Raw genomic sequence first — 114,412 nt, forward strand, 5'->3', positions numbered from 1 at the left:
CATAAAACATGAATCTGAAATTTTATGAACACAAAACATTTATGAGCAACATGACTGACAGTTCTTTAACCAAGCTGTATTAGAAAAATGTACTGTGATTAGCCAATGGCAGTGTAACATCTAGCCCAGACTCTTGTCCTCCAGACTGCCAGAGGTCACCATCCCCTGAATTCTAATCCACTTCCTCAGTTGCACTCACTACTTCCTTTTGAACCACACTGCAAACTCTTACGGTTTGCCCATCAAATTATATGAGTTCTAAGCTGTGTATTTTTGGATAGACTATCTGTTTTGACCTGTTTTGCCTTGAACTGTTTTTGCCTTTGCCTAGTCCCTTTTGTTCTGCAGCTGATCTGTTTTTTGGTATTTTGGCCCCAGCCTGTTTTACAACCGTGTTTTTGAATTTTGTCATTTGGATGTGTTTTTTTTGGCAAATTCTCAGGTAAAGACCCCGCCTGTTTTGACTCTGTGTTTTGCCATAATATACCTTGTGCACCTTGTGCCCTTTATTACAGAAGACTTCACCAACTTCCATGGATCTGACCGAGGTACATGACCTCCAAACTGCTGTAACATCTCAAGGCCAACTGCTTGAGCATCATGAGCAACGTCTGCAGCAAACGGCTGACATCGTGCAGGAGATTCTCCAGAACAGTAAAGGGGACCTGCGAGCAACAACCATGCCACATCCGAGCATCCATGTGAGTAACACAACGCCTTTCTGCTAGTTCTGCTAACCCAGACGTTGTCCCACGGCGTGTACCATTTGCACTTCCTGAAAAGTATGATGGCTCACCAGGGAAATGCAAAGGCTTTTTCATTAAATGTGCTATATTTTTTGCAAGTGCTCCCATGCATTTTTCCCAAGATATTGACAAAATCCATCAGGTATTAACCACGCTACTAAACCAAACCTTTGTGAGCTTCAGACAAGTGTTCTGCAAGGTGTTTGATCACACGGAAATGGGAAAGGACACCAGAGAAAGACGTCTCACTTTGAAGCAAGGTAAACTAACCACTGCTGAATACTCATTTAACTTTCGTATGTAGGAACTTAGCTGTTTAGATTAAGCTTGATGCATTATGCACCAAAAATATGTAGGAGATTAGCAGGTCAGCTCAGAAGGGGAAATTTTGTAAACTTATATTTACAAAATTTGTGCATGGGATATTTACCTCCATGGCCACCGGCAATAATATCCTAAATATAGTGAAACAATATGAGCACAGTAACAAAATCGGCAGTTTAAGGCAGTAAATTATAAGCACAGAGACACAAGACACTTGCCTTTAAAATCAGACGAGACTTTATTACTATTCTAAGGCACAGAAACTAATCTAATACTAATCTAATACATGCACCCACACACAAACAGGGGTGAAAATGGCTTTGAACAGAAATACCGAGTTTCTAGCAGTTTCTCAGACCATGACCTAAACGAACCATCAACTTATTAATTTAACCTTCGCTTCATTTAGAAGGGCTTTAAATGTAATTAAATGCAGTTCAGCGAGAATCTGGAGGTACTATACTTGCGTTTGTGTTGCCAGGGATTCCCTTGTTGCATTGTTGTTTTCCGGCGATGTTGATTGGTTGGCGATCTGGTTAGCCTTAAGTAGCATCTCAGAAGACCAATGAGGATGACAGAGTGAGGCACGAACCCGGTGGTGTCTCATAGGTGGGTTGCAAAACTTTGATGAGTGGTTCACAGAGGTGCAAATGTGGGAGTTGGAGGCTTTGCAGAAACCAGTCTGGAGTCTCAGAGCAAGTGTGATCTCCTTGTGATGTCGAGGGGCAAGAACTTCTAAAGCTCTTGGTTAATGAGACTTCCTTCAGATGTGAATGGAGACTTTCTTGAGCTGTTGGTTGAAGAGAACTCTCCTGGAGTAGTTTGGTGACGAGAACTCTGAAGATGTTAAAAGAGACCTCTCGCGATGTGGATGGATGAGACTCTTTGAAGATGTTAAAGGAGACCTCTCGTGGAGATGTTTGTAGATGAGACTCAGAGTTTCCTTTGTGTCACGAGATTTTAACCCTTTCCAGTTGGGCTCCAAGTGTTTGCTCCAATCAGCAGGATCAGGGTGGGTCTAAACTGCATTCTCCTCCTCTGACACTAATTAGCATACAAGGCTCTCAGTAATGTGCTTTTTCTAACTTTCCACAAGGTTAAGTTAAAACTTTGGTCAGGAATTTGGTAACATGCATGTAATACATTGTACTCAAATTCACATTATACCAACCCTTAGGAAATTCAATAGCAATCACACATATACCAAACACGACATACCTGCTGTTATTGATACACTCATTAACACTATGATATCTGTTAAATGATCAAAAGCATCATAATGACCTGGTGGCTATCGGCATGATACATATAAGGAATGACATTAAAAAGGCAACAGGTTTTCAACCTATGGTGCATCATCTTAAAAGTCACTGTCCTTACAGGAGATGTAAAGTAGCCTTATGCAGTCTGTTAAAGCTGGGTTCTGTGGAATGTGTGAAGGGTGGTGAACTTTGTGTTCCTGGGGAGAGCAAAGGTCTCATTCCATGAGGGTCCTTGGGTGAATCACCCCCCTTTTTCCTGAAGTTATCAGCTTTACCAACCTGTTGGGTGAACCATCTGGTCTTGGCCAAAGGCCTAAATCAATGAGTTTGACATAGGTTCCTCTTGGCTGAGAGGGTTCATCCTCTGGTCAGGGATGACTTATCACTTGCCAATTGCTCACAGGACAGTTGAAATCCAACAATCAGTAAGCAAGCTGTAATTAACTTTGCTCCAGAAAGTCTGTGAGTGGGGCGCATGGTTTTATGGCTTCCTTGCTGCCTGTTCACTCTCCTACACATACTAAGGCTGCAGAGAGTGGCTAGAATGAACCTGTGCTGAAGACTGTTTCAATAAGGCCTTAATGACACACTCCAAACTAAGGTAGCCTGCTGATAATCTGAATCGAGCCTGTAGACCAAGGCCCTATCCTCCCTACTCCCCACAATCTATCTCCCCAGAAACAAACTGGAGCCAATGGACGTGGCACAAACCAGCCTGTTCTCTGTTGAAAAGGAATGATATAAACACCTGGGTCTATGTTTCTACTGTGGAGCCAGTTCACTCCTGTTCACTCAGACCTGAGAGGAGTTATGACCAGGTTAGCCACAATATTACTCCCATGATAGGAAGTAAGCATATCGCTCTGCCTGTAAAGTTATCCTGGTGCTCTGAATTGCACTTCCTCCTAGCTCTAGTTGATTCTGGTGTGGCTGGAAATTTCATGGATCAAACTATAGCTGACATGTTGAATTTCCCTCTTGTTCCCTTAACATCCTCACTGAGTGTCAAGCACTGGATAGCTTCCCACTAGGTGGAGGTAAAATAACAAACCGCATCATTCCCCTTCAGATGCACAAAGGCATTTTGCACAGTGAAACGCTCTCAATCATGATGACCAAATCACCACACATCTCATTGATCTCATTGTCCTAGGTTCCTCATGATTGTCTACCCATGACCCTGTGACCTCGTGGAAGAAAGGTGAGCATATTTCCTAGAGAACAACTAGTTTTAAACAGTTTGTCTCTTCCATGTTATTCCACTCTTGTAGAAAGTCCTGAAACTAAGAATGAAAGGACTATTCCTGCACCTTATGCTGATTTGAAGGAAGTTTTTAGCAAAGCCAAAGCATCCAAACTGCCACCACATCATCCATGGGGTTGTTCAGTCAAGCTGCTGGCAGATATGGTTCCCCATAGAGTACATGTGTATCCACTTTTACTCCCAGAAACCAAGACCATGGATGAGTATATTTCAGAAGCACTAGCACAAGGGTACATTCACCCCTCAACTTCACCTACTGCAGCAAGTTTCTTTTTTGTTGAGAAAAAATATAGAGGACTCAGAGCCTGCATCGATTACAGAGGATTGAACAAAGTCACAGTGAAGTACCTGTACCCTTTGCCCCAGAGCCATCCGCCACTGAATAGGTGAGAGGAACTAAGTTATTCACTAAGCTTGATCTTTGAAGTGCTTATAACCTAATTCATAAGACTGCCTTCGTGAACAACACTGGGCACTATGAGTATTTGATCATGCCATATCGGCTAATCATTGCTCCATCAGTGTTCCAAGCCTTCATCAATAAAGTACTCAGAGAATTCTTAAATTTGGGTGTCTTAACTTACATCAGTGACATCCTGATATATTCCCAAACTGAGAAGGAACATATTGCCCAGGTACATGCAATACTACAAAAGCTGCTAGCCAATAATTTGTATGTCAAGCTCAAAAAGTATGAATTTCATCAAAGATCTGTTAAGTTCCTAGGCTACATAATAGATGAAAGAGGAGTAGAGGTGGACCAGAAAGAGGTGGAAGCAGTGACCACCTGGCCCCAACCCCAAACTGTCAAGGAAATGCAATGCTTCTTGGGGTTTGCCAGTTTTTACCAGGGATTCATCAGGGGATTCAGCACCACGGCAGTCCCTCCAACCTCCCTGCTTCAACGTAAGCCCAAGATCCTCAAGTGGACCCCAGGGGTCCTGAACGCCTTGAAACATATTCACATCCGCACCCATCCTGCACCACCCAGACCCTAACCTACAGTTGGTAGAAGTAGATGCCTTTGAAAGTGGCATCGGGACCATTTTGTCTCAGTGACAAGGTAACCCTGGTAAAATCTATCCATGTGTTTTCTTCGCCGGAAAACTCATCAAGACAGAGCGAAATTACAATGTGAGAAACTGGGCATTGCTGGCAATGAAGGCAGCATTAGAAGAGTGGAGACGCTGGCTGGAGGGGGCCAAATACCCATTCACTGTCATCACAGATCATAAAAACCGTGAGTGTGTGAAGTCTGCCAAAAGACTAAACCCATGTCAAACCAGATGGGAACTATTCTTCTCCCTCTTTCACTTTGTGCTTACCTACTGACCAGGATCCAAGAACGGTAATATGGACACTCACAAATCTTTGAAAAGTTTCACACAGTATCTAGTCCCGAAACCATTCTACCTTGCTTTGGTTCAGTGGGAGATCATGAATGAAATTAGACATGCTCAGCAGAATGATCCTACACTTCTGCAATGCCCAGCCACTCATGTCTATGTGCCTTGATCCATGCAAGATGAAGTTATGGGCTGGGTCTACACCTCCCTTAGCTTATGTTATCCAGGTATCAAGCAGACACAAAAACTGGTGGAGAGCAAGTTCTGGTAGGAGACATTGAAACACGATGTTGGAAGGTATGTTAATGCCTGTGCTATGTGTGCTCAAACACTAACCTCACACCAGTCAACCAGACGTCTCCTGCAACCTGTCCCCATCCCACATAGACCTTGGTATTTCCTCAGGGCTGAATACCAATAAGGCCAAAAATTCCCTTGTTCACTCTTCTACAGGACTCACTCCATTCCAGTGTGTGCTGGGATATCAACAGTAGATAGATTATCTGTGTTTTCATCTGTTTTGCCTTGAATCAATTTTGCCTTTGCCTAGTCCCTTTTGTACTGATGCTGATTTTTTTTTTATTTTTTATTTGGGTATTTTGACCCTGGCCTGCATTACAAACCTGTTATAGGATTTTGTCTTTTGGATGAGTTTCTTGTTGCTAGGTAAAATTAATTAATTAATTAATTAATTAATTAATTAATTAATAAATGCTTATGAAAAACTGCAAATTCTTAAAACCTTGAGTGCCTACTTTCATATGAGCCATTAACCACTACTGTGGAGTGATAGATAGATAAATAAATAAGTGAATGAATGAATGAATGAATGAATAAATAAATAAATAAATAAATAAATAAATAAATAAATTCATTCATTCATTCATTCATTCATTCGTTCATTCAATGCTGAACAGGGGTACCCCCAAAACAGGTAGAAATTCCATTTTTTGGCCTCTGGTAAAAAGAGTTAAACAGCCAAGAAAGTAAAAAAATATTGTTATTAAGCCAATATTGGAATATAAATTTATTATTTAAATGATATTCATTTTCCAAATACATTGATGATTACAGAGCAGCACTAAAAGCATGACTTTATGGAAGATTATGCAAACTTTTTTTAGTACTTAGATTTAGTATTTCCTCTTTCCTCACAACCAGGAAGTAAAATCGATTTGAGGACGTAGAGACAGTAATATACATTGAGGAAGGCTTAATCGCTACAGAAAACATAGTGTACTGACGGAATCTGAATGATGGCGCAGTGCCGGTTTGATTCTTACCACTTAATAATATTTCTCCTAATGGTGGCCACAACAGAATGCAAACGTGAGTTTGACATTTATCTACAACTGATCACTTCTGCTTTGTATTATTATCTACATATCTAAATATTGTTTTAATATCTACATCCCTAATCTTTATGGTTCAGGTCTGGGGCTGGTTTGAATTCTTATATGATTGATTTTTGCACTTGTTATTCAGTTTATTGAACTGGTTATTTGCTTAATATACAGACTTTTACAATTTGTTGGTGAAAAACAAGATTACATTTATGGGAATTAGGAATTAAGATTCACCAAATATTAACAAAACACTGATTACAAGCTGCTGGGGTCAGGGGTTAATCAGAATCTTAATGTAATACCTTGTGCTCTTTTATTTAGTGTCAAGAACATCTCAGTAAGGACTAAAGGCAGTGCATACAGACAGAAAAACAGATATGGTTACAGTAGAGAAGTAGTTGCATATCATATCATGCATTGGCTTATTTACTCTAAAGCTAGATGTTTTACAACATATAATTACATTTTTTTCATGCCTAAACAACTATATAAGACAAACTTATAAAATGTTACTAACAAACTTCCACTCATAAAGCTACAAACAAAGATTTCCTTACCACTTCTCTTTTCTGTAATTTTAACTCTTGGACTTTCTGCTTCTCTTTCTCATATCCTATTAACTACATCTCAGGTCTTCAGAGTACCCAGTTGAGATTTTTGTAGCTAGAAGGAGCAAAGCATTCTACACTGCCTCTGTACAGACCATGAGCCTACTGCCCTTACTGGAACTCTTCACAGACTCTTAGATGACAGTAAAACAAAGACACTCGTATCTCACAGACACTAACAGCAGATCAGCCTGAGACAGTCTGTTTGGAGGGAATTAAGCAATGTGATGTTTGTGCTGCACAATGCGAGTTTCTCAGATGGCGGCTGTTGTAAATGTGAGGTCCAGAGGAGCCAGAACTGCCTAATAGTCGGCATGATTTTTGTCAAGCTCTGTTGTGGTTCTGGACTGGATATGTTTTCAAATGAATTATACTGTAATTCTGTATTGTATCAGTTGTGATTCTGCCAATACACTGAAATCAGATGATTTTGCTAATGATCTGCAGGATACTAACATGGTTTCATGCATGTTCAAATATTTACTTTTTTAAAACTTCATTTATAAACTTTATATATAACTTTTTATTTTTCTTTCTTTCTTTTTTTTAACCTATTTAATTGTGTTTGCATCAAATACACCTGCTATTTAAATGCATCTGATCTGTCTTTTCTTTCTTGTACCCAGAATGTGACATTTTCAACAGTGTTGAGACAGTGCTGAATTCAGTAGTGACCCTTACATGCCCTTTACCACGATGGCCTGAAGTCACACAGGTCATTTGGGAAGTTCTTCAAGGTGAAAAAGCAGAAAGAGTTGGTTCTGTAACCAACTGCTCCTCTTCCTGCACCATAGAATCCAATAACAGAGCCCAGCGACCTCTATGTAAAGTGAGAGCAGTGCAGGATTTACAAAAAGGAACTGGATCACTGATCATTAGTCCTGTGGAGATCACAGATGCGGTTTGGTATCGATGTACAGTGCAAAACAGAACCAGGTCTTACTGTTCTCAAGTAAAGATTGCTGTCAAAGGTTTGTTTTTAAGCAAATTAAAAATCATTTTGGTTTTCAAAAATGATGTTTAGTTGTAGGTCTTAATAACAGTAGTCTTTATTATTACCTTATTACTACCATTAAGTAGTAGTAGTAATTAATAATAATAATAATAATAATAACAATAATAACAATAATAATAATATATGTGTATGTGAATATAATTTGGTGGTTTCATTTTATGCTGCCCTGTTTCTCATATCTTTTCAGATGAGCCTCAGCTTCAGACTCTGATTAAAGGTAAATCAGGATCACTGTAGTTTGTGTATTCAAAAACAAAAACAAATCATCATTTGGTTAGTGCGACTGACTTTACAAAAGTTTAAAGGTACATCTGGAATCAAAATGTATGAGAGACATTAATTAGGAAAAATGATGACATGCAGTCTAATTTTTACCAGATTTCTAGCTGTTGGGTGTCTAAATTTAAATAGCTGATTTTAAACAATGGAAATTGATATCTTCCTTACAGATTATATTACTGTTACGGATGCGTATGTATGGGATGAAATTAGTCTCAGAATTATTAACAAATGCATGCACAATTATTCATGAATTTGATAAATGTTGCAAATGCATCTTACTATCCACAAACAAATGCCTTACAATTTGAGTCTGCGAAATTTAGAATTAAATGAATGTGCAGCGATTTATATAAATAGAGACACATTTGTGAATACAAATGTTCTATTTGTATTAATGTATCATAACTTGTGCTTGGATAAAGATGTGCATTTGTGGATCAGGTGACACTGAGACTTTCTTTCTGTGGTTTCAGCAATGTACAACCCACACACAAGTATCTCTCGATCCACACACAAAAAGAATCAATTCTTCGATTCTGAGTCGTTATGAATCTAGAATCGACTGCAAACCTTAGATTCGACTCCGATCAGGGGCGTGACTAGTTCAGACTGTGTTCATAAGTACTGTGTAAATAAAGTATCGCAAAAGGTAAAGATAAAAAATATAATTTATACAGTCGTATCCATCTAGCTTGCTGGTTTAAATTAATACTATCCATTTTACTAGATGTTTCTGAGGTTCTTTGGGAGAAAACGTCTAGTAGCACTGGTTCTCCAATCAAGCACAAGTAGGCAGGTGCCTCCAGCTCTGTAAAGCTGAGACTGCCATCTAGTGGTAGCTGCTTTTCTTAGGCACAGTTGTGTGTGGATCGGGAGATATTTGCAACAATCTTCTTTTGCATGCACAAATTGATACATTAATACAAAATAGAACATTTGTATTCACAAATGTTTACACATCGCTGCACATTTATTTAATTCTGAATTTCGCAGACTCAAATTGTAAGGCATTTGTTCGTGGATAGTAAGATGCATTTGCAACATTTATCAAGTTCATGGATGATTGTGCATGCATTATTCTGGGACTAATTTCATCCCATACCCTTAGCCGTGCTCTTATATGACATTTGTTTATTTTTACTTCCTGGTCCTGTGTTGTCATATGTTATCATTCTAATGGTTTCCACCTGTTTACTGTTTAGTTCCCGAATCGCTTTGTCTGTTTATACCCTCTTGTTTCTGAGTCTCTTGGTAAAGTTTCGTTCCATGTATACAATATGTGCGTTACTAAGCCTTTTCCCCCGTTTCCACCGGTCCGTTATTTTCGTTTGCTAGCTCCCGAGTTTATTAACTTCCTGGACTGTACTCTCGCCTGTCTCTCGTGTTTGTGAAAATGGATTATTCTTTTATGATGCCGCTTGCCTGTGTTTCGACTTTTGCTGCGGACTGGGACCACTAATAAACACGATGATTTTACGCGTGCGTCGTGCGTCTCTACGCACGTTACAGCAAGTGAGATGCCGGTTGTATTTCATTTACCCTTTGTTTCCCATCGTCAGTGTTTGCGGAACTCAATCTGAGTTAAATCTAATATTGGTTTTGAAACAAGATCTGTAGCTGCGGACGATTTTTAAACGTTCCTCATGCTGATATCCATATATTTGATTATTTAACCTTAATTTTTTTTTTTTGTTTTTTGTTTTTTAGAATGCAAGAGCACCGACCCATCTGAAGCAGTTCTGAACTCAACATTTAGGCTTCAGTGCCCTGTGGCCAGACCACATCCGCATCTTGGTGCCTCACAGTTAATCTGGGGTACTGTTGAAGCAGATGTGCCTGTTCCTATAACCCGCTGCCCTTCACATTGCACCTCCAGTGGAGCCCAGAAACCACTATGTGAGAGAGCAAAAACAATGGAGGATGGGTCACTGGGTATTAGTCCTGTGGAGTCCACAGATTCTCAGTGGTTCTGGTGTGCACTTGCAGTGAATTCCACATCATGTTATAAATTTAAGCTTACTGTCAAAGGTTTGTTTCCAAAAGCTCCATTTTAGCCCAAATATGACCACATACTCAAGTTGCTTAAGTTTTAGTTATTGCCCTCAGCATACTCTAAAATTTTAGTACCTTTATATTTCCCATTAGAACTACAAGGGTGAGTCAAATGAACACCTTAAAGGTGCAACATACACTCACTGAGCACTTTATTAGGAACACTATACTAATACTGGGTAATAAAGGGAGGCCTTCGCTCTCAAAACAGCCCCAGTTGTTTGTGGCATGGATACCACAAGATGTTGGATACGTCCCTTTGAGATTCTGGTCCATGTTGACATGATTGCATCATTCAGTTCCTGTGGATTTTTCAGGTGCACTTTAATGCTGTGAATCTCCCATTCTACCATTTCCCAAAGGTGTTTTTTTGGATTCAGAGCCAGTGACTGGGAAGGCCACTGAAGAACATTGAGCTCATTGTCATGTCCATGAAACCAGGCTTGGATGACTTTTCCTTTGTGACATGGTGCATTATCATGCTGGAAGTAGCCATTAGGAGATGGGAAAATTGTGGCCATGAAGGGATGCACATGGTTAGCAACAATACTCAAACAGTCTGTTGCATTCAAGAGATGATTGATTGGTATTAATGGGCCTAAAGTGTAACCAAGGAGACAGTCCCCACATTACACCGCCATTACACCACCTCCACCAGCCAGGACTGTTGATGCAAGTCAGGTTGGGTCCATGGATTCATGCTGTTGGCACCAAAGTCTGACCCTACCATCTGTGTGCCTCAGCAGAAATCATGATTCATCAGACCAGGCTATGTTTTTCCAGTTTTCATCTGTCCAGTTTTGGTGAGCCTGTGCCCACTGCAGCCTCAGCTTTCTGTTCTTGGCAGACAGAAGTGGAACTGGACATGGTCTTCTGCTGTTGTAGCCCATCTGCCTCAAGGTTCTACATGTTATGCATACTAAGATGCTTTTCTGCTCATCACAATTGTACAGAGTGGTTATCTGAGTTACTGTAGCCTTTCTGTAAGCTCGAACAAGTCTGGCCATTCTCTGTTGACCTCTCTTATCAGCAAGGCACTTCTATCCTCAGAACTGCTGCTCACTGGATGTTTTTTCTTTATTGCACCATTCTGAGTAAACTCTAGAGACTGTTGTGTGTGAAAATTCCAGGAGATCAGCAGTTATAGAAATGCTCAAACCACCCCGTCTGGTATCAACAGTGATGCCACAGTCAAAATCACTGAGATCACATTTTTCCCCCCATTCTGATGGTTGATGTGAACACTACCCAAAGCTGCTGGCCCATATCTGCATGATTTTATGCATTGCAGTGCTGCCACACGATTGGCTGATTAGATAATTTCATGAATGAGTAGGTGTACAGGTGTAATGTATGCACTTGCAATTTACGTGACACTTGTTAAGTGCTAGAACACCAATGCTAGAACATTCAAATTTGTGACACCAATTTGAATAAACAATGCAAAATTAAAAATAAATAAATAAATAAAGCTTTTCATTTGACTCACCTTCATGTGCACTTGATGTAAGTACTTAATATGGTCTGTGATCTAATTTCTTTTGCATTTTTCTTCAGATAATGCCACTCCTAATCGGACTGTTAAAGGTAAGACATGAGCAGTCTTGGTTATATTTTTTTCCAGATATATTACAGATTATTATTACAATATCAGTTAATATAATAAGAAAACAGTAATTGAATTCTAAATTGGAGAAGTTTCATGGTTGGTATTGTAGATTAAAGATCTGACAGGTTTAAACTTTTAACCAATCAATTAACCAATTACTGGTATTCAAAACAAAAAGACCACAGGGGTGTCCCTGGATATATTTTGAGAACATTTTTTCCCTCTGCGTATTGCCAGTTTCATATGTGGAGAATTTTTAAAACTGTGTGTACTGTTTTTATGTGGATGAGAAAAACGTTTTTGAAACAGCATGAACCAGTGCATGCAGATTGTGATTTTGCATAGGACTCTATTTATCATGGCTGCTGAGTGGGTTGTTAATTCATGGTCTGTAACTTCTTATATGATAATGTGTTTAATTTCATGTTGTTTTATTATTACACTCTTGTGTGGAGGTGCCAGAATATGAATGCACCACTCAAACCATACTGTGAATGGAGATTTTGGATAAGATCCAGACAAAAAGCTGGTGGGACAGTTTGCAATCAGAGATTTTTGTGGCTGGAAAGTTCATTTCCACATTTAACCTTCTCTAGCATTCAATACACTCTTAGCTGAACGACTGCATAAAGGAATCTTCAGTAAAAGTTCTTGAATTCATTCTCTTTTTGCTAAGCAAAATATACAGTCACAGTAGCCTACTGTATAGTGAAGTAGCAGCACTGTTCTATACTGCTGGATGGCAGAGGAGGCTGACCCAGAATAGCACACTTAGTAACTAGGTGCGGAATTGCTGACCCCACTAACCACAATATATTGTGGTATTTTTTTGGGACTCATGCTTGTGTGGACAATGACTGGTTTCTCTGGAAGCTGGGGACAGCATCAGTTTTGTATTCTGTGCCTCAGTGTTGATCATCTCAGAGAGTTAGCTGCCAGAATGGATGCACAGCAATGCAAGTTGGGAGTCAGAGATGATCCAAGTGCCATAGCTCAGTAAAGCTGTTAGCAGTAAATGGGCATGGACAGTGAAGGACGTCCAGAGTAGAAGGCCAGAGGAGAGCTCTTGGGTTCCAAGATGGCAGCGTGGCAATAGCATGCAGCGGCTGCTCTGGATTGAAAATGGTTCTTTTTTTTTGTTTGTTCTTAGCCCAACTTTTTAATGGCACTTGGACATCAGAGCAACTGGTGTTCATGTCTACCATTGCCAAACACTATTAAAGTACAGAAATCATGCAACAACCAACCTGCATGATGATCTGCTGGAGAAGTTATGCAATCTCAGTTTGCTGCGGGGACCAGACTTCCAGTCCTCGGTGTTGCCTGATGCCAGTGGCCAGGGGAGGGGACGTAAATGGTGTGCGAAGAAGCAGAAGTGTGGCAAGAGGGTGGGGATCTGTGGTAGGCTAAAAACAATCCCTAGCCAGCCAGATCTCCCATCCATCCTGCTCTCCAATGTCTGCTGCCTGGACAATAAATTGAACTACATTTGACTCCAGCAAACTATGCAGCACGAGTTTAGAGACTGCTGCGTCTTTGTATTCACTGAGACGTGATTGAGAGACAGAGTTCTGGACGCCGCCATTCAGCTAGACGGGCTTGTCTCGTTTTGTGCCGACAGAAATGCAGCTCTGTGCGGTAAGGCTCATGGTGGTGGCTTGTGTTTTAACATCAACACAGAATGGTGTTAGATGCAGACCTTTTTATTTACCATGGGAATTCACCACTGTCCACCACTGTACATTCCCCCTCAGCGCTAATGCTAAAGAGGCGCTCTGTGAACTGTATGGGGCTATTAGCGAACTGCAGAACGCACACCCTGACGGACTGTTTATTGTCACCAGAGATTTCAACCATGCAAATCTCAAATCAGTGTTCTCTAAAATCCATCAGCATGTGGACTTTGCAATGAGAGGAGCGAATGCACTGGATCTTGTTTACACAAACATCAAGCAGGCAGCCAGATGCTCTCCTTGCAGCCTGTTATGAAGATCTGATTTGAAAATGAAGGTAACTACAATTAGCTAAATGAATGAAAATAAAAGGTGTATTTGGAGCACACTGTTTGTACCCTTCTTTTAGTTAAGAAAAATATGCAGTTTATTATATAAGTGCAATGGGGTTAAATGTTTGGCAAACATCTTGGCAACATCTCGGTGTTTAGACAGACAGAGAGCGTTATACAACACTTCACTTCATCTGCTCATCAGGTCGCATAATTTAGTGGAAAATGTATAGAAATGATGATTCTTTTTTATTCTTCTAATAATTTTTTGGTACCATTCTGTGTGAGCATGCACGTGTACAGCAGGAGGGAGGGGAGGGGTCTGACTGACCAGAGGGAGAGTCTGAGTGACTTGGAGTGAGAGATGCTTTGCCGAAGCAATGGTGCAAACCAGAGATCTTTTATGTTATTATGAGAAGTGTACAAATATTTTCAGTTCATTATGAAACTGTGGTGGGACAAATTAGACTGTGGCAGGCCACCACAGTCTAGGTAATTAATGGGAAGCACTGCATAGAAGGCTGCTGGACCAGACAACATTCCTGGCGGAGTGCTGAGAATGTGCAGTCCAGCTGGCAGGTGTTCTCACTGATATCTTCAACATCTCCCTGAGCAGTGCTGTTGTTCCAGTGTGCTTCAAGGCCACCACCATTGTCTCCCCGAAGAAGTCTTCAGTGTCCTGCCTCAACGACTACCATCCGGTTGCACTCACACCCATCATCATGAAGTGCTTCAAGAGACTCATCATGAGGCACATCAAGACCCTGCTGCCCCCTCACTGGACCCACTGCAATTCACATATTGTCCCAACCGCTCAACATAGACTTCAGTTCAGCATTCAATGCAATCATTCTTCAGCACCTGATTGAAAAGCTGAACCTGCTGGACTTGAACACCTCCCTCTGCAACTGGATCCTGGACCTCCTGACTGGGAGACCTCAGTCAGTCTGGATCAGGAGCAGTATCTCTATCACCATCACACTGAGCACTGGGGCCCCCCAGGGCAGTGTGCTCAGTCCACTTCTGTTCACTCTGCTGACTCATGACTGTGTAGCAATGCACAGCTCGAATAACATCATCAAGTCTGCCAATGACACGACTGTGGTGGGTCTCATCAGCAAGAATGAGTAAGCATACAGAAAGGAAGTGCAGTGGCTAACTGGTGCAGAGCCAACAACCTGTCTCTGAACGTGGGCAAAACACAAGAGGTTGTTTTGACTCCAGGAGAGGACAGAGTGACCACTCTCTGCTGAACATCGACGGCTCCTCCATAGAGATCATCCAGAGCACGAAATTCCTTGGTGTTCACCTGGCGGAGAACCTCACCTGGTTCCTCAACACCAGCTTCATAACAAAGAAAGCCCAGCAACATTTCTACTTTCTGTGAAGGCTGACAAAAGCACATCTCCCACCCCCATCCTCACCACATTCTACAGAGGGACTATCGAGAGCATCCAGAGCAGCTGCATCTCTGCTTGGTTTGGAAATTGCACCGTCTCAGATCGCAAGACCCTGCAGTGGATAGTGAGGACAGCTGAGAAGATCACTGGGGTCTCTTTTCTCTCCATCACAGACATTTACACCACACTCTGCATCTGCAAAGCCACCAGCATTTTGGATGATCCCACGCGCCCCTCACACGAACTCCGCCATCTGGCAAAAGGTACCGTAGCATTCACCGTAGCCCTCACGGCCAGACTGTGTAGCAGTTTCTTCCCCCAAGCCATCAGACTCCTCACTACCCAGAGACTGTTGAATTGACAATAAAGCCACTTGACTTGACTTAAGCTCTGAGTCTCTCAAGACAGATGGATGGCCTAGAGTCAGGCATGGTTCAGCTGAATGCTATGAGGCTGAAGCAGAAGCCACATGCACCGAGAGTTCATGGCTGTTGGTGGAGTGTTTGACAAAGCCCTGAAGATGATTTCTGCTTCTGATCCTCATCTGAAGAGGATGAGGATGCTATATCTGTGGCTGTGACTAGGAAACCACACTATATGGCCAAAAGTATGTGGACGCCTGAACATCACACCTATATAACCTTGTTGGACAGCCCATTCCAGAACCATGGGCATTAATATGGAGTGCTGTAATATAGATCTTGGAAGTAGGTTCAACCTGTAGCTAACCCCAAATACCACAGACTGAAACATATCTTTGTTCCAATGAGAAGGGCAGGAGCTCCACATTCTCTGGAAGCATTTCTCTCAGGAAGGAGAGGACAAAGGGCACATCAGCCTATTAGAATTTAGGGCAGCCCTTCTTCTTACCTTTTTCTGTGACATTGTCACATCCTGAGCTGTTCTTACAATACAGTGACTGTCAGGTACAAAAATCACCTGTGATCACCAGACTAAAAACATTCTCTTCCCACATGTTACCTCCACAAGTGGGCTCATCAGCAGTGACCCACCAGGTCAGTGCAAGTGGGCTCATCAGCAGTGACCCACCAGGTCAGTGCAAGTGGGTATAAGTCTCACTGTCAAAAAAGCTCATATGCCCAGGAGAGTGGTGTTTTTGCCCTGACATGATGCAGCAGATCTGGGAAATTCACCCAGGCACACCTTTTTGCCAATGCTGACTATGGTTCTCCAGAGTGGAGCCTAGCAATGGCCCATGACAAACCTAGCAGCCTACTGTACATGTTTCCATATTTGTCACTGATTCTGCCCACACTACATAGCATTCAGCAATCAAACTGCTTCAACTACTTCCACTACTGCTCTTCCACTACTGTTCTAGACTCGTGGTTGGAACACCCTGGGAATACTTCCTCTGAAAGCTTCAGATCGCAGATATCACAGGCTATCTGCACCCATGGGTATATATTGGGTAGACTAATGACTAGGACCCTAATGCTAGGACCCTAGCATGAAGGCCTCATACGGTGAGAGCTTTTAAGCTTACAATAGTGTTTCTGAAAGGAGCTAGGCACACTTCGTCTGCCAGACTCCTAAGGCTTCAGCCATGGGATATCCCCTTGTGTTGAAATCCCTTAATACCTCTGTGCAGACCCAGACAGGATGCATGTCCTGGGAGAAATGCATGCCTTAACGATATTCTTGCTCTGCATGCACTGATGACTGGATGATTCCAGGGTGACTGTGTGACCAAACTCAGGGTTCATACCCAAAATTGTGCCTCAAACCTATAAATCTGGTGATTGACTTGTGAGAGTGCTAGAAGGGGCAGTCTGTGCATTGTTACCTACCATGGTCAGTACATACCTTGAGGATCAATTTGAGTCACATCATGGCCAAAGTGTCATATAACCAACTATTCATTAGGCACAATGTCTCTGTAAGCTCTGTCTGAGTTTTGGGCCACCGTGTGAGGGGTCATCACAATGGCACAGTACAGTACAGTTATGATGGACCACTCCACAAGAAGAGGTTTATCCTCATGGACTAGTTGTCTGGATGACAGGTGTCTGTTTTTTTCTGGTGTGGGCGCTTCTTTTATTGTTTATTACTTTTGTTTATTTCTGTTATTCTTTAACATCAGGGAATATATCAAGATATTTGCTGGCTAGATTATGTGTAAGAAATTCATGTCACATGCTTTTCTGGCTCAGGATGTGGCATCACAGGATGTGGCATCACCACCCAAATGAGGGTGGCCATAGTCTTTCATTTAGCCAATCAGGTGAGGACTTTACAAAGGAGAAGACTTTTGATTAGCCACAAGCAAATCTGTGTACATCTGTGTCATAGAAACATTCACCAGCTGTGAGTAGAGCAAGATCATGCAGCAGCATGTGGTGTGAGCAAAGATTTTGGAATGCTTTGCACTAGACACTTTAGTTTAAACCAAACAATCTATACCTTCCCTTAATTAGAATTACCTATAGCTGTAATTCATGGGCAATATTCAGCATTGTAAAGCCAAAGGTTGTATTTACATGGGAAAAGTTACTAGTATTCAGAGTTGGGTTATGTAGCTGCTTAAATTGATTCTGGGTGCCTCATTCAGATTATTAAAATTATATACGTGTCATTCCTGCTCTAAGGTTGCTAGATTTTTCTTTAGAAGAAACAGCCAAGAGCGTTTTTAAAATAGTGCCTAGACCACCACCTTTAAACACAAACACTTGCTTTTAAACCCCAAAAAATCTGGGCATAGAAAATCTGGAAGCACTTTTTCTTTGCTGTCAAATATAATATTGTGGCATGTGAGGAAGATGCCTGACCATTAAAACAATGTAGGTGCTTTCCGATTGGGAAACACACATGCAGCAGCACAAACACAGGCTTGGTGGTTAGCCACAGAACTAGGCAGAATCATGAACACAAACATTTTCAGCATTTAGCAGACACCATTATCCAGAGTGACTTACATTTATATAACTGAGCAGTTGAGGGTTTTGGGCCTTGCTCAAGGGCCCAGCAGTGGCAGCATGACAGCGCTGGGATTTAAACTCACAACCTTCTGAGAAGAAGTCCAACATCTTAACCACTGCGCTGCCACTGCCTGCAACTGTAAACCAGCTGTGGGTAGTACCCCTTCTGAACCAACTCGGCAGCCTTGCCAGGTTTACATCTTGTGGCATAGCTCCTTTTCGCTGAAGCCTCAAACAGCCTCATCCACGTGGTGCAGTTTCTGCTGCTGTGCACCTCTCCTGCTGCCATGACCCCAGCTGGCCAACTACATAGTTGTTGTTGAGATACTGCTGATGTGTGAGGATACGGCATAGATTGAACAGTAAACAGAAACCTTCATCCATAAACTGAGCATGCTTACTGTTCTCATACAAACAACAGAGACTCCCAAGACCCCTCACAAAACTGTGCAAGAGTAAAGAGCTGGTTCACTGTCCCATGCCCTGGGTAGAAGCTGCATTATTCCTCCTGAAACCTAGATTGAACTACCTGACAAACACTCATTTCCAGAACCATGGCAAACACATTTCCTGGCTGAGGAGTGTAATTCCCCTATAATTGTAGCACATCCCCTGGTTCCCTTTTAAAAAAACACCACCATCCTAATTTGCCAGTCGAAGGGCATTGGCACAGATCTCCATGCAACATTGAAGAGGCATGTTAAGCACACAACCATAATCTTTTGCAGTGACTTCAACATCTCTGGCCAAATCTCAGCTATCCCTGCAGCCATGCCACCAGGAAGGTGTCTGACTGCCATAATAACCTGAGCCACAGAGATGGACTTCACCAGAGATTTCTCATGAAGGGAGGTTTTGCCACACCGCCTCATGAAGGGAGATTTTGTCCACTGGGTTAAGAAGTTTTGCAAATTGCTCCTTCCAGTGCTCAAAAATATCACCAGTATAGGTCAACGCTCCCCCACAGTTGCTTTGCAGAGCTTGTATATGGGCTCTCTGCTCAATCAGCACAGCCCTCCATTACAATTAATCAGAAGGTCTCCTTCTTCAACTTGACTGTTTCTCTCACCACTGGTATCCACCAATGCATCCTAGGGTTACTCCTATGACAGGCACTGACAACCTTCCAGAGCCAGCTTCTTGCAGCTGCCACTATGAGTGAAGACTTGAACATGGTACATTCAGACACAACATCTCTGACCTCACTCAATTAAAAAAAAACAATCCTTGTCTTGTGTTTTTCATATTGTACTAATGTCCCCAACTGGGTTTTTAGTCTGATAGTACTTTTAGTCCCTGACCTAGTCAACTAGGATTAGGATGTGTTTTTTTTTTAATTTAAATAAAGACTACAAATCACTTCTAAATGTTGGGAGGAAAACTCCAACTGTGAGGCACTCTGCCTGGGACTAATGAGTATCCCACACCCACCTGAGGCCTATCCCCTGTGGTAGTAGGAGAGAGACCACCATGATCAAAAGGTTTGGTATCAGAGCCCTTACTGTGTGTGGATGACAAACTATATCTAGTCTAAACCTTTCCATCTCATATACTAACAGGTTTTTTCCCCACCAGCCAAGTTCCCAAAGCCATTTTTCCATTTTCCAAAAGGCCTAGTCAATCTAAGACTGTCCATCACATGCCCCCACCCTTCATCTTGTAGTATTGAGCCCACAAGACAGCTCCATGTCGCCATTTGGGGCTGAGACTGACAAGGTTATGTTGGTGTCCTGGTCACCAGACACTTGCCAGTTGACCCCATCCCCAGGGGTGGGTACCATTAATTGTAATCCGGGCAGGGTACACTTAGTATTTTTTATACAAGGTGTCATTAGGTTTGTTCCCCTCAGGTCTGTTCAGCAGGGGTGGCTTACTGGGAGCAATAAGCTCCCAGTGACAACACCCTGAGGTTTACTGAAGTAATTCAATTCAATTTTATTTATATAGTGCTTTTAATAAAAGCAAATCAGCATTACAGAAATCCGGCTATAAATTTAAAATTTGAAATGTATAAATTTATCCATAATGAGCAAGCCAGAGACAATGGTGGCAAGGAAAAGTTGCAAGGCTGGCAAGGCTCAAAAGACAACCCATCCTCATTTGGGTGACCCTGGATAGTGCGATTATAAATAATTTCTCTTCTATAACTGTATTCTATATAGTCAAAAAGTGCTAATTGTGTTAAAAGAAACTTGAGTATGAGCATCACAGTCATATCTGAATTCATTAGAGTTTTAACTTTAAGTCTATTGTATTGAACTAAAGTTCTTAACTGTTGATGGACATGTTGGAGACTGGAGTGCAAAATGTTCTTAGCAATAGCAGTCCTAAGGCTATCTAAGGAAGAACATGCACACCCATATTTATGGTTTCAATGCACAAGTGGTTTCTATGTGGTACCATCCATAGTAATCTCATTTAGGCTATCCATGTGGCACCATCCTTAGCAGCAGTGAGTATTTTTCAGTTGAAGAAAACTTCAAGAAGAAGAAGGGCATCAGGCTGGATCAGGCAGGTCTGGAGAGCGGAAGGCGTCGGGATCACTGGTAACTCTGGAGAAGCATATGTAGCTTGAGAGCGAGACAGAGGGAGTGGGAGGGGGACGGAGGTTGGGGGTAGGGAGATAGAACACAGATTATTAGGTGTGGTTTAAGAAAATGTACCTTGTGTGCAGAGTGCAAGCAGGGACTCTTGCAAGACTAGCTATGACAGCATATCTGACAGCATATTTGTAAGAGAAAGCTCTGCCCCTTGCTGTAGCCTTCATTATTTGAGGTACCAATAAAGAGCCTGCATCTTTTGATTGGATTAGGCATGGCGGATTATAAAAGACAACAATTGTGTTCAGGTAGTATTTTATAATCAATATGAAATTTGATTGGGAGCCAGTGCAGTGTGGATAATATAGGGGTGTTGTGGTCATATCTTCTGGTTCTAGTAAGGACTCTTGGTGCTGCATTCTGGACTAACACCATCAAGAGATATGTAATCAGAAAGCTTACTTCTAGCTGCCTGTGGTCCTAGTACAAGTACTTCTGTCTTGTCAGAATTAAGTAGAAGGAAGTTAATAAGCATCCAGTGTCTGATGTCCTTTACACATTCTTCATCTTTATTAAGCTGGTGTCTGTCATCTGACTTTGCTGAAACATACAACTGCATGTCATCAGCATAACAGTGGAAGCTAATACCATGTTTTCAAATAATTTTACCCAGAGGTAGCATATATAAAGAAAAAAAGGAGTGGGCCTAAGACAGAACCTTGCAGAACACCAAATTTTACCTTAGTATGCGTAGGGAAGTCAGCATTTGCATCTACAAACTGATAAAGATCAGTCAAATAAGATTTGAGCAAAGAGAGGGCCATTCCATAAACTCCGACAACATTTTCTAGTCTATCAGGGAGAATAGTATGATTAATGGTATCAAAACTGCACTAAGGTCAAGCAACACAAGCAAGGAGACTCAACCCTGATCAGAGGCCAGTAGTAGGTCATTTACCACTTTAACCAGTGCTGTCTCTGTGCTATGATGAAGCCTAAATCGTGACTGATGCATTTCATGAGTGTTATTCCTATTTAGGTATGAGCATAGCTGCTGTGCTACACCCTTCTCTAGGATCTTGGAAAGGGGAGGTTTGATATTGGCCTATAGTTGGACAATTGACAGGGGTGATTATTACATTCTGATTAAGCCCTACTGAATCTAGAATGGATACAAAATCTCCAACAATTACTGCTTTGTCTAAAGAACCCAGGTGTTAGGTGAAATCCACAAATTCATAAAGAAATTCAGAATATGGCCCTGGGGGTCTGTAAGTAATATTTAGTGGAACTGACTTGAAATAATAGTGAAATAGACTTATTTTTTGTGGCTATGTATGTTATGTTACTATAAAGAATTTCAAATTCAGTGAATTCATGTCCAGGTTTTTGTGTGATGCATAGATTATCCTTATAAATAACTGCACTGCCTCCTCCTCTGCCAGTTAGATGGTGGTGATGTATATAAATGTATCCAGGAGGACTCGCTTCATTTTTAATGCTACATACTCATTTGGTTTAATCCATGTTTAAACACAGTACATTAAACTCCTGATTAGTAATAGTTTCATTTACAATAAGCACTTTAGATACAAGAGATCTAATCTTTAACAGCCCTAGCTTCAGATCAAAGGTGCAGGGCTTTGCAGTCGGTATGATCTAATTTTATGTTAATTAGGTTACTTAAACTTTTTGAGTTTTTCTACATTTTTGTTTAGTTAGAGGAACAGATACAGGTTTAATATGGTGGAACCTGAGTGATGACTCAAAGCAGCTAGCAGATGATTGGTTTATACTGCTTGTCTGCTCCCTGAACTTGGCTCTGGATTGTCACTGATTAACTAGGCCTGTTCTGAGACTATGAGCTATGCTGCTAGAAATGAGAGCAGCACCTTCCTGAGTGAGACAGGTACCAGCCCACCCTAACAGGCCAGCCTTGCGGTCAAAACCATTCCAATTATCAATAAAGCCCACATGGTTTTCACAGCACCACCTAAACATCCAGTTCAGTGACCATAATCTGCTGTAAGCTACATTGACTCACCACATTGGGATGAGGTACACAAGGTCTTGATCTATGTTCTTGTTTGTTGCCTGCTGTTGAAATAAGTCCCAGTCTGTTTTTTCAAAACTGTCCTGTAGTCCTTTAAGCCATGTTGAGCCATTCTCAGCAGCAGGAATTGATACTCAGGTGAAGGAGACTTCAAGCAAAACTAGAAAAAGCATGATGAAATAGCTTTATTATTGTTTTATAAGTGTTTACATCATATTGCAGTTGACAGCAAATAAAAAAACATGATCTGCTCATCATCCCCAGAATTTTTTTGGGCTTAAATGCAAGTGCTTGTCCAGATGCTATTGAAATACCCCATTTCAGACACCTACTAAAAATCAATGTAAGTACCTGAGTAAGCTAACTCTGAAAACAGGGCACTTTCACAGAATAAATATTGATGCAACTTTTGAACTTAAGTCTGTAGTCATTAATATAAAATTGTGGTGCATAGAACAGTAAGGGTTATATTTGTATTACTGTCACTGTAAACATGCTAAAAGGGCAATAAACTGTGTTAGCAAGAGGAAAATTATCTGCTATAAGGTTCACAGTTAATTCACACAGGCAAAAGTACAAGAGACAATTTTCCATTTGCTAGAAATTTTCAAAGCAATTTTCAAACCTGAGGTTCATGGTGACATTTGTGTCTACTACAATTCTTATAATATACATCCTGTTAATATATCTACATCCTGTTAAAGACTTCTACAGAATGCTGTTTACTGTCAAACACTGTTCAGTCAGTATCTCATGCTGACTTGAAGAGAATGGAGAAGAATTTACCTTTTTTGTCTTGCTTTTACTCATTGTTTCTGTTCAAGGTACCACTTCCTTGTCACAACTTTGTCACTGCTCCCTCAGTCAAGTCTGAAACAAAATTAATGTTGACTTTTTTCATACTTGCAGCTGAAGGTGGTTCACATGCAACACAAAGCCCACAGAAGCAAACAAATGGTAGCAATGATGCAGTACTCAGTTCTAATGCCACAGTGATAATTATAACCTCAGCAACCTCTATTTTCCTCTTTGTGGCCATGCTGGTTGGAGTATACATCTGTTTCAGGAAACAGAAAAAGAAACGCACATACGAAGGTTTGAACATTTTTCCTCACTGTCTACCTGTTGTTGCTGTTTTATTATCTAGTAATAGTATAATTTAAAGGACATAGTTGATGTGCCTTACATTTTAATATTAACTGACCAGTGCCTAGACAGAATTATAAGATATAAAATGATATGACGTGTGTGTTTTTTAAATGTATATATCCACTGATAATGTCTACTTATTAATAAGAATAATTTTAACTCTACACAGTTTAAAAGAATGCTGTAACAAGATGGTTTTGTCACTAGTATCTGGACCTAACAACAGTTGGACCTAACAACAGTTAGGCCCAACTGTCAAGGGATGCAACAGAAGGATTAAGATCAAACTTTAGCTATAGCCCTGAATAAAAAAAAAAGTTAATGCAACAGAAAAAAGAAACGTCATCCCAGTTTACTAGACTGCATAAACAAACCAATCACTGAATCCGTTCCGGTGTTCCAGTCTAACCCAGTCAAACGATCAGGCTTGGGCGAGGCACTGTGCCAGAATTTCCTTGTGTCCCAGTCAACTGCAACCACAGCATGTGTTTCTTTTGATTGCCTGAAGAAGGGTTTGGGGATAGAACTCATCTGTGAGACCTACCTTTCCCGTGGAGCCTCTTAAACAAGAAAAAAAACACACTCCAAAAATAAATAATCCATTATACAATTAAAATAATACATTATCATGTTTGTGTTTCTGTTAAATAATTTTGAAAATTAAAAAAATATTTCGTAGTGTTTGAAATCTTAAATGATTTTAGTAGTATTTTACATATATTAACACTAGCTTGCTATAGCTATCAACACAATGGTAACATTAGCTAGCTATAGCTGTCAGCACACCAGGAACATTAGCTAGCTATACCTATCAGCACACTGGTAACATTAGCTAGCTAGAGCAATTATCAGCAATTAGCATACATAATTATCAGCAATTAGCTAATTGCTGGCTAGGAATTCGCACATAAATATGTAAATGTATAACTTGTAAATGCACTACCAAAATGAATGAACAAATGTACACATACAGCATACATATAATTAAACATTTATTTCAGATCCATTTCACGTGCCATGTTTAAGTAAGATGGCTAGTTAAACTTTTCTAGTGTACACTGTTGGCCAGGTTAAAATTCACATGACTTCATCAAACAAAATGATGTCATTTCCTGGACTTGGGAAGGAGGTAGGCATCTCAGAGGAAGTGGAGTGAGCGAGGAGATCTGTAGCCAGACAGTATTTTAGGGGGTGAATAAGCAATGAATTGTGTGTGAATATAACCGGAGTTGAGTTCCACCAAGTAGGCCATTCTGCTGTATTTTAATAGGATGAGAATTACCAATTAGTAATGGGAGGTCCAGAGTATCAGAGTCAGGTGTGTTTGTTTTGACAGTTTGGCAGTTCAGATTGGTTCCTCATGGCTATTACCAAGATGCTAACACAGTTTATATGTTTACTGCATGGAAAAATAATACTAACGATACCTCTTTCACACACAGTTGAACTTGAGAATCCGTATGAAGTTTTTGAAGAAATTGTACACAATGGTGAGTATTTTCGCAAAATCAGTTGCTACATACGCTGTATGGCCAAAAGTGTGTGGACACCATCAGACCCATATGTTCTTGTTGAACATTTGATTCCAAAACCATGGGAATTAGTATGGAGTTCATCTTCCTGTTGCTGCTATAACAGCCTTAATGTTACAGCATACAAACACATTCTAGACCAATGGTTCCCAACCTTTTCCAACTCGCGGCCCACACAACCAAACACGTAGGCTTCCACGGCCCACTGCAAGAATTTTAACGGACCCGACTATTTGTAAATTGCAATGTGTCAATAATGCGCGGTTTATTTGTAACACTGAAACAAATCAGCGAGCCCAAATAGTGAATTCACAGTAACAGTTTAATATTTATTTTTTGATATTTAATTATAGATTGAATTATGATATTTAAATATAACTTATACATTTTAACACATATAAAAAAAATATTTTTATTAATAAAAATAATAATTGGCGGCCCCCTGTAATACTCGCACCTTGGTAGCCCACAGGTTGAAAACCACTGCTCTAGACAATTGTGTACTTCCACCTTTGTGGCAACAGTATGATGTGTGTGATGGTCAGGTATCCACATGCATTTGGCCAAATAGTGTATGATGTCAAACTTTGCATATGAATATACTGAATGTGTTTATCTATAGCAATACAATTGACAAATAAATATTTCCTTTTCTTCACAGATATTTTTCAATATTCTTTAGTTCAGTTTGCACCTGCAAGCTTATATACCTGTAAGTATGATGAAAATTAATACTGTCAAGTCAATGAAGAATATGACATTACATTTATTTGCTGAATAAACAGTACACTCAGTTTGATGTGCAGATTATGTGGAATGATTATACATTATTATAAAAGATTATGTAAATTATAAGGGGTCTTCTTTTTTTTTCTTAATTTCACTAACTGAATTAATTATTACCATTTGTCTCCCAACAGTTGAGGACAAATGAAGACATCTCAAAATCCCATTCTGTTCCCTAAACATGGCCATATCTGTTCAAGATTTTTTGCCACTGATGTAATTCTGAAGTAATATTTTTTCCTTCCCCCTCCTCACTGGTATATATTCAAAAACATACCAAATATGTTATGTAATATAAGTGCATGTACATTGTCTGAATTAAATTAAATACCTGATTGTAAGCTTAAATTAATGATGTGATTTTATATAGTGTTGCGTTACATTATAGGATATAAATGTTATCACTATTGCCCAAAAGAAGAAAAATCTTAAACCTTATGGTGTGCATTTTTAAACTGACAAATAAACACTGTCAACTAAAGTAAAAGAGAATGTGGCATATTTAAGAAATTATATTCAGGTTAAGTTTGTCAGGATGCATGTACACAGTAAAGGTGCACAGTAAAAGAAAAACGTAAGAAAAAACAACAAATAAGACAAGGGTTCTTCAAAAAAAAACAGATGTACAAAACATATAGCAGTATACCACGTAAATGGTAATATAATTTAACTAACAGTAAGATTTACAGAACAATAGTCAGCAAGCTACTTGACTATCTTAAAATAACAGTAAATTCGATTAAACTCAGTTTTAACATCTAGTCATCCATATCAGTGAGACAATGGATGTCTCTGTGGAAAACATACTCATCTTGTCCTACAGTGGGTCCCAGACATTTTAAAATCAATTTAAAATCAATACGAGAATCTTAAAATCAATTCTCAAAGTCACAGGGAACCAGTGGAGTCATTGGAGTGCTGTTGTCATTTTCTTGTGGGTCAGGACACTAGCAGCAGCATTCTGAACATGCTGTAGCTATGTAGTGCAGCTCTTTGGTAGAGCAGATAAACGAGCATTACAGTAGTCTAATCTTGATGTGACAAAGAGAAGTTTTTCACTGTCTGCAGGTGAAAGTAGGCTGTTTTGCATGTAGCACTAATGAGATTCTTGAAACTGAGCTCATTATAAGAAAAACTCATAAATTCTTGACAAATTATACTCAAAATTTATGGGATCTAGCCCATAAAAGCCTGAATGTCCTTCCAATAATAAGAACCACTGAACTACTGAACTACAGGAAATGTCCATCCACATTTTGATGTCACCCATGCAGTCAAACACTGAACTGAGATTTGTAAGCGTTTGGTGCCGAGAACATATTAAGCTAGGCATCATCTTTTTTTATTTTTTTTATTTTTATATAAAACATCTAAGAGCGTTTCCAAGCCAATCACTTTAAAACAGAACATATTGCTATTAGTGTAGCTGACTGGTGCCAGAATAGTCAGTCCATTGGTGTGAGTGCTAGCTATGTTCTTCCTTATTCCAGTAACGTTGTCACTAAAAAACATTGCAAACTCGCTATATTTGGCAGCCGAGGAAATATATCTCGGCTACCAATTCAGATGAGATATAGGGAGTGATTCACCAGACAGTCTATGGTCACAAAGAGGTAATTGTATTATTTTTCTGAATATTAATCAGGTTTGAGAGATAAGCTTTCCTAGCAGAATTCATTTCACTGTTAAAGTTTTTCAGTTGTGTTTATATATAGCAAGATGAACTTGATGAAACACAAACACATAGCTTTGTGTTTCTCCATTCCCTCTCCACTCTTCTGCAGTCCCATTTTACTTTTAAGATGGTAGAAGTATTTCTCCAAGGGCCTTTTTTTTTTTGCCTGAAAGGACCTTGTTTTTTGCAGTGGAACAGTATCAATACATTTGGTAACCCTCGAGTTAAGCACCTTCACTAGTCTAATAAGATTGTAAAAGGAGGGAGAGTGCTCGTTATGTCTGTGAACACTACAGCAGTATCAGCAGTGAGATAGCATGTGGTTGTTCTCTTATCACTTAATGTTCTAGTACATACTGACATGCTAATAAAGACACAAAAGTGATACAACATCAACTATTTCTGGTCCTCTTATAGCAATGAGACGTGAAATAATCAAGTCTAGGGTATGCTCATGTTTATGAGTGGGACCAGGCACATGTTGCATAAGATCAAAAGAGTTGAGCAATCTAAAAAACTCAGCAGTCATAGGATCTGTGGGCACATAGATGTGAATATTAAAATCTCCAGTAGCTGAAATATTGAAAGCCATTTAAAATCCAAAAAAAGCATTTACCCAATCTCATCAAGAAGATGGATGGTAGATAACAAGCATGAGAATGGGGCGATCATTCTTAAATTGCACTGCCTTATATTCAAACCTAGTAGAATCACCTAGTTGGGCAGTCACCTATTTTGTGTCAACAGTCCAGGCTGGTGGAGATGGTGTAATAGTGTGGGGAATGTTTTCTTGGCTAATATCAATCAATCATTGTTTGAATAGTGATGGCGCTTTCAAACACTTTCATGAAGCTTCGAAACCTTTACGAATCTTTTGTATCGAATTAGTGGTTCGGAGCACATATCAAACTGCCCAAGTCACATGATTTCAGCAAATGAGGCTTCGTTGCGTCATACTGTTTTGAAACGTTTCAAAATTTCTGTGGTTTTCCGCTAGGGGGTGTTGATCTCAAGGTGAACCAATGAACCAAGTGATTAATATATAATTTTAACTGTTCTCGTGTCAGGTTTTTTTATATAGGTTTATAAACCTGAAATGATTCAATAGTGTTTGTACTGATCCATGGTCAGTGCTTACCTCAGGATGCCTTGTTAATCATCTGAAGTGAAATCCTGCCAAATTTCATTATAAAAATAAAGAAGACATGGCCAGATGTTGTGAGTTATTAAGTAGGCAAGAGAGAATTTGGACAGTTTTGCATTTTGACAAACATTTCAACTTTAGGAACGAGTGGAGGCATAAAAAGACCAAGGTCTATTGTATGGGACCATTCTGAAAAGCTCTAAAACAACCTTGTGAGGTATATGATTTGTTTACTCAAAACACTCTTATTTATCTAATGGGCATACATCTGGTGGAACTGAAATTTCTGGTGTACATAGACTATGTATATATGAAATCTTTCATATTGAATTTTCTGGGCCTCTAAAGGTCTAAAGTGATGGACAAAAAAAATATGTCAGCATACAGTTTTAGGCCCTCAAAGCCTAAAAGCTATGCACACTGTAAATAACATTTTAATTTCACACAGCATACAGTGTAATAAGTCCATATTTTATTTTCAAGAAGGTAAAAGTGCAATGATGAGGCTTTAGTTTAAAGAAGCTTGACCCAGCATATGTGCTTCCTACAAGATATGGACTAAAGACATAGTTGCTGCAAGGTAAAAAGTGACAGAAGAGAAGGTGGTGGCAGAGGTGAAAAAAGCCAACAGTGTTAATTTGACATCTGACATGCGGACATCCATGAATATGGATGCATACTTAGCGGTAACTTGCCATTACATCAGTGATGAAACCAAGTTGTGTACTGTTGTGCTTGGAGTTATAAAGTTTCCTGAAACACACAGCTGAGTACATTAAAGATGCAAAGACTGTTTTGCTGGAGTCATGAGGAATAAGAGACAAAGTTACATGCCTCATTATGGACCATGGCTCAAACATGACTCTGTACACAAAAAATGAAGCTGATTCAGGAAGTGGAAACAAGGTGGAACCAAGGTAGAACAGCACATTTTTCATGCTTCAAAAACTATAGAATCTGAAGCAGTTGGTGCTGCTTTAACCTCTCAGAACACCAACATAACACGATGGACAGTCTATCTCGCAATCTCGCAGTGCCTCCATGCCCTTTCATCCTTCAATCATGCCACAGTTGAGCTCTCAGCAGAGAAAGTGGTCACAGTTTCAAGGATAATACCTATCGTCCAGATGATATTTCATAAAATGAATGAGAGAGCACACAAACTGCCATCACCAACAGCAATTGAACTCTCAAGCAACTTGATAAGGAACCTGAAACAACGCTTCGGAGCTTTGGCCAAAGCAACTCATTTGGATCCTAGATTTAAGACTCTAGCATTTGGCAATGTGGCCAATGCTGATGCTGCAGTCAAGGACTGCATCGCTGAATGCAGTGCACGGGTATGTGAAACGTCTACACTACTACCACCAGAATCACCCCAGCCATCAACTTCAGCAGCAGCCACTTCAGCAGGAGGACAGAGAGATGGAGAGGAAAACTTATCTTATGGTCCAGTAGCTCCCATAAGTGAGACAAAAAGAGTCCACAATGTCACTGCTGACACAACTCTTGAAGTACAACGGTACTTGAACACACCTTACCTCACCAGAACAAGTGATCCACTGAGTTTTGGGGTAAACACCTAACAATATTATCTCATCTGCCACCTAAAAAACAATAGTTTTCTGAAGTCATTCTGCTGCTACTATCATGAGTTACATCATCAATAAATCTTAGTGAGCCCATTCCAGATGCAGCCATGCAAGCCCAAGCCATGACACTATCTCCATCGTGCTTGGCTAATTAGCTTGTATGTGTTGGATTATGAGCAGATCCTTTCTTTCTCCACACTTTGGCCTTTCCATCACTTTGGTAGAGGTTAATCTTGACTTCAGAACTTTTGCAGCTCACCTCTGTATTTCTTTGTGAATTACAAGCTGGCCTACTGATTCTTACTGCTGATGAGGGGTTTGCATATATATTTCTGCTTTCAAAGTCTTCTTTGAATGGTGCATTGTGATACCTTCACCTCTGCCATGTGGAGGTTGTTGGTCATGTGCCTGACAGTTTTTTGGGGTTTTTTCTTCATAGCTCTCACAGTGTTTCTGTCAACAGCTTCTGTTATTTTCCTTGGACGCACTGTTCAATGCCTAGTTGTTAGTACACCAGTGGTTTCTTTCTTTTTCAATTTGTATTGGCTATGACCAATGCTTGTGCAGTGGCTCTGATCAAGTTTCCCTTATTTCTCAGCTTCAAAATGACTTGCTTTTCTCCCATAGATAGCTCTGTAGTCTTCATGTAGGTTTATCATTTTTAACAACAAATACAGTCTTCACAGATAAAACTGAGGGCTAAAACCAAGAGTAGACATTCAGAGGTATTAGTTTCGCTTAAACAATCAGTCTAACAGGGCACACCTGGGCAAGAAGAAACACCTGTCACATGTTCCAATATATTTGATCACTTGAAAAATGGGTAGGTTCAAACAAATGGTGCCATGTTCTAAGTTGTTTAACACATCTAGATTTGTACTTTTCTATCCACACTGGCCACTCGGGTGCTTGTTCAGTCCCTTGTCATTTTGAGACTAAACTACTGCAACTCACTTCTGGCAGGTCTGCCTCTGCATGCCATTCGACCTCTGCAACTGATCCAGAATGCAGCTGCACGGCTTGTTTTCAACCTTCCTTTCATAAGTTCTCCCACACCACCCCATTGCTACACTCTCTCCTCTGGCTTCCTGTAGCTGCCCGCATCAGATTTAAAACACTGATGCTTGCCTACAAAGCCAAAAATGGACTAGCACCCACCTATCTTGAAGCACTTATCACACCATGTACTGAACCACGTTCCATCTGATCATCTAACACTGCTTAACTGGCCCCCCATCTCTCAGGGTACAAGGAAGACATGCATCAAGGATCTTCTCTGTTCTGGCACCTCGCTGGTAGAATGAACTTCCCCTAGATGTCCGAACAGCTGAGTCACTGGCTGTCTTCAAACGATGACTCACCTTCACATAGCATACTTAAATTAGAAAATTCTTAGTTTTTTCAAAGATTTTTTTTTAGACTGATAGTACTCTTAGTCCATAACCTAATGAACCACTACCAGGATGTATTTATTGATAGAGACTTCAAAGCACTTCTGTAAGAAATGCAGATTTTCACTTTAGCAAAAATGAAATGATAAGGGCTTATGCTAAATGCTGCAAATGTAGGTGTCCACATACTTTTGGCATTATAGTGCATCTGCTATAATCCACAATCTCATCCAATTCTCAACCAAACAAGGGAGGGCCTTGTGACTGAAGCATGTTCCTCTATGGAGATTTCCATTTTAGCAAAAATGAAGTGATTATCTGACTTCTTTATTTCAGCCTTTTTTCCCCCCACTATTTACAAAAGCAAATAATTGACTCCACAAGAAAATGTTTGACTTAACAATTTGCTAGAATTTGCTAAATAAATCTCTTGAATATGTAGTCACTATTCTCATCAATGTCATATAGAAAAGTGAAACTTGGCCCCAAATGGATAACCTAAAGATTACTGTGGATAGTACCACACAGATACCGTGTTTGGTCTCTCTTGGATAGCCTAAAGATTGCACTTAGTGAAAACAGTTTACACTCATATCTAATTCATTATTCATTGGATAACTTCACTTGGATACTATAGACTTAACCCTGAAAAACTTGATAAAATAATAAAAAAAAAAGACCCTGATGCTCATACTGAAGATCCTTTCGACACACTCGGTACTGTTTGGCTCTATAGAATACAGGTGTGGAAGAGTAATGACTCAATCACACTATCCAGTGTCAGACAGTATAGGATGGATTCCCTTTTGAGTCTGGTTCCTCTCAAGGTTTCCTCCTCTTGCGGTGTCAAGGAGGTTTTCCTTGTCACTTACACATCTTGTTTCCTCATAAGGGATCTAAATGTAAATCTACAGAATGTCCAGCTTTCTGTAAAGCTGCTTTGTAACATTGTACATTGTTAAAAGTGCTTGAAAAAAAAATTTATACAAATAAAGTTGAATTGAAATTAAATAACTACCAAAGAAACATGACACATAATGTAAAGATTATATGTGAAATAGGCAAAATAATAAATCTGTGCAAAACACAAATATAACAACCTTTTATGTTTGGATCCTACACAAATCATAATCCACGTAACGTAATCATTAAAAGAACCATAGCCTAATTTCAGGAAAGCAGCAGAGCATGATGGGATTTCCGGCACATGTGTTGAAGAGTTGTGTTGCTCAACTGGCAGATGTGTTCAGCAACATCTTCAACATGTCCATGTCTCAGACCATTGTCTCTAAGTGCTTCAAGAAGTCACCACTGTAACAGTGCCAAAGACAACAGCCATCAAAAGCCTACATGACTTTCGACCAGTTGCTCTGACCCCAATTGTCATGAAATTCTTTGAGACACTGGTACAGTCATAAATCAAATTCACCATGCCAGCCATCCTAAATTCATACCAGTATGCATACTGAGCCAACAGATCTCAAGAGAACACTATCTCTACTGCTCTACTCACCACCCTAACCCAACCTGAACAACAGAATACAAATGGCCAAATACTGTTTATTTAATATAATAGTCTCCAGAAATCTGTCCTGCAAACTGGTGCTCTGCAGGGCTGTGCACTAAGCCCCCTGCTGAACTCCCTTTTTACCTATGACTGCATCCCTATATACAACACCAACACCATCATGGAGTATGCCGTTGACACCACAGTTATAGGTCTGATTTCTGACAACGAATCATCTTATAGGAAGGAGGTGCAGCACCTGGTAATGGGGGGTTCTGAGAACAGCCTGGCTTTCAACACCAACAAGACAAAGGATTTCATTATCGACTACGGGAGAGAACCTAAACAAGGATCTGCTCACCACCTTCTATCACTGTAGTACTGAGAGCATGCTTACCTACTGCATCTCAATATGATATACCAGCTGCATTGTAACAGAGAGGATTGATCTGCAAACGACTCATCAGCAGGTTCTCTTCTACCTGACAGCCATCAACATTCTGAACTAGGCAACCACCATAACCTCCTAGGACAACCCACCCACTTTCTCACCTATCAACTCTAACACCCTCTCAACATACACATTAGGACTGGGACACCTGTTCTCTCTCTCTCTCTCTCTCTCTCTCTCTCTCTCTCTCTCACACACACACACACACACACACACACACACACACACCAATACTTAGTGAAGTGGGTTACATACACAATTCAATTCAATTTTATTTGTATAATGCTTTTAACAATGGACATTGTCACAAAGCAGCTTTATAGAAATCCAGATATAGATATAAATTTGTCCCTAATGAGCAAGCCAGAGGTGATGGTGGATCCATCGTCCTTGAAAAAGCCACCTCAGTAAAATATAGTTAGTAAAATTTGCCCTCTTAGTATAATAGTTTTTTTTGCACTCCACTATCATAATTCCTGTTTGTGCGCATTATGAAATATCAAAATCCCACATGACTGCAGTAGTGTGTGTGCATAACACTCCAATTTTTTAAAAATTTACACCAATTAATACAATCCAAATATGACCAACCTCAGTCTAAGCCAGTCAAAGCACCTATTTCGATGAAGTACTGAACTTGGTATTTTTGTGAAGTATTAGCACACAATGAAGTCTGGCAATAATCCTCCAATATTTTCAAGCTCTGTTCTAACAAGCCCAGCCACAAAGGCTACCACATCGCCTTTCTGGGCTTCTTCTCAAACGCTGCATATATAGATTATTTTTGCTCCTTGATCAGCTTTCGATGTACAGTAAGTACTTAATACTTAATAATAGTGATGGCCATACATGACTTCCATAATAATATTCAGGGTTTTAGTTATTAGTAACATAGTTAATGATAATTAAATTATACTCAAACTATTATAACTTAATTATAAATTAAGAATGATAATAGTGACTTATAAAATGATCTGAAGGTTCGCAGTTCTTCAACAGTAGCTTAAATTTTGATCTGAGGGACAGCAAACACAAAATCAATTCATTAAAACAACATTTATTTAGTACACGTACTAGCAGGCACGACTACACAATAGAAATGGTAGTGAATGTTATGAATGAGTAGATATTTTGATGAGAATGATATAATTGGTCTATAATTGTGTGTTGCATTGGTATGTGAATGCTCATGCACAAAGGGCACACTCACAACAGCATTCTGTTGCCCGCTCATCCATGCACAAAGCAGAAATTTAATTGGAAGGGTTTCACACCATGTGGGCATCAGGAATGGACCTTTAAATAACTGTTTTGGATATATATAGGGAGCTCTAGCTCCAAGTAATCGGTCATTGTTTTCGAATTATTGGATTAAAAAGGGGAATTAGAATGACATAAAGTGCTTACTCTATTATCCACCAAATAACCACAAAATCACAATAACACTGTTCATGGATGAATTTTATTGGCTCTGAATATAATACAGTAGATTTAATACTGAGATTGAACAGGAAACTGACAGCGTTATTATTAGAATGCATGCACAAGGTGCTCATGAAGATGTGAAGAGAGAAGCGAAGATCAAAGTAGCTTTGTGTACTATATATACACCATACAAAATAACATTCCATCAGGTCAGATTCAGTTTACAAATAATAATCCACTCTACTAGAAATGAAAACAAACTACATTTTCTGTAACTAATTAAGCCCAGTTGCTCACTTTAAACTGGTCTTGATTTGATGTTTCTTTCAACCATAAAGTGCCCTGTTGGCAGCCCTTGTCCTTTATGAATGGGCTCTATGGACCTCTAGTGGTGTGGGATGTTGAGGGTGATTAGATGCCTATCAGGAGTCAGAGAGTGTGACATTTCTCTTCTTATCATTCATGCAATGCCATCACATTTCTGTCACATTTTCTTCTTTTTTCTAATCTCTTGCTCCCCCCACCCTCCCGTACTGTAACCAACAAAAAAGACCCCTCACGTAACTGCTCCATTGTATGATGATGTATGTGTTTGTGACTTTGTTTATTGCTTTGACTGTTCTGTTCTCTATGTTCTTCTATCGCGGATGAGAGAGGACATTAGCGCCTTGCATGGCTGCTTTAAGGACCTCTTCTCTCCTTATAGGGGGAAGATGTGACCCGTCATTCCATTCATCTCGTTGTAGAAATACAATGACAATAAATGCTATCTATCTATCTATCTATCTATGTATCTATCTATCTATCTATCTATCTATCTATCTATCTATCTATCTATCAGAATTTATGCTGATGAGCCATAACATTAAAATCAGCTGCCTAATATTGTTTAGGTCCCCCTTGTGCCATCAAAATAGTTCTGACCCATCAAGGCATGGACTCCACAAGACCCCTGAAGGTGTGCTGTGGTGTCTGACACCAAGATGATAGCAGCAGATCCTTTAGGTCCTGTAAGCTGCATGGTGGGGCCTCTATGGATCGCTCATGTTTGTCCAGCACATCCCACAGATGCTTGATCAGATTGAGATCTGGGGAATTTGTAGGCCTTGTCAACACCTTGAACTCTTTGTCATGTTCCTCAAACCATTCCTGAACAATTTTTGCAGTGTGGCCGGGCACATTATCCTGCTGAAAGAGGCCACTGCCATTAGGGAATACGGTTGCCATGAAGGGGTGTACTTGGTCTGCAACAATGTTTAGGTAGGTGGTATGTGTCAAAGTAACATCCACATGAATGCCAGGACCCAAGGTTTCCCAGCAGAACATTGCCCAGAGCATCACACTGCCTCTCCCGGTTTGCCTTCTTCCCATAGTGTATCCTGGTGCTATCTCTTCCCCGGGTAAGCAATACACCCTTACCTGGCCTTCCACATGATGTAAAAGTAAATGTGATTCATCAGATCAGGCCATGTTCTTCCTCCACGGTCCAGTTCTGATGTTCATGTGCCCCTTGTAGGTACTTTTGGCTGTGGACAGGTGTCAGCATGGGCACTCTTACCAGTCTGCGGCTATGCAGCCCCATACACAGCAAGCTGCGATGAACTGTGTGTTCTGACACCTTTCTATCATAGCCTGCATTAACTTTTTTCACCAGTTGCTGTGCTGCAGTAGCTCTTCTGTGGGATGTGACCCAATGGGCTAGCCTTTGCTCCCCATGGGAATCAATGAGCCTTGGGCGCCCATAACCCTGTCGCCAGATCCGCAGTTGTCCTTCCTTGGACCACTTTTGGTAGGTACTAACCACTGCATACTGGAAACACCCCTACAAGACCTGCCGTTTTGGGCATGCTCTGACCAAGTCGTCTAGCCATCACAATTTGGCCCTTGTCAATGTCACTCAGATCCTTACACTTGCCGATTTTTCCTGCTTCCAACACATCAACTTCACCTGTCAGTGGTTTTAATGGTGTGACTGATAGGTGTATGTGGGTGCCTAGCCAATATGCCAGATTGTGGCAATTTGAGGGTGCCATCTCACCAATCCTTTTACCTTTTTTGGTTTCTGATTCTCATGCCGCAAGCCTGCTAGTTAGATGACAGGGGATTGTGAAAGCTGAATATCTCTCTGAGGGAGCAAAAATGGCTCGACAGAGGAAAAAAGGTATGGAAAATCAGCTCCTGGTTTACTGAGCACTCCGTCAATGGGTGTGTGTTCTCACTGTACTTGGTTTGAACTATATCATTAATTTCATATATCTAATAAAATGTAATATATGTCATATAATAAAAGCCTGTACCCCCACTGGCATTTCCTGGGTCATGATGTTACATCTAAATCTACATGCACATTACACTGTGCACTTGTCGAGGTATGGATAGACTGTTTGAGACTGAGAGATGGAGGGTGATTCCTTTGGAGGCTATACTGCTTACACCAGCTTTAAACTCTTTCTTTACATTGTGTATAAAACAACCACTTATTGATATCACTGTCAAAGAATTTATTTAGGATTTTCAGATAAATTAATCAAGCTCAATAACTTGGATCTCCTTTTCTTGATTTATTACTCTTTTTTTGCCTCTTCCTTTGCTCTGTTTCCTGTGCCTCTGTCCTTCTCTCTTTCCACTCTTCCTAGTTGGGGTACTCCCAGGAGATTCCTGTTAAAGCTTGTGCAGCCTCTAAAGACACTCTCAGACTCCCCACCACCTCTTGATCACCATCCATTCTGATAACTGAGAGAGAAAAGTCTAAATGAGTTTATGAGGATGATACAGTGATACCCTCAATATCATTTAAAAGGGCACTTACTATCAATTTGGCGTTCAATTACATCATTCCCTGTAAGAAGTAGTTCCTGCAAGTCCAAGTAGGCATGGCCAACATCCACACATTCATCTTCCTCATTCAACGGCTCACTGACCACAGTGAACTTTAACCTAAGTGATTAGTGGAAAAAAAACAACATTCCATGGAGTTGTATTTTGTATTGGAATAATCTGGATTACTTTTTGCTACCTATATTTGTCAAATTAAGTTCCTTTTATCCGTGTCTTCTATATGAGTCTCATCAAAGAGCGTAAGGGTATAATAAGGGTATAATCACTATCACTCACTCCATTTCACTTTGTCTCAATGTCTGCTTACCTGCCCTGTTTAGCATCAGTCCTTTCCAGTATAGTATAGAGGTACTGCCTCAGAGGAGATGCCTCCGTGGTGTCAACGTGTATGACTGAGAGATAGAGAGAGATTGATGAGGTTGAGGGAGTGTAGCTATAATAAAGAATAACAGTGATGTTGCTAAGATCTGAAGGTAGTAACTGGTTGCACCAACAGGTCTTAACAGGATCTTATATAAGCTCCTACTTAAAGTTGGCACCGCGGATGGCTGCCTCAGTTTGGAGCTCCCCATAGTTTTTGTTATTTTTTGTTGTTATTGTTTGTATGTCCTGTCTTTAGGCACTTTTCTCTGTTAACTTTTTACCAGGGATGAACTGCTGAACATTAGGCAATGCATACTTATCAATCTTTTACCAATTTTCATCCATACAGACATTTTAGTGGACATCTTAGTCAGAGGAGCTGCGGTCCTGTACAAATGCTCCAAGAGACGCAAACAAGGGAAGCGGGCGGGCGTACTCGTAGAGCTCCAATCTCTGCTCCCTCACCAACAAAAAAGACACAGTACTACTCTCACCAGAACAAACAAGGACTTTTCCAGCTCTGCTGCTTTGTGCTTCACAGAAACCTGGCTGAACAAATCGATTCCGGACAGCGCGTTACATCTGCCTGGTTTCCAGCTGCTCAGAGTGGATTGCACCGCGGAGAAAAACAAGATGTGGCGGATTATGTTTTTACATCAACAAAGGTTGGTGCACAGATGTAACAATGATGAAGAATTTGTGCTGTCCTAATTTAGAAGTGCTCTTCATCAACTGCAAGCCTTTTTATTCACTGCGAGAGTTTTCCTCGTTTATTCTGGTGAGTGTTTACATCCCTCTTCAATCCTGCGTGAGTGCAGCGCTGCAAAAGCTGGCTCATCAAATTACAGACATGGAGCAACAACACCTGGACTTTATTATTCTCTGGCAATTTTAACAGAGAAAACCTCACCAGTGAACTGCCTAAATATAGACAGCACAAGCTCCACCAGAGACAGAAACCTACTGGACCACTGCTGCACCACAATAAAGGATGCATATCGCTCTGTTCACAGAGCAGCTTTGAGGCACTCTGATCACTGTCTGGTTCATCTTCTCCCAACCTATAGGCAGAAACTTAAATCTACCAAGCCTTTAGTAAAGACTGTAAAGAGATGGACCAGTGAAGCAGAACTGGAACTACAAGCCTGTTTCGCTGCACTGATTGGAGTGTTTTTGAAGCTACAGTCACTGATCTGGATGAGCTCATTGATACTGTGACATCCTATATTAGTTTCTGTGAGGACATGTATGTTCCCACCAGGACTTATTTAACTTACAACAATGACAAACCATGGTTTACAGCAAAACTCAGACAGCTTCAGGCCAAAACACACTGACAAAAGAGATAAGTGTGGCTAAGAGAAGCTACTCTGAACAGCTGAAAAACAGTTTTCAGCCAATGACCCTGCATCAGTGTAGACAGGCCTGAAAGACGACATCAGTTACATCATCCCCTCTATCTGTTGGAAATTAACAACTCACTGATGACCTGAATCGTTTCTATTGCAGATCTGAAAAGGGCAGTCTCACACCAGCTCTGATCTTCTCACCACACAACGGTTAACACCTCCTGCTACTCCCCTCCCCCTCCTGCTACTCATCCTGCACTTAGAATCTGTTAAGAGGATGTGTGCCAGCTCTTCCAGAAACAGAGGATCAGGAAAGCTACAGGCTCAGAAAGGGTCAGTGTCTCACCCGCCTTTCTGAAAGTCTGCACTGACCAGCTGTCACCCATCTTAACCCAGACAGATCAATGGAGCAGTGTAAAATCCCTTCCTGCTCCACACGCTTCACCATCATTCCCCATCCCAAAGAAACCCAAGATCACAGGACTGAACGACTACAGACCTGTTGCTTTGACATCTGTGGTCATGAAATCATTTGAGAGACTGGTGTTGGCCCACCTGAAGGCCATCACTGGACTCTTGCTGGACCCCCTTCAGTTTGCTTATTGAGCAAACAGGTCAGTGGATGATACAGTCAACATGGGACTGCATTACATTACATCCTGCAACACCTCAAGAGACCAGGGACCTATGCAAGGATCCTATTTGTGGACTTCAGTTCAGCTTTCAATATCATCATCCCAGATCTCCTCCTGTCTAAATTAACCCAGCTCTCTGTGCCAACTGCCATCTGTCAGTGGATCAATAGGCCAGAACTGCTTTGAACTGCTGCCCACTGGCCGGCACTACAGAGTATTGAGCACCAGAACATCCAGACACAAGAGCAGCTTTTTCCCCACAGGCCATCTCCGTCATGAACTGTTAACTGCCTCCAAGGACCCTCTTAGTGCAATTTTCTGTATGTTGCATTAGCCCTTGCATAGCTGTACATAGCATCTGTACCATGTCTATTCTGCCTTAAGCTTATCATGTCTCTTTTTATTATGCATCTTGCTGTCATATTTATGTATGTACTGGACCTTCACTTACCAAGTCAAATTCCTTGTGTGTGTGAGCACACTTGGCAGTAAAGCTCATTCTGATTTCTGATTCTTTTGCATTCACTGTCATAGTTTCCACTCTTCTTCTAATTATTATTTTCACCAGTGATAATACCATAATTAAATTAGCACTCTATTTTCATGATCCGAGTACACGCTCAAAAACAAGACGTAAAGTACACATATGGAAATGGCAAATACTTCACAAAGATTAGAGGTGACTAAGCGGGTTAAATATGCTGGAAATAAAAATGGGGATAAACAGGAGACAGGTGTTGTTAGAAGTCAGGTGTATTAGAGAGACATAATGTCTATACTGGACTCAGATGTGGAGTTGAGGTGGCTCCTGGATCAGCGTTGGATTTGGATATGACATGCCTTCATGAGTCATTACTTGTTTATTTAAATACTGCAAAATGCTATTGATTAAACATTTATATTAAATGCCACCAATACTTGCAACTAAACATTCTTGTACAGAATTTGTAATTGAAAATTAAGGACCCCCAAAATATGAAGCCAGTGTCAAAGCACTCACTCCAAGGTCAATGGAAGGTTGCCTTCCATTGCTTCAACTATTCTGTAAACAATACAAAAATGACAAATGATGGCTGACTTGCATATTCATTCTGTGCTTGCATGAAAAAACATAACTGACCATACCAGTAAATTCTGTATTTGTAATCCAAATAGGAAACTGGAAGCCCATGTATCACAGAAAGTCAAAGCCCATATTGCACAGTACTGTACTGTAAATGTACATAATACTGGATTGTAAAAAATAATATGAATCTGTTTAAAGGTTGGAAATGAAATGGTTTGCTTGGCCAATTTGATGGCAAAATATAGCTTCACCAGATGAGGAGAACTACCCTGTTTAGTCTGGAAAATTGTCATGGTAGGGTAGCTTGTGTCCTGCAGTGAGCCAAAGAGCTATACCGTCAGGAGCTTACACTCCTGGCAGTGTCAACCATGCCAATTAGTTCTGTGGGTACAAGACCTATAAAGACCAGTCTCCTGGTCCCCCAGGTTGGGGGACTAATGGCTAACAAAGAGGCTCTGTAAAAGTATCTTGTTAAGATTGAAACAAATGAAGACAATACAAAATGTAAACCCACCTGGGAGCTGGTAGCATGACAGCTGGTCTCCTAAGTGCAAAAACCCACCCAAAGATTGGTTTCTCAAATGTGTGCTCAATGTTTGCAGCCAGAAGCCTCGCACAAGTCAGCAAAGAAATGATAGCATACAACCTGCATGTATTGGGCATGAGAAAGTGCTGATGGACTTGTTTCATGGCAATAAGAACAAATGAGGGAGACACAGTATTCTACTCTGGAAGAGATGACAATAAAGGGGTAGCCCTTATTGTCAGAAAAGGCACTGAGAAGACAGTGATGAATTGGAAGCCAATGAATGAGTGATTACTAAAAGCAAGGTTCATAGAACAGCATGGCAAGTAGGCTTGTCACAATAACTACTTTGTTGGACGATATATTGTCGCAGAAATAAATGGGATAAACAATATTATTATCATTTTAAGACCATTTATGCCACTGATATAATGATAATATTATAGCATAATAATGCAAGAACACCCTTTCAAAGAGTAATGAATGTTTAATTCTTAAGAATATTCAGACATTGGAATTGGAATGTTAAAAAAGAAAATCAACAGACCACAAGAGGGGGCAACGAATAAATACAAAACAACCAGCGCTGTGTTATATTGTTAATTGCAAAGAACAAACCTGTCTGTTAACAAAGTGCATTTATTTTTAAACTATAGTGGATAAAATTATAAAATTATAAAATCAAAAGATTTAGCCTAGGCTCTCAGGCCAGTTCCAGTGTTAATTTTCACACTGTTTTTTAGTCATAGTTTTTGAAGTTTCTGAAACTATCCTTTAAATTTAGTCAATATTTCGTCATGTCATATTTTTTAATTTTAGTCAGGTTTACTCTGACTAAAATGGCATTGAGTATTAGGCATTTTAGTTGATGAGAAAATGCAAAACTTATACCAATATTAACACATTTTATATATTAAACAAACAGAACAAAAAAAACCATGTGAAAACTGCCCTTGTTGTGAAACCCAGATCTCCCGAAATAATAACATTACAATGAGTACACTATTGTAATACAATATTGTGAATTCTTATATATAAACTATATAAACATAAACTATATGTTTTAGTTATTCATTGTCTGTGTTAGTGTGTTGTTACAGAAAGAGCGTATTCACAACGTGACTTACCATTCTACCTAGTCCGTTACTTAAGTTCAAGTTCACTTGTGCATTTGCATCATTTTGTGCAGAAGCAAGTTGTCATATTATGTTTATGTTGTGTATATGTCTGATTAATCTCATATGTGTATAGGACGCGTTTGGGTGATTTAATCAACCTGCTCGTAAAGTGAATGAAGGGAATATCTTGCAATGATTAGTAGCATACATTTTTTTTTATATCACTTTATTTGTCCCCAACTAAATAATAAGTGATTGGGCAAATAAATTCATTGATCAAAAGCTATTTTTCATATAGTTATTGCATTAACATAAAAAGCACACATCTTGGCCTTTTAATCTTTAGAGAAAATGGCATCAAATCTATTAGGACTTTAAAAAGAAATATGCTTTCTTTTTGCTTAATATTCCTCTTCAATTTTTTATACACAAGTATTTTTTTGAATATTGGAAAAATCTATTATTTTCCTAAATATTTGTAAATAACAGCGTTGACTGTTTAAAAGGGGCTGACACAGTCTTAACAGGGTTGACATTGTTGGGTTATATGCCATTAAATGAAGTAGTAAAAGTTAGTAGTAAAAGCTACAAAGTAGTCTTTTAATTTTCCTTTTGATTTATTCTGATATGCTATTGTAGTGTTTTCAAATATTTAGAAATGTATCTCAGTTCAAAAAGGTTCTGACTAACAGAAAAAAATGAGAATGACATCATCTAATACTTTCTTAAAGGCACAGACTGTAAGTTCATTGTTGCACTATGTACATTTGTTTAAGAAATCTCCTCAAAGTGCTACTCAGATTCTGAGCTTGAATGCCCTACCTGAACCTGTGTTAAATGGGTTCTCGCTGTTGCAGCTGAAGTAGTTGTGGTTGCTGTACCTGCCTTCATACGACACTTCTGCTGGGCAGCTCCGCATCTTCTGCGTTTTAGTCTCTGCTCTCTCTCTCACTAAGTTCAAAAATGCACTTCTTTTCCCCTTTAACCTGTCCTGCCTCCAGTTCATTCTCTCCTTCTCTAAATACTGCTGTCTTCTCACAGGGTCAGCATCTCTCCTTGCCCTGTATTGTCTCTACCTCTCTGCTGCTGTGCATGGTGCCATACCATTGAAATCTATATACACTGAAATTAAATGCAAACATTTCTTTAACTATTTGAATAGAATGCAATTATGAATTCATTTTCTTAATTTACTGTGAATAGCCTTTTTTGGTGTGCCAGCCATGGCTACAATGCAGTAGTGTCAGCCCTGTTACGAAAGAACACTAACAGGGTTGACAATAACAGGGTTGATGATTAGAATGCTAAATCTGCAATAGCTAGCAATGTGGTGAAGCACATGGTCAGGCAGCCCACGTATTAACAAAGATTTTTTAGTAAAATTTTAATTTTACTAAAATTCCTTGTTTTCTGCAGGATTTACATTCAACAGGGTTGATGAGTTCTTTGTCTCCATGTGTCAAATGTACAAAAATGTTTAAAAAGTGACAGAAAAAGAACTAACTTACCATTCTTTGTATGGTATGCTTCTTTGTAATGAAATTAAGTCACTGCCTTAAAGTTATGTGACTTAAATCAACAGATTACCACTTCTTGCAGTTTTTTCCCCATTATAACAGGGTTGACAGGAGGTTGAGGACAAGTTTAAAATGATATTTTTTGCACTATTTAATCATTTTATGTGTAAAATTAAAACTTACATTTTTTAAGTGTTTTCATTTTTTAAATATTTTTAAATATTTGCATTTTAAGATAAAAACTGTTAGTTGTTATCCATTGACTAAGCTCAGGGACATGCCATTTTACTGTGTTTGCAACTTTTGAAAGGAGTTTTTTTAATATATAAAAAAAAGAAAATATAATATCAAATATCGAGTGTTTTTGTTGACAAAGAATATGCAGAAATTGATTATGCAGCTGGCTTTATGTATTTGTAAACTATGTATGTTTTATTCGTTAAAATGTCAAAGGGACAGAGATTGTCCTCAAACGCTGAAATGAACATAATATCTTGCATGTCATTTTTTTAACAGTATAATCTAATTAAAATCAGTGCTAGTGCTTGCTACACATCTTAAATTTGAATGCACCCAGTTTGTGCATTCAACTGCGTAGTTTTATCTTAAATTCAACGAAAATTCGAATTTGACAGCCCTAGAGTAGACAAGAGGACAGAAGCAGCGCAAATGGCTAAAATGTTGCTGACATTCGTTCTTATGTAAACAAACACGAATGTAAACACAATGGGTAATATTGAGGTCAGCAAAAATGATTGAGGTCATGTCCATATATTGTATGATAAGTTGATAATGTAATTATCGTGACAGGCCTAATGGCAAGATGACAGTATTACATTGTTATGTACTAACAAATGATGCAGATTATGATGAACAGGAGAACTTCCACAGCACACTCTTGAAAGAAAAAGAGGCAACTGTAACAAACTCCCACGTCATCTTCATGGGTGACCTGCCAACGTGGGAGCGTAAGGATGAAGATCACTGATATATGGGGGTGCATGACCAGAAAGTGCCTTGAAGACATACAGAATTGTACACAGAATTTGCAGAATTTAACAACAGACAAAGAGAAGGAAAGCAGGTGGAAACTGCATTTCAAGGAGGTACTGAACAGGCCTGATCCAGACACCCCAGCAGAAATTGATGACACTAGAAGGGAGCCATCAATGCCAACACAGAGCTGCCCACAGTAAATGAGATGGAGGCTATCAAAACATTGGAAGTTAATCCCCTGGGGATGACCAGCTAAACCCAGAGCTCTTCAAGGCTGATCCACAAAGGCAAAGTTATACATATACCAAAGAAATGCAACCTATCTGATTGCAACAACTGGAGAGGGATCACACTGCTATCCATTCCCAGCAAGATTCTATGTAGACTCATTAAACAGAGACTAGGTCCAGTGTTAGACACAGTGCTTAGAAACGAGTAGGCAGACTTTAGAAGAGGAAGAGGCTGTTCAGAGCACATACTCACTCTATGAGAGGCATCATAGAACAGAGCACAGAATGGCAAAGGCAGCTGTACATAATGTTTGTAGATTATGAGAAAGCTTGCACTGATAGAGCCTGTGGCATATACTTTGAGCCTATGGCATACCCACTAAGATCATTAACATCAATAAACAGTTTCACCACCACTTCAGCTGCTCTGTAGATACCTCAGACCTAGGATTCGAATTAAATTCAGGTGTTCAACAGGGCTGTGTATTATCAGGGTTTTTTTTTTTAACATTGCAATTGACTGGGTGATGTCAAGCATGAAAAAAGACAGAAAAATGGGCATCCATTGGACCATGTTCTCACAACTAGAGGACTTTGTGTGGATGACATTGCCATTATGTCTCACACAGAGCTCCATGTCCAGGAAAAGATGGACAGGCTATGGAGATATTGCCAGCAAATAGGACTGAAAGCCAATGCCAAGGAAATGAAACTGATGCAAATGAACAACAAGAGGGAAGATAACAGCTGAAGAAGAAGGAATAAAAGCGACAGAGACCTTCACCTATCTGGGCAGTGTGGTCACTGAAAGTAGTGGGGCAGAAGAGGACATTAGTCACAGACTAAGCAAAGCCAGACAAGTTTTGCAAACCTTGCTCTTATATGGAGGTCAAGACAATACAGCAGACAGACAAAGATCAAGCTCTACTAGGCTTTTCTCCTCTATGGGTCAGAATTCTGGAGAATGACACAAAGAGACTATGCAAAGCTGGCATCATTTCATAGAACCTGCCTAAGAAATATCTGAAGAATCTTCTGGCTACATAGGATATCAAATAAAGACCTTTTAGCCCTCATTATCTGTGACTGGCGCCCAAGATGGCAGCCACAGTGTTTTGGTGTCTTGTCCTGTGTCTGCCTTTTTGTGTATTTTTTATCAATCATGATCCAGTTCGGATTCGATATTCAAAGGGCATGCTTCTTAATATCAGGAGAACTGTACCAGATGATCAGTGCCCAGAGTTTTTAACTCACTCCACAGATTTATTAGTGCTGCTCCTAAAGTGTGCTCCTGTGGCTCTCCAAGCTGTGCGAAAAGATGGAGAGGCAAGTGTGCTGGAGCACTGGAAGATTTAGGAAGAGAGGCCTGTGACCTCCACACCCGGGAATATTCCTGTTTAACATGAGCTCAATTTGAATTGAATGTACCGTGTTGTGACCAAGCACCAAGAAAAATTCCTAATACATGTAAATGTGTATGGTGAATAAAATGATTCTGATTCTAAACAGACGGAGATCACAGCAATCATTACAGGAAAGAGATGGAGATGAGTTGGCCATGTCTTCAGGAATGAAGACAACAACATAGCAAGAGTAGCACTCCACTGGTGTGGAAGAAGATGGGTAGGTAGGGGTAGATGAGTAGAAGTAATATTGAAGAGTAAATCAACTGTCTCACCCCAGTAGCCTCTGAAGTTCACTAGCCAGTAAATTAACTGATAGCTAGCTAACTATATGCTGTTAATGACAAGGTATTGTTAGAACCACTGGTGAGGAAATAATGGAGGACATCTAAGTTTATATGAATATATGGTAGACTAATTATTTTAACTAGCTAATTAGCATTACTTAAATTTCCCTACCTAGTTGGTTAACTTCATTTAATGTCTTGGCTCTCTCACTCTTTGGCTCAATAGAAAAAGCACAACCAGCGCGATATGGTTAACATTCTAAGCGAGAGACATCTGTCTGCCAAGTTTCTCAAAGATAAAATTAACTTTGTTGTCTTTTCATTTATGCCTTAATGAGATTTTATCATGTAAATGTGAAAATAAAACTATCTCGCATTATGTAAAGAAGGCTGTATTGGGAACCCATCCCAAAATTGGCTAATCAGTTAATCAAAATACAGCTTGCTTTTTCTGTTATGGCCTCCTATGAGCCTCCTGAAAATTCTCTGAATCATTCTTTTCAAACCTGGCTTTTTTCATTAGGGTTGTGATGGTTGTGTATGCCATGGTAATGCCATCAAGATGAATATCAGTTAATATATTGTCACTACAATCTTGAACTGTACCTCTGCTGAAGTTGAAATGTATTTCTTCCCCCTCAGTTGGTTTTTGCAGAGACATGGGGGTCTCTGTGGTTTCCATGGGAATGCCTGAGAGGCGGTACTCCACATAAACTTGCTGCACAGATTGGTCTAAAGCAACACTTGAGGAAGGGTCAAACAAAAGTGATAAGATCTCAACTTTAAGTCGGTAGCCCTGAAAGACCAAAAGAGACAAAACCTTAGGTCTGACTTTTGAATTATTTTAAACAAATTTTGTAGAAAAAAAACTATTGTTATACATTTTATACTCTTAAAAGTATTGACTTAAATCTTGCCAAATATGACATAATATGGTACACTACAGAGGATGAATTGATTATATTTAAAAATAACTTATTCCTAATACTAAATTAATGAATTTAAAATACTCTGAACAATTTTCAGTACCTCTTTGACATGTTTTTGAGGCTGGGGAATGATAATATCACTGTCACTAGGGGTGGTGGATTCCATAGATTCTAGAACACTGTCCAGTTGATCTAGTCAGGTAAAGATACATTTATTTACTGCCAAGGTAATAAACAAACAAACAAACAAACAAACAAATAAATAAATAAATGACGATTTACCAATATAGAGATATATTATTGATTACCTCTCAGACTTACAGACTGGGATTCGTCTTGTCCCTTCTCCTTGTCTTCTTGTTCCATTGCCTTCCATCAAAGGAAGAAATGGGGAAAAGGTGGACTACAGTGACTTATGGAAAGGCTAACTAGTGTGGATGTGGTGCAGAAGAAATATATTTAACATTTTTTACCTTTGAATGATGTCTTGAGCTCCTTTGCTTGTTGCTAGTTGAGGTGTGATCAGAGTCAAGCATGTTCAGACTGTGGTTGAATGACCTTGTATGACAGGTTTGGTTGTAAATTGGAAAATGTATCGATTTAGCTCCTGGTTCTCTTGGAGGCAACTTGGGTGTAGGAAAGTGGGGTTGCTCTGATCTTGCAGGACTATGCATTTTGAGAGGAAGATTGGAAGGCCCTGGCTAAAACAAGAGATTGGGCCTCATTTATGACATTGCACATGAAAGGATTTAGTTGTAAATTGTAGGTAGGAGCACAAGGAATTTGGTATTCATAAAAATCCTGTACATTCAGAAAAACATTTGCACCCTACTCATGCTCCTGAGTTTGTGTAAATTTGCACATAAGAAGGCTAACTAACCTTGTAAACCTTGACTAATCAGCTTTAAATCCTATAATTTCATTATCCTGTATATGGAATATACAGTCCAGTTTAAACAGATTATTTATTTCAATTATACACACAAATATAATGTGAAATCCAGTTGTTTCATATTAATGATATAAGTATGTATGTTAAAGGACTATTTTAATTAGTTAAGTTAGTTAGTTAAGAATAGTATTAGAGATTTGCCTAAAATTTGTACATGGTCCGATATACAGTAATATAATATTTACCTTGTCTTCACTTTTGCGAGGGCTCAGCTTTTGAACTGTCTTTGACTGAAACTGAACCAATATGCAGTAGAACAGAATAATAGAGAAAGGAACAGACAGATTTTTGAACAGTGCTCCAATGTGAGTTTGCTTCTACCATGACTGAGTCTGCCCTGTGATGGACTGGCATCATGACCAGGATAAAGCAATTACTGAAGATGAATGAATGAATGAATGAGCCTTCTGCTGTAATTCTAGTATACACTAGCCACTATTATGCTTCTGTACTCTTAGTCCTATCGAGGGTTAGAGAATTGATAGCAAGAAAGAGACACACAAACATACTCTCAGCTTTGCAATTGACCTCGGTGACACTTGAGTTTTATCTTCAATGTTTTTGAGCCGCTTTCCATCCCTCTCTGTTTTCCTTTTTTGTGTTGGTCTGGATAGGGCCTCAGGTGACTGGAATGGGTACCTCCACTGGATATGCACCCTCACTATGCCTCTAGGAACCCCTGCAGGGTCCCTCAGGACATAACTACCTGAAGCAAATCAGATTCACAAAATACTTTTGATGAGTGCTATTCTCTACATAGTATTGAGTTCAGAAAATTTAAAAGTAGGAATTCAGATATCAACACCAACAGAGCCAAAATGGAGACCACCCACATCGGATCTGCCTGAAATCCTCACCAGGAAGCAGTGATAAAGGGTAAGTGTACTACATTTAACATGGCCAACCTTGTGCAGGATGTTTAGTTAATCTTCCATTGTTAGTAATGGCTTTACTTGTGAGAAGTGTAGGCTGGTTAGCACTCTGACAGAGAAAATTGCAAATTAGTGGTATGCATCCAGATGCTAGAGAGGACCAGTGAGAGCAGCATAGTTTCGGTAGGGGACAGTCTGCCTTACGCAGAGATAGCGATTCCGCAACTTCAGTATTAATTCAATTCAATTTTATTTGTATAGCGCTTTTAACAATGGACATTGTCACAAAGCAGCTTTACAGAAATAAATGGATTCACAAAAATATATTGTAAATATTTAAATTTATCACTGTGAATTTATCCCTAATGAGCAAGCCAGTGGCGACGGTGGCAAGGAAAAACTCCCCGAGATGATATGAGGAAGAAACCTTGAGAGGAACCAGGCTCAAAAGGGAACCCATCCTCATCTGGGTGCAACGGAGCCCTCACAGTGGGACAAATAGTTCAACGCTAACACATTTACATTTTACAATTTCATTTATTGCATTTGGCAGATTCCCTTATCAAGAGTGACTTACAGAAGTGCTTTTAAGTCTCTATCAATAAAGACATCATACTGGTTCACAAGGTCAAGGACCAAGAGTACTATCAGTCTAAAAACCTGTTGGGAAGGTTACTATAGTATGGAAAAAACACAAGATTTAAATTTAAATCAAAATTTAAATAAAAGTAGTGCTAATTTTAGTACTTCATGAAGAGGTAGGTCTTTAGTTAGAGATCTTTATTTGAAGACAGCCAATGACTTAGCTGTTTGTACAGCTAGGGGAAGTTTATTCTACCACCTAGGTGCCAGAACGGAGAAGAGCCTTGATGCATGTCTTCCTTGTACCCTGAGAAATGGTAAATCCAATTAAGCAGTGCTAGAGGATCGAACAGAGAGGGGTGCAGAGTGGAGTGTGATAAGTGCTATAAGGTAGGTGGGTCCTGGCCTGTTTTTGCCATTGTAGACAAGCATCAGCGTTTTAAATCTGGTGTGGCAGCTACAGGAAAACAGTGGAGGGAGTGTAGCAATGGGGTAGTGAGGGACATCTTAGGGAGGTTGGAAACAAGTCAAACAGCTGCATTCTGGATTAGTTGCAGAGGGTGGACAATGTGTAAAGGTAGACCTGCCAGGAGCATGTTCCAGTATTCCAGTCTTGAAACAAGGGACTAATTAAGCACCTGAGTGTCCTCTGTGGATAGTAATGGATGTGTCAGTTTAGTGATGTGAGATGAGAAGAACAGCTGATTCGCCATGGTTACCCCAAATTTGCATGCAGTGTCAGACGGGGAGATCTGAGTGATGCCCAGGGAGATTACAAAATATTGACATGGGGACATCTTCAGGGATGTACAGCTTCCCAGTTTTGCTGGGATTAATTTTCAGTGTCTGAGGTAGGAAAGGAGAGGATAAGCTGAGTGTCATCCACAAAGCAGTGGTATGAATATCCATGTGAGGTTGTGACCTTAACAATTTTTACATTTACATTTATGGCATTTGGCAGATGCCCTTATCCAGAGTGACTTACAGAAGTGCTTTGAATTCAATAAATACATTCTGATACTGGTTTGCTAGGTCACGGACTAAGAAAACCATCAATCTAAAAACTCGGTTGGGGAGGTAATATAGTAAAAAGCACAGAGACAACACAAAGATTTTTTCAATATGGTGGGAGAACAGAAGAGGACCAAGCACTGAGTCTTGTGGGACTCCAGTGGAGAGTCTGCATGGAGCAGACGTGGATCCCCTCCAGGTCACCTAATATTACTGTCCCTCCAGGTAGATAGCAAACGATTGTCATGCTGTGTTGTGAATTCCGACACTCATGAGGATGGACAAGAGAGTGGTAGGATTGCAGGACAAGATAATTAGCAGTGTCACTTCTGTTGATAGAGGAGAAAAATGTGTTAGAAAAGGAAAAGGACTTGTAGTGTAAGAGTTGGGGAAGGAGTGAAGGTCTGGCAGATTTATTTTCAATCTTCTCAGCAAAGAAGTCATCAGCAGTCAGGGACGGTAGTGAAGGAGGAGGTGGCAGGTTGAGAAGAAACAATATTGTGGATCTTGTGCAGAGGCTTCCAGTTTTCCACCTGTAGAAGAAGAAGCCTCTATTTATTACATTACAGCCTTTTTTGCTGCGGCGCCCGGGGAGCAGTTGGGGATTCGGTGCCTTGCTCAAGGGTCTCACCTCAGTCGTGATATTGCGCTGGTCATTCACTCCCCCCACCTACAATCCCTGCCAGACCTGAGACTCAAACCCACGACCTTCAGGTTCACCTTCGGGTTACAAGTCCGACTCTCTATCCATTAGCCCACGACTTTGGTAAAGACTTCGAATCACTTTGGTAGATGTTAATCTTGGTTCCATTCCTTGGACTCTATGTATTTCTTTGAAAATTCCAATCTGGCCTTCCAATTCTTGGGTTCTATATTTTCACTCTCGAAGTCTTCTTCGAACAGTGGATTGTGATACCTTCACCCCTGCCTTGTGGAGGTTGTTGGTCAAAAACACACAGCTCTAACAATGTTTGTCATCAACTGCTCTTGTTTTCTTTGGCTGACCTGTTCGATGTCTGGTTGTAAGTACATTCTTATTCTTATTCTTACTGCTGATGAGTGGTTTGCATCTTGTGGGATGGCCCCTATGTTTCAGCTGTCAAAGTCTTCTTTGATCGGTGGATTGTTTTACCTTCACCCCTTCCCTGTGGAGGTTGCTATTGATGTCACTGTGTGTTGTGTTTTCTTCTTCACAAGCTCTCACAATGTTTCTGTCATCAACTGCTGTTGTTTTCCTTGGCCAACCTGTTCAATTTCTGGTTGTTATTACACCAGTGGTTTCTTTCTTTTTCAGGAAATTCCAAATTGTTGTATTGGCTATGATCAATGCTTATGCAATGGTTCTGATTGATTTTTGCTCTTTTCTCAGCTTCAAAATGGCTTGCTTTTCTCCAATAGACAGCTCTCTGGTTTTCATGTTGGTTTATCCTTTTTAACAGCAAGTGCAGTCTTCACAGACGAAACCCAGGGCTCAAACCAAGAGTAGACTTTCAGAGCTATTAAACAATCGATCTAACAGGGCACACCTGGGCAACAAGAATCACCTGACAGTGACCTGTTCCAATATTTTTGATCACTTGAAAAATGGATAGGTTCCAAAAAAAGGTGCCATGTTCTAAGTTGTTCAACACATTTAGATGTATGTAAATATCAACAAAAGAAAGCTGAAATTCTGATTTATTCTCTCATGTTCATCTTTTGAAGACAAACCCAAATGTCTTCAGTGTATAGCAAAAACAAAAGAATTGACCTTGCTGTTCCAAATCTGTCGTAAGGGGACTGTACATAGCCACAAAAAATAAATCTCTCAGGCATTTCCACAAGAACAGTGTTTGTGACTCCTATTGAGTCTAGAACAGACAATCTTAACTATACAAAGGTGCTGCTAGATCAGCATATCTCTTCACATTAACAGAACTTAAGAATAACAATCCTAGATTATTATTTAATACAACAGCAAAGTTATCTAGGAACAAGACCACCACAGAAGCACAAATACCAGCAGTATGTGGTAGTGATGATTTTTTTTTTTTCAATGTCAAAATTGAGAATATTAGAAATTAGAAATTTCTAGTACAGGCCTCCGATTAGGCTTGTGTCTTTTTGCAATATTGCTTGATCTTAGCACAGATTTTGATACCATAGATCATAATATTCTTCTAGATACAGCCATGGACAAATTTGTTGGTACCCTTCCATGAAAAAAGAAGAACCCACAATTTTCTCTGATATAACTTGAAACTGACAAAAGTAATTGGCATCATTGTTTATTCCATATTTAATAAAAATCAGACTTTGCTTTTGATTTTTGATTCAACAAAATATTTTAAATGATAAAACAAATGAAAGTGGTATGGACAAAAATGATGGGACCCATAACCTAATATTTTGTTGCACAATCTTTAGAGTATCCGTAGCTCTCAATGAGACTTCAGCACCTGTCAACAGGTAGTTTGTTCCACCTTTCCTGAGCAAACTGCTCCAGCTGTCTCAGGTTTCAAGTGTGCCTTCTCCAGACTGCATGTTTCAGCTCCATAGATTCCACAGATGTTCGATAGAATTCAGATCAGGGCTCATAGACGGCCACTTCAGAATAGTGTTTTATTCTTAGCCATTCTTGGATGCTTTTAGCTGTGGGTTTTGGGTCTTTATCCTGCTGGAGGACCTATGACCTGTGACAGAGACAGAGCTTTCTGACACTGGGCAGTATGTTTCACTCCAGAATGCCTTGATAGTCTTGAGATTTCATTGTGCCCTGCACAGATTCAAGGCACCCTGTGCCAGACGTAGCTCCATAACATAACTGAGCCTCCTCCATGTTTCATAGTAGGTATGGTGTTCTTTTCTTTGTTTCTCTGCTTCGTTTTTCATCTGTGAACATAGAGCTGATGTGACTTACCAAAAAGCTCTAGTTTTGTCTCATCTGTCCAAAGGACATTCTCACAGAAGCATTGTGGCTTGTCAAAATAAAATTCCAGTCTGGCTTTTTATGTTTTTCTGTCAACAGTAGAGTCCTCCTGGGTCTTCTTCCAGTGAGCCCATTGTCGCTCAAAAAGCATCAGATGGTGCGATCAGACACTGATGTACCTGACCTTGGAGTTTACCTTGTATCTCTTTGGAAGTTTTCCTTGGCTCTTTGTCTATCTTTTGCACTATCCTTCTGCTCAATCTGGGGATGATTTTTCCTCTTGCAGCCACGTCCAGGGAGATCGGGTACAGTCCCATGGACCGTAAAATTCTTAATAATATTTGTATCTGTAATCACAGGAATATCAAGCTGCTTGGAGATGGTCTTATAGCTTGTACCTTTAACATGCTTGTCTATAATTTTCTTTCTGATCTCCTGAGACAACAGTCTCCTTTGCTTTCTCTGGTCCATGTTCAATGTGGTACACATGATGATACCAAACAACAGAGTGACTACTTTTCTCCATTTAAATAGGCTGAATGACTGAATTACAAGATTAAAGGTATGTGTGATACTAATTAAAGAAAACAGTTAGCTTGATATATGACTATAATCTGAATATTTATAATCTTTTCTAGGGATACCAACAAATCTGTCCAGGCCAGTTTAGAATATCTTTGTAGATTAAGCAATAATTTATCTCTTTTCACACTTTCTTTGCTTTACTCTATGACATACCAAAGGCATGCAGGTATACATGAGGTAATTGTTTTTAATTTCAACACTTTTCAGGAGGAATGAAGCATTGATTCAATGTGCTGTAAGAATACCAACAAATTTGTCCACATCTTTAGACTAGAAAATATTGTTGGAGTTAAGAGAATGGCTCTTTCCTGGCTTGGGTGTCATTTGACTGATCGTTATCAGTTTGTAAATGTTGACAACCCCATGTGGGGTCACTTGACTTACAAATGGGGTTGTGAGAGAAACTCTCCTTTTTTGTTTTGTTCATTAATTTTACAAATTAATATTAGAAATATCGAAGATGGATTTTGCATGATAATATTTTGAAATGTTACTGGGAGTCACATTCAGACAAGCTACATTTAAATTAATAGTTTACTTGTTATTTTAGTCTTTTACACTATCCTGTTCAGCAATAAAAATGACAATTTTCCCGATCCAGCTACCTCCACTTAACAAACTAGCTGAGAATCTATTGGGTCTCAAATACTTATATACTATCCTACTTATGCTTTACTATATTATTCTACTTATTCTACTTGTACTATACTTATGTACTATTCTAGACCATTAGTAAGTACTAACACTAACTGGGTTTCCTATTACAGTTAGTGTTTGATTAAAAAAAAAAACTCATTTATAGCCTTCAAACCTACCAAAAGATCTGTTTGCATACCAGTCTTCTGGATTTTCTAGATTAGTAAAAACTTTTGAATGTAAGGTCAGAGTTTTCGATTTAAGACACAATGGTGTGGGGAATGTTTTCTTGGGCCCATTAATACCAGTCAATCATTGCTTGAATGCCACAGCATATTTGAGTATAGTTGCTGAACATATGCATCCCTTCATGGCCACAATTTACCCATCTTCTAATGGCTACTTCCAGCATGATAATGCACCATGTCATAAAGCAAAAATTGTCTCCCACTGGTTTCATGAACATGACAATGAGTTCAATGTTCTTCAGTGGACTTCCCAGCACCTCTGGGATGTGGTATAATGGGAGATACGGGCATGAAAGTGGACCTGAAAAATCTGCAGGAATTGTGTGATGCAGTCATGTCAACATGGACCAAAATCTCAAAAGAATGTTTCCATTTCCAACATCTTGTGGAATCCATGCCATGAAGAATAATATATATTATATTAAATGCCACGAAGAATTATATATGCAGGTCAAGAGCTTCAGGTAATGAGGGGGTAATAAGAGGGCTGAGCACATCTGATGAGATCTCATCAGCCTTGTTTGTTTTAGATAACATAAAATGCAAATGGGTGATCTAAATGGATGGGGAGACATTGAGTGGTTAGAGTTAGAGTGAGTATTTAGAACAAATTAGAGACAAATTAGAATAAGCCTATTAGAGGAGGCAAGTATGTCCCGCCCTTGGGACATTTAAGATCATGCACTTTATCATGACAGTAATCACGATGAACATGAAATGTTTTAAAGAGAAACAGAGCTTCTCAGTGTGTTTAGCATTGTTGTGGAGGAAATCGCTAAACATTTTACAGAGATGTTTTGGCTCTGATGTGCCTAGTCACAAAAAAGTTATATCTAGTGAATATAATTATTAATCTTCCAGATATACATAAAATACACAGGCAAAAGAATGTGAACAATGATCCTTTCAGTGCCGCTGCTTCTGCACACGGACTCAAAGTCACATATAGACTAGTCAAGTATAGACCAGTCAAAAACCATTTATGGAGAGTGTTGGACTCATGGGTGTGTCTTGTCTCCACTCATGAGAAAGACAAGAACAGAGCTCACTTGTTGTACCTCAGGGTTATTTTCCTGTTATATTACACTTACCTTTAATTGGCCTGCCTGTTATTAGGGCCTGCAGTGGCACTGGTGTCTTGGCCAGGTAAGTAGTAGGACTCTGGCCTTTGCTGTCATCAATCATATATACCCATAGGCTTCTCTTCTTTAGGTATTCAATCAGATCTGGTGTAACAGTTAATGGGTAGGTGGTAGAGTCTGTAAACAAAGGGTCTGTATAGATCGGTACTGTAGGAGTGGAATAAGGGGGTAGATCATACAGACGATGAATTAAATAAGCATCAGGATGAAGTCCTCGCCAGCATACTCCCACACAGCGTTCCAGTACCACCACCAACTCATTGCATAACGGTCCACCATACTCATATAATTCCTGCATCAGTAATGGAAGAACCACAGGTTGAAAATAAATTAATTTGATTTATTCGTTCATGAAGTACTATTGGTACCTTAGGGCTGATAAAGGATTATGTGGCCAGTTTGATTTCCTGAAGATAATTATCCTGATTTCCATTAAAAAAAATTTAAAAAAAAGAATCACTTTATACTGCATAGTAGTCATAATTTAGTTATAACTTAATTATGTTGGCTTGACAGTGCCAACATACAGTTCTTAATAATTTTCTTCTTATTATTATTTTTGTTCTATTTGAACATTTGTACAATTTTCACAGGTCACAATTTTTGATATAGAAACCACAAAATTTGTGCATGCAAAGATAAGAGAGAGATCACAGAGAGAAGAAAGAGAGAAGAAAGGAGATTCATGGCAGTGCGTGCGATTCCCTTTGTTTAAAAGAATGCTTATTTTAAGGAACAGATTGCAGCTTCAAATTACTCAACACAGTAACACTTAGAAAGACACAAAAGTGAACTGGAATTCCCTAGCAACCACCTAGCAGCACCCTAGTGACCACTCTAAGAACAATCTTGAATATCATAGCAATCAGTTAGCAACACCCTAGCAACCAACTGGAATACCATAGTAGCCACGTAGAATCACTCCAGCAACCACCTGGAATATCGTAGTAACCACCTAGCAACCACATGCGATACCACATGGGTGCATCTGCCTAGCAACACATTAACAACCACCTAGAATACCATAGCCACCACTTGGAATATCATAGCAAGCACTTAGCAACACCCTAGCAACCACTTAGAATACCATAGCAACTACCTAGCAACACCCTAGCAACCAGCTGGAACGCCATAGCAACCATCCAGCATCACATTAGCAACCACCTGGCATATCATAGTAAGCACTTAGCAACACCCTATCAACCAACTGGAATATGGTAGCAATCACCTAGATTACCATAGCAACTACCTAGTATCACCCTAGCAACCAGCTGGGATAGGATAGCAACCACATGGAATATACTATTAACCAGCTAGCAACACCCTAGCCATTGGAACTGCATAGCAACTGCCTAGCAACACCCAAGTAACCACCTGGAATAATACAACAACCAGCTAGCAACATTCTAACAATGATTTAGAATATCATAGAAATCACTTAGCAACACACTAGCAACCAACTGGAATACCATAGTAGCCAGGTAGAAACACCCTAGCAATCAACTACAATACCATAGCAACTACCTAGTAACACCATAGCAATTAACTGGAATACCATAACAACCACCTAGAAACCACCTCCAATATTGTTTTGTGGGCTGTCAAGCCAACATAAAAGATCATTCACTAACTTTAGCCTTCTAGTATTAAAATTGTGATTCATAAAGCATTTAGAGTATATGTCACATATAGATCATGCAAGATAGTATTTACTTCAGGCTGTATGTGACTCCAGTATAAAGCTCTGTCTATGGGCAATCGGTCAGTCATGCCATCCATCATTTGTTCTGTCATTCTATCTGTTTGAATATCTTTTGGCTCCACTTCAGAGATCAGACGGACCCAGAATTCCAGGACCCCTATTATCTCCCCCTTGGATCCTATGGAGTTTTAAAAAAAAAAGTAAAAGAAAAGGCAGTGCTATTGATAGTGAAAGAGCAAATCAAGTTAGAGTGCAGAGCTAGTCTATCAAATCAATAAACATTAAAAAATGAACATCTATTGGCACTCTTGTTTAATCTCACACTGAAAATTTGAGTGTACGGGAAATGGTTCTGTTTATACAGAAAGCACTGGAAATGCAAAGTACATACAAGCAATATAGTAGGTACTGTAAATTGAATTAATCAGTCTCATAAAATGATCAGTCTTATTAAATAAGTCTTATTATATAATAAGTCTCATAGAATATTCCCTTTTTAATTTTAGAATTCTAATTAGAAATTAACAGACTTTTATATAGAAATTAATAGACTTTCATATAAAATGATTAAAACCTCAATTTTACTTGAGAACAATAATACAAGCAATAGTGACTGAAAAGTGACTGAAGGCTTATTTCTGAATAGTTTGGCTTCTTGCAATATCAAAGTAATAACCACAACTACGCAATAAGCATTTATTGAAATACATAGAAAAAGAACAAACACCAATTAATTATTAACTATCAACCTAATTCTAAATAGGGACTGACAAAATAATGTTGCATGTGTGTGAAAGAGAGAGCGCATGTTCTGCTCTAGAGCTCAGGTGTCCGCGTGCGTGTTCGTGCTGAGCTTTTAAAAAGAATAACCACGAACCATGCACCTCCTGGTATGTAAAACGACAGGGAATAGAAATATGACAATATGCCCTTCACGGCAATGATATTCCCTGATGGTAGTGGCCTCTTTCAGCAGGATAATGAGCCCTGCCACACTGCAAAAATTGTTCAGGAATGGTTTGAGGAAAATGACAAAGAGTTTAAGGTGTTGACTTGGCATCTAAATTCCCCAGATCTCAATCCAATCAAGCATCTGTAGGACGTGCAAGTGTATTTTGAAGGAGCCAAAAAAAAAGTTTTTTTTTTAATTATTTTCTTAGAATTTACTTCAACTATAGGTTAGGTTTCTCTCATATTATCAGTGTAAGATTAAGCTAATTAAGCACAAACACATTCTGTTAGAGGAGGCTGGGCTACTACAGGACTGGAACTGGGAAACATTTCTCTTTCAAAATGGTTGTTTCATTAGGTAGCATACATTGCCCTTATTGTTCCTCTTACCTGTAATGTTGACTCTCCCTTTTACTTTTTCTCCTTTGTGCTGTAGTGTTTGTATTAGGGGGATTATTGCTCTGCCCTGCGTTATGAATTGCACTCCTCCTAGTGCCTGATGTACTTCAACATGTGCAAACACCCCTTGACCCTCAAGCTTGGTGGAGTTGTGGCCAGTGAGGACATAGCAGGATGTGAAGCCATAGTTTGGCTGTGTCCCTGAAACCAGTGGGGTTGACTGCATTTCAAAATCAAGGAATGTGTAGGTACAAAATGTCACCACCTGATGGGGACCACTGGTATCCACACCTCTCTGCTGTCTCATGAGTCTCAGTCCCACAGGGGTGAACATGGCTCCCATAAGACTGATTTCAAGCAAGGATCCTGCATCCTGGAGCTGATTTAGTATGGTATTCCCCTCCATCATCTGGACTATCTCCTGATCCACCCCTGTCCATGTGTATTGCTGTGGTATAATCTGATTGTAGTTTCTAGGACAGTAAGTTAAGTCTCTCAGCTGAGCTGAGATGATAAGTAGAGAAAAAATATTGTTTGAAAACCAATATTAAAAATACATTTCAAGCAATGCCGCTGCCTAAATAAAATTTATGTTTATTCAAAGATTACACATATCCAGTATTCCCATGGGTCTTACCTTGTAAACTGTTGATTTGAAGAGCCCTATTTTTCAACAGTTTGTCTTTTTCAATGACCTCCCTTCTTTTCCGTTCTTTTTCCCTTTCTGCTCTCTCCTTCTCTATCTTCATGTCAGCCTGGTAAAGTGGAGCCATCATGTCTATTACAGTTATAATTTGTAATTTCTATGCCAGAAATGCAGTAGAGTGTATAATGATCTATTCTCTACAGTGTATGGTCGTGTTTGTGCGTGTGTTTGGTTACCTGCAGGTCACTATTGAGCCTATGTTGCATTACCAACAATTCCCGAGTTTTCTGCAGCTCTAGTATGGTTTCTGCATATGAAACCTGTAGAGTAGACAGTTCTCGTGATGGGTTCTTGACCTTCTCATTACTCACCAGGACTGTCAGACCCTTACAACTCTCGTGATGCAGTCGAAAAGCCTGAGAGGAAGAGGTAGAGAGAGTGAGAGAGAGAGACAGATAGACTAAATGTAAAAAGGCCTTCTGTGTAAATCCTGTTTTGATTTTACTTTACAGCTATACCTATCTAGCATCAACAAACCAACCTTAATCTGCATCAGAATTTCACTAAGGCCTTCCACATCCATATGAAAATCCTTTGACAGAAAAGAGCAAAAAAAAAGTAAGACTATTAATATGTGCCATAACTCACAATAATAAAACAATTTTACAAGTCAATCACTTTTAAAAATCAATCACTTTACTTTTGATACTCTGTCTAGTCTCTCTTGTAGGGATGTCACATTCTGTCTGTAGTGTAACACTTCTTGCTCCAGGAAGTCATGTTTTTCTCTAAGGGTAGTGGTAATGGCTAAATGAGAAAGCAGTTAAGTTATGGAAATGTTGCAGCATGAATAGACTATTCATGAACTCATGTCCTAAGCCACGTTGTTACATGCTCACCCCTTTCTTGTGCTCTTTCCATTTGACTCCTTTCATAGTCTTGCACCACCCTCTTTTTTTCCTGCTCCAGCATTTCTCTCTCCCTTTTTTCATCTTCCAGCTTCTTCTCCAGTATGGACATTTCAGCTCTCCAGTTCTCCACTTCCTGTCTATCACTCTCATGTTCATTATGGTGGCTATGGGCAGACAGAGTGCTGTGGTGGAAATCAATAAATATTTCACTATGCTTAAACTGTCAGTGTATTATTGTAAATGTGTTAATAGTGATATAATAGAATTGGCTTAGTTATAAAAAAGCATTACTGTAGGTTGTTTGGTTGTTGGTTGTTCATTAGAAAACTCACCTCAGCAGCAGAGCATTATAGCTCTTCTTCAGGAGATTTCTCTCCCCTTCAATGTCTGAGACCCTCTCCTGAAGCTAAAAAGAGATCACCATAGTGGTTAGACAATGATCTGTTACACTATTATTACATTACAATGGATATTATTTGGCTATTTGTTATATTTATAACAAGTAGTGGCAAATTCACTAATATAAAAGTGAAGTACCTCTGCCAAGCTGTGCAGCGAGATAGTGGCAGTATAAAGCTGACCCTCTAGGCTCAGTGCCTTATGCTTTTCCTGTTTCAGTTGCTCACTCAGCTGCCCCAACTTTCCCAGCAAGGTCACCTGGCTCTCCTGCAGTGACCTCTGGCCCTATGACACACACACACACACACACACACACACACACACACACACACACACACATATAAGAGGCAGAACACAGCAAATTCACCACAATTTATTACTGGAGGAATGACAAATAGTAAAGTATTTAATGGTTTTAAAAGAGCACACTAAAAATGCCCATGTAATTTACAGGAAAATACTGTTAAATAGCAACAGTCAAAAAGTGTCATTGGAAAAATGGAAAATGTTTCTGAAACATCAAAATACAAATACATACAATCCTTGTATTTTTACTGTAACGGTTTGTAAAACTTAATTAATTAATTTTAATTAATTAAATCATTTAATTATTTTTTTTAATTGTTATTTTTCTTGATTTTCAATAACATAGCAATGGTACCAGGATCTCAATATAGCACGTACAACATTCAATACCAGAGAAAGAAAAATAGATAGATAGATAGATAGATAGATAGATAGATAGATAGATAGATAGATAAATAAATAAATAAATAAATAAATAAATAAAGCTGCAAGCAGCATTTTTGGGGGCCAAGCACCCAGACTGAGTAAGCCACAAATTCACAGACATGGCACAATTGTTGCCTAAGCAATCACAGGAAAGCTGAGCCATAACTTTAGGCAAAGAGATTCACTCATGATGCATATGTTTTATGCGTATGTAGGAGGAAAGGTCTAGATGAACAAATGGGCAGAAGTGTGGCATTGCTGCAGCATTGTTTAGCATTGTCAAGATGATGCGAGCCAAATTTGGTGAAGATTGGGCAAAATTTGGAGGAGTAGCAAAAATGACAGCTAAATGTAAGCATTTTTTTAGTGTGTTATTGTTACTTTAGACCAAAAGGCAGCTGTGGAACCAAATTTGGTGCATAGACTCCCTGAAGATGCCTAACAAGTTTTGTATCAGTCTGCAAAGTTGCTAAGATACAGCCTCAAATCCTGTTTAGCGGCTTCGCTGTCAGATTTGTTGGCCCATTACGGACAAATCGTTTGGAATACTCAAAATTCTTTTGATAACTTTTGTGAGGCCAACTCTGAATATGATGTGTGCCAAATCTAGTGATGCTTGGAGAAAATTTGTAAGAGAAGTAGTGAAAAAAAAGTTTTTAACAAAATCCAAGATGGTTGACCGGAAGTACACTTGAATTTCAGATGTTGGTGTGCGTTCACTTCTGTATACTTCAGGAAATTATAGGAAAAACTGATGGTGAATTTATCACAAACTCTTCAAATGATATAAGGAAAAAAATGAAAGTTGTTACAGTTCTTGACCACCAGGTGGTGCAGTCACAGAACTTCTTGGGTACATTCAGGGCAGGTTTCATGATGATAGGTAGATGCATTGCTGAGATACACCTTCACATCCTGTTTTTTGCATTTGCCAGCACATTACAGGAGAACGGGTTTGGATATCAAAGTTCCTTTTGATAACTTTTGTTCAGACAGGTCTCAAGATGATGTGAGCCAAATGTGGTGAAGATTAGACATATTTTGAAGGAGTAGCAAAAATGACAGTTAGATGTAAGAATTTTTTGGCATGTTATTGTAACTTCACTATCACAAAATTTGTTGCATAGTCTCAGGTCATGGTCCTGAAGATGCCTAACAAGTTTTGTGTCAGTGTGCAAAGTCGTTGCTGAGATACAGCCTCACTTCATGTTTGGCGGCTTTGCCAAACAGGAAGTGTTTTTTTTGGGGGGGATTTTTTTTTTCAGTGAGTGGGATTTCACTTGTGCCTTTCTGACGGCACCCAGAAACTGACACTACGTGGAAGTAACTTACGAATGTATATACTCACACACTGTTAAAGACTACGAGTTATTTACATTGTACCTCCACCACATCTGACTGGATTAGTGGATTCACAGCACACCAGAGACACAGAATAATGAACGAGATGAAAGAAGTTTGCAATATGCCTTACAGAAAACTTCAATCACCCACAAATTGAAAATAATGAAAAAACTTCACAGCAGCAATCCTGGGAGGCTGCCCAGAGACAGATCCGTCCTATAAGGTAAGTGGATCACATCCTGAATGAAGTCTGTTTTTAGTGTAAAGCTTCCACGTCTTGCACCCAAACTGGAGATCAAAGAATCAGTGAATTCACGCCACTATGGGTGTTTTATAGGGCACTAATTAGGGCGTGACCGGCACAGCCGGAGTGTCTTAAAGAGTATCCACGTCACCAGACCCAGAAATTCCCTGTACAGTACATATCAAATATATAAACAGAGTGGAGAGATAGTTCTCTCTCTTATTGGGACTATGTTTCTACTTTAGTAAGAACAAAGCATATTTTGCCTACTCTCATTTGAGTCTCTAAAAAATGTTGTAACCGAAGAAACTTATAAAAATCATTACTGAGCAATTTAAATTTGTGAGTGATCTGCTGAAAAGATTTCAATGTACCATCTATGAACAAATCACCTAAAACCAAAACTTCCTTTGACATCCAGGCCTGAAGCCCATATACTGTATTTTGTATTAATGAGGGAAGATCAGGATTAAAAGCAATGGGAGACATAAAAGATAAGTTATTTGGGGTGGCTAACAACTTCCTAACATTCTTCCACACCAAAAGAGTATTTGTCACGGTTGTTGGATATAGACTGAATCTTATGTGTACTATAAATAAAAGGCAGAGAGCATAACAGTCTTGAATAACACCTAAAAGATTCAATCCCAACCCAGAGGGATTCGAGTCTGTTAAAAGGCCAACTCAACATGTGCTTAATTTGTGCAGACCAGTAATATAACTGAAGATTAGGTAGCGAGACTCTTGGTTTCAATAAAACAGAAAATTTTTGATTCCAAATGTACCTTGAAATCGAAAAATATATCCTTTAAAAAAAACCTTGTAGTCAAATAACATGGCAACATAACATCCCACTCTACCCTGTTGAACGCCTTTTTGGCATCAAAAGATACAATAATGGCCCCTGTCCCCTGTCCTATTTAACTGATCTATAATGTTCAACACTCTGCAAACAGTATCCCTAACATATCTTTTTATGAACCTAGTCTGGTCTGGATTGATAATACAAGGAAAAACAGTTTCAAGCCACCAAACTAATACTTTGGCCAAAATCTTATAATCCACATTAAGCAAACTAATTGGGCGATAAGAAGAACAACTTACCGGGTCTTTATCTTTCTCCAAGAGCAGACTAATAAAAGCCATTTACCAAGATTCTGGCATTGAACCTGTTTCCAATAGACTATTTATTACAGGCAATAATATTACACAAAGCTCAGGCCAGAACTGTTTATAAAATTTGACAGGGAACCCTAATAGATTGGCAGCTTTTCCAGAAGGCATAAGCTGGATGGCTTCCCAAATTTCTTCCTTGGTAAAATGGGCATTTTTGGTAAAATGGCTCTCTCATTTTAGGAAACACTGGGAAGAGAAATTCCATGTAATTATTTCAGAAAATCCACCCTAGGACCACTGACCTCAGATGTATTGAGAGAACCATAAAAGGCACAAAGAGTACTGTTAATAACTAACGGATCAAATGTTATGTTACCATCAGAAGCTTTAATTGCTTTCATAGCTCTTTCATTCTGCTCCTTTTTTAAGTGGTAAGCAAGAAAACAAGTAGGTCTGTGTCCAAACTCTAGGTCTGTGTCCAAACTCATAATATCTCTGTTTACTGAAAAACAGTAATGTCTTGACATGTTCTGAATGATCTATGTTAAGCCTTGCCTTAGCATTCTTGTTGAATGATTCAAGATTCAAGATTCAAAGCGTTTATTGTCATGTGCACAGTGAGGAAACCAAGTTTCCCTGTACAATGAAATTCTTTCTTTGCTGTCCACATTGAATGCAAACTATTTTTAAAAATTAAAAAAAAAATATATATAATGCAAACTATTTTTAAAAATTAAAAAAAAAAAAATTAAAAAACAGACATATACATACAAACAAACATAATAAAGTGTAGAATATAGATTATGTATATAGAAATATAGACTATGTACATCTGTGTGTGAGTGTGCAATGTTGACTTGTGTAAAACAGTAGTACAGTAACAATTATCATAAGCTGGTGACTGTTTGTGTTGTTTTTCCAAATGATTAACCTCAGCCTCTAAAATTTTCCTTTTTTGAATTCTACATTTTTTCAGTAGCAAGGTGTAGGTAATGAGATGGCCACACAATGTAGCTTTGGCAGCATCTCATTTAATCGCAGAGGAAACAGGCGAACCCTGAATTATCTTTTGTCTAAAAAATGAAGGAAAAGCAGTGCAGTCCAAAAAGAAGTGTTAAATTTCCAGTAAGCTGACTTTGGAATTGATTACACTGATATCAATATGTAAATATACAGGGCCATTGTCCAACAGCACAATAGGGCGAATCTACCTTCTGAATCATATTCGGCATGAGCAAGAATTAACGGGGTGTTCTTATGAATAAGAATGGCAGTGCCTCTACTACTTGAAAAATAAATCTGACCAACCCAAGCCCTCTTTAGCTTTCTGTGTTCCTTATCAGATAAATGAGTTTCCTGTAATAATGCTATCAATACATGCTCTTTTTAAGAAAAGTCAAAGATTTCTTCCTTTTAACTACATGGCCAATGCCCTCCACCCTCCATGAAACTAATTTAAGGTAGTTGTTTATACAAAAGAGCCGAATAAAGTAAAGTCATGGAGCTAGTAGCTTGTACAAAAATATGGCATATGTCAGCAAGAGATACCAAACTTGAACAGGAGAGTACCAAAGCTAACACGTGAACCAAACCTATAAAACCTATAAAATCGAAGCTCCGAGCCATTGTGGGCTAAGATTTTTTTCAGGGCTGCTTTCAGGATGGTTTTCTTGTCAGTGAAATGCAGAAACCGAACTAGAACACTTCTCGGAGATTAATTAGAATTGTTTGAGATGAAAGTGGGAGACCTATGACCCCAATCGATGTCAATGTTGTGAAAGTCAGGAGGCAGCTCAAGCCACTTTGGGATCACGTCTTGGAGGAATGATGCAAGAGGGATGGTACCTTCCGCTTCCTCCGGCAGACCCACTATTTTCAGATTCTTACGGCATCCACGATTTTCAAGATCATCCATCTTTGCTTGTAGTTGTTCCACCACTATCTTCAGATTGGCCAATTGACCATCAGTAACTGTTGCTGAATCTTCGGCAGAAGAGATCCTCTGTTCGGCTTCCGTCAGACGAGTTTCTATGTCCGTGACTCTTTCAGCGAGGGCAGCGAATGAGTTCTGAAGAAAGGAAAAAAGTTGGCTATTCCATCAAGCCAATTATTAATTCCATCAAGACATGATACATTAGCCTTTATCTCGGACAAAATCAGAGACATATTCAATTGAGGGCCATCCGTGCTAGCGCTAACATCCATGTCAGCCTTGCTAGGCAGTTGATTAGTCTTTTTATTTTCCTTAACTTTCTGCGAAATACTAGATTAAGTCAAAATAATGGGAACACTAAATTTTCACACCTTGCAGTTTAGGGCTTCTGTGGTCTACATGACAAAGACAAATATACTATCTACCATTGAAAGTAATGGTGAAATACCATCGTGTGTTAAACCAATGAAAATTTACGTTACATGTAAAACGTCTCCAGGTTACGTATGTAACCATGGTTCCCCGAAGGGAACGAGATGCTGCGTCTCGGTGCCACACTTCCGGCATCCCTGCCGCGCTTGCCTCATTCTTGAAAGCTAGCGCAGCGCATGCCGCTCGGGCTTTTATGCTTCCGGGTCGTTCCGTCACTCCGCCCGTGACGTCTCGCCATTAATTAGACTGATTAGACATGTAATTCAGAGCGCGGTCACGCTGAAGGCGTTCCCATAGCGTTTCGACGCAGCTCGAGTTCCTGAAGGGGAACTTAAATTTTACATGCCAGAACTGATACATATACAGACTTTACTTACAAATCAGTGGACTTTTCTTTAATAAACACCATACAATGAAAACACAGTGATATACCACTAATAATTTGTCCAAAAATAGAGATTGTTAGTTAACTAATATTATGCTACAAAGGAAAGCTGTCAAATGACTGCATTTTCTACCAGTGTTGCCCTACATAAAATGTATTGCTAAAAAAAAAAAATTATTTTGCAACATCTTTTCATTGTTTGATTATTTATAAATGTTTGATCAGGGCCTTCTCTCTGTTTCTCTTCATCAATATCAAGATCTTTCTTTCACTATACTTATGGTATTTTGTCTTGCTTGATAATATACTGTATATATGCAGATACCGGCCAGCAGCTTTGGGTAATGTTCACATCAACCATCATAAACATGTCATCTCAGTCATTTTGACTGTGGCATGATTTGTACTGAGTATTTCTATAACTGCTGATCTCCTGGGATTTTCACACACAAAGGTTTCTAGAGTTTACTCAGAATGTTGCAATAGAGAGAAAATGTCCAGTGAGCGGCAGTTCTGCAGATGGAAACTCCTTTCAGAAAGGCTACAGTAACTCAGATAACCACTATGTACAATTGTGGTGAGCAAATAAGCATCCCAGAATGCACAACTCATCAAATCTAGAGGCGGATGGGCTACAACAGCAGAAAGCCACGTTGGGGTCCACTTCTGTCAGCCAAGAACAGAAAGCTTTGGCTACAGTGGGCACAAAAACTGGACAGCTGAAGACTGGAAAAACGTATTCGGGTCTGATGAATTTTGATTTCTTTTGAGGCACACAGATGTTAGGGTCAGGATTTGGTGCCAACAGCATTTGCAGCATTAAAGTGCACCCGAAAAATCTGCAGGAATTGCATGGTGCAATCATGTCAACATGGACTAGAATTTCAAAGGAATGTTCTAACATCTTGTGGAATCCCAAGCAAAGGGATGCTCTACCCAGTATTAGTGTAATGTTCCTAATAAAGTGCTCAGTGAGTGAATATATACACTGATCAGTCACAACATTAAAACCACTGACAGGTGAAGTGAATAATTTGTCAAGGGGTGGGATATCTCCAGGGGTCAGAGCATCTCCAAAACGGCAGGTCTTTTGGGGTGTTCCCGGTATGCAGTGGTTCGTACCTACCAAAAGTGGTCCAAAGAAGGACAATCGGTGTACCAGCGACAGAGTCATGGGTGTCCAAGGCTCATCGATGTGCATGGGAGCAAAAGCTAGCCCGTCTGGTCCCATTTTACATTAATTATGTTTATGATTGACATACAATAGCTTATGCTTCTCAGTGAGGTCCAAAATGTTACTACATTTGATATCGGCAACAGCGAAGAATGATATATCACAGGGTTATTCAAATCTGCAGAGTTTAGCTCCAACTTCCAAACTTACCTGCCTGTAATTTTCTCGTAATCCTGAAGACCTTGGTTAGCTTGTTCAGGTGTGTTTGATTAGGGTTGGAGATAAACTCTGCAAAACAGTGGATCTTGAGGGCCAGATTTGAAGAACCCTGATTTGTCATATTGGCACATGATGTGAATAGATTTTATCGAAATATGGAAATACAGTGGTCGGTTGGGTGTTTTACAAATGAACGGTGTTATAAACAGAGCTGTAGTGTTGTTTCTTTTGTGATACACAAAAGCTTACTACAGCTTAAAAGTCACTTACTGCTTTTATCAGTTTTTGTTCCAAAGAATATATATATATCAGCCAATCACATAGCAATCATCCATAACATTAAAACCACCTGCCTAATATTGTGTAGGTCTCCTTTGTGCCACCAAGCAGCTCAGACTTCTGAAGGTGTGCTGTTTAGTTTAGTTTAGTTTATTGTCCTTTTGTAAATTATTTTTGTATCTGTGGCAACTCTGTGGTATCTGGCACCAAGATGTTAGCAGCAGATCCTTTAAGTCCTGTAAGTTGTGAGGTGGGGCCACCATGGATTGGACTACTTTGTCCAGCACATCCCACAGATGCTTGATCTGATTGAGATCTGGTGAATTTGGAGGCCTAGTCAACACCTTGAACTCTTTGTCAGGTTCCTCAAACCATTTCTGAACAGTTTTGCAGTGTGGCAGGGCTCATTATCCTGCTGAAAGAGGCCACTGTCATTAGGGAATACATGTCAAAGTAACATCCACATGAAAGCCAGGACCCATGTTTTCCCAGCAGAACATTGCCCAGAGCATCACACTGCCTTACATTGGCTTGTCTTCTTCCCATAGTTCATCCCAGTGCCATATCTTCTTCAGGTAAGTGATGCAAACACACCCAGCCATCCACATAATGTAAAAGAAAATGTGATTCAACAGACCAGGCCACCTTTTTTCATTGCTCCATGGTCCAGTTCTGATGCCCATGTGCCCATTGTAGTCACTTTTGGCAGTGGACAGGGGTCAGCATGGGCACTCTGACCAGTCTGCGGCTATGCAGCTCCGTACGTAGCAAGCTGCGATGCACTGTGAGTTCAGACACCTTTCTGTCATAGCCAGCATTAACTTCTTCAGCAATAAGTAATACTAGTAGTACTATAGCATAACTATAGTAGCTCTTCTGAGGGATCAGACCAGCCTTCGCTCCCCATGTGCATCAATGAGCCTTGGGCACCCATGACCCTGTCGCCGGTTCGCTAGTTGTCCTTCCTTTGACCACTTTTGGTAGGTACTGACCACTGCATACGGGGAACACCCCATAAGACCTGCAGCTCAGATCTTTACGCTTGCCCATTTTTCCTGCTTCCAACACATCAACTTCAAGAACTGACTGTTCACTTGCTGCCTAATATATCCCACCCCTTGACAGGTGCCATTATAATGAGATAATCAATGTTATTCACTTCACCTGTCAGTGGTTTTAATATTATGGTTGATCGGTGTATTTTCCTTATTATAATGGTAAGATGATAACATATACAACATAGATAACCAGATAAAATACTTGGGATTCAGAACAAGAAACTTCTTAAAACTCACCTCTTCCAGCTGGGTCTCATAAGCCTAATGAGGACAGTATAAAAAAAAAAAGGTCTCATGTTAACTTGTGTTACTATCTATTTTGAGTGGGTATAAAATTTATAAATTCATAAAATTTGTATTATGAGATGCCAGGCTCTAAATACCTCAACCACTTCTCTCTAACCACATTTTCAACAGAACAGAATGAAGAGATTAATAGATGCAGAGCCTGTTTTTGATCTCATTACATTATCCAAAAGCTCACCTGTTTTAAAACTGTAAACTTATCCTTAATGACCAAAACAGCAGTCCTTTCATTAGACAGCTGTTTCTGCAGTCTGATCACATCTACATTATCTTTTATGGTAAGTCTGCAATCAATAGATAGAAAATTAGTTACTCAAGTGTGTATGTGGTGTCTTCATGTACAAGTGTGTATGTGCAGTCATAATGCTTCTCCATTTTATGCATACAGAAAAGAAAATCATTTTACCAATTTGTAACATACACTACATGGCCAAAAGTATATGGACGCCTGATCATCACTCCCATATGTGGACCTTCCCCAAACTTTTGCCACAAAGTTGGAAGCACAGAGTCCTATAGAATGTCTTTGTATGCTGTCACATTATAATTTCCCTTCACTGGAGCTAAGGGGCCCAAACCTTTTCCAGAATGACACTGTCCATATGCACAAAGCAAGCTCCATTTAGATGTGGTTTGCCAACTCTGGAGTATAAAAACTGGAGTTGCCGGCACAAAGCCCTGACCTCAACCCCACTGAACATCTCTGGGATGAATTGGAATGTTGAATGTGCCACAGGCCTCCTCAACTGATATCAGTGCATGACCTCACTGATGCTGAATTGGTAAATATCCACGCCTTGCTACAAAATCTAGTGGAAAGCCTTCCCCAGAAAAGGTTACTATAACAGTAAGGGAGTGGGGTGTTGAGGGCACATATGGGTGTGATGGTCAGGTTTCCACAAACATTAGACCATATCATATTTAACTTTATGTATTATTTATTCATCATTTCCACTACTTTTAATTTAACACAGATAGTAGCCTTTTCATTACCTGAGTCCATCAATTTGCTGTTTGTGCAGTTCTTTCATTGGGTATTCTAATTCTTTCTCCTTTAGTGTAAAGGTCTCTCTGAGGGAGTGAATAGCCAGGTCAAGCTCTGTTAACCTCACTGGCTGTGGTTCTGTAAAACTAATGATGAAGAGCAGAGCAGTGCTATGGTAAATACCAAGAAAATAAAAACCAGAGGACAAAAAAAAAAAAGACAAAAAAGATAAAGTAAGTCAAACACTTCACTCTGAAATGTCATAGCAGGTATCAACTCTAGGATGTAAGGGTGTCTGTTGTCAGTTACATTTCTTGGACTTACTCCACAACTTAATAGGTATGAGAATTGTTCTTTTATGTAATATTATACAATCAGATATTTGCACAGATGTAATGGCAAAGCATTAGAGCACAGTTTTTGATTAGTTTTAATTTCAGATTAGACTCTGTAGGTTGGAGTTGACTTACATGCAACAGAGCAAGTATATAATACTGAAATTGTGCACATTGGGCCTCATTTATCAAGCTGGATATGAGCAGATTTATGCGTAACTCATTAGTATGAGCTTACACAAGAAATTTGGCATTCATGAAAGTCCTGTAAATTCGGAAAAAAATGTTCGTATCCTACTCCTGCTCCTGAGAGTGTGTAAATTTATGCATAAGAAGACTAACTAATGTAAACCTTGACTTGATCGACTACAAATCATATAATTTGCATGGATTACTGCACTTTTCTATATCTGGAATGTACTGTCGAGTTTAAACTGCTTATTTTTATTCTGTTTACAGAATTAGATGTTAGTTTCTATGCTCACCATCTTCTCATTCATATATCATATTTTTATTTTTTATGTTTAAACTGTCTCTTAAATTGTCTTAAAAATAAACAAACTCTTCCCTTCTTCAATCCACATTTTCGATCCTTGTTTTTTTTTTTCAGGTTTAAAGACAACTGATAAATCAATGATAAAACCGAAACAATTATCTTTGGTCCACCAGTCTCATCCACTGGTATTGTTAATCAGTTAGGTATGCTGTCTTCCAATGTGCGTGATTGTGTCAAAAACCTTGGTGTTATTCTAGATCCTTCATTGTGTTTTGATAAGCAGATTAATGCTGTTGTCAAAAGCAGCTTCTTTCAGTTGAGATCTATTGCTAAAATCAAGAAGATGCTATCTAAGCAGGATCTGTTATTCACGCATTTATAACATCAAAGTTGGACTACTGTAATTCCCTTTATTTGGGGTTGCCTAAGACTGCTCTAGATTGCCTACAAATGGCGCAAAATGCAGACATTACTCCGGTGCTTGCCTCTCTTCACTGGCTGCCAGTCAATTTCCGCATTGAGTTTAAAATTTTGTTATTTGTTTTTAAAGCTTTGCATGGGCTTGCTCCACAGTACATATGTGATCTTCTTACTCCGTGCCTCAAGATCTCTTCGATCATCAAGTCACTTACTCCTTTCAGTCCCACGTTCACGTTACAAAACCAAAGGTGACCAGGCTTTCTCGGTGGCTGCTCCCAGGCTCTGGAATAGTCTCCCTTTTCATATAAGATCATCCTCCTCTACTCCTACGTTCAAATCCTCTTTGAAGACTCACTTTTATTCTTTATCTTTTAATTCAGACTGAGGCTGTAAAATTACCATTTGTCTTCCAGTATTTTGTATTGTTAAATGTTTTTGTGTATACATCTGTTTTATACTACTTGTACAGGACTTTGGTTTCAACTTCAGTTGTTTTTAAATGTGATATAATCTTATAAACTCCTTGAGTTTATAGGTAGTGGTCTCAATGTTATTGAAAAAACCCATGTCTGACACCATTACTCAAGAAAACTCTAGCAACCTCATCGTGTGAACTACACTCAGTTGATTTGCATAATCTTAAAGTGGCTCACAGAAAACTGGCTTAAGCATGTGCATAACTAGATTCTATACATGCATAGCTTTCTTTATGTAAACATTAATGTCACTTTTGGACTTAGATTGACAACTCTGAATATAGCCCTATATAATTTGAAAGTGAAGTTCACTCATACAGTATCACTGCTGTGAAAAAATGATTACATTTAAATGATTACATGATAAAATTTGAATGAATAATGACCATAATTATGTACAGATGCTGGCTTTGGCACAAGAACTGGTCCACATGTTTATTTTAAATGTACATTTTGGATGAAGTAAGTAGTAGTCTCTTCATAATTAAATACATTAATACAATTACTCAGATTTAAATATGCATCATCTGTACTCATCCATTAATCGAAGAAATGAAACACATAAACTTACAATCTTTCAGTCTGTCCTTTGTAATCATCCATGGAGCTGAGTGCATAGTGAGCTGGGACTGTTTGAGATGTCTGTGTGACTTCTCCCTCTGGTTGTACACCCCGTCCTAAAACACAAGACAGTTGATGCAGATAAACTGGTGAAATCAGTTTACTGCAACGCTTACCTGGATAAAGCGGTTACTGAAGATGAATGAATTATTGGGGTTTTTGGATGATGTAAAGTGGCATTCCGAAACCTAAAAGTGCTGTATTGTGGCGGGGGAGATGAGAGAGACAGAGAGAGAGAGAGAGGTAGATGGAAGCCATGCAGCGAAAGCCCTTGTCCTTCACCTAAATCATCAAACCCGGTAACCACCAGACTCAATATCAGACCCTCGTTGAGCTGCGCACAGAAAAAAGCAGCACTTCAAGGCTCTCCAACGGGGGCAACCATGGGAGAGGTACTCCAGCAGCAACCATGGGAGAGGAAGCAGTAGTCTCGCCCCACATCTAGCTATCAAAGATGGGACCACAGGATGACCCAGAAGCATTCATCAAGCTCTCTGAGTGTGCTGGGGCAGCGTGGGGCTGGCCAGAGTCCCAGTGGGCAGCCAGTCTGCTACCCATCTTCATATAAGATCATCCTACTTTCGGGGGAAGCTCACCTTGCAGGCGAACAGCTTCTGGTTGCAATCCTCCTGGAGACCCTGGACCTGAAGAGAGCGATCTTGCAATGAGTCAGCTGCTCCCCCCGAGCAACATAGTCAACACTTCTGCTCACTGACATGCAGTGAGCTTGGCAGCTTGTTTGACTTTGCCCAACAGCAACACACCCTTTCTAAGGTGGTTGCTGGTGGCAGGGCATGGTGCCAAAGAAGTGGTGGACCTCATGGTGCTGGAGCAGTGCATCGCCAGACTGCCAGAATGGGTCCAGTGCCACTGGCCAATATCGCTGGAGGAGGAAGTAAACCTGGCTGAGGACCATTTGGAGGCGTATTTCTCTCTGTCTCTCTCTCTCTCTCTCTCGCTCCTCCCCCTTCGTTTACTCCCCACCCCTGCTCCTCACAAATGGGGTCCCTTTCCCCAAAACCAATTCCCCAATCCTGGTTGTCTCCTTGCTCCCACCTCCCAGACCCAACTTATCCTCCTAAACCCTCTCCTTGGTCCCAGGTTCCTGTCCGGCCTGTGCCCTCCCCGATCTCTACTTCCCCTTCATTCTCCTACATTCACACTCTTTCCCTCTCTCCACAGGTGGATGCTCAGGTAGCAGCGGGTGCAAGGGTAAGGCCCGGGGTGGCATGTTGGGCTGTGGGGAGCCTGGGCATTTTCAGGATTGGTGTTTTGTCATTGGCATTGGAACCCTGGTCCAGCTCCCTGATGCACCATGGCCTTCCCCCCAATTGAACATTGACGTACCGAATACCTGTAAGTATACAAGGGATTACTTATAACACATTGGTGGATTCGGCCTATAAACAAACCTCAATCCACCAAGGCATGAAGGCATGAAGGTGTAACATTGGAAGGAGCATGAAGGGTGAAGATAAGGTGACATTCAAGAATATCCACTGGCGACATTCAAGAATATCCACCGGTTTCACTATTTATTTCCAGAATCAAAAGCAGACCTTGGAGGCAGCAGTTAGTTCTTGCCTCACCCATCCGCTGCTTCTGGGGATGAATTGGCTAAGTTTCTGGATATTGGTAAAGGGAATGTTTGTGGAAGGGTCCTGCAGTAGCGAAGCACAGTGTGGGAAATGTGCAGCACCGGCTGGGGAGGAGGTGCTGGGGCCATCATCGGCAGCTCCATGTCAACACCCATCCACCCTTCACAGGCATTCCCCTCTGGGATTTCCCCTTGGAACAGTCATGAGACGTCACCCTGAGGCATGCCTTCGACCAAGTGAAAGTAATTGATGGTCAGCCTGTGGAGCCAAACGTTGCACTGTCTTACCCCTACATTTCAATTATTAAGTATAGGCTATACCGACTAACACAGGACACTCAAACAAAGTGTCAAACAAAAAACCCAACTGGTAGTCCCAAAGATCCACAGGGAAATGTTTTCCCATATGGCTCATCATAATACTATTGGAATTTGTTGCGCTGTATGCAGTTGGTGTGCGGCATGTCAACTGGTGAATCTTCCCACCCGAAAAGTGCCATTGCGCCCCCTTCCATTGAACAAGGTCCCCTTTAAAAGAATTGGACTTCATCAGGCCATTAGAACAGCGTGCACGAGGGTCGTTTTGTAATTGTTTTAAGCAGACACTTAAAATTTTTTTTTTTCAAGTTTGTGCACGATGATGCTTGGAATTGGGGGTAAGTGGATCAAACTCTTATTATTTGCAGTACAAGAGGTCCTGTAATCCTCCATGGAGTTCCCCATTTGAACTGCTATATGGGTGAAAGCCCCATGGCATCTTGGAGGTTGTCAGAGAGAACTTCACATATTGTGTCAATTAACGCAGGAAAATTTGCTACAGGTGCAAGACCATCAATCCTGGCTGTATAATGGGGTGCTCGGCTATGGGATTTTCATCAGGAAATCAAGTGCTCACATTATTACCCACATCAAGCTCCAAGTTAACCACAAAATGCCAAGTGGTTTTTGAGGTCACATGGCGAGTTTGGGACGTTGACTGTGAAGTAAGGTGAACAGACAGAGGTGGGCCATGGCAGATATACTACCTCAATCTCCTTAAACCATGGAGAGAGGTGGCCACTGTGGTGATGGTAGTTCCAGAGGGGAATGAGCTGGGATCGGAGATGAATCTAAAACTTGTGGCTCAATCCATCCCAGTTCCCTGTAGAGACCACCTCTGACCGTCCCAAATTACAGAGGTTGTCAAGTTGCAAGCAGAATTTTCCAATGTGTTTTTGCCCAGTCACACTCCTTGATTACACCCATATACTATCCCCACATTGAGATGCCCCCAGGGGTAGTATATGGGTGTAATCAAGGAGTCCCACAGTGACTGATCCAGCCCTGTTGCCTTGGGTCCCAAGGCAGATGGTTCAGGTCCGGTTCTGTGCAGACCTTAGAAAAGACAATGTGGTGTGTAAATTTGATGTGTATCCGATGCCATGCATTGAGAACTGCTCGTTAGGTATTTATTCAACACTGGATTTGATAAAGAGATACTGGCAGAACCCCTTGACTCCTCCAGAAAGCTGCCTTTTCCACTCAATTTGTTTTTTACCAATTTGTCACCCTTCCTTTCAGGTTATTTGGAGCCCCAGCCATGTTCCAACGACTCATGGACAGAATCCGCCATCCACACACCACCTACGTTCAGCATATGAGCATTGTAGTGAGATCCTTAAGACAAGCATGAAGTGTGCAATTGAACGGGTGGAAGTACAATATCTGGGCTTCCACTTAGGTCATGGGCAGGTGTGTTCCCAAATTGATAAGACTGCAGCAACTGTGGCCTGCCCAAGACCAATAATAAAAAGAGGTGAGACAGTATCGTTATTATCATAATTTTGTGCGTAATTATTTGGATGTCACCAGGCCTCTGTCTGATCTCACTAAAAAGGTAGCACCAGATCTGGTTCAGTGGGCGGAGCTGTGCCAATGGGCTTTTATTCAGGAAAAAGCTGTACTTTGTGGTGGACCACTCTTACATTCTCCTCAGTTCTCTCTCTCCCCTTTGTTTTGCAGACTGACACATCAGACAGGGGGCTGGGGGCCATGTTGTCCCAAGTGGTGGGGGGAGGAGTGCCCCATGCTGTACATCAGTGACAACCTCTGGGTGTGGGAGAGCAAGTACAGCATGATCTAGAAAGAGGGACTGGCCATCAAGTGGGTGGTCCTCACCCTATACTATCTATACCTCACCTGATACTATCTGTTGGGATGGGCCTTCACCCTCTGTCAGATCATGCTCCACTCCAGTGGCTTCACCACATAAAGAATGTCAACGTGCAGATTACTTGTTGGTATCTGGCACTTCAGCCATTTAAGTTTGAGGTGGTCTACAGGTTGGAGGCACAGATGACCGTGGTGGATTTCCTCTGTTGGCAGGGAGTGTCAGGTCTGAATCGGGGGTTGGAAATATGTGGAGGCTGGGGTATGGTTGAGCGCTGGTTTGAGAAATGGGGGTGGGGTCAGAAGAGTGAGTTTGGACGCCTTGAATCATCACTCAGATTTCACCATATTGATACATTGTCTGTTCTCTGAGCTAAAGAAAAATGTAGAACACTCAGAAACACTCAGAAATAGTAAATGTATGGCCAGCACCTTTGATCTGAAGCTAGGACTATTAAATATTAGATCTCTTGCATCTAAAGTGCTTACTGTAAATTAAACCATAACTGATCAGGAGTTTAATGTACGGTATTTAACGGAAATGTCAATTAAACCAAATGATGTATGGATCATTTAAGGGGTGTCAAACTAGATTGTTAATATTCCAAATTGCATGGAAAGAGAGCTATAGAAAGGATCTTAGTGCTGCTACATCAGCATACTTGTCTACCCTAATAGAAGATGACAAAAATAATTCTAGATTCTTAGTTAATACTGTAGCAAAATTTATAGGAACAAGACTACCATTGAAGCATAAAACATTGGGTTAAGACATTGGAATTTTGATTGGAAGTTCGTGTGTTCAAATCCCAGCACCGCCTAGCGGCCTAGCAACCTCAGCTGCTCAGTTATGTAAATGAGATAACTGTAAGTTGCCCTGGGTAAGGGTGTCCGCCAAATGCTGTAATTTAAAGCCAGACAAGTTGATAACCAACCCTGTAGATGACGATATAACTACATCAGATCAGCAATTACAGCAATGGACAGTGATAGCTTCAGTGGTTAAGTGGTAGCTAAGTGATTAAAATCCCAGCACCAAGGTGACAAGGCCTGTACCCCCAACTGTTCAGTTGTATAAATGAGACAAATGTAATTTGCTCTGGATAAGGGTGTCTGCCAAATGCCATAAATGTAAATAACTCCCCTTCAAGAGACCAAAAATAATCAATTCTACCCTTACCACTGGCTATGCAACTAAATCTTTTAAACTAGCAATTATCACACCCCTGATTAAAAAACCTGACCTCAGCCCTGTCATCTGTCCAGCTATAGGCCAATATCAAACCTCCCCTTTATATCCAAGATCCTAGAAAAGGTTGTAGCAGAGCAGTTAGGCTGATACTTGCATAGGCATAACATTCATGAAATCTATCACAGCCAGGGTTTATGTCACCAGAGTACTGAAAAAGTGCTGGTAAAAGCGGTAAACAATCTACTACTGGCCTCTGATCAGGGTTGTCTCCTTCCTTGTGTTTCTTGATCTTAGTGCAGCTTTTGACGCCATAAATCATAATATTCTTCTAGCTAGACTAGGAAATGTTGGAATTAAGGGAACGGCCCTCTCCTTGCTCAGGTCTTATTTGACTGATCAATATCAGTTTGTAGATGGTAAATGGTGACTCCTCTATGCATAATAAAGTAAAGTTTGGTGTTCCACAAGGCTCTGTTCTAGGCCCACTGCATTTTTCTGTACATATGCTACCTATACAAAAATCTTTTCAGTTACACAGAATGAGTGTGATCTATAATCACTCACAAATAGTTGTTTGTGGCTTGGTGGTGCAGTGGGTAGCGTGGCCACTTCGCAACACCAATATCTTAGGTTTGAGCCTCTGCTCAGGTAACTATTACTCAGGTAACATATTAGCTGTACAAAAATAGACTGATGTAAGTTGAATTTTAAAACTGTGTTCATATTAATCAATTCATTCAGTGTAAGAGATGAACTTATGTTGAAGTAAAATTTTTAATTTGTGTGGAACCGATGTACACAATTGATTCAAGTAAATTCAAGTAACTTTTTTGGTGTATCTTTTGTACTTCCTTTGGTTGTTGTTTTGTACACTGAAAAAAGGTCAGTGAATTTACTTGATTCAAATGTGTAAATTGCTTCCATGTGAATGAATTGATTTGCATTAACACAGTTTGTTTTGTACAGGCAACATGATTTGATCATGCATATTCAAAGCCACCCCAGCTCAGGATAGAACCCAAGACCCTGAAGTTATATGACAGCAATGTTCTCCTCTACACTACCATACCAGGCATGAATTAGTCAAGTTAGTTTAATACTAGTCAGTGTCAACATATTCCCATCTGGAAGAGAGTGTAGCTGTTCCAGACAAACATAATTTCTGTTGTAAATTGTTGATTGCACTCATTTCAATCAACGTCTGCGTCTGTTTATGCTGTTTAAGTTGCTGATTTATCTATTAAATTTACCTCTGGACTGTGACTTGACTATCGACTCGTGTGGCTTTTCGCCAGACTAGGGCTGGACAGAGACTACAAAGAACTACTTACAACTCGATCATTAAATCTCTGATAATAAAGGCTTTCGGGAATCATTCGCAAAACAGGCTTGTACTTCCTTCTTTAAGTTGTTTGTTATTTATCATTATCTGGAAATCCACCCCAGGACTTTATTAGGACTAAGAATGCAGAAGTCAAAACCTTTTGAATATTGGAAAATACAGATAATGACAAGTGTAAAACTTAGGAAAGAGTTTTTTTTTTTTTTTTTTAAATAACGAAACCCTGCCTTTTTCCTCCTGGTATTCTGGTTTCCTCCCCCAGTCCAAAGACTTGTAGGCTGATTGGCATCTCTAAATTGTCTGTAGTGTGTTAATGGGTGTGTGTGGGTGTGTGTGTGTGAGATTGTGCCCTGCGATGAGTTGGCACCCCATCCAGAGTGCCCCCCACCTTGTGCCCCGAGTCCCAGGGGATAGGCTCCAGGCTCCCCTCGACCCTGTGTAGGATAAGAAGTACAGAATATGGATGGATAGATGGACAGATGGAAGCCCTGCCATCACTTCTTACCCATGCGTGGACTTTGGTGAGTATGTCTGCCCAGAGCCAGGATCTGCTGTCTGGCCATGATAAGTTTTCTCTGCAACACCTCCTTCTGGCTCTCCAGAGTAGCTACACGATCCTTCAGCTCTTCAATAGTGTCTTTAGCTTCAACATTTTGCCCCCCAGCCAAACCAGAATGTCCGTTCCTCAGCTTTGACAATTTAGTGGAGAACCTTTCAGAGAAAGACACAGAGAATAACTGCTTGGCTCTACAGTGCATGTATGGCTTGAAAAGTGTGTGCGTGTGTGTGTACATACACCGATCAGCCATAACATTATGACCACTGACAGGTGAAGTGAATAATATTGATTATTTCATTACAATAGCACCTGTCAGGGATTGAGATATATTAGGCAGCAAGTGACCAGTCGGTTTTCGAAGTTGATGTGTTGGAAGCAGGAAAAATGGGCAAGCGTAAGGATTAGAGAGACTTTGACAACAGCCAAATTGTGATGGCTAGATGACTGGGTCAGAGCATCTTTAAAACGGCAGGTCTTGTGGGGGTATTCCCGGTATGCAGTGGTTAGTACCTACCAAAAGTGGTCCAAGGAGGACAACCGGTGAACTAGCGACAGGGTCATTGGCGCCCAAGACTCACTGATTCACGGGGGAGTGAAGGCTAGTCCGTTTGGTCTGATCCCACAGAAGAGCTATTGCAGCACAAATTGCTGAAAAGTTAAAGATGGCTATGATAGAAAGGTGTCAGAACACACAGTGCATCGCAGCTTGCTGCGCATGGGGCTGCGTAGCCACAGACCTGTCAGAGAGCCCATGCTAACCCCTGTCCACTGCCAAAGGTGACTACAATGGGCAGGTGAGCATCAGAACTGGACCATGAAGCAATGGAAGAAGGTGGCCTGGTCTAATAAATCACATTTTCTTTTACATCATGTGGAAGGCCGGGTGCATGTGCATCGTTTACCTGGGGAAGAGATGGCACCAGGATGCACTACGGGAAGAAGGCAAGCTGGTGGAGGCAGTGTGATGCTCTGGGCAATGTTCTGCTGGGAAACTTTGGGTCCTGGCATTCATGTGGATGCTATTTTGACACGTATCACCTACCTAAACATTGTTGCAGACCAGGTACACCCCTTCATGGCAACGGTATTCCCTAATGGAAGTGACCTCTTTCAGCAGGATAATGAGCCCTGCCACGCTGTAAAAATTGTTCAGGAATGGTTTGAGGAACATGACAAAGAGTTCAAGGTGTTGACTTGGCCTCCAAATTCCCCAGATCTCAATCCAATCGAACATCTGTGGGGTCCGATCCATGGAGGCCCCACCTCGCAACTTACAGGACTTAAAGGATCTGCTGTTAACGGGTCAGGGCTGTTTTGGCAGCAAAAGGGGGACCAACACAATATTAGGCAGGTGGTCAAAATGTTATGGCTGATCGGTGTATGTGACATTATTGTTTAATGAGTGTACATATTTCACCTGTGTAACTTCCATTCTAGTATTTGAACATGTTGTTTGAGGAGTGTGATCTCCTCCTGTAGACAGAGATATTGGTCCTCAAGCTGCTTCCATGTTAACTTGGATACACACTGAAGATCTGAGATGTGAAAGAGGTGCAAAGTAAAAGAAGATGAAAAATATCTCATTTATTAAATCTTCTAATAATACTAAATGCTTCTCAATCTCAATTATAGTATAGTCTCAATCTCAAATACAGTATGTATTTCAACCCAGTGGAAAGAATTTTTTATTTTCTTTATTGTATTTTTCTTTTGTTTATGCGTTATAATATGTATTATATGTTAAAATGTTCACTTATTAAGGGTAAGAGTGTTTTATTTAGTTTTTTATATTGTTATTATTTCTACCTCTTGTGTGGCCAATCAGCAGTCCAGGGAAGAGGTGAGAGGGAGGAGCTAGCAGAAGAGAGAGGAAGAGAAGAAGTGGAGAAAAGCATGGCGGACGTGAAGGTGAGATGTTGATTTATGTATCTACATTAGTGGTTTTCAGAGCAAAAGCAAAATGACTAATTGATACTGTGAATGTCAAGGGAAAAAGGGACTTTGAACCTGAAGTTTCTAGAATTTATCGTGGATTTAAGAGTTTGTGTGAATAACTCAGCTTAGGTATCTTTGCTAAAATATTCTATCTGCGTTAACTAAATCAGTGAATGATTAATGCAGGGTTTGTAGCAGAGACTTAAAATCCTTTTTCTTGAACAATTGAGGATACCGGATAACGATCTGAGTTACCAGGTGATGTTCAGAGTTCCTCCCGCAGCGAGGGATTCACATTGTCATTGCCATTGGGAGTCAGCATTTTCTTCTCTCGGAGGATACACGGTTTGTCCGGATTGACATGGCAGAATATATCATCGCTCCCCAGTCCTGGATGTTGTCACTCTCATCTTCGAAGGTTACTGCTGTTGAATGTGTTGAATCACTGGAGGTATATTTTTCTGTTTAATTCCCTTTTTGAGTGGAGTGGATTTTAATTTATGGTTGCAATGGGTATGAGAACACTGATTTTGCCTGATATTTAAAGAGTTTAATTTTCAAGTTATTGGTACTGTATTGTTTATTATATCAAGTGATTTTGTGAACTAAAACACACCTTTCTAAATTGCATTTAATTTTGTTTGTTTATTTTATTTGACTATTAATACATCTCCTTTTTGCGAATCTTCACCTTTGTGTGTGTAACACTTCCCAGTTCGGGTAGGGAATGAGGAGACGGGATGCAGGCTTGACACCGCTCAAAAGGTGCTTTATTCTCCAATTCTTACTTCCTCTTTCAGCGGTTTTAATTCACCTACACTCACGCACACACGGCTCTGTGCAGCTTGGCTCTCTCTCGAGGCACTTGTCTCTCAACTCTTTGTCCGCAACACAGCTCACTGCAACACAGAACCCTCATTAGTAAAATTCCTCTCAGATGTGCCACCTTTACCACTCACATTCTCCGGCTCCGCCCTCCATTCACAAACCGGCGTTCGACCACGCCTTCCACATACCCCCACTGCCCGACTCAGGCCATCTGGCCTGCTGCCAACTACCCCCACACTGGCCCCCGCCCTGATCTCAGAGCGACCCTCAGGTGCTGCATATGCTGCTGCCAGTCATTACTGTAAATAATAATGCCATCTAAATAGACAGAGTCATAAGCAGCATGTGGACGGAGAATTCTGTCCATGAGATGCTGAATTGTTGCGAGGGCCCTGAACAACCCAAAAGGAAGGGTCACGAATTAGAGTAACCCAAACGGAGTGGAAAAGGCAGTTTTTTCGTGAGATATTGGGGCCAAGGGGTTCTACCAATATCCCTTTGTCAAATCCAGCGTCGAATAAAAGTGAGCCACACCTAACTGATCAAGTTCATCAATGCGAGGCATTGGGTATGCGTCAAATTTGGACACCTCATTGACCAAAACCACTGGGCTGCTCCAGTCACTGTGGGACTCCTCGATTACCCCCATGTCAAGCATAGCCTTGAGGTCATCCGGAACCACTTTTTTTTGTGTTCGGGTAGACCCCTATCCGTTTGCCTTACCTCATAGTCAATATGCCCAACTTGCCGTGTGACCTCAAATGGTCCTTGCCACTTGGCGAGTAATTTAGAGCTCGACGTGGCCAACAAAATGAGCACTTTATCTCCCAGTACGAACTACCGTAGCCAAGTGCCCCTGGTATACAGCCAGGATTGACGTTCTTGCACATTTAGCAAATACTCCTGGGTTATGTAGCTTAAGTGTGGAGTTTTCTCTCAGGTCAAGAATGTATTGAATTTTGTTTTTACTATTAGAAGGTCCATTGAGCTTGCCACGAGGATTGTGTCCGTACAATAATTCTAACAGGGAAAACCTCGTGGAGGCTTGTGGGACCTCTCAAACTGCAAGTAACAGGGGCTCTAGCCACTTTTCCCAGTTCCCATCATTGTGAATGAACTTCCGGATCATGTTTTTTAGTGTTTGATTAAACCGTTCGACCAGCCCATCTGTCTGTGAATGATACACACTGGTGCGAACAGGTTTAATCCCCAGTGATTTGTAAAGCTCGCATAGTGTTCTTCACAATGACGATGTGTTATCGGGTGATAACACAGAAGAGTGCTTCTGCAACATTACGTGAGGCGATGCAGCGGAGAGAGACTGCTTCTGGGTATCGCGTTGCATAGTCCACTAGCACTAACACAAAGCGGTGCCCTCATGCAGTATGATCTAATGGCCTGACGAGGTCCATACCAATTCTTTTGAAGGGGACCTCGGGTAAGGGAAGAAGGCGCAATGGCACTTTTGGGGTGCCTGGCGGATTCACCAGCTGACATTCGTGACATGCTGCGCACCACCTGCGAACATCGCCGCGAATGCCCGCTAGTAAAAACGGGCCGTGAGATGGTTTAGTGTTTTGTCCTGCCCTAAATGCCCAGCCATGGGATTATAATGAGCTGCCTGGAATAACATTTCCCGACGGCTCTTTGGGACCAACAATTGGGTTGTTTCCTCTCAGGTGCAAGTGTCCTGTGTCATTCGATATAACCTGTCCTTAATAATAAAAAAATAAGGGCGGGAGAGCCCAATATTAGGCTGAATTTGCTAACCATCAATTACTCTCACTTGGTCGAGGGCGTGCCTAAGGGTCTCATCATGCGACTGCTCCAAGGGGAAATCCCAGAGGAGAATCCCTGCCAAGAGGAGAGGGGTGGAAGGGGGACCCTCCCCATTCTCTGTGTCCCCCTGACGTGGAGCTGACTTCGACGGGCCTGGCACCGCCACCCCTGCCAATGCTGCACACATTCCACACCATCTCTCATTACTGCAGGACCCATCCACAAACATTTCTTTCACTAATGTATTAAAACCCAGCCAATTGGTTCCCAGGATCAGTGGATGGGTGAGGCGAGGACTAACCACTATATGTTTTTGTCCCTGGAATTTGATGATGACAGGCACCAGTGGATATTCGTGAACATCTCCATGCACACACATGACCTTCACCACATGTGCATTCCCCAATCACTCACCATTGATGAATTGAGGTCTGGTTACAGCCTGAATCCACCAAGGCTTGGTATGTACCCCCCCTGGACACTCAACTGTATGCAGTACATCCCAGCTCAATCAGGGGCGGGCTGTGGTGCATCGGGGATCCAGACCAACGCCCCCACCTTCATCAAATGGCATTGGTCCTGGAAATGCTCGGGTTCCCCGCAGCCTGGCCCAGGCCTTACTCTCACACCTGTGGCTCAAGAGTCACCAATCTGAGCAGAAGAAGAGACAGACACAGGTGGAGGGGAAAGGGGCAGAAAAACACGGGATCGGGGAATGGGTTTTGGGGGAGTTGGCCCCCATTTCCGTGGTGCAGTGACAGGGAAAGAGTGGGGGCAAGGGGAAAGGGAATAGGTACGAGAGCGAGAGAGAGAGAGAAAAGGAGGAGGGAAGGGCTCGCCTCCCCCCGCATACGCCGCCAAGTGGTCTTCAGTCAGCTGGACCGCATCATGCCAGTCGGGATCGATGATGGCGAGGGACTTGACGATCTCAGCTAAAGGCGAGGACTCCATGGCGGCAAATCCAACTCACTCTCCCAGGTTTCAGCACCAGTGTAACACTTCCCAGTTCAGGTAGGGAATGAGGAGATGGGAGGCAGGCTTGACACCATTCAAAAGGTGCTTTATTCTCCAATTTTTACTTCCACTTTCAGCGGTTTTAATTCACCTACACACCCGCACACACACACAGCTCTGTGCAGCTCACTGCAACATAGAACCCTTAGTAAAATTCCTCTCAGGTGTGCCACCCTTACCACTCTCCTTCTTCAGCTCCACCCTCCAGTCACAAACCAATGCTTGACCACACCTCTGATTCCACAGTGTGATTGTTTTGTTTATTTGGCCATAAGTGAAAAGTTTGATTAACTAGTTAACGTGAGCTTATGTATTGTGATAAGGTATCAGGGAACGGTGTTAACTACTGTGTATGTAATGGTTTAGTTAATTTGTACACTTCCTAAATAGAGTATATTAGGGCACCTTAGCTCATTAGGTTATTAAAGTTATTAAAAGATAGGGAAACCTAAGGCAGACATTGATTAAAGGTCAAAGTAACTTTATTAAACTTGAACTCTGTCTCTTTAAAAGGGTAAAGAAAGCACTATAATCAAGATAGATATTTTATTAGGTATTTATTAGATAGATATTAGATATTTTATTGCTTATGTAGATATACAGAAAGTAATTAACCCAGATTTAACCTAATCCATGGGTCTTACCTTGACTTTTCAGGACCTGTGGTCTTCTTCTTGAGGACCGCACATCTTGTTCTGAATGGTGGATAAAATTAAAATTACACAGTTATTTAATAGTCTAAACATGAACATGATTATATTAATATCTAACACACAAACACCTTGAATGACAGGCATGGATCCTCCTTTCAGATCTCAGATCTCTCACTGGAATATCCCTACCTGCCATCCATACTCAGTGACATTTTGTTTATTTGGCTTCTGTAGCATCTGGAACACACAGACACAAAAGTTCTACTGATAATAGTTAGCACTAGTTCAACTAGTCTCAGCCAGTTTAGCATTTAGAGCTTTCAGACAATTTCCTTTAGAGCAAAAGCACCAATCTTTGCACTAGATCCTGAAAATTATTCGACTTGCACAGTAAAGTCTCCAGATATTCCCTTTTTATTCTGTTTATGTAAACTTGAGGCATTGATCTCGCAGCACACTTCTAATTCATCTTTCCCTTACTTCCTTACCCATTTTAGAAAATGAGTCATTATTAAGAAATCATTCATTATTTTAAGCAATTCTAAAATTTTTTTTGGATACTTCTCTAACAAGACCATGTTAAATTGAATGAAATATGTCTAGTAATGTCAAAGCAAGACAGGAGAATGGATTAAATGAAAGATGGCTGTTGAGAGAAAGAAGTACACAGAGGACTATTCAATTTTATACTTACATTTAATGCAGCTGAAAATACTCCCATGGCCAAGAAGTGATGATGGTGGTGATGGTAATGATGATCATAATGATCAGAACAGTAAAGTAGTCTTTTTCTCTCATCCCACTGCCTATCTCTCAATCACTCTTTTAAGTCATCACAGTCAATGCTAATTCTTTTGTCCTAAGGTTGTCTTTTCTGAAATTCCATCCATTTATTTTCCACTCTCTTTCTTCAACTCTCACCTCATTGCATTATTCTGCTCTTGTCTCAGTTTAATGCAGGGTGTTTACTGTTGTCACATGAAAGGCTCTGTTCCATGGCTCCAAGCTAATCTGTTTAGTAATCTCTATCTGCTTGTGCCTCCTCCCTCTGTCTCTCTACCCAGGGGTGTCAAGCATATGGCCATGGGCCAAGACCAGCCTGATAAGATTCTAATCCAGGCCCACCAGGAATCCATATAGAATCCATGTTTTAAATTAACTTTGTCTTGTGAACCATAATTTAATTGAAAGATTAAAAAAAAGCACTAGACCTTTTTACTCCACTAGGCAAAATAAACCAATAAACTCAGACCCATAAACTCAGCTACTGATAAAATGTGCTAATGTTATATAATTCTTCATTATCAAGCTAAAAAAATCTTACACTGTAATCATGTCTCTTTCCAAAATAACTAATTTAAGAGTTTCACAGTAAATGGGGTAAATACTAATAGATTGATAGATAGATCAATTTTATTACTTATTTATTAATTATTTTATTAGATCAACTTTATTAATTCCAGAGGGAAATTCACAATTGTGCAATTACAACTTATACAGATAAATTAACACATTTAAGAGGAGTTAAGTGGAATTGTTATTGGTCTACTAAATTGATTTTGGTCCAGCCCACTTGACACTGGTTTAAGTGGCCCATGACCTAAAATGAGTTTGTCAGCCCCCCTCTAACCAATGTAACCAGGCTATGAATAATGTTGGAATTGTGCTTTTAATGGCTGTAATTCTCACACAGACTGATTTGATTGTGACTGCTATTTGCCTGCATGTCTGTGAAGAAAAGAAGAAAAGGTTTACAGAGCTAATCAGATTATAAAGAGTGCTTCATAAGGAAAGTGCAGTGTGTGTGTGTGTGTGTGTGTGTGTGTGTACTTATACTGTGCTTATATGTGAATATACTGTATGTCAGCAAGGTTGTGTTTTTATTAATGCTTCCAACACAACAACTTTGAGAACCGACTGTTCACTTGCTGCCTAATCCCACCCCTTGACAGGTGTCACTGTGATGAGATAATCAATGTTATTCACTTCACTTGTCAGTGGTTTTAATGTTATGGCTGATCTGTGTATGTATTTCATCAGAATGACCTGAGTACTTTAACAGAGCTGATAAAAATATGGAAGTAATTAGCTGTATTTCAGAGGCTCTAAACGAATGAACCATTTGAATGAACAAACCAGTGATGTGCAATTAAGTAAATTTTCAGTGGACCAGAGACTCACTAGAACGCTAGAGACATTCACTTAAAAGGGACTGAATGTTACAGACCTGGGTTATTTAGTTTGTTTTTATTTCATTTACTCTTTCTGGTGTAGAGGAAATGGGTCTGTTTATACAAAAAGCACTAGAAATACAACATACATACCAGCAATATAGCAAGGTGCTTCACTGATAATTTAATTAATCTGTATCGTAAAATAATCAGTCTCATTAAGTAATAGGTCTCATAAAATATTTTCTCATTGAACATGTTTAGTTTAGAAATTTAATTACGAATTAAAATAGCAAATGACTTTCTGAAGGCTTAGTTCAGAATAATTAGCTTCTTGCAATATAAAAGTAATGAAATCTTCAATAAAATGGGATTTTAAAACCAAAAGGAGTGTGTGTGTGCGTGTATGTGAGAATGAGGGACTGGTGGAGTTTTCTATTTTGTGGCACATCCATCTTAGAGTCAGACCAGAGAGAAAGCAAGACAATCTCTTGTATGTCCTTTTGAGGGCTTTAACCTGTGTGATGTAACAGGCTGCATCCTTCAGGTCACTGTAAGAGTATAGTGATGAAAGGGTGCCCCCTATGTGTGGATGTATGCTACCTACACTTGGCTGTTTAGTCAAAATGAAAATGAAACAAATCCCACTGTCAGTTACTACAGTTACTAATATTAATTTCTGTGATATTTAATATTAATAATATTTGTTAAAAAATAGTATGGGAAACAATTTCTAGAAAAAAAAAAATATATAGGGGACAAAGTATGCCAGTACCATGTCGGTTGTGCCTTCGTCAGTGGATGTTCATGGACGTCCACTTCTCAGTTGGTCCACAACACTTCCAGTTTTTGATAATAAGTTTGGCAACAGTGTCGCGTGTGATGTGCTTAACATGTTTCCTGTTAAAGTCCATCGCAACCTTGTGACAGCTTCCCGATCCAGCCATGAGAATGATTCCAATACATATATAAACTAAGTCTGAAAACTTTTGCTAAAAAGTGTTAAATTTTCCTATGTGTGGAGACTTTTGGAACACACACACACATACACACACACACCCACACACATAAGATTAGATTCAGCTTTATCTATCTATCTATCTATCTATCTATATATATATATATATATATATATATATATATATATATATACAGTGTATATATATATATATAAAACACACACACATGCTTACAATTTCAATTCAATTTAATTTTATTTGTATAGTGCTTTTAACACCGGACGTTGTCACAAAGCAGCTTTACAGAAACATATACATTCAAATTAAATTAAATTAAATCAAAATAAATTGTAAATATATGAATTTATTACTAATGAGCAAGCCAGAGGCGATGTTGGCAATGAAAAACTCACTGAGATGATATGAGGAAGAAACCTCATAGAGGAACCAGACTCAAAAGGGAACCCATCATCATCTGGGTGATAACAGATAGTGCAATTATAAATAAATCCCTTCTATAACTGTGTACTACATGGACATATAGTGCAATTCTGCAACCAGTAAATTCATTACAGTTTTCACATAAAGTCCGGTTTGTTGAACCTATCCACTGTCCACTGATGGACACCTGGGTGCAAAACAGCTCACAGCAACCATAGCTCCAAAGCCACCACAGCAATCGCAGTCCCAAGCCATCACAGGACAACTCCCCATATGAGATCCCCAAGCCATCTCCATGGCCTCCAAGTGGCACCATCCCCCGATATCCCAATGATCTTCAGGCTGTCCATGTGGGGCCACCCCCAGCAGCAGCGAGTGATCTCAACTGATGAGAACTCCAACCAGAAGTAGGGCATCATAGGCTAGGATAGATCAGGCAGATCCGGAGAGCAGAAGGGGTCAGGATCACTGGTGTCTCAGGAGTAGCATGTGTAGCTCAACAGAGAGACAGAGAAAGAGGGAGAGAGAGGGAGAGAAGCTTTTGTCCCGTAATGGTTAAGGACAATGCACTTTGTGTTCAAACAAAACATCCAGACAAAGTAGTGACATTCTTTCACCATATAGTGTATCTTTGCCTGAAAAGAATCAGCTGATCTTTTGTTATCATTTTGATTCAAGAATGGCCAAAAATAAATACTGGAAACGTAAGTTCTGGTCACCCAACTGTACTGAGTTGCATAACCATACACCTGCTAATACATGCAATTATCCAAGCTGTCTACCATGTGGCAGCAGCACAATGCATATAATGCTGATACTGATAAACAGATAGAGTTGAAGATTGGAAAAAAAAACAGGTGACATTTTGCCAATCTTCAACTGTCCAGTTTGGATGAGTTTGTGCCCATTATTACCTCAGATTCTTGTTCTTAGCTGACAAGATTGGAATCAGGTGTGGTCTTCTGCTGTTGTAGCCCATCCACTTCAAGGTTCATGTAGTGTGCATTCTGAGGTGCTTTTCTGCTGGCCACAGTAAAGAGTGGTTATTTGATTTACCGTAGCCTTCTGGATCCACTTTCTGGATGTTTTTGTTTTCCTCACCATTCTGTGTAAACTCTAGATATTGTTGTCTGTGAAAGTCCCAGGAGATCAGTAGTTTCAGAAATACTCAAACAAGGCTGTCTTACACCAACAATTATGCCATGGCCAAAGTCACTGAGATCACATTATGATTTTTTAATGTGAACAATAACTGAGGTGCTATGTATCAGTATGGATTTATGCATTGTGCTGCCCCCACATAATTGGCTGATTGGATTGGATTGCATTCATGAAAATCCATTTAGTTTGGATATAAGTTTGCATCCTATCAGAGCTCCTGAGTTTGTGTACATATACATATAAGGAGACTCATTACTGTGAAACTTTGATGGGCTTCCAATCATGTAATGAATTACATGAATTACATTGGCATGAAATGTAAGCCTTCTTGACAGAAGACAGAACCATCTCAATTATGAATGCAGTCCGGAAATTGCAAGTGGCCACAGAATGTCTATGTCTAGCTGGGATGTCAGCAGCAGCAAATCCAGCAGAAAAACTGGGAATGCTACTCCTAAGATCATTTCAGTTTTCGCCGAATGGTCAGAGTCTGTCAGCCATATGACAAAGGCATATGTCAGTAGTAGTGACATGAGAATGTTTATGTGCATTGTTGGTCTAGTGCATGTTTTCTCCTGAGGTTTGAAATCAGCATGTAAACATCCTTGAAAGCTGCAATTCTACATTTTCAGGAATCTCTAGTACAGACAAAACAGGAGCACAAAATCACAAGCAATATTGATGTTGGCTGCCTACATACTCAGGCTACGCATGCCTGTGCCTGGTGTTTGGCAAATTCACAAGGTGGTTTGGCTAATTTGGCTAATCGGTGGCTCAGGTTGTTTGGCTAATTTGGAACACCTACAGCAGAGAAGAAGTCGATCTGATGGAAGCTTTGGGCACTGGCACACTATTGGCCTACAACCCTGCCACTCTCACTGGTATGGATGACACTGCAGGGTAACCAACAGACTATGCAAATAGTGTTGTTAATAGCCCCATTCTGACTGAACACACCATGGTTCTGCCTGTCACTGATGTTACTGATGGGCACTCAATGTTTGCTAGGTCACTGTGGCAAAGTAGATCACGCACCTTGAAATTTTGGGTCTGGCACTTGGGAGTGACTCCAGTGTACTGGCAAAATTATGAAGGGTCTAACACACTCTTATGAGCATGCATGCTCCATCTACTTGCTTGTTGCTTGTAGTGGTCAGGTTGAAACAATGTGAAACACGGGGCATAAATCCCTGAATTTGCACCGTGAACAATGTTTCAGAGTTTTTGTAGAGTTTGCTTTCTAGGTCAACCCTAACTGTATATGTAGCACCATCACCTGTTCAGCTGGGACTGGTTGGGAACGTGTAAACTAGTCAAAACTTCATTTAAAAATGTGGAACCCCTCCAACCTTCATGCAAAGTGATGGTGCCACAGTTTGATCTAGACTATGAACCAATAGAAAGCAGTGATATAATGTGACTTTCACTAAAATTGAACAATACTGAATGTGAATGAGTCTGCTTTTATTAACATATTAGTATGCAGTGAGACATTCTGAGATACATACATATCAGTTGCAAAGCAAAATATAGACTAAACAAAGTAAAATGTGCACATCTAAAATGTGAAAAGGTAAATACGGTATTTGGCAACTAGGAAAGATGAATGGTGACTAATTAACAGAAATAAAAGATAAAGGTGGCTTGGTGATGCTTTCAAAGATTAAAATTACAAAATGTTCTCCATAATGCAGTGGTACACGTTCACAGTCCTGTGGAACTCCATGCAATGCACATTTTGTTTGTGCTCTAATACTCCAGACTCAGCACCTAAATAGGGATTAAAATAAGTAGTGCATGTTGTCCACATGACTGGAACAGAGACTTACTGTTACTGTATATTGGCAGCAGTGGTGTATAAAATAAAATAGAAATACTATTTATGCATATCATGCTTAAGTACATTTTGGTAATACTTCTACTTTATTGAAGTACAAATGTTTGTCAGCTTCACTTTTTATATCACTACATTTTCAAAAGCAAATAGCTTTTTTTTTATTCCCCTTAAATTTTCCCATATATTTTCCCCAAATTTACCTTTTTACCTCATCAGAAAAAACATCAAGTTGATGAACCGTAGTAAGTAAACAGACTATTTTTGTGAGAAATACACAAAATACATAAGTGCTTCATCAATAGATAATGGTAACATTAGAAGAAGTAGAAATTATGTAGAAACTTCTTTTAAAAATGGAAAGGACACAGATATATTTTTTGTTCTTCAGTTTACAATATTTTGAAATACTATTAAATTTTCCCACTGAAGACACCCTGGTTTTAACATAAATCCAACACTTAAATTAAATTAATGTCTATTTTTTTCCTCAAATATTCTAGTCCTCAGCCAACTCTTTGTAAAAAAATTTTTAATATCAGTCTCAGTTATAACACAGATAGGAATAGGCACCAAGACCAACAGAATGTCTTTACTAAGAGTCATCAAGACTTTAAAATTCATATTGTTGTGTTTGTGGGATTTGTATTGTTAGGAGATCATAGTGCTGTGGTGATGATTGCTCTAATAGAAATGTGCCAAGCAGCCACATGGGGCTGGTGGTTAAAATCATTAATGTAACATGTAGATTGATATAGATTAATAAAACATAACAAAATTTCAGTGTAACAAAAGAATGCAGTAACTGTGTCTCCAAAAATAAAGAAATAATATTAAACAGAAATTTCTGATATGAATATACGCAAAATATTAGAAGAATTTGTTGGTTTTCCTCTCTTGCATAAGTGAAACATGTTCGTATATTAAGTCAAACAGTGTTTGCTAACTAGACTAGCTGTAGATAAGTATGTGTGTTGTTAGTACATTAATTAACAATGAATGTTTTTCTTTAAACATATTTTTACAAATGTCATGATCCTTATGTTTTGGCTTACACTTCTTAACGAACTTGTTGCCATTTCACTGAGTCCTTACCCCAAACTTGCTGCAAATTAGCTGAGCAATCAGCTTACCTAAACTAGTATATAGGCCAAACCTTGTACTGTCAACAATCATTTGAAATGAGACTTTAACTTGTCTACAACCATGGTGAGACTTCTCATCTTTTCTTCCTCTCATCTTTTCTTCATGGACACAGACACAGACACACACACATACACATGCACACACACACACACACACACACACACACACACACACACAAATACTCATACACCCACACCTATGATTCCTATGAATCATATGAACATCTATGAACAACCTCTAATACCTGAATCTGCAGTATACAGCAGTCTCCCAGCTTACGCCCCTTACACACACACACACACACACACACACACACACACACACACGCCATCTAGTCACTGTCTCTATCATGATCCTGCTCTGCAAGCACCAGCTCCGAATCTTCTCCTGTCTCCAGCATCTCAGCACTCTCCTCCATCTCTCCCATCTCTCCTCCCTCCATCTCCATCTCTTCTTCCTCTCCTCCCTCCATTACTCCATTCTCTACTTCCTCTGTTTCCCCACCCACTTCCACCATTTCTGTGCCTTGGATTTCCACCTCCCCTTCACGGATTTTCTTCACATGAAAGGTGAATGGTGGTACCTTATACACAGCAGTTTTTGACCGAGCATAAATGGTGTGATCAGGCGTGAAAGACTTCACCATCTTCTTCTGCGAGCTTTTCAGCTTCTCTTTACGCTCTGGGTTGACAGACATACGAGTGCTGAGCTTGCCCATTTTCTTCTCAATGTTGTGGCGTGTCTTTTCCAGGTTCTCCCGTGTCTTCTGCCTAGTCTTCTCCAAGTTCTCTTTGGTCTTTTGCTTGGTTTTTTCCAAGTTTTCTTTGGTCTTCATTCGTGTCTTCTCCAAGTTCTCTTTGGTTTTTTGCTTGGTTTTCTCAAGGTTCTCCTTCGTCTTTTGTTTGGTTTTCTCCATCTTTTCCTTGGAGAAGACTGTTTTGATATTTTGAACCCGTTGAAGGCTGCTGCGTTTGATGCGTTCTGCTCGGGTCTCTTCAATGGTCTCCTCAATCTCTACTTCTTCTTCATCAGACGACAGGTCTAGATGAGCCTTCTCTCCTCCAGCCTCTTCACCCTCCTCCATAGCAGCTTTGAGCTCCAGCTCGCCCTCACCCTCTGCTGGCTGGGGCACTTTCAGGGACTTGGCCACTGTGGTCTTAGAGGGAAGTTTCACCTCATCCTATAGTAGCACACAGACAAATTTGTATACGATTTGTAAATGAATAGACTGTATACAGTTTTCCTTCCTTACACATTAACCTTTGTAAGAAAAACAAAAAAATTAAAAGGTCTCATTTGTTTTTAACATGTGTAAATATGCATATTGGACAAGTAAATAGTCTCTAAAATATTAGAATGTTCATAGATATTGTCATAGCAGTGCCTATAGGGCACTGAACTACACTTCCCAGCAGCCCCAGTAAATCGCATGTCCTAATCACGCTCAACTGTGTCTTATCTCACCCACATTATCACCCCTATATAAGTTCTAGTGTTTCTGAACCTCAGTATCAAGCTTTTGTTGTTGTGTTCATGTCTTATTGTGTGTGCCTCAGCCTAGCTCTAGGTCTATGTGTTTTTCTTAGTATCCAATGTTTATGTTCATGATCCTTGTTTTCACTGTTTTGTTGATTGTTTTGCACTTTATTTCAATAAATCTGCACTTGCATCCACTGCTGCCTCTGCAAAATCCCTGACAGATATTAATACCATAAAAAAACACACACATATTGTAAATATACAGTATGGATCTTTCAATTACATTTACATTTTTTTCCAATATTAACTCACTGACATTGACATTGTGACATTAACTCATTGACACTGACATCAGTCTCACATAAAACTACTCTCAAAAATATTTACTATACTTCAAGATGTTTACTACACTCATGTCTCCATAGGGTCTGGAAAAGCCTGAAGCTTTTTAACTTCCATCTGTGACAAATGTATTACTACGCATAGCAAGCTTGTTAATTAGGCCCATGGTTCTCAAAATGGTTCTCCAGTGACCCCCAGCAGTCTGTGAAATATAGCCAAGGGGTCTGTGATCTTTTGTTTATTTTATTACAGTGGTGGTAACAACCCAACCGTATCAAAGTAATTATGATGTAATCTAATGGCATTTTTTTTAATAAAATGAGTTTTATGGGTGCAGAAATAAAAAAGGGGTTTATATAAATGTAAAAATAAATCTGTACTGAAGAGGTCTGTGATTTTTGTTTACAATTAATGGGGTCCCTGATTGTAACGAGTTTTTTCCTGCATGATTGTAAGAGAGAATTTCTGCATTAGACCATATAAGCAATTGGGCACAAACATTGGGGCCCCTTGGGGTGTTGTGGGTTTTTTGTTTGTTTGTTTGTTTTAAAATGTGTAGTACTGTAGTAATGTAGTAATGCTGTAGTATAGCATGCATACACCGATCAGCCATAACATTAAAACCACTGACAGGTGAAGTGAATAACATTGATTATCTCGTAACAATGGCACCAGTCAAGGGGTGGGATATTTTATTCAGCAAGTGAACAGTCAGTTCTTGAAGTTGATATGTTGGAAGCAGGAAAAATGGCAACTGTAAGGATCTGAGTGACTTTGGCAAGGGCCAAATTGTGATGGCTAGGTGACTGGGTCAGGGCATCTCCAAAATGGCAGGTGTTCCCGGTATGCAGTGATTAGTACCTACCAAAAGTGGTCCAAGGAAGGACAACTTCTGAACTGGCGACAGGGTCATCGGCGCCCAAGGTTAGCCCATCTGGTCTGATCTAACAAAGTGCTACTCTAGCTGAAAAATTGCTGAAAAAGTTAATGCTGGCTATGATAGAAAGGTGTCAGAACACACAGTGCATCGCAGCTTGCTGTGTATGGGGCTGCATAGCCACAGACTAGTCAGAGTGCCCATGCTGACCCCATCCACCAAAAAGAGCCTACAATGGCACGTGAGCATCAGTACTGGACCAGGGAACAATGGTAGAAGGTGGCCTGGTCATACCACCTATCAAACCACTGTTGCAGACCAAGTACACTCACGTCTTAACGGGTCAGAGCTGTTTTGGGGCACAAGGGGGATCTACACAATATTATGCAGGTGGTTTTAATGTTATGGCTTACTGGTGTATATCTCGTTGTTCTCATTCTCTATTTGAACTATGTCTTCATTCACCTTCCTGCATCTCCGTTACACTGTCATATTTCTATTCTCTGGACAGAGGCTGCTTTTAAAGCGTATAACAGATCTGTCCTTGAGCAAGTGCTGCCAAAACGTTAAATGTCTTGTTTCTATTTTTTTCTTCTTAATGGCCCTATTGTTCAAGGTTTGCCTTGCATGTGATAGCAATCTTACACACACACACACACACACACACACACACACACACACACACACACACATGCAGAGACATGCACATACACATGAAGGGTAAAATCAAACAGGTCTGAAAGCAAAAAGAGAAACCCAGCTTTTTGAACTGACAAGACAGAAGCCATTATACATACCCACACACAAACTCCAATGATACAGATTATGGACACACAGCTGGAGTGGTGTTTAAGTTATAGAGTAGCTGTCTCTTTTGTTGTCTTTTCTTTTACTTCTCTTCCCTACCCACATCTGTCCCACCCAGGCTTTCTCCCTACTCTCATTCTTTGCATTCCATTCATGGAAGCCCCTAGTTCCTGTACACAGCACACAGCCTTTGATTTGTGAAGCAACTGTTTTCTCCACTGGTGTGTTGCACTGAATCATTCTGCTTTACAAATACATTGAAATAGTACAAACAGGCATGCATTGTATTTTCGTCATTGTCCTGTACATTGTCATATAAAGTCTGATTGTGTGTTATGCATGGTTGTTGCTTGATATAACTTCTCTGCCTTTGTGGAATCTTTCAGCAGAGGTGGATTTATATGGGTGGAAATCGATGCACTCATTCCCCAGACTCCCCAAAAAAGCCTGGACTGAACCTAGAGACACATACCTGAAGGACATAGTTACTTTTTCCTCAATGGGTGTGTTTGAGACATGTGCAAACCATGTCTCAGTATGTCACCATTATCATTTTATCTCATGCATACTCAAATGAAAATAGAAAAATCTGAGATGCAAATAAATAGTCACACAACTATTTCAAAGCTAACTTGCCTCCATTTACTTGATATCCAGTGTGATCACTCTGCCTAATTCATTTTAAATACAAAATGTGTGTATGAGGTAAAATTAAGGTGTAAATTTTGTTGAGACCTAGCAACCCCGCACACCATTGCAAATTACCTCTCTTTACCGGAGTGCTAATGTTTAATTAGCCATGTTTAATTTAGTTCTATTCAAACACACAGCTTTTATTTAGTTATATGCTGCTAAGAGATGAATGGATCACACAAACACTGTGTCATTATTAAGTTCCTATTATTGTACATTTATAGTGTTTCGTGTGTTAATCAATTGAAAATAGAAACGTAAGGCACACTTTCAGCAATGCTAATTTTTGCTGTATCACAAATGTATTGTATCATGTCTTGTCTTGTATTGAATTGAATTGAATTGATCATTACATTAAGTTTGTTCTTCAGAGTAGGATTAGGAAGGTGTCATCAGGTCTAAGCAGCACTGACATTCTATAAGCTGTGATTTCTATAAGCTTTCCATTTTGGATTAATAATTAGTATCAGTAATGGTATCAGGGACAGCTAAACAGCATGCTTTCAAGAAAACTGAAATGGAAGGACAGGAACATGGAAAACATGTAACAGGAAGTCAGGAAATCACCTCCTCCAGTCAGAAACCAAAGTCCCACCCCTCTCATTAATGTTTCTTTGTTCCACTTCATAGACAGGAAGATAAACAAACTTGGTCCTGAGAACACTGAGGGGTAGGGTTGGTGAGGCACATAGTTTTCCAGGCAAAGGGGACACTGAAAATAAGAGCATTAAACTTCCAACCTCAGCCAATCGGCCAAAAAAATAAACAGTCTGTAGAGCCTCTTTCACAAAACAAATCAATTTGATATGGAGTTCACCATGTCAGAGTTAGCATTAAACTAAGGAAGAGTTCAATTGTGGATAATATGCTTAAGTGGAGACAAATGTTTTGAAAATGATTTGAAAATAACTTTCAAATTTCATGACTATCCATAAAAGCATTTGTGAATTACAGTGCTTAACTCAAACAAACGCTATCCCTGACGGATTCTGGTCTGTGGCAGCCATATTGTTTACAATTGTCAACATATACCTGAAGGTCAGGGAATGTCTGTCCCTTAATTTTCTTATTGTAATATGTAATGTCTATAAGCACAACAGCAGCTCAACAAGAAGTCAAATCTCCTGTATACTTTAGTGTACTGGGTAGCCAATAAAAAAACAAGATTCCTGTAATATTACTTTAAAAAAAAAAAAAAAAATTAATAAAACTGCATTCCCCTTTTCAGAGCAATTCATACACAATTCTCTCCACAAACATGCACCTAGCAATATTTATTTTATGACCGAAAAGTGCTGAAACCAACATCAAAGTTTCAGTAACACTTTATAGTGTTAACTGAAACCTTGCAGTCAACAAACCATATATAGACTGTCACAAACCAGACTGATTCTCAACATGTTAACTTCAACAATGTATCATAAACCTTAGGTATAGATTACTCATGGACTGGATATGAATGGGCAATAGCACTAGGGACAAGCTGATAGTCTATGGATTATCTACTAGACATCACCAGCAATAAACTGGCAGCTATAAACTGCACACTAATACACTGAGTTAACCATAATTTCCTTCCCTTTAGACCTAGTCTTTCCATCCATTTCATTGACATGGGAGCTGGGGGGCTTCATCAATCAGAACCTGAACCCAAAAAGCTTAAAGCTTGTCCAGTGGCAGTTAGGTGGAGTGAAATATCACCACAGTTTCAGAAAACTTGTATAAACAAAAACAGACAACTTTACTTTCCTTTACTTACAACTTTACCTTGAGTGAACTGAATAGAACACAGAGGAAACATGGAACACAGACAGAAGTAGAGATTATGGTTATGTTAGAGCACATATGACCGTTTATTGCATTGTGTGCGTGTGTGTGTGTTTATATGTCAATAAGCTTAGATCAGCTGGCTTCGAGCCTACCAGTCAGCAAAAACCTTCTTTTATCTACCCCATCCCTCTCTTTCTTTTACCCTCACTATTTAGAGGGTAAGACCCACTGCCAACAAATTGGGTTTGATCATTTTGGTATGGATTTTTGTATGGTGTTTTTTTTTTTTTTAACTGATGTGGAAAAATACTTAAAACGACTTTAGTTGGTGAGTGTGTGTAGATACTGGAAGGTTTCCACTAGGTAACAGAGGGCCCTCTCTTTAGCCACATATGAAGAGTTCTTTTACATCTGTTTAACTGCAACCAGCCACGGTGCCATTGCAAGGGAGGAATCTCTCCTCTGTCAGTGTGTGTGTGTGTGTGTGTGTGTGTGTGTGTGTGTTTTGGGCAAGCAAAGGACACTAGGGGATTGTCTGGGTATACAACATATGGGGCAGGGAAGGGAATCCTCCTTGGTTGCTATATCATCCAATCAAGCCTGGAAATAATATGTGTCTCAGAGAGAGAGAGAGAGAGAGAGAGAGGGATTGTGTTCTTAATGCCATCTTCTACAAACATTGTAAAAGAAAAACAACTGCTGTAAGAAAATAGTTCATTGAAAAACAGACATTTACATTGTGTGGGAAAGAGACGACTCTTAGTCACTGTCAGTTCTGAAACAATAACCATATGACTTTGGGTTATAACCACATATGAATACATTATTCAGAATGAACAAATAATGTGTTCTAAACACATACAAATACATATATGAATAGGAACTGCACTTTTTTTTTCTTTTTGGAAGAAAGCTTGTCAGAAAAGTTCTAGACTAGAGGTGAGCATCAGGACTGGAATCCCAGGGGACAAGCAGGAGGTTTTTTTTTTAATGCAGATGTGAGTAAGCAATCAGATATGAAGCTTGCGGGACAAACAAAGACCACATTCATTAATACATACAGTATATGTGCAGTTGCAAGATGCCTTTATAGCGTTCTTCATTTATATATACCTATTAGGGTCATGGTGGTTTAAATTAGGCTCCTAATGTATTTATAAAAAACTAAAATTGTTAGAAATATTGCGGCCAAGTACAAACAAAAATAATGCACTATATAGCCAAAAGTATGTTGACACCTGAGCATCACACCCATGTGGGTCTTCCCTAAGCTGTTGCCACAAAATTGGAAACACACAATTGTCAAGAATGTCTTTGTATGCTGTAGCATTAAGATTTCCTTTCACTGGAACTAAGAGGCCCAAACCTGCTCCAGTATGACAGTGTGCCTATGCACTAAGTGAGGTCCATAAAGACATGGTTGGAGTGGAAGAACTTGAGTGTCTTGCACAGAGCCCTGACCCTAACTACACTGATCACTTTTAGGATGAGCTGGAACACCAGCTTCACTCCAGGTGTTCTTGCCATCATTGCCCAACCTTTTGTGCTCTTGTGGCTGAATGGGCACACATACCCACAGCCATGATCCAAAATCTAGTGGAAAGCCTTTTCAGAAAAGTGGAGGCTGTTATAGCAGCAAAGGGGAAACAACTTAATAATAATGCCCATGGTTTTGAAATGGGATGTTAAATACTCAGGTGTGCACATACTTTTGGCCATATAGTATATATAGTATAAAAAAACAGTTCTGCACACATCTCTATTTGTAGCTGAGGTTGAGGAATGATCAGAGCCAGAATTCACACACCATTCTATCACTGCTGGCATTTCTACATCTGTTTTTTCCAGTGTTTCAAGGGTCATAGTGTATTTTTCATACATATAAAATATAAAAAGAAAAGAAAAAGCTTGCCCACATGAGTTTAAATCCGAATACATGTACGGAAATTTAAAACATTTAACAAATACTGTGGCATTTCCCGATCCTGCCCTGTGATTTAGGACTCTGCTTCCAGCCACAGTCACTGTTGCCATGGTGCAGCTGAGTTATACTTTCCAATAACAATGAGAGAGGAGAGAGGGTGGTGTCTACAGAGAGATTTATAACTATGTGGAATGTCAGTGTGTGTGCACCTACCATTCTCAACATAACGTTGACATAAAAAAAGTTTTAATTAAAATCCATACATTGGAAAATACCTAAATTGTCAAAACACCCCTTTCCCTATTATTCTTATGTACTGAAATATTCCTCTCACATAACTATGTTATAGAAATAGATAGAAGAGAATAAAAAATCTCAACCAACAACTATAAGCATTAAAATAATACAATAAAAGACAGGCAGAAAAACAGCCATCAAAAACAACAGAAGAAAAAAAGGAAACGTGTTCTGGGGCCATCTAAACATGGAAAAAGGCATGATTCACTGATATGAAGCAGTCCTGTGGTTTCACAGCATGAACTACATGAGCCACTGTTCTTCTTCTGAGCAAGGAAGTATGTTGATCAGCTGATCTTTTAGAGTGATCGTTCCAATGCTAACATTAAAATGGTTAATGTATTGCCAGTGTGTGTTATGTAATGCAATATTGTAACTTCTCACTAGAATGTTATTGGTGCATCATCTTTCCAAACCTTGCTTAAAGCTGTCGTTAAAATCATTAAACTGTGTTAAAGTGGATTCTGTTACAATTGGTGTTGTGGAAAGATAACTGTGTATATAATTACCAATCGTATTATTGTATAACCCTGTATATATATGCACACTACAGACTAGTGAAAGGATTTGTGAAAGGACAATTTAAAAAATTATGCATAATTTGTCACCAGGGTTGGCAGGTCTGCATAAATGGAGGGAAACTGACTCTAGCCCAAGTGCTGTGTGTTAGCAATCTGGCTAACATGGTAGGCCCAGCAGTGTACAGAGATGGAAACCTACTCAATTCCATGAGTAGCTCTTAGCCACGGACCTGCTGTCAGTAAACAGAAAGGAATGTGGAAAACTCTGAGCAGATAATACAGAGGAATAACCCAACCCGTTGAGGAGAATGAGGGTAAGTGGTGTTGCTGGGCAGCAACACACAGTAAGTTAAAGTTAACCCTAGATCTAAGAAGCAAACAGTGCACTGTGTGATAGCAAAGGCTATGAATGCTAACAACGGAAAACAAAAACCTTAGACAGGTTTCTGCGATAAATCCTCAAAGATAAGGATAAAGAAACAAAGATGAACAAACTAATGAAGACTGTAGATTTGCAAAGTGGATCTGCTATCTGCTAAAAGTCCGCTCTGGCAATAGCAGGCTAGAAACTCTTGAGCCATCTCTGTAAATCAGAAAAACAGGGAATGGAAGGAGGTGTACATACAAAATGGTTGGGAAAAAAAGACTAAGCAGTGAGAGGTGCCAAGTAAAAGCCATGTATGGTCCCATAAACCAAGTCCAAACAGAGCAGCAAAGTTTTCACTGAGTGCTGCTGCTTTATGAGCTATCAGGATTGGCTAGTAGCCCTGGATCAAACACAAAAAATAAACCACAAAGGAAAACAGGACCCTCAGTCCTCTCCCCCTAGCAATCATACAAGTATCCAATGAAATATATTTATAGCTTCTACAGGCCCTGTGTCTTTTCCTTCCTATAAGAGTGTGTGTGTGTGTGTGTGTGTGCATATCTGCATGTGCTTATGGTAGCCAAGATGCCAGCTTTTTTATTCGTTTTTACCCTATGCTTCCCACTAATCACAAGACACCATCTCCTATAGCAGTAGGTGTATGATAAATGATATGGTCAAAAAATGAAGTGCGTTTATATTTGTAGAGATAGTATTGACAAGGAGTGTATAAAGATTAAGTTAAAGATAAAGAATGGTTGGTGTGGGGGATTATTCTTGTCAGTGAGAGCAAGACTGTCTGTGTGTGGGTGGGGTATGAGACCAGAAGAGAGAGGAGTGAAGGAGGGAGGATGCCTGAGGGATGGATCAGCCTGGTAAATATGTGCTTCATTAAATGACCAAGCCCTAATACCATCCCTACACCAATACCACAACTTTTCTAGCTATGAGTAAATAAGAGTAGTAGTGATTCAGTGGATGAATGAGTTTTCTACTATATAATGTGCCAGAGAGGAACCATTTGATCCTGGAAAGAACTTCTCCAATTCAGCTACTATTTTCTTCAAGAAAGCATTTCTCCTTATCCAAGTGATAAAATATGCTTACATTCAAAGACATAAATTAGGTATAGACAACCAGTGTGGTTATTAAATGTGATTTCTGGCAAACATGGCTATCAGCAAAGTTATGTAGAAACTAGAGTTTACTGCTTTTCCAATTCTACAACGCTGCTATTCCCCTCCCCTCACTGTGTGAGTCAGTATGTGGAAACTCTGAATGTTCTTGTGTCACTGTGCAAAGCTGTAAGCTATTACACATTACAGCATTCAGATTCTAGCTAGAGACATATAACCTGGGCAAACCAAGACAGCTGTTACTTAAATGCAAACTCTTTTTGTCTATTTCTCCCTTACCATACCTTTGCTTTTGCTTCACTTTGTCACTACTTTTTTTTTTTCTTCGCCGCTCTCTTCTATCCCAGCTCTCTACTCTACATTAAACTGTTGCAAGCCACTTCACTTCCCCCCATACTTTTCATATCACTCTTGGTATTTCATAAAAAATCTTGAATAAAAACACACAAAACACATTCTCTGGGACACAAACATTTTCTTTGCTTTCTAGTAAGAAACGTTACTGTTGCTATGTCAAAAATGTGCATGATTGAATCTCTAAACAAAGTGTATCAATGTATTTGGGGGTTTGTTTCTGAAATGGGTGTGGTACAAGGAATGGTCAGGAGGATCAGAATGTTTTTCACATGACAAAGTTCATGTCCAAGGATTTCCACATTCATTATATATTCTCTTATTTTTCTTATAGATTGGTGTCTAGAACCCCAAATAGAGACTATAAACACATAAATGCAATCAGACAAACTATCAAAGTAAATTGATTTAATTTAACATAATAACATTATTTTACATAGTTATACTTTACTCCTTTTAACTCTCACCTTTATTGAGAATCACACCCAAAGATAGATAATATGTTTATATAAACATATAATACTAAACAATATTTCACATTTCTCACCTGGTAAATCATGACTTTAAAGTTTCTCCTCTTGAGAAGCTCATTCTCATTGCTCTCTAGCCGCTTTATCTGGCTGCCCTGCTTCTCCAGGTTACTGCGCACTGTCTTCACATTCACGCTCACTTTGCGCACTTTTTCTAACATCTTGTTCACCGAGTTGGCTGTGGTAGTGTGACTCTTGGTTAACTTGGTGAGCTCCCCCTCAATCCCAGTGACCGAGCGCTCCATCTCTTGCTGCCGGGCCTCCAGGCCGGCCTGCGTCTGCTGGATCTGGTCTACTCTACCAATGATCTTATCCAGCAGAGCCAGGATCATCACCCCATTCATCTGGCCATTGCCTTTGTCTCCTTCCTCTGCCTCCTCTTTCTCCACAACTTCCTTTGATTTGGCCTCTGTGGTTGCCTCTTCCTCATCATCAGAGGGAGGAAGGTTGAGCTCATCGTCAGAGATCTCAGTGAGGGTCTTGTGCTGCTCAGTGTCTGGCTGCAGGCTGGGGACTTCTAGCACTTCCATGACAAAAGTTTCAAACCACAGGTAAAAGAATGGAGCAGTGAAAGAGATGGGATTTTCAGCTTTTTATGTGTCCTTGTGTGTGCTCTGGAGTTTACCTTGGGTTGCTTCCTCTTGTTTGAACACTTTCTGCTGTTTTCCTGAGAAATACCACACTTGTCAGCTCACACTCTGTGCTTTCAAGGCTCTGTGCAGCAGGAGTGCAGGAACACAAATGGTCGAATGCTCTGGGACACCCTTCTAATAAATTTCCTTCTTTCCCCTCCCACTTTGTCTCTCTCCCTCCCCCTGCATCTGCCTCTCTCTCTCTCTCTCTCTCTCTCTCTCTCTCTCCCCCTCCTTCTTTCTTTCCTGCTCTCATATATGCATGTTTGCATATGTTTGTGTGTGTGTGTGTGTGTGTGTGTGTGTGTGTGTGTCTGAGAAAGCATTACTCCACCCAAGTGGTCTGGTATGGGGAAGCCAAATATAGGGATTTTTTTGGTATCGTTAGCAGGGGTATGTGTAGACAGGAGCGGAGGCAGGCAGGCACAGACACAGCTTGGCGTGGAATGTTTTTCCATACAGCACAGTAATTGTGGAGAAAGTTATGGGAAAGCGAGTACAGATTAACATATTAATTTCTTTACAATCTACATATTTCTGGCATTTATAAGATATTTTTTGCACCAGAAAGCTTCAAGCAATTAAGTAAAATTAACAAATCAGTACTATATGTATATGTGTATGAGAACAAGGGCAGATAGGTGAATGATCACTTAATGTATTTATTTGTAAATATATTTACGTACATATACATTCAAGCACAGCATGTCACACCAAAAAAAGGATGGGGAAAACAACCGAATATACACAAAGAGGTAAGTGATTACCTACATTAATACCATTCATTACAAATAGGCCGTGGGCCACAACGCAAAATATGACATATTAGCAAGTAAAAATATCTTGAATATAGTCAAATTATTCAGAATACTTGTCGGGTGGGACAAAACCACTGTATAAACAATAAAAACGTGAATACTGGAGCAATGTAACAATGCATTTTATGGGAAAATTATGTTTTTTTTTCTATCTCTAATTTCCAAGAAATGCAAAAACAGAAGTCGATTTCTCTTGTTAACCATCATGTCTATTGCAGTGGCAGCAGCAGTCACAGTAACAGCCTAAAATGTCTTAACAAACTAATTCATTCTGTTCAAATATATTATGTTATATTATCTTGCAGAAAGTGCTGCATGTAGCTTCCAATACAACTGGCCCTATAATCATATTAACAGCAAAAAAGTAATCATAATCATATTTACAGCAATAGAAAGTGTAGCTGCCAAAAATGTGCTAATTAAATACAAGTTTGAAAAACTTCAAGATGCTTTGGCTAATATTGGTGTGGAAGTGGGGGCATTGTCATTGTCATTGGCTGGTTAGTGAATGGAGGGCGGAGCTGAAGAAAGTGAGTGGTAAGGATTACATACCTGTATGGGAATTTGCACTGGGAGATAAAGTGCTTGTTTTACTAACCCCATGTCAAGCATAGCCTTGAGTTCATCCTGAACCACATTTTTTGTGTTCAGGTAACGTACAAACCACACATGGAGGAGTCACAATGTGGTGTTCTATGAGATCCGTGCATCTGGATAGAGGTGAAAACACATCAGAAAATTCCTCCTGCAACCTGGTAACTTGTGCTCTCTGGGACAGTGAGAGGTGGTCTCCAAAGAGTAACGGGGTGAATTGGTCCGCACTTTTTAAACTTACCTCCGCTCCCAGCTCCTCCCTCTCAGAAACCACCATCGCCAGAGCCACAGGAACCGCCTCTCTCCATGGTTTTAGGAGATTGAGGTGGTATAGTTGAAGTGCATCGCCTCTATCCATTCTCCTGACCTCATAGTCGACTTCTCCAACTCACCGTGTGAACTCAAAGGGTCTTTGCTGCTTTGCAAGTAATTCAGAGCTTGACTTGGGTAGCAAAAGGAGCACTTTATCTCCCAGTGCAAATTCCCGTACAGGTGTGTAATCCTTACCACTCACTTTCTCCGGCTCTGCCCTCCATTCACAAACCGTCACTTGACCACACCCCTGCTTCCACAATTGGGTTCCACAGAGAACAAACACCATGCAAAGAGGAGAAAAGAAAAGGTGTCCAGGGGAAACAGAAGTTTTGCTTTTAGCCTGACAAAAATTCTGCTTACACTCTGCTTATGTAATGGAACTTGCTGGAAATTATTGTAAGAGTTGTATTCTATCCATAGTCAGGTAAATCCATTATCAAACAGTAAAACAGTAAAACACTATATATTTATATTTAGTTTATGTTTGATGAATTGGTATTATTTTACAGTTGGTTAATATGTTGACATAATTACAGTGACAGAGGGGATAATATTTAATTGAATTTAAGCTTTATTACAAAAGTTTGGTTTTGTATTTTAATACAGACCAAGTGCCACTTGAAGAAATCAGTGAAGTGAGTTCTTCATCATATGAGCAAAACTTTCCTAATGAGCTCCACACCTCCTTCCAATCAGCTGCATCATACCATTTGTGGAAACAGGGGGTGGTTTGTGGCGGTTTGTGAATGGAGGGCATAGCCGGAGATGTTGAATGGTAAGGATTACATACTTGTGCAGAATTTGGCTAACGAGTGTTCTGTGTTTCAGTGAGCAGTGGCACGGATAAAGGGGGAGAGACAACAGCCTCGAGAGAGAGAGCTGAGCACCACAGAGCCATGTGCGTGTGTATGTGTGTCTTTAGTAATAAAATAAGTTCACTGAAAAGCGATAGTAAAAAAGGAAGAGGATAAAGAGCCCTTTTGAGCTGTCCCTAGCCTGCCTCCTGTCTCCTCATTTCCGAACTAACCGAGGAGAAGTGCTACAATGGAGCCGAAACCCAGGACTGAGGAAGATCTGCTATCATGGAGTGATACCAGACCCATCCAGGCATCCACCAGACCCAACGTCAGGCCGTCCTCGACCTGTGCATGGAGCAGGAGCAGCGCTTCCAGACCCTGCTCCAAGCCCAGGTGGAGGACCGGCGGGTGCTCCAGAGCCTGTTCCAGCTGATGGGTACTCCAGCAGTGGCCTAAATGGAACCACAGGACGACCCGGAAGCATTTGTGGAACTTTTTGAGCATGCCACGGAAGCATGGGGCTGGCCTGACTCTCAGTGGGTGGTCCGATTGCCGCTGCTATTGTCGGGGGATGCCCAGCTCGTGGCTTCTGGTTGCGAACCTGCTAGAGTACCCGGACCTGAGGCAGGTGATTTTGCAACAAGTCCACCACACCCCCCAACAGCTCCACTTGCTGGTGCTTCCCCTGTCCCTGCACCAGTTCCCCAACCCATGATTTCCCTCCCCCTCCTTCTGTCCCTATGTCTGCCTCTTCTTCCCCACAGATTGGTGTCTCTGGGGCCAGAGGTGTGGGAGTAAGGCCTGGGCCAGTGTGCTGGCATTTCAGGAAGCCCAGGCATTTCCAGGACCAACGCGATGGAGGTGGGGACCTTGTTCCAGATCCCTGACGTGCAACAGGCCACCCCCGATTGAGCTGGGACATACTGTATACCGATGAGTGTGCAAGGGGGTACGTACCACGCATTGGTGGATTCTGGCTGTAACCAGACCTCAATCCACCAAAGCCTGGTTCAGGATGAGGCTTTGGGAAATGCAGGATTGGTGAAGGTGAGTTTACCTAATCTTGCACTAACCCACTCGTAGTTTGCAATTATTAAAGGTAGATTATATCAAGTGATGCAGGACACTCATACAGAGGAAGAAATGAGCCAGTTATTGGTCCCAAAGAGCCGCAGGGAAACGTAATTCCAGGCAGCATTGGCCATGCATTCACAGCGATATTTGCAGGTGGTATGTGGCATGTCACGAATGTCAGCTGGTGAATCTGCCGGCCACCCTAAAAGCGCCATTGCGCCCCCTTCCATTAATCGAGGCCACCTTTGAAAGAATTGGTATGGACCTCATCAGGCCATTAGAACGGACTGGATGAGGGCATCGCTTTGTATTAGTTTCAGTGGACTACACAACATGATACCTGGAAACAGTGCCTCTCTGCAACATCTCAGCATGGAGTGTTGCGGAGGCACTCTTCCGTGTCATCTCCTGATTTGGGATCCCAAAAGAGATCCTGACTGATCAGGGCACGTCATTTATGCTGCGCACTCTTCAAACTGTACAAATTTTTGGGGATTAAACCAATTTGCACCAGCATTTACCATGTGCAAACGGATGGGCTGGTCAAATGGTTTAATCAAATGCTTAAGAATATGATCCGTAAGTTCATTCAAAGTGATGCTCGGAATATAAATAAGTGGCTCGAGCCCCTGTTGTTTGCAGTTCGAGAGGTCCCACAAGCCTCCATGGAGTGTTACCCATTTGAATTATTGTACGGGGAACAACCCTCAGCATCCTTGACATCATCAGGGAAAATTGGGAGGAGGGACCTTCTAGCCACAAAAGTGAAATTCAATACATTCTGGACCTCAGGGCAAAACTCCACACCTTGAGTCACATAACACAGGAGAATTTGTTTCAGGCCCAAGAGCGTCAATCTCAACTGTATAACAGGAGTACTCAGCTACAGGAATTTTCAGAGGGAAATATAATGCTTGCATTATTACCCACATTGAGCTCCAAATTGCTTGCCAAGTGGCAAGGGCCCTTTGAGGTCACACGGCAAGTCGGGGAGGTCGACTATGAGGTAAGGTGCACGGATAGAGGTGGGGCACAGCAGATTTACCACCTCAATCTTCTTAAACCATGGAGAGAGATGGTCCCCATGGCTTTGGTGACAGTCGCTCCAGAGAGGGAGGAGCTCGGACAGGAGGTAAATCTAAAATCGGTGGCTCAATCCACGCCAGGCCCTTGTGGAGACCACCTCTCATAGTCTCAAATCACAGAGGTTGCCAAGTTGCAGTTAGAATTTTCCGATGTGTTCTTGCCCCTACCTGGTCACACTAATCTCATAGAACACCCCAGGGGTGGTGGTACGCAGCCGCCCCTATCGTTTGCCCAAGCACAAAAAACAGGTTGTTTGGGAGGATGGGGGTAATCGAGGAGTCCCACAGTGACTGGTCCAGTCCAGTGGTCTTGGTTCCCAAGGCCAACAGTTTGGTCTGTTTCTCTGTGGTCTTTAGAAAAGTCAATGCAGTGTCTAAATTTGACACATACCCAATGCCCTTGACTCCAATGTCTCGTGAGAAAAAGTCCATTTCCACTTCATCTGGGTTACACCAATTCATGGCCCTTCCTTTTGGGTTGATCAGAGCCCCAGTGATGTTCCAGCGACTCATGGCCCATGCCGCTGCCTATTTAGATGACATTATTTATAGTAATGATTGGCAGCGGCACATGCAGCATCTGAGGGCTGTCCTGAGATTGCTCAGATGGGTGGGACTCACAGCAAACCCAAAGAAGTATGCGACTGGACAGGTGATTGGACCATGGGCAGGTGCATCCCCAAATTGATAAGCAGCAGGCTGGTTTGTGAGTGGAGGGCAGAGCCGGAGAAGGCGAGTGTTAAGGGTTACACACCTGTGCGGAATTTGGTTAATGAGCGTTCTGTGTACGGCACGGATAAAGGGGAGAGAGACGAGATCCGAGAGAGAGAGAGAGAGAGAGAGAGAGAGAGAGAGAGAGAGCTGAGCAGTACAGAGCCATGTGTTTGTGTGCATGCCTTTAGTAATAAAATAAGTTTGCTGAAAAGTGAAAAGGAAGAGAATAAAGAGCCCATTTGAGTTGTCCCCAGCCTGCCTCCTTTCTCCTCATTCCTGACGAAACCCAGGAGAATTGCTACACCATTGAAAGTCTTTGCATAACCAGCTGGTAAAACTAGATTTTCTGTGTTTCTAAACAAAGAAAATCTCCAGGCTAACACAGTAACATAACTGTTTATTTACAGGGTTTACTACACTGATGGTGATTCTCTGCACTTCATTTTGCCGACCACATTTACCTGATTAGCTTTATGACTTATTATAAAATGTGAAAATTCAGAATGCCAACAATCACCATTGCAATCACAAAAAAAGTGAAGTGTGAGCAAGTTTTTACTCTATCCTATGCCAAGGATTGATCAACTTGAAACCTGAAACAGACAGTGAAACTTGCCCCATCACCTAAAATATCTACCTTTTGTTAGTTACATTTCACATTTATCTAGCCAGTTTTACAACTAGGTGTTAGTGTGAAAACTATTATTTCCTCATAAACTAGTATTTCAGAGATTAGTTTGCCAAGAAAAGGGATATAGCTAATGTATGAGTGTGATTTTAGGACAGACTTCTTTTGGGATTCTTGTACTTTTTTGTACTTTTCTTCAAATTTAAGGGTTTAATCTTTTGTACACTGAGTAAACAATATGAAGCTGTTCTTCAACTTTAACCTGAAATAGTTAAGATGAGTATTTTCTCTTTTATTTTATTGTATTTATTTACTTGCATTAGTTACTTGTGTACTTCTACCACTGCTGAAATAAACAAATTTCATTATAGAAGAAAGCTCAGTTACTTTTTATCAAGCAATTTACAACTGACTTATCTGTGAACAGTGCAAGTAACATCACCAACATTCATACATTGACCTCTGGCTTTTTGAAGTTTCTTGTTTATGAATGTGTGTGGAAGTGGGTGCAGACCGAAAGAAAGACTGAGTGCCACTGATGGACCATGAGTTATAGCTGAGTCTAAATATACACACATCTCATTACAGGGTCTGTGCCACATTTTTCTTTATAAACATTGTGCTGCTGCTGCCACAGGATTTGCTTATTAGATAACTGCATGAATATGCAGGTGTACAGGTGTTCCTAATAAAGTGGATG

At 40.2% G+C, this 114,412-nt stretch overlaps 3 protein-coding genes across 3 annotated transcripts; 1 reads left to right on the forward strand and 2 right to left on the reverse strand.

Moving 5' to 3' along the window:
- The first annotated feature begins 5,966 nt into the window (after window positions 1–5,966).
- On the forward strand, window positions 5,967–26,762 carry LOC113532557 (uncharacterized). Its single transcript, XM_026923965.3, has 9 exons — window positions 5,967–6,271; window positions 7,523–7,867; window positions 8,099–8,128; window positions 9,901–10,221; window positions 11,803–11,832; window positions 23,701–23,886; window positions 25,383–25,430; window positions 26,134–26,184; window positions 26,393–26,762. Exons 1-9 carry the CDS (start codon window positions 6,196–6,198, stop codon window positions 26,404–26,406), a joined length of 1,101 nt encoding a protein of 366 aa, XP_026779766.1. The 5' UTR covers window positions 5,967–6,195; the 3' UTR covers window positions 26,407–26,762.
- Window positions 26,763–35,068: 8,306 nt separating this feature from the next.
- rpgrip1 (RPGR interacting protein 1) lies at window positions 35,069–88,316 on the reverse strand (the record flags this gene model as incomplete). Its single annotated transcript, XM_026924820.3, has 25 exons — window positions 35,069–38,176; window positions 38,253–38,380; window positions 38,589–38,673; window positions 48,378–48,567; window positions 48,801–48,892; window positions 49,009–49,069; window positions 49,174–49,401; window positions 50,162–50,358; window positions 57,586–57,928; window positions 59,350–59,516; window positions 60,680–61,192; window positions 61,326–61,443; window positions 61,571–61,750; window positions 61,876–61,926; window positions 62,035–62,141; window positions 62,234–62,427; window positions 62,578–62,651; window positions 62,783–62,929; window positions 71,798–71,821; window positions 72,045–72,150; window positions 72,860–72,997; window positions 75,150–75,255; window positions 81,984–82,189; window positions 83,455–83,572; window positions 88,238–88,316. Coding segments are annotated over 25 exons (3,753 nt in total), but the record flags the coding sequence as incomplete, so codon positions are not given.
- A 6,105-nt stretch (window positions 88,317–94,421) lies between these two features.
- On the reverse strand, window positions 94,422–107,806 carry cavin1b (caveolae associated protein 1b). Its single transcript, XM_026924162.3, has 2 exons — window positions 107,073–107,806; window positions 94,422–97,138 (listed from the first exon to the last, which is right to left on the reverse strand). The coding sequence occupies exons 1-2, from the start codon at window positions 107,583–107,585 to the stop codon at window positions 96,290–96,292; spliced, it is 1,362 nt and encodes a 453-aa protein (XP_026779963.1). The 5' UTR covers window positions 107,586–107,806; the 3' UTR covers window positions 94,422–96,289.
- Window positions 107,807–114,412: the final 6,606 nt, after the last annotated feature.

This window comes from Pangasianodon hypophthalmus, chromosome 22 (assembly GCF_027358585.1).
Source record: "Pangasianodon hypophthalmus isolate fPanHyp1 chromosome 22, fPanHyp1.pri, whole genome shotgun sequence".
Lineage (NCBI taxonomy): Eukaryota > Metazoa > Chordata > Actinopteri > Siluriformes > Pangasiidae > Pangasianodon > Pangasianodon hypophthalmus.

Bases quoted from the DNA above. Each gene is read 5' to 3' on its own strand.
- LOC113532557 (XM_026923965.3), top strand. From the start codon at position 6,196: ATGATGGCGCAGTGCCGGTTTGATTCTTACCACTTAATAATATTTCTC. The intron at 10,222-11,802 runs GTTTGTTTCCAA...ATTTTTCTTCAG, and splicing joins ATTTAAGCTTACTGTCAAAG to ATAATGCCACTCCTAATCGG. The intron at 25,431-26,133 runs GTGAGTATTTTC...TTTTCTTCACAG, and splicing joins TGAAGAAATTGTACACAATG to ATATTTTTCAATATTCTTTA.
- cavin1b (XM_026924162.3), bottom strand. From the start codon at position 107,585: ATGGAAGTGCTAGAAGTCCCCAGCCTGCAGCCAGACACTGAGCAGCAC. The intron at 97,139-107,072 runs GTGAGAAATGTG...GTGCTACTATAG, and splicing joins TTAAAGTCATGATTTACCAG to GATGAGGTGAAACTTCCCTC.